We start from the raw sequence: 134122 nt of genomic DNA on the forward strand, positions 1-134122 counted from the left end.
CAGAACAGAACTGTGTTCTTGCTCAGAAATACTAAAAAAAAAAATAAAAAATGATGGCATCATGAACTTACCGTGACTTTTGGTGCTCTAACGTCATCTTTAGTACGTAGTTTGCCAGTCAAAACCTTTAATAGCTTGATAATCAGGGATCCACGTATTCCAACATTCAGAGGTCCCAGTCTGTGAGGGAGACAGCTCCTTATTTAGAGGTTGTGCTTCCCGTAAGAAGGAGAGAGTTTCCGAACTTACTGGCCGTGAGGATACTCAGACACTCTGAAACAAGGGCAGTCTTCTGCTGTTGACTTTGGAGGCTCGGCCCAAAATCTAAAGACAAATTTTTGAATGTCCTTTTTGGCCCCTGACCGGTACAAATACTGTCAGAATCCCAGTCGCGTGGAGCAGTATCTTGTTGTGGAGCTGCCTCCCCAAGGCTCACCAGGACCACTTCCATAGGGCCTAACGTGTTGTTGCACCCGGTCTGTCTCCTTGTAGCGGAAAGAACACAGTTAGTATTCTTTCCTCTGCTTCACAAAGCCTAGTGTGACTGCAGAGGTGTCCGAGGTCCCAGATATCCCGAGCATGGCTGTCAAAATGCCCGGCTCCAGCTGGATTTTCAGTTAGGCTAGAACTCTTGCCCTTTTTATCATCATGCTGTCTAACCTTCTGTTCTATTTCCCCTGAAGGAGCTAACGAGGAGCGGTAAAGACAGTGAAGAAATAAGGTGGAGCGGAAGAACTCTTCAGTTATTAAAAACTTTACAGGTACCAGTGCTGGATTTTGTAATTAGGTGCCAAAACCAGGTGTTGATTTCAGTTGGACCATGTCAGAAAATCTCCTCCTTACTTATGCTGTTGATCCTATCGCTGCCTCTCACATGCAGCGTATAACTGCGTCTGACGGGGTATTTATGTAGGAAGCCAGGATTCTGAGAGCCTGACATGGTGTCCTCTCCCAGAGCTGCTGGAATCTCTAGAATTTTCTGAACATTTGTTTCTGTGGCAGGGTTTGCTGTAACAAGAAGCCCTTGCTCCCTTCCTTTTGCGAGTGTGCTCTAGCAGATCTCTTCAAAACCCAATTCCTAGCTGCGTGCGGGTTGCCAGATCTCAGCTGAGCACGGCCGGGTGCTGTTGTTGGGCTATTCATCGGCCTGGGCTGTTTCTGAGGTGAAGGCTGAGGAAATGAGTGAGGGTTATGTTAAAAAGGAAGCCGGTAACACCTTCTTTAAGAGGTTTTAATGCCCCGGTGCTTTCAAGGTGCTTGAAATTTAGCAGAGTCTCGAGCCGTTGCATCAGGAGGGCTTATTCTGCTTTTGTTGCAGAAATCCTTGTAAAACTGGTGAAGCTGTAAGGTATGATATCATACGCTGTATCGACAGGCCCGTTCCAGGAGCCAGCACAGGCATCCTGATGCTGCATGTCCGAACTCTTGGCCTAACGGCTCAGGGCTGTTTCCTTCTTCTCGCCCGGACAAGCGCTTTGGTGCTCCAGCATTGGTCTGGTTGGGGGCAGGCAGAAAAAAAACACAGCAAAAAGTTATTTTCCTTCAGGTCAGTTCCCTAATCCCACGTGGATGAACGGAGCATGGAGGAAGGCGATGGAGAAATCCCAGCGTGGGCATGAGGGCATGGGGAGCAGGTTTTGTCCGCAAAATGCACCGAGCTTTGGGCCAAGCTCTTCCCTAGTGCCGGAGTTTGACTTCACAGCCATCTTGGGTTTTTTTAAAATTGTTTTATGTGAACATATTTCAAAGGTCCTGTGCAACGGCCATAAATAAATAGTTACATACAAGTATAGCCATTAGAAAGCAAGCAGTAACACCAGTCGGTTAGCTGTGACTGAAATTGCCGGTGATACAGCTGGTACTCTGGATGCAAAGCACAGGGTACGCGTGATTTTTATTGTTGCAATCATGAAAACCATTCCAGACGTGCTTCATCGCGTGCCTCAGTACAGCTTCATCGAATTCACTGGAACTGCGGCCGTACGTAGATTTTAGTAACATATGTAGGTGCTAGCAGTATTATGGCAATAAAATGTTAAGACCCACTTCTATAAATGCTGTGTGCCAAGCTACGATCCTATTCGAGGCGTTCAAGTGGAAAATACACACTCCGAGCAGCACTCTTAGTCCAGACCTGATGCGATCGGGTTTTACTGGTGGTGAAGCTGACCTGACGGATTTTCTTGTTCCCCTTACGCAGCACCTGACACGATCAGGCGTGCGTTCCTTCAGTTTACGGGAGCTCTGTCGGAAACACAACCGGAAAGAAGCCGCGGTCAAGTTTTACGTCTTTCTCGTTCTGAAGAAGCAGTCGGTCGTTGAGCTCAGTCAGAGCGCTCCCTTTGCTGACATTACAGCCACCCTCGGCCCGATGTTCAACGCCAGCTGAAATCATGTCGTGTTCGGATAAGCTAATGCAAATAAATATCATTCTACATTGCTCAGCAGATATATTTCCTGGAAAAATGATTGAGTGTCTTGTCAAACTCTGGTCACTGAGCAGTCACCTTTGCAGCGCCCCTCAGAACCGCCACGTGACTGGCCTGTGCAGGCGTGCGGCCACCGTGTTGGTTGCCGAGCTGGTCACCAGTATGTTTATTTTTAATAGATATGTTTATATGGTGAGCATTTGCTTACTCTGTTAATAAAATACCGCTAAAGTACATATTCTACGTAAGAGATTTACATTGTGAGGGATTTTATGAAAGTCCTTAAATACCTTTCTCAGAGACCAGCGTTGGAGGTTAAATTATTTTTAACGGGGCTTGTGTGTGTTAATTATCTAACACTGCCCCTAAGAGGAGTCTGTTAAGCTCTCTTTATCAAAAAACTTAGTCTATTGGGAATTATTCCTTTCAAAGAACGTTCATTATTTGATATCTGAAGGTCTAGGAAGCTACTGTCTCCAGCACCAGTTTTGTGCATTCAGGCAGAGAATTACGCCGCCCCTTGAAGAGCCATGTACACTTCTGGAAGAAATCCCATTCCCTAGAAATCCTGCAGTTTTAGAGTTCATGGAGCATGTTTACTTAAAGACTACCACTGTTATTTATGTGTAGAGCTATTTAAAAATGGATGTTAAACTGAAATATTATTAGTTCTTTGCTTTTTTATCTACTTTAGGATAAGTTTGAACACTTCCACTGTCGTTCTGTAAAGGTAGTGTTTTGTACGCGACGCGCAGGATGGTTGTGTGCATTCAGCGCTCCTGAGTGTTGTGGTGCTGTGGGTATGCTGACCTCTCTTAATACCAAATCAATAAAAACCACAAGAAGATGTTTCCTTCGCTCACTGGCGTTTGGTCTGAAGGATCAAAACTGGCAGCCGCCTAAGCTGGCCTTCGGGTTCACCTCCTCAGAGTCGGTGGTTTTGGTGATTTTCTTAAAATTCGAAAGGATGGATGATAGTGCCATCCTGGTTTTCCAGGCGTTTGCCTGCCTCGGTTGCACCCCTGTGCGCCTGGGACTGCTAACACGTGCTGGTCCTGGCACGCGTTGATTTATTTCTCTGTGCAGGGTTTGGGGAACGTGAGGAATTGATTTCGAGGGGCTGTTCAGAGAAAAGGCTCGAAAAGGGCTGAAGGCCCTGCACTGGCCTGGGGCTGGCGGGGCTGGGGCCGCTTGGTTTTCTTTTTTCCATGTAGGAATATTTGATAAAATTAGCAATAAGAAGCCTTTGCCGCTGTTCTCCAAGGGGTTACTCTTCTGGGTGTAAGGGAGGGAAACCTGACCCTGTTTGGTAAAAACCTTTCCATTTTCTGCAAAAGAAACAGCGTTTTTCCTTTTGCGATGCGAACAGGAGCGACACTCCCCAAGCGCAGCCCCGGCCATGTAACTGAGCGCGGCTCCTTTCCCGCTCCTCTCTGGGCCCGGGCCCGGCAGTTCTGTTCAGGAGCCTGAGCACCGACCCGGGAAAGGGTTTGGTTTTCCACAGCTCACGCTCGATGTCTTGGGAGCGAGCCCGTGGCAAAGGAGGAGGGAAACCCTCTCCCTCGTTCCCCCACCGCAGACCCAATCCCTGCTAGCGCGGTGTGTCTCCTGGTGAGCCCCAGCTCTGTGGGTCAGGGCGCCGTGCCACGCATCCTGGGAAACTGAGCGCTGCAGGCTGGGGAAGGAAGGAGAAACCATTTTTCTCCCCCAAAAGCCATCCGAAATGACTCTGCGTCTCACACCGGAGCTGCTGCCTGCACCACGCCTGCCACTGCCACAAGGTGAGAGCGGCTGCAGTGGCAGCAGACGGGATAACTCATTAATTTCCCTTCCAAGGAGAGAGACTGTGCATCGGATTCACCAGGAAGGAGGGAAACAAAAGGAGGCTGGAGGCAAGCAGGAGGCGGGCAGGAATAAATGAGAGGCAGGATATGGAGACGTTGAAAACAGTCTGCGTATCGGAATAATGAGGTACAAATCTTGCAGGAAATAGTCCTGGAAGAAAGGCTGGCGCGTATTTACAGGACAGGTTTGTCAGAACGCCGCCGCAGCTGAGGGGCAGGGGGAGCACCCGCCGTGGGGAGCGGCCAGCCCTGCATCCCGTGCACGGCCTGAGGCGTTTAATCCCGACCAGCCGCACTCAGTTTTGGACTGGGGTCCGGGTCCAACCCAGGAGTAACTCCTGCTCCGGCCTCGCCGACACATGAGCAGTTTCCCTCTGTAGGTCTGTGTGCGTGCGTACATGTGGGGTGTTACAGCTATATATGGAACGTACCTACACCTCTGTGTGCATCCCGCAGTTCTCCCAGTCTCCGGAGGGAGAGGCCTCCAGTATCACCCCCGGGGCAGTCTCGGGCGTGGTCACCAGAGCTGAGTGGAGCCAAAGCCCCGCTGCGTGCCAGGTGGGCCCCAGTAAGTCGCTGGGTAGGTCCCAGTAAGTTGCTAGGTAGGTCCCAGTAAGCCACTCAGTGGGCTCCAGTAAGTTGCTGGGTAGGTCCCAGTAAGTGTCTCAGTGGGCCCCAGTAAGTTTCTGGGTAGGTCCCAGTAAGTCTCTCGGTGGGCCCCAGTAAGTCGCGGGGTAGGTCCCAGTGAGTAAGTTGCTGGGTAGGTCCCTGTAAGTCGCTTGATGGGCCCCAGTAAGTCACTGGGTGGGCCCCAGTATACGCGGTGCAGCCTCGCCCCAGACGTTTGCTCGCTCCGTACCTGGGGAAGGTGAAGCTCGACCGCTACCGCGGGAACGTGCAGGTGGTACCGCGAGCAGCCCGCTGGCGCGCGAGGGCCCGGGCGCTGGTGATGACCACCACGCTTTCGTGTCGAGCGAGCGGGAAGGGTGCCGAGCACCCGCTCCCCAGGGGAGCCCAGGGCAGCGGTTCAGTGGCCCCCGGAGCCGGCGGAGGGATGGAGGGAGGGATGGAGGGATGGAGGGAGGCACCGAGTTTCACTTGATGGATTTATTTCACTTTAGCAAAGTGCGTCATTAACCGGGCGCACGGGTGACCTCACAGCCGGACGAGTGGGATGGAAATCACACCGACGGGGGGATGGAAATCACACTCCAAGGGCCGGGCGGCCCCAGCGCGGGGCTGCCCCGGCTCCCCCGGCCTCCCCCTCCGCCGGGCTCCGGCGGGGAGAGGAGCCGAGCGCGGGGGGGCCCCCGCCGGGGAGGGACCCCCACAACCGGCGTCTTGGCTTCTTTTTTGGGGGGCGCTGCGCCCCGGCGGAGGGGAGTTGCCGTGGAAACGGGGGGAAACCCGGCGGGGGGGCGGGGGGGGGCACCCGCGCCGCCGTTGCTTTAAGAGCGCAGAGGAGGGAGGCAAATTACGCAGCTGCAAGGCTCATCCCTCCCTCCCTCCATCCCTCCCTCCATCCCTCCATCCCTCCGCCGCCGCGCTCCCCGGCCGCCCCGCCGCACCCATGGAGGCCGGCGCAGGTGATGGAGGCGGGGGGGGGCGCGGGGCGGGGGGGGGGAGGGATGCGCGCACCGCCCCGCCCCGCGCTCCGCTCCGCGCCCCGCGCAGCCGCCGCTCACCGCCCGCTCTCTCCCTTCCCCGCCAGGTCGCTGAGCCCCCCCCGCCCCGGCTGAGCCCCGGACATCGGCGGGGCCCCGCGCAGGTGAGCGGGGCGCGGTGCGGGGCGCGGGCGGGGGGCGGCGGGGCCCGGCGGGCGCCGTGACTCATCCCTTTCTGGCTGCAGGCTCGGGGGGGGACCCGCAGCACGGGGCTGGCCGCGCCGCTCCGCATCGGGGAGCGCGGGGGGGGCCGCGGGGCAGAGGGTGCGTGGGGCGGGTCGCGCATCGGGCCCGCAGCACATCCGCATCGCATGCACCGGACCCCCACGGCATCCACCGGACACACAGCACGCCCACCAGACCCGCAACGCATGCACCGGACCTGCATTGCATGCACCAGACCCCCCCCCCGGCATGCACCAGCCCCATGTCACACTCACCAGACCCATATTGCATGCACCCGGACCCACGTCACGCACACCGGTCCTGCATCACAAGCACTGGACCCATATTGCATGCACTGGACCACACAGCATGCATCGGGGACACATCATGCTCACCAGACCTGCACTCGCCAGACCCTCCCTGCATGCTCCAGACCCACATCACATGCACCAGGCCCTCCCTGCATGCTCCAGACCCACATCACATGCACCAGACCCTCCCTGCATGCTCCAGACCCACATCACATGCACCAGACCCTCCCTGCATGCTCCAGACCCACATCACATGCACCAGACCCACATCACATGCACCAGACCCTCCCTGCATGCTCCAGACCCACATCACATGCACCAGACCCACATTACATGGACCAGGCCCTCCCTGCATGCACCAGACCCACATCACATGCACCAGACCCACATCACATGCACCAGACCCACATTACATGGACCAGGCCCTCCCTGCATGCACCAGACCCACATCACATGCACCAGACCCACATCACATGCACCAGACCCACATTACATGGACCAGGCCCTCCCTGCATGCACTAGACCCACATCACATGCACCAGACCCTCCCTGCATGCTCCAGATCCACATCACATGCACCAGACCCTCCCTGCATGCTCCAGACCTGCATCACATGCACCAGACCTGCATCACATGCACCAGACCCTCCCTGCATGCTCCAGACCCACATCACATGCACCAGACCTGCATCACATGCACCAGACCCCCATCTGCTCATACAGCATCCGTATGTGTCTCCCGGCACCATGGGGCATTGCAGGAGCCGGAGCTGCTGTGCAATTGAGATTTTATTATTTAATGGCTTAATGCTCCATCTCCGAAGGGACACAGCAAATACAGGAGCTGATTGATGAGCCGGGTGCTCCTTCTTTCTCCTCCCCGCAAGGTCAGTGCCGCCCGGTTGTCACACAGAAGGCTGCTGCTGTGCATTTTGTTGTGCTTATAAAGTACCGGCATCCCCACCCTGCCCTGGCAATGGGTGCCTTGTGCCGTGACCTTGGGCCAGAAGGTGCAAATCCTCATTTCCAGGGCTGCAGAGGTCCCTGCCCGGGGGGTCAGGAGGGGGCAGTGCCCGTGCTCGCGCCCCGGCAGCGCTGCGGCGGGCTGAGGCGGCAGATTTGGCACGTTGTTAAAGTAGGCCATTCCAGCGGTGCGGAGATGCAGGGCCCGTCACCGCCGTCTTTCCCAGCCCACCTTCAAGGTGGATGGTGGTTAGGGGAGCCCTGCTTCCGCCGCGCCGAGGCTGCGCGGGGGTGTGGAGGGGAGGAGTAGCTGTTGCGCTGGAAGCTGGGTTTCTCTTCCATGTTTTTGCCTGCATATCCCGAAGGAGCGGGCTTTTCCCTCCGCTGACCGGTCCTCAGCTCGGCTCCTCAGCAGAGCATCTGCACAGGATGGGCTGTGGGGCGTAACCTCATGTGCATCCCTGACCTGCCAACCTTCCCAGCCTTCGGAAGACCGTGGGATACCATCCCAGGTATCCTGCTCCTACTCTCATGGCAATAGCTGCTGCTGCAGCATTTGTCACGGAGCTCCTTTCCCTTTTCCCTTTGCCTCCAGAGGCCCCAGCAAGAGACCAGCCTGTTCCCTCTGGTCAGGCACCTTATTTTTAGCTAACGAGGGCCAGGAATTGCCCCCTCCCCGTTTGGCGCTGCAGCCAGGTCAACTGGAAAAGTGATGAGCTGCATAACCCGATCTTTTCGAATGGTCTCTATTTTCCTGTAATCTCTGGGTGTCAACTCAGCATTTTATAACAAACAAGAGAATAAAAGGAGATGGCTCCTGTGTTTCGGTACGTGATACAACAACTCTTAGCAAAATTGATTTTTCTGGTGGTGTTGCATAAACATCCTGTGCATTTTGTCCTGGCTCTTGCCCCGAGCACTCTGCTCTGGCGTGAACCAGAGCATCTCCCTCTGTCCGGGACCCAGGTGAAGCTCTGCCTGCTTTGGGACGAGCCCATCTCCGCTGGAGCAGGGAGCAGAGTTTCCCAGCCCCTGGGGATACCGCCGCTCCCTTGGAAACTCCCCAGCAGGAGCAAAGCAGCCCCTGTCTCCAAAAAAATCCCCAGTGGCAGCAGGAGGAGCGCGGACACGGTCACCGCTGTGCACCAGGCAGCCTGTGTTTGCGTCCGGCAGCTCGGACGGTGCCTGCAGTGCCTGCGGCACTGACCCCCTCCTTCACCGGACTTCTGCCGGCCTCGGCTCCGGCTGCCAGATCCTGCCTCTTCCCTCCACCACCCAACTGCATCCCAGTCCCTTTCCAAACACAAACTGATCCCGGCATTGCCGCTGCCCCGGGGATGCAGTGCTCCGTCCCAAATCAGGTTGCTGGTTGTTTGCCACGTTCAGCGCTTTGCTTATTTTTAGGGTGAAGGAAAAAGCAGAGCCCGTGTCGGAAAGGCAGGGAGGTCTCCTCAGGAGCCCTTTTGGTTCCCCAGAAAAATGAAGCTGTGATTTCCCTCCCCCTGTTGCTCTCTGCTTTTAATCTTGTTAGTACTGGAAGGCTGAAAATCTCCCGGCTGCCCCTCGCCCGGTGCGGAGGGACCCGCGGGGAAGGCACTGTTCTTCTCCTGAGGTTTCTGCGGAATCGGTAAAGCTGCTCTGAGGCTCTTGGGCTTGGTGCCACCATTGCAAAATATTCCTAATGCAGGATGCATCAAGGAAAACAAGGGAATCCGGCAGCGGGCAGGGTGACAGGAACCCAGACAAAAGAAGCAGTGAGCGAGAAATCCGGGGAGATGCAGCGGCTGCTGGGCCTGGGCGGCTGTGTGCCGAGGGCTGGGGCTGGGGCTGCCGAACGAGCCCGCCTGCTCTTGCACCTTCTCTGCGTGTTCCCCGCGGGGACGGGTCGAGCTGGTGGGGCAGCTCGGGCCAGCGCAGCAGCCCGTTCCTTCTGAACCCTGCGGAAGGCGAGCGAACAGAGACGCCTCGGAAGCGAGAGCCTGTGGTGGGAAAACCTCTGGAGGAACGGGCTGAGGAATCATTGGAGGCTTCACCGAGCCGATGGTGAGGGTCTCGCTGGGGGTCCCGTGGCCCCGTTCCCCATGCAGGAGGCTTCTAGGAGGAGTGATACGTGCCCAGCCCTGTCTGTCCATCGCTGGCACCGCCGGGGGATCGCATGTGGCATGGGGAAGCATCGGTGTTCAAGCCAAAGAGGCATCGCTGCCCCGCAGAGATGCCTGAGCTGCAATTCTTGGGGAAATCCTGCACTGGAGCGCTGGGCTGAGCCTCGGGGTGCTCAGCTGGCACTCTGCCACCGCTCTGCCACCGCTCTGCCACCCGTCTGGCTTTGCGTCGCCATCGTGGTGTGGTCTGTGGGGCGGCAGCGCCCCAGACCCCCTCTGCGGCCGGCGGGAGCTGGAGCCCCACCGGGGGATGCAGCTCGGGAGCACCCGGAGCCCCGTGGCGTCACCATCCCAGGTGGTGGCAGCGTGGGGGGCTCTCGGCCCCAGGGGACATGCCGAGGCCGAGCAACCTGTGCTGGCAGGGACAGGGCACGAGCCGTGCCTGGGGGTGCCGGTGCCGGTGCCGGATGCCATTCCCAGTGTGGGCGTGTGGAGCAGCGGCTGCCTGAGCCCTGCCTGGGGCTGGGTGCTGCCTGGGGCTGGGCGCTGCGTGGGGCTGGGCGCTGCTGACCACAGCAGGCACGGAAAGTGCTCGGAGAGCAGTTCCGGCACAACGTGCCGGTGAGGGGGGTCTCCAGTCCTGGGGGCGAGAGGCTCTTGCGCCCGGCTGTGCTCCATCCCACCCTGCGTGGGGTGTCAGCTTTTCGTGCTGTAACGCCGGCTGTTTCCTTATCAAGGACCATTGCTTTTATTTAGCATGAATTCCCCAGGCTAATTCTGGTGCACGGAATAAGCACTGTTTTGTGCTTTGTTTTTAAAAGAGCTGCCTTTCTGTTCCACTATGGGCTGGGAGATCCACAGGGAATTTTGCTGTTGGTGGCTTCAAGAGAGTGTTAGACCTTGCAATGGGCAGCGTTCATCCTGCCCATCCCCAGAGCTGCGTTCTGGGGTGGTTTGCAAGATGCTGAAACACATAGGTGGTTTGCAGCATGATCTCTGGGTCTGGTGTAAGCTCAGCGCCTGTTTCTGATGCCGGGTTATTGCTGCTCGGGGTTTCTCCGGAGCCTGTGCCGCGGACACATCCCCGCTCCTGGGGCGCAAGCTGGTTTTGTCAGCTCCATAAGGATCAACCCACAAGGAAGGGATTCTCCCACGTTTCTTCTCTGTCCTGCAAGACGTTCCCCATATTCCTCGTTCTACAAAGATGAAAATAAGGTGGAGGAAATCCCCTCTGCAGAGCACTGGAAAAGTGGAGGTCTTCACTGCTTCTCCCTTCCTTGCGATTCAGATGTGGTACAATAATCTCCTCTTTCCTCTTGCTTTCATGGCAGGCTCCCTTTGCACTACCACTGATCATGCTGGTCCACACGACAGTGGTAATTCTGAGTGCAAATAAGTAATTCCCTCTGCCTTTAGACGCAAAGTAGCCACGTACCGTGTGGGAAGGTGTGTTTTCAGCTTTGGTGCTAGGTCTGCCCAACCTGCCTGTCCTTGGCAGCCCATGGGCACGGTGAGGCTCTTGGGGAGACCAAAATGGCCCATTGATTCTTCGGGAATAAAGGCAGTGACAATTTATTACCAGTGATTAAGTTCAAGCCTGCTTGTTCAAGCCACCCTGGGGCAGCCTGGCGAGGCAGAGCCGGTAGCCGGCCGGGAGGGGATGCGCAGCCCATCAAGTTTGTGAGATGGGGACCCAGGCAGGGCGCAGGATGGTGCTCCCCCCGCCACGGGGTGTCGGTGCCCGCCGGCAGACCTCGGCCGGGCTCCCTGCGGCAGCAGCCCGGGGCTGCTCTGAGTTTCTCACCCGCTAAACCTGCCGGCGCCGCGAGAGGCACCGAGCCTTGGCGTGGGTGCCAGGTGAGTCTGCAGCAGTGGGAGGAGGAGGAGGAGGAACTGAGCTCGCCAGGCGCGAGGCCGAATCCAGACTTCCCCACAGAGCCGTTCCCGGCTGCAGATGCACCTGGGGTGCAGTATAGGGGGCTCGCAGGAGCCCCCGGCACGGTACCAGCCCCTGTGTTGGATGCACGTGTGCCATCTGCGGTGCTGGCACTTGCCTGGCGCTGCATTAACCACCCAGCGCTGCCGGGGAGAGCAGAGGGACCCCTGAGCAGAGCGGCTTTGCCTGCGGGTAACTGCTGTGAACAGGGAAGAGCAGGAGGCAGCGGCGATGCCGAGTACCCCCGGGGCTGCCGCGGGCTGGGGCACAGGGCTTGGGGCTGCGAGAGGGTGAGGAGTTAATCCCCGTGGCCCCAAAATCTCCCTAAAGCCCTGCCTGAGAGCTGCTCGGGGAGCACCCTGCGGCATGAAAAGCAAGGGATGGGCTGGCCTCGCTGCCCAGCTCTGTGGGGTCCCACAGCTGGAGCCTGGGCTATGCCGCAGCCCCGCATGGCGCTGCTGGAGGGTGCTCCCACCAGTGCCGGGGCCGTGCTTGGATGCTGATTCACGCTGCTGCATTAGCAAAACCCGCAGCCGCCGCGCAGGCTGTCGCCTCAGGAGCAGTTATCCGGCAGGGCAAAGCGCTGCCTCCTCCTGCCCAGGTCCTCCCCCGCCAAATCCGTCCCAGAGGGGAGCAGCAGGACCCCCAGATCCCAGTCGCTGTGTCCCGGGGATGCTGGCACTCCCCCCGGTGTGGGGCACGGTGCCTGCCGGGGCTGGGGGTTCACCGCGGCTGCACATCACCGGCTCCTCTGCTCCCGCTCTCTGGGCTCTGTGGTGCCCTGGTTTGGGGATCGGGGAGCGGCACATCCTGGGCAGAGGGGATGCCTGGGCTGGCCGTTGTGGGCTTTGAGCACTAGACCGGAGACAGCCTGGAAAAAACAACCCTGGGGCAGCAAATGCAAAATGCTGCGTTGGGGTGAGCTGGCTGTGCTCCGTACTCCTCTCCAGCCTCCCCTTCTTGTCCTGCTCCTCGTGCTCCCCTGGACAAGGACCGGGCAGCACTTAGCATTTCCAATCGCCCATCGATTATCAGCTGGCCCATCCCATCGCTCGCATTGCTCTGGGCTGGAGCTGCCAAAATCAGGGACAAACGCTGGCATCATATATGGGCTCGGCAGCCTGTGAGCGCAGTGGGGCATCGCAGTGGTACCGTGGGATGCTCGGCGGGATGGATGGGCTGAGCAGATGCTTTCCGTAGCTCCCCTCCGCTGCAGCAGTTCACATCCCTGCGTGTGCCCGAGGTGCTGCCTCCTCCAGCAGCACCAGCCAGTTGCTACGAGCCTCTGGATCTGGCCTATTTATTTACAGGAAAACGGGCTCCATGTTTCCCGAGGGATTAGCTGCTGCTGCCGCATCATGCAGGGCTCTGTGCTTCCTTACCTGATTTCACCGGTGAACGGGTGATTCTGACTTAATTAAGGAAAAGCGGGGCAGCCGCCTGCCTGGGTGGCAACCCGGCGAGGTCCAGGGCTGGGTGTCAGAGCCCTCGTCCCATCTCTGCCCCGAGTAATGCCACCACTGCAGGCACCCTGCATCCCTGTGGCAGAGCTCCCTTCCCTGGCGGGGACGAGGACTGGGGCTCGGGGGAAAGCTTGTCCCGTGTCTGGAGATTGGTGGGAAAGGGGCTTTGTACCACAGGCAGGTACCTGCTATGCTTCTGGTTTGCCTTATAAATTAAGAAAGCCTTCATCCTACGCCTGCAGCACGCCCTGCCGGGGCAGAACCCTGGGCACGCAGCATCCCAGCGTTCCTGAGCGGTGGGGGGCAGGCAGGGAGCACAGCCCAGATGTGCAGGGGATGCAGTCCACATCTGTCCCTGCACAGGTGGCCCTGGGGACTAAACTGATGCCCTGGTGCAGGGGCTCATCCCTGCACCGGCGCTTTGCATGGCTCCCATCTCACCGGGGACGTTTCCCTGCCTTCATCTCCTCTCTCTGTTGCATTTAACCTGCAGTTCCCCTGCGCCCAGGACCCGCGGCACCGCGGCAATGTCTCTGCCGGGGAGCAGACGCTCGTCCACCGGATCACGAAGGTGAATATGCTTCGGTCTCTGGCCCCCGGGACCGGGCACCGGTGCCTGCCTGGCACTCCTCCCGGCTGGCAGCAGGGAGGGAACGATCCCCACCTACACCACGAGCTGCCACTTTGCAGCACGAACCCCCCCAGCCCGGCTTCCGGGGGGTTGCATGTCGCTGCCCACTGCACAGCACTTCCCCGTCCGTGCATGCAGCCCCCTGAGCGCTGCACCCCCCCGTCCCTCTCTGTCCGTCTCTGCCGCGGCTGGGACCGACCCCTCTGTCCATCCAGGCAAAGGCAGGCGGTGGCGGAGGGCCCCAGCAGCAGTGCAAAGGCACTGGGGTCGGGGCAGTGAGGTGGGAGGTGTGTTGGCCCTTGAAAAGCTTCTTGAGCTGCAATGATAAAGAGCAAGAGGGGAAAAAAGAGAGAGAGAAAAAAAAAATGTATTCCGCTCCAAACGTCTCCGTGACCTGGGCTGCCGTTATTTAGGAAGCGGCTGCCACCGGCAGCATGGGCAGAGAGCAAAGGCAGATCTGCCCAGGAGTAGGTGCTGAGCCGGCAGCGGGGCGGCTCCAGCTCTGCCAGGGCCACGCTCCCAGGAGGGCTCCCAAGGGGCTCCTGGTCCTCGGGGTGCAGGGGTGCCATGCTGGCGTCTGGGGGATGCCACGCCGGGGCGGGGGGGAGCGGGTGGGCAGCCCCCCCAGCCCTGCCTTTGCACCCGTCGCCGTGTCAGTGCCATTTTGATCCCTGCTGTTTGTTTTGTCCTTTTGTCTTGTGTGTTCTCGGTGTGGTGGTTGGCAGTCGCGGGGTTTATGGACGGAGTGGCTTTGCCTCCTTCTTTAAGTCTTCAGCGCCCTCAGCCACTCGGCCTGAGACACAGCCTCTTCTCCCTGCCTCCAGGCGCCCCTCGCCCCCCGGGAGGGACACCTACGGCACCTCCTCGCTGAGCAGCAGCAGCAATTCTGGCTCCTGCAAGGGCAGCGACAGCAGCCCCACCCCAAGGTAACCCATCACCCGTGGCCCCAGGGCGGCTGCCGGGTGCCCCCGGGCAGGGGGGGAGCAGCACCCGTGCTGCCGGTGCCCGGCGGGGAGAGGGGTACAGGGGCCTGCGGAGCGAGGCTGTGCGCTTGGCGGCTGGGGGAGCCGGAGCTGGCGGAGCCGCTGGTGTGTCTCGCAAAGACCCTCGCCATCCTCCGCCAAACCTCTTCACCGCCATTGTCGTGTCTTCTCCCTCCCCGTCCCCCCGCCTGCCAGCCCAGCGCCCCGTCCCCTTCCCTCCATCCTGCTGTGGCTGTGGCTTGCACACTGCACACCTCCCTCCCTCCGCTCCTGCACCCCGAGGGGCACCCCGGGTCCTTGGGACCAAGGACACGCTGGACAAGAGCTTCATTTCCATCCCCTCGCGCTGCCCAGCGGAGGTCCGGCAAGAGCGAGTGGCAGCCTGGCTTCTCAGCGGGGAGCTCCGGGTGCGCTCGGGGCATGAACAGCCGGGCACCGAGCTGCGGGACGGGCACCGGCCCCAGCCCTGCGGGCACAGCAGCCTGTGCTGGTGTTTCAGGCCATCCCCAGCCTGAGCTGCTCCTGCTTGTCCCAACCGCCTTCCAGCTCCTAGAGGTGGCATCAAATCTGGGTGGGTATGGTGGGTCCGAGGGTACCCGGGGAACAGAGCCCGTGCACGCCGCAGCAGGGACCGGTGACCGTCCTGCTGCCGCGGGGTGTTGCAAGGCTGCGGTCCTGCCTGGCTACTCCTAACGTGATGCTTATGTCTCTGGCCGGAGGCTGCTGGTGCTGCTGGGCTGCCTGCCACCATGCACGGGGGTTTTGGGCTGCCCTGCTGCCGCGCACAGGCAGCACCCCCCACCCTGCTGCGACACGGGAGCGTCTCGTGCTGCGCACAGCTCTCTGTGTGCCTCCCAGCCCAGACATGCAGCCCTGTCCCCTGTCCCTGGCCAGCCCCTGCTCTCCACGCTGCCCTGGGCTTTGGGCCAGAGACGTCACCTCATCCACCCCACTGGCGGCACGAGGAGGGTCCGGACGTGCTGCTCTCCCAGCCCGGAGCAGAAGCCGGGTGCCCCAGCTTGCTCCCCCATGGGCAGGACAGCCGCCAGCTCCAGACGTGCTCCATCCCAAACCCTCCCATTACCCATCTTCCAACTCCATCTCTGACAGGGCTGATCCCACCCTGGGGTCTCCATCCGCATCTGTCATTCCCCGGAAAGCTCTCTCGGGGCACGCAGAGACCTCGATGCCCGCCTGCTCCTTGCTCTGCTCATGCACCCGCTGCCCCGGCGAAGCCTGCAGCTCTGCAGAGGGCTCAGCAGCTGTGGGCAGCACCAGTGGGTTTGGGAGCTGCACCCACCCTCCTGCCAAGCGGCACAGCACCCTGAGACACCCACTCTGCCCCTCCCGCCTGTGGGGCTCCTCAGGGGTGCGCTACGGGGCTGCACCCACCCCGTGCCCTGAGAGCAGTCATCTCCTTTGGGTCCGCTCCACTGAGTCCATGCCAGCGGCAGCACCGGCGGGTGGGTGACGGCCGTGTCCCCGCAGGCGCTCGGCCAAGTACAACCTCTGCAGCGACAACCATGGGATAAAGCCACCGACGCCGGAGCAGTACCTGACGCCCCTGCAGCAGAAGGAGGTCTGCATCAGGCACCTGAAAGCTCGCCTGAAGGACACGCAGGAGCGGCTGCAGGACAGGTGAGCACGGGAGCCGTGGGCACAGAGCCCCTGGCGCGGGAGCCACTGGGAAGGGCCCCGGCACTATCCATCGCCACCCGCCGCAGCAGCTCCTGTGTGGGACTGGTCCTTCTGGGGGCTCTCGGTTCCCAGCGCTGCATCTTGTCCTTGGGCTCATGTCCAGACACTGGGTTCATGGCTTTGCAGTGGCATTGCTGCCCGTCCAACCAGGGAGCCGTGGATTCGGGAGCCGCGGAGCCCGTACGCCCCACCTGCGGTGGCTGTGTTCTCCCCTGCGCACCCGGTTAAGCCTCTGCCATGCTTTTTCTGAATTTCAGCGTCAGAGGGTGGCTAATCCCCATCTGCTCCTCTTGGGCTTAGGCACGTCCTTGCTGGCGTGCCGGCTGCCACGCGCCCACCCGGGGCACCTGCCCGTCCCCACGCAGCCCTCGGGAGCCCTGGGCTCTGCATCCTCTCTGGGAGAGGGCTGAGCATCACTCTCAAGGGTCCCCGAGCACCGCTCCGAGGGTCCCCGAGCTGCTGGATCCATCCCTGGGTTTCAGCTGTGGGTGTTACTGGGTGATCTGGCTCCAACTCTGGGCCGGGCATGTGAGGACAGGGCTGTCCCCCCCAGCCCCCTCAGCGCCGCGGCGGTGCCCTCCCCGTCTCTCGCAGGGATGCTGAGATCGAGGACCTGAAGACGCAGCTGTCGCGGATGCAGGAGGACTGGATCGAGGAGGAGTGCCACCGCGTGGAGGCCCAGCTGGCGCTGAAGGAGGCTCGCAAGGAGATCAAGCAGCTGAAGCAGGTCATCGACACGGTGAAGAACAACCTGCTGGAGAAGGACAAGGGGCTCCAGAAGTATTTCGTGGACATCAACATCCAGAACAAGAAGCTGGAGACGCTGCTGCACAGCATGGAGGTGGCGCAGAACGGGGCGCTGAAGGAGGAGGGGGCCGGCGAGTCGGCCGGGGGGTCCCCAGCCCGTTCCCTCACCCGCAGCTCCACCTACACCAAGCTGAGCGACCAGGGGGCCGGGGACCGCAACGTGGGGGGCTCGCAGACCATCTCGCTGGACGAGGGGGCCGACAGCGGCTTCGCGGGGGCAGAGGAGGCTCCTGGCCACACGGACCCGCTGGAGGCGGGGGGCGAGCCCAGCGCCCGCCTGCCCCCCAGCTCCACCTACGAGAAGCTGCTGGGGCTGCGGTGCGGCGTGGAGGCCGGGGTGCAGGCCAGCTGCATGCAGGAGCGGGCCATCCAGACGGACTTCGTGCCCTGCCAGCCCGACCTGGACACCATCCTGGAGAAGGTGATGAAGTCCCAGGCTTGCAGCTTAGGCAGCCCCACCTCGGCCTGGGTCTCCGAAATGGAAGACGTGATGCCCGGCCCCGAGCTCTCCAACCCCGCCGGGGCCACGGACCTGCTGGCGGCTGAGCCCGACGCCGCGACGGTGGGTGCCGGGGTCGAGGCGGGTGCCCTCTGCAACCCGGCGGTGCGGCAGCCCCCCAGCGCCAGCCCCTCCGTGGCCATCGCCTGCGTGGCAGAGGAGGAGACGACGGAGGTGACCGGCTGCGAGGCCGCCCCCTCCAAGAGCTACTGGAGCCGCCACTTCATCGTGGATCTGCTGGCGGTGGTGGTGCCGGCGGTGCCCACGGTGGCCTGGCTGTGCCGCTCGCAGCGCCGGCAGGACCAGCCCATCTACAACATCAGCTCGCTGCTGCGGGGCTGCTGCACCGTGGCCCTCCACTCCATCCGCAGGATGGGCTGTCGCCCCGTCGCCAGCCCCGGGGGCAGCACCCAGCCCTGACACCCCCCCGCCGACCCCACCAGCTCCCACGGACCCGACCGCTGATTGTAAAGCCCCGGCGTGTCCCCGCTCTCCCGGGGGTCCTTTGTCGGCTCCGGCTCATTATGCAGCCCTGGGGGGGGTGGGAAGGGGTGTGGGGGGAATCTGTGGGTGCATCGGGGTGTGCTGCCCCCCCAGTTCCTTTGTCCCAGAGGAGGGAAGGGACCGTTGCTGGAAGAGAGGTGCCCAGCCGCATTGCAGGACGCAGTACCAAGCATCACAATGCGACCGCTTGCCCAATGGACGCCCCTGCCCGGCCGCTGCCGCAGTGCCTCCAGCTGCTGGGGGGCTATGGGGCTGCACCCCGCCGGGGGGGCTCGCTCCCTTCATCGCGCCCACTTTCTGTTTGTCCTCGCCCTGTCCTGCAGCCAGCCCTGCCGCGGGCGGGCGATGGCGAGGAGCTGCCCGGCAGCGGGGAGAGCCGGCAGGTCACAGCGGGACCCTCCCGGGTGCGTTTCTTGCTCCAAGTGCAGGTTGCGCCACGACAGCAAAGTCTGGCTGCGGGTGGGAGGATGGTGGGAACCCTCCCGGGAACAGGGACCGGCTCTGGACCGGTTCAGGAGGTGGTGGGAGCCCGTGGGCCACCTTCGCCCCAGCACCCCCAGCCCACTTCGGTGTCCGTCCTCCTCTCTCCGGCGGGATGGTGCCCTGGCCGGGCCGTGCTCGGCCCCTCTTCAAGCCACCCATCGCATGGGAGATGCCTCCCCAGACCGGGATGGAACCGGGCTGTGGCTCCGACGCCACCGAGCGAGGCCGAGGTGAAGCCTCAGTCCCTCCTTCCCTTTGCTTTGCACTATATTCACTTTTTTTTTTTGGTACAGACTGAAGCCCTGTTGTTGGGGGGGGCCAAGGCAGCGGCGAGCCGGGGGGGATGCCCAGCCCTGGCTCTGGCCGCCGCAGAGCGGGACTGGGGGCTCTGACGGTTTCGACAGCAGCAACAGCGGTGATGCCGGCGATCCTGCCCTGCACTGGAACTCGGGGATGGCTTTGCCAGGAGGCGGCGAGGGGGTGCGGGCAGGGCCATGCAGGCAGAGCCAAGCGCCCTTGCCTGCCCCGGCTCAGCTGAACTCCTGCTTTGCTGGTGACCTCCGGAAAAATGCCTTTTTCTTTTTGAAAAGTAAAGACAGCAAGGATTGCTCAGTGGGGGCTGGCGAGGCGCGGGACTTGGGGCTCCCCCAGGCACGCGGTGCACCCACCCCATGAATGTCTGTGGCTTCTTCGTGACTTGAACTAATGGTGTTTCCCTCCCAACCCCGCTCCACCACCCATGGGTGCTGCCAGCCGGGCGCTCTGGGACCTGGCAATGCTCCATGAGCCGGCATCCACCGGTCCTGGGGTGTGCGCACGCAGTGTCCCGCATCCCCCGCATCCCCTGCATCCCCCGTCCGGCGGCTGGGGCACGGGGCGGCGGCTCTGCTCGCGATGGGGGACGGCGGAGGCAGCGGCAGCCGCTGGCACAGAACCGGGGGCCAGGTGAAGTATTTGGGGAGAAACGGTGGCAAGGCAGCCGGGGCGGCCGATGTAAGCGGAGCTAGGATATACACCTCTTGTGCAATGTATTTGTGGATCTGTGTACACGTCTGTTAGACTATCCAAAGCTTTGCCAAGAAATAAATGTAACAATTATATTTGAAAGACAAATCTATATAATATATTTTTTAAATACAGAACTGAAAAAGCTGTAACCCCCCTTTTCTTGTTTCCCCTGTCCTGTACTCGCTGTCTGTGGTGGATGTAATAAACGTCGCTGGGTCTGTGTCTGCTTTGGCTGGAGCCAGCCTTTGGCGCCTGCCCCGAGGGGGGCTGGCCTGAGCGGGGCCACGGAGGGACATGGGGACGCTGGGACAGGGGGAGGCACGTGCCCCATCCCTGCTGATGAGAGGGAGGAGAGGACATCACGGGCTGGCAGTCCCCCCGCGCCACCCAGCAGCCACCAGCCTCGGTGGGGACGAGGGGTTTTGTGCTAAACCAGTGTCTTTTGGGGATGCTGCGGGGGTACCTTCGGCAGCCCCTCCGAGCTTCCAGCGTCGGCCCCCCAGGACGGCGGGACGGCAGCGATCGTGTCAGAGGTCGGGGACGGAGTGGTCCATGGCCGACTTCACCAGCCCTGCCGAGAGCCTGGGCACAGGGATGGGTGCTCAGTGGGGGGAGCCCGTGGGTCCCCCCGGGGGACCCTGTGGGGCCCCAGTGGGGTGGGGGTGGGCACCGCAGCCCCGCAGTCTCACCGTTTGACCATGTGCTCGTAGATCACGGTGGGGATGATGGTCAGCGTGACCACATTCCCGGCCCCCGCCAGCACCTCCATGAGCTGCTTATCCTGAGGGAGAGAGCGGGTGGGTCCCGTGGGGTGCCCGGCTCTGCCCACCACCCTGCAGCAGCTCCTTACGGCTGCCCTGGCCGGATCCTGGGCACCCCCGGGCGCGTTCTGCACCGCTGGTTGGGTGCAGCCCCTACCTTCATGCCGATGACGTTCTGGCCGTTCACCTCGCAGATGTAGTGGTGGGTGAGAAGGCCGTTGCGGGCGGCAGAGCTGTCCTTGGCCAGCGACACGATTTTCCCCTTCTTGACCACAATGCCGATGTGGCCGCTGCTGTCCTTGTGCACGGTGACGGTGCGCTGGAAAGGCCTGCGGGGAGAGCGCGGTCAGCGTCGGCACCACCGCCGGCACCGCCTGCCCACCCGCCCGCTCACCTGTCCCGCACCACCATGACTATTTTCTCTGGGGACGCCTTCTTCAGCGCCCGCTGTGCCTTGTCGCTGCTCCAGCCCGTGCAGTTCTTGCCGTCGATCTGCAGGATCTGGTCACCGAAGCGCAGCCCCACCAGCGCCGCCGGGGAGTTGGCCTTCACCAGCTGCACGAAGATGCCCTGGGGACATGGCGGGAGCAATGGGACAGGGACTGGGCAGCTGTGCCATGCCACATGCTGTGCCATGCCACAGACCGTGCCATGCTGCACCATGCCGTGCCATGGCATGCTGCACCCTGCTGTGCTGCACCGTGGCATGCTGTGCCATTTAACACCACACATTGCCATGCCATGATGCACCGTGCCACGTCATGCTGTGCTGTACTGTCATGCTTGTGCCATGCTGTGCCCTGCCCTGCCACGCAATGTCATGCCATGCTCCCCTGTGCCATGCTATGGTGCACCACACCATGCTGTGCCATGCCATGATGCACCACACCGTGCTGTGCCATGCCATACCGCAGCGTGCCGTGCCGTGGATGGCCCCGCGCCAGCCCAGCCCCCTCACCTGGTCGACGTTTTTCAGCTGCAGCCCCGTCTTGCCCCGCTCGTCCTTGCAGAGGTGGATCTCCCGCACACCCGGCTTGATCTCTGCCCGGCGCAGCCCCGCGTTGTTCCTGCTCAGGGGGGCGACCAGCTGACCCGGGGTGGGCCCGGCGGGGGTCAGCGCCTGTAAGGGAGCCGGGGGTCAGCGGGGCTGGTGGGGGCACAGACCCTGCACACATCAGCGCTCGGGGGGATGCTGCGTCCCTTCGCTGGGCAGGATGCGGCCCCAGAGGGCCCCCCCTCAGCAGCGATGCTGTGGCATGGGGGGGAGCCCTGGGCAGGGCAGGCGAGAGCCGCCAGCGCAGACACCTACAGTGCTGCCTTCCGGGAGCAGGTTCTTCTGGATCTCTTCGCTGGAGAGAGCGAGTCCCATATAGTTCTCCAGCTCAGCCAGGTTGGGGTACAGCAGGGGCGGCACTGCGGGACACACCGAGGGCGGCCTCAGCTCGTGGGGTCCCCAACCCATGGCCATTGCCTCCCCAGCCAGGAGCCCCCTGGGCCAATGGAAAGAAACCCCCAAATCCCATCCCCTACCCATGCACTGAGCTGTGGGGGGTCTCAGCTGAGCCCCCCTGCATAGTGAGCATCGCTCCCCCCCACCCTCAGACAGCCCCTTGACGGAGAGAGCCCATCACAACCTGTGTCACTGGTGCCCGAGACGAGCTTCGGCTTCTCCGTGACCACCGTCGTGGCAGGGGTCCTCACCCCGGCAGCTGCCTGCGCCTGCCGAGAGACGGGGTTTGCTCGAGGCTGCACCCCCCATCCCCGGGAACCCTCTGGGGGCAGGACCCCACAGGGACCCGCTGGGGTCTGCTCACCCCCCCCATAACGCTGCTGCACTGACACTGACCTGCAAGATCTGGTGGCCCTTCATGTCCTCCAAGGAGGGGTAGAGCGTCGCCATCGCTGCTGCCGCGGACGTGCCTGGGGATGGGGACCGGGCGGTTCAGGGCCAAGGCACCTCTCCCCAGGCATCCCTCCCAGCCCACATGCCCGGCTCCGTGTGCCGGAGACGGGCTGTCACCCAGGGCCTCCGATGTGACTCAGGGCGGTGTCACCGGGCCACTGCCTCCGCCACTTCCCGGCAGCTGGGACATGGGTGGCTGCGTGCCGGGCACGGGCACCCAGGGCATCGCTCGGCTGGTGATGGGTCCCGCTCCCCGTAATCCATCTGCCCAGTGGGGCCATTGCAGCATCGCCCAGACATGGGACTGGGGTGTCCCATGGGAACAGCCCCTCCAACCGCTCGTCGCAGTCCCCTCTGCCCCGCAACGCGCCTCAGACTGTGCCCACGGCGAGGCTGCGCCCCCCTGCCCTGCCCCACAGCATTGTGTGCCCCAAAAATGCATTGTCCAAAACTCGGGGCATAGGGGCCAAATCCAGACCCAGCTCTGAGTCCCGCGGGAACTGGGCAGGATCCCACAGGCAGCCCAGGGACCCCAGCATCCCCCCGCCCGGCAGCAGCATCCCCAGATGGGCGAGACCCCCAGAGCCCAACCCTGGCACCCTTGGACTCACCTGCCAACAGCTCCCGGCTCCCTGTGCCACCCTCTGCCCAGCCCCGGGCTTTTATAGCCGTGCCCGGCCCAGGGAGGGGCCAGGCAGCCTCAGCTGACCAGCACCCCCGCCAGGGAGGGCACAGGTGAGGAAGAGGAAGAGGAAGCGGAAGCCAAAGCTGCACAGGGCCCTGGCACTGCAGGGGTGGGGATGGGGACAGTGATGGCTTTCCGTGGGTTTGGGCATCCTGGGGGAGCAGGGATGGGGCTGTGCTCCCCCCCAGCCACCATGGTGGCCCCCCCACCCCCCAATGCATCGTCACCCCCGGGTGCCACCACTGCTGGCACTGGCACATGGCTTGTCCCCACCGCAGCACTTATGCTCCATCCCGGGCCACCGCAGCTCGGTGCCCCAGACCGCGGGCTGAGGGTGCTGCCGGGGGGGTGAAGCGGGTACCCCACTGTGAGCAGCCCTGCGTGGGTGGCTGGCTCCCGCTGACACCCCGCTGCCCGGGCGCGTGGGGCTGACGCGGTCGTGACTGGGACGCTGTGTCCCGCACCCTTCCAGCCGTCATCGGTGGCCCCGGGGCACGTGCCGGGCGTGACGGCCGTGGGAGTCCTGCGCCGCAGGTGGAAAATCTGAGGGAGCGCGGAGCTCTCCTGAGTCAGGGCACGGGACAGACCTGGGCGTCCCACTGCCGTGGGACTTCGCCGCGTCACCCTGGGATTCAGCCTTCCAGCACCCACCTGTGACATCCTGCTGCCGGCACCGGGGATGCCACGGGCCACCGTGTCCCCAGGAGCTGGGCAGCAGAGTCCTGCGGGCACTCAGCCGGGCCCGGAGCCGGTGGCACCAGCCCAGGACCTCGCCGGCATGGGGCCAGCCCTGCGGTGCTGCAGCAGCCGGGCACGTCCCCGCTCCCTGCGCCTCCGCTCCTGCATGCCAGGCCAGGAGGAAGCGTTTTATTTACCGGTGTTATTTTTAGCCCGACGGTGCCCAGCTGCCTCAGCCGGCCCCGGACGAAGCAGCTTGACCGCTGATAAACACGACCAGGAGCAGGAGCAGGGGCAGGGAGACATCCTACAGCAGCCAGAGAAGGATGGTTCCCCAGGGGTCTGCGCCTGTCCCGAAACCCTCATCCCCACCGAACCAGAGCTGGAAGGACCCACACCCCATTAGCACTTGTGGGTGCCGCGGGAGCCGCGGTGAGGGGCTGTGTGCCATGGGGAGGGGGGGCAGCCGCTGGCCCCGAGCTCCCCCCAGCCTCCCGCCAGCCCTGACTTATCTCCAGCCAGAAGCCGTGGCACTGCCTGGCACTGGTTAATAATTAAAGCAGAAAGCTTTGCAGGAAGAGAAACCCAAGCTCACCTCGAGTTTCTGCCTAGAAGTGGTTGCAGCAAAGGGCAGAGCGTGATGCTGGCACCCCAGCAGCTCCCCGGCCTGCCTAACTGAGGAGCAATTAAGGGTAGCGCTAATATCTGCACAGCACAGCCGTGATCCTGCATAACCCTGCGCAAGCGCTGGTGTTCCCAAATGCAGCCCAGGCAGCAGAGCTGCTCCTGCCCCACGGCCGCTGCTCCCCACAGCCTCCCCAGGCCCCCGTTAAACACAAACTTTGCTCCCAACAAACCCGCTCAGGAGCTGGGACTCGCTGCGTTATCGATCGTGGCCGCGTTATCGATCGTAGCAAATGGAGCAAAGGCCGTTTGCGGAGGAGCCGGGTGCTGGCACACAGTGGTGCCCGAGCGGTGCCTATGCCGTGAGCCACGCAACGTTCACCAGTCACCACCAGCAAATGTCCGAGCTGCAGCAGCAAAGACCAGAAGCGAGGGGGGCTCAGGGAGCCCCGCCGACCAGGCACAGTGGGGGATCACTAAGAAAGGCACCAAAATAAACCCCAAGAGGCTTTTCAGGTCTGTGGTGATCCGGCCTGCAAATACCGGCTGCTGGATGTGCCATGTCACACGTTGCAATGTCCAGCCTCCAGAGAGGACCACAATACGTGGAGAGGTATCGATATGCTTCTGCGGAGCTGGAGGGACCCTGGGAGCACAGTCTGCCCTTTGTGCTCCCAGTCCAGGCTGAGTCACAGCCACAACAGCGAGAGGCTGTGAGGGCAACACTTAATAGGTTATGGCAAGGCAATTAATTATGCAAATTCCAGCAGGGCATCGTCACCTTCCCAGCGAGCCCCAGGCGTCCCTCTGTGCTCCCAGGGCCAAGCACCCGAGCCTCACCCCAAAGCAAGCCAGCACAGCCAGGGGCCGGCCCTTCCTGCTGCCACAGCACCCCGCGAGCCCAGCACGGCACCCTGGCACAGCACCCACAGCACCCTGCAAGCCTGGCACAGCACCTCATGAGCCCGACACAGCACCCACAGCACCCACCCCGCAAGCCTGACACAGCACCCGCTGTGCTGAGCGACAGACAGGCGAGGGAAAAACCTCCAAGACACAGGGTTGAGAAAAGCCAGCATAAAGCGTTTTTATTGCAATAATAAAACTTGATACCTTTATGCGGTGGAGAAGGAAGTGAACGGCGGCAATTTCTCTTACCAAATCACTAGGCAGGGCGGAGGGAGGGGGCAGATAGGACAGCAGCGGGGGAAGCTACGCATCGTATGAGACCAGACAAGCGGCGATGACCAGCATCAGGTGTCAGGAGAGAACGGTCAGGTGTGCTTAGACCAGGGACAACCAGGGTCCGATGTTTCCTTTCCAGGGGGGAGAGAGGGGCCAGGGGCGTTTTCTCGGAGCTGACTCCCCACCAGCCCCGCCACCTCCCCTATAGACAGCACCTTCCGTTTGTCTGTTTGCCTTTTTCTTTAAAGAAAGCTCAATGTAAGCTACTGAATTTTCAGGGTGTGGTGGAGCTCTGATGGAAACCCATCTCCATAAATCTGAAAGCGGGCTGGGGGCGGGAAGGAAGGTCCACCGTGAGATGGCAGAGTGAAGCAGGGGCAGAGCAGCCCCCCTTCCCGGGAGCAATCCCACGGTGCCTGCAGCGATGCTGCGCCCTCCCCGGGGAGCAGGGAAAGGACACGCTGCTCCCTCGCTGCCCTGGTTCCAGGCAGGGTACCTACACACAATCCTAGCGCTACTTTGCTCTCCGCATCCGTTCAGCCTCGACGGCCTCACTCTGCTATGGCTTTTGCAGCAGCAGCAATTTCTGGTTTGAAAACAGCATAGAGATCTGCACCAAAACGAGTAACTAACAGGTTTCCTTTTGATCAAATGACTCCTATCTAAGGTCAGCCCATCTGCGTGCTACTGGTAAAACGTAGTCTACACCTGGAACAAAAATAAGATTAAGAACTTGACCCAAAAAGAGTTGAGGTTTACGGCGTATAGTTTAAAAAGACATAAAAACACGATACAAGGAGGAAGAGTCAGACGCAAAGCTTAGTGACCAAAGGCATTCAATCAAGGTGTAAGGTTATACAATGAGTGTAGTGGACTATCAGGAAAAGCTCCGTACAAAGTCATGTGCACTCTTCTTGAAGCTGAGATTCTGGATTCCTCCATGTGCCAAACCTGCTGGGAGAGAGGAGAGGCGGCGTGACAAAGCCGTCCGCCCGCTGCCCGAGAGGACACCCGGCAGAGGAGGGAGCGCGTGCACCGAACGGCGGTCCCATCCCCAACCGCACAGTTCGCTCAAAGTGGAAGTCAAGCCCCATTACGGAGGGGGAGCACAGCCCCATCCTGCCCGCACCGTGGGACCCACGCACCCCAGAGCGCAGCCCCATCCTGCCCGCAGCGCCGGACCCACGCACCCCAGAGCGCAGCCCCATCCTGCCTGCAGCGCCAGACCCACGCACCCCAGAGCACAGCTCCATCCTGCCCGCACCACTGGACGCACGCACCCCAGAGCACAGCCCCATCCTGCCCGCAGCGCCGGACCCACGCACCCCAGAGCACAGCTCCATCCTGCCCGCACCACCGGATCCACGCACCCCAGAGCACAGCCCCATCCTGCCCGCAGCGCCGGACCCACGCACCCCAGAGCGCAGCCCCATCCTGCCTGCAGCACCAGACCCACGCACCCCAGAGCACAGCTCCATCCTGCCCGCACCACTGGACGCACGCACCCCAGAGCACAGCCCCATCCTGCCCGCAGCGCCGGACCCACGCACCCCAGAGCACAGCTCCATCCTGCCCGCACCACCGGATCCACGCACCCCAGAGCACAGCCCCATCCTGCCCGCAGCGCCGGACCCACGCACCCCAGAGCACAGCCCCATCCTGCCTGCAGCACCAGACCCATGCACCCCAGAGCGCAGCCCCATCCTGCCCGCAGCGCCGGACCCACACACCCCAAAGCACAGCCCCATCCTGCCTGCACCACCGGACCCATGCACCGGCAGCGAGAGAGGCACGAGGTGAGCGGGCAGCCGAGCCCTGCAGTGCAGCAACACAACGCAAGGAACCCGAGGCATGGCCAGCCAGCACCGCAATGCCTCCATAGCACGAACCCGCTCTGCCCGGCTGGAAACTCTGCTCGTACCACCGCAGCGATCCCCAGCTCACCAGCCTCCTGAGAGCAACTTCTACCCACAGCCAGAAACCTGCCCGCTCCTTCTCATACCCCCCACTGCCATCACCTCCATCCTACCTCCCCACACTAGCCTGAGACAAAAGATGGGGGCCTTGAGTATCCCCCAAGCCCCAACACTCCCTGCCGGTAGCTGCCCCTCCTTACCCGAGGACAGGGTGCTGGGGTAGGTCATTCCAATTTCATGAGCTCCACGTCAAAAATTAGAGTGGCGTTTGGTGGGATGATCCCTGGGTGACCAGTAGAGCCGTAGGCGTAATCTGGGGAGATGGTCATCTTTGCTCGCTGACCAACACTCATCTGGAGGCAGGGAAAGAAACACAGGGATGTCAGGAGATGTGCCCAAACACTGGGTGAGTGACAGCAATAGAGATACAGATCTGTCCCCGAGAGGGACACAGACCTGTCCCCACTCCTCTCCCCACACAGGACAAGAGCAAGGACGCAGGCTGGACAAGCTAGAGGGGACAGAAAAGGAATGGGAAGAACATCAGAAGGGAAATGCAGGCAGTAGGGGCTGGAAAAGGAGCAGAGCTTGAGATGTCCTTCACACAAGTGTTTTCTAGGACAAGCAGGGAGTGCCAGGCCATTCCCTACAGCCACCGGCACCCTCGTGCTGCGTCCCCAGCAGCACACGGAGCTGGCTGCAGTCACGCACGTAGAGCTGAAGCCGTGCCGTGCCCACCAGCCCTCCCTCCGCGTGGGCTTTGCAGGCCGGGAGCCGTCTCCGCTCGGAGCGGGAGGCCCGAGCGCTCCCCACCGCGTTCGTTGAGAGCTGACTCAGTAGAGAAATGTCACCACTGAGTCACCGACGTGCTGTAGGTGTTCCTGGGACCCGGCCCTGCTCCATTCCTGCCATCTGGCAGGTGGCAATGCAGAAGGTGATATTCACACCCACACCTCCCAGCGCCGAGGGGGCGGAGGGGTGGAAAACACAGGGGAATAAAATAAAAAAAAAGAAAAATAGAGAATGAGCTGCACACAGTGATTTCTGCCCACGCTGCAGCTCCTCAAGCGCACAGCTCTGAGCAGCCCTGCAAGGGAGACGGCGAGGCGGAGAAGCACCAGGCACCTGAGCAACTCCTTCCTCCCAGCCGCGGATCACCTCCTGCTTGCCCATCACGAACTTGAACGGCTTGTTCCTGTCGCGGGAGGAATCAAACTTCTTCCCATCCTCCAGCATACCTGGGGAGAGAGGGAGGGAGATGATGGTGACATGGGGCAAGAGCCATGCACGCCTGCGTGAAACAGGCTGTGACCTGGCAGCCTGAGCAGGTGACAGTCACCCCTGGGAGAGCTCACACGGCCCTGAGTCAAAGATGTTCCTCAGCTCAGCCTCCTTTCCCCTGGGGAAACACCTGCGCTGGGCAGCCTGGAGGGGAAAACCCCCACCAGCACCTCCCCAGGGCATCATCCAGCCCTGCAGGAGCAGCCCTGGGGCAGGGCAGGATTGCTCCTGGCTGCTTCGACCCAGAGAGAAGCGTTCCTCTGCGCTGGGACCGAGGACAGACAAGGGGAGCATGTGGGGGTGGGGGTGTACCCAAACCTTCCACGACACTGCTGCCAGACATTTTGCAGGCAGCAGGATCAGGCATGGCACTTCCCATCCCACCAGCAAACACACCTCCCGCTTCTCGCCACGGTCAGGCTTCCATCCTTGGGCACCCAAAACAGAGTCAGTGCTCCAGTGCCCCATCTCAGCTGCTGCTGGCCTCCGGCCCTCCCCGTGCCCAGCCACATCCCACTGATCTTCAGGCAAATCGCTCCCATATCCAGGAATGATGACGGGGAGAGGCAGCACCGAGGACTGGACGCACGTGCCCAGGGCAGTCCTCATTCCCCTGGCACACACTACGTGGTGAGGGCTAAGCAAGGCTGATATCCCCAGGGCTAAATATAACTCCCCAACATGAGCAAAGGAGGAATTTCCTCCCCTCCCTTGCTCCCTGCCTGACCTTCTTGGGGAATCTCAGAGCTGGAGCTGCCTTATAGGAGCAGCAACTCCACCGGCCGGCAGAGTCGCTGCTCCTATAAGGCAGCTTCAGCTCCGCATTAACACAGCCAGTGCCCTGTACAATAAGAGCAATATTAAACTCTCCTCCAAATGTTTGTCACTTCCTCACTTCCCAAAACAGCCCCAAAACCTGTTTTCCTGGCTGGAAACTGCTTCATAGTCTTGAAAAACCAACCTCGTTCTGCAACGCATGGGGCACAGTGATTTCCCTTCACCAGGGCACTTCCCACGGGCAAGAGAAAATGCATCTGTGCAAAAGATGGGTCAGGGCATCTCAGCCCTGGCTCACGCCGCGACGGCGGCCAGAGCGAATGGCACGCAGACATGGGCAGTCGAGGTGATGGGAGGCACTGAACAGAAAGAAGGGAATGGGAAAAAATACATCACCTTTGCAGTAACAACGAGCACCAAAACCGCTGGGCTGCAGGACGATGCAGGGGGTGGGGACCAGCAGCCCCACGTTTCAGTCAGGGAGTGGAATTAAGCTTTTAATTTCACGGAGAGGGAAAATCCCCCTTCAAGGGCTCTGAGCATCAGCACGAGCTCAGCCGGTCAACGCTGCAGCCCTGGACTTTGGAACAGTAAATCCGGAGTTTTCTCGTTTCCTCCTTCCAGGATAAACCTCTCGGCGCTGAACCTGCTTCCAGCCCCGTCCGACACCGCTCCCGTCCGCTGGCCTTCCTCCCGCCCAGCGGGGACGCTGGCAGCAGCGACACGGGGCAGGCCATGCCGGCTGGCACAGGCAGCGCCGCGTGGCCGCGACACGAGCTGACCCTGAGCTCAGCTCTGAGCCCTCAGGCATTGCAATGATCCGGGGCGGCTGCAGAAGGACGGAGGGGACATCTCGTGCCTGCCACCCTTCTCCCCAGGCACCCGCAGAGGAAAAACCCCAGGGACCACGCAGCACAACGCCCCTGCTTGTCACGGCAAACAGGGACTTGTGGGATGCCCGCAGGGCACCCGCTGCCTGCAGAAGTGCATCCCTGGCCAGGGGAACGTAAAGGCACCGTCAGCGGCACAGGAGATGCTGCGGACCTCACGCAGGACCAGACGGCACTGCCCAGCCCTGCCGGTGAGCTCACCTGCCCAAATCCAGCCTCGGGAAGAGTTTCGGAGCTGGCAGCACCCTGGCCGCAGCAGAGAGGGATTAACGGACTAAGCTGGTTGCAGCAGCCCAGGGGGAATCGATCACTCGGGCTGCCCCGGCCCAGGAAGGTGCAGGTTGCACACGGGAGCTCGTCCCTGCTCCCCGGCACGGGGCTGCCGCCCTCCCCCCCCATGCCTGTGGGGAAAACAAAGAGGCTTCGGAGACAGCATCCTCATCTCCGGAACTTCCTCTGCCCACGAGACCCCCGGGAGATTTCTCCAGCCCTGGACAAGTATGAGCAACCATTTCCTCATCCTTGCCATCCCGGAGCAAGGAGATAACGAGATCTTAAAGCTATTACGGAAGCAAAGCATCCTCTGGCAAAAGCAGTTGCCCCACCAGAGCCCCAGGAGCAGCAGCCAGCCCCCAGCACACCCCAGCTTGCCGCAGCTCCCGGCAGGGCCCCTCGCCCACCGCCAACACCAGCCCCACGAGGAGGGCAGAGCCCATGGAGATGGGTTACAGAGACCCACCCGCCACAGCTCCCAACCCGAGTGAAAGATTTGACAATTCCCCCCCGCCCCAGAGGTCTCGGCTGAGCGATATGGCTCTCGGAGGAACTGGAGAGAGGAAGAGCATGGAGCCCTGCAGCCAAGGCTGCACTAGTTGTGGGACGCAGCGGGGGGCTCTGGAGAGCAGCCCCAGCTCCGGAGGGGCAGGCAGCATGGCCCTGCCAGGTCTCTGCCACACTTGGCAGGCAGCAGCCGGGAGATGCTGGCTGCAGCGTGCGACTTGGCTCCGGTCCCCCCTGGGCAGGCAGAGGCGGCAGAGAGCGGTGCTGGAGCAGGCAGGCAGAGGCAGCCCTCGAGAGAAACCTCCAGGTTCGGGTTTTGCCGGCGGGGCACAGAACTCCACCCGTGCCCCCTCCATCCCCACTGGCCCGGGGTGCCAATCCTCAGCACAGCCATTGCCCAGGGGCTCCTGCATGGAGCCGGCTTCCCAAGGAGAGGCAGGGAGAGACCAGAGCAGTGGGGCAGGCACCTCTGCTCCAGCCAGAGGAAGGGACAGGATGGGAAACCCTTCCCAAAAGCCCTGGGATACCCAGCATGCTCCAACCCCCTGTGTCAGGATGGGGCTGTCCAGCTGAGGTTCAGTCCTGCCTCCACCAGCAACCTCTGCCAGACGCTTTGGACCCCAGCGCCCGAGCTGCCTGCACCAGCGCTTCCCACCACCCAGCCCACCTCCATCGCCACCCGCAGCTGGATGTGGGAGGGGGCTCTGCCCAGCCTTCGCCATGGCCTAGCAGGAGAGAGGACCCCCAGTGCAGGGAGGGCAGGGGTGCTTCAGGAGAAGACGCTGAGCTCCCACAACCCACCGATCGGCAGTCGCATGCCTCGGTAGGAAACGTCTCGCAACCGCAGAGCGTTTGCTGCTGCTGCGCGAGCGTGGCAGCACCCAGACGCAGTGGGGAGAGCACCTGTTCTCCTGCAGAGAACAGGAAGAGCCAGCAGCCGAGCGCGCGCCCAGCCTGTGCAGCAGCAGACGGGTGCTGGGGAAGGACGGCGGTCCCCTCCGCGCCGTCCTGCCAGAGAAAGCCAGTTTCCTCTAGTCTCCTGCCCAGCATTTCCACCCCCTGTTCCAAGCCCACCTCCCTCCGAGTCACAACAAGCTGGTTGCGCTTTGCCACTCTGGCAAAGCCGTTTCGCCAAGCCAAGTCAGCCTTGCTCCCGTCCCGGCACTCCGCAGGATGACCACAGGACCCCATTTCCCCTCCAGAAGCACGGTGGGGTGGCCGCGGTCTCCCCGCACTCTCCGCAGCCCCCGTGCACTCAGACAGCAGCTCCCCCTTGCACCAGCTCTCTTCACCCCCCAGCCCGCTCCCGGGGAACGCAACCCACAGCCCTGGCAGGGCTCTGGGGCACGCAGGAGCCCCAACCACACCAGCACAGTATCCCACGCTGCCCTGGCCCCCAGCCTGCACCCCCTCCCCATTGACTTGCTCCTACGCAGCCCTCCCGCCCCACGCCAGTTGCTGCGAGCAGTTCCGAACACATTGGGGAACTTTATCCTTGATTTAGTTTCTTTAAGAGCCCTTTGTAGCAGATTTCACATCAGAGGCTGTTTTGAACGCCCCGCTGTGTGAGCTCTCCAGCAGCGCTCCCCCCTGCTCCCTGCGGGCTGCAGGCACAACCTCCCGCAAAGAGCGGGGACCCGGGACCAAAGGAGGGGGAAAGGGTCCAATTCCCCCGGCTCCCCCCATGTGCCTCCACCTCCGCATTCCCAGCCTGAGCAGCCGGCATCCCCCAAGCAGGTGGCCCAGAGGATGCTCCGCTCTCCACCTCCTTCCCCAGCACGTCCCTCCTGCACCAGGGCCGTCTGTCTGTCCGCCCCTTGCCCCTGGGACGAAATGGCTGCTCTAGGTGGGGCCAGGCCCCACAGAGCAGGGGCTTGGGCACAGGCAGCGGCAGCCACCGGACAGCCAACTGAGCTGGCTCCCCACGCTCCTTCACCCTTGGGTCACCGTTTTTTTTTTTCCCCAAAACGTTTTTGGACCAACTCCCTGCACATCCATAACCCAAAGGAGCAAGAGCCGAATCGCCGCACACCCATCGTGGTGCACCATGGGCTGGATCGCTCCAGCACTGGCAGGTTTTGGCGCGAGAGCAAAGGGCAGCCAGGGACGGAGCTGACACAGGGCTCTGGAAGGAGCCTCGGAGCACGGCACCTCCTGCGCCACGCTCTGCCGCCGTCCCTGACGCTGCTCCGGGTTTGGTGAGCGCTGTAACAGGGCTGGGGAATCAAAGGTTTCTAACGTTTCCCGAGAGCCAAGCCCCGCTCTGGCCTCTCGCAGGGCAGGCTGCGGGGAGCTGCGCTGCCGGCGCGGGCAGCGTTCAGCAACGAAAAGGGCGTCAGGGCCTGAAGGTGTTTGATTTCTGCTGCCTGCCGAGGCGGGGTGGAGGAGAAGCTGCCTGCAGAGGGAACTGGGGGGGATAAAGGACAAAAAGGAGACAATAATAACAAACAAACCAAAAAAAGGAAATTAGAGAACCGCTCCCACGCGCAGCAGATCACTGCTGCTGCTGGGGAGGGTCCGTCAGGAGCAAGTCACCAGGCAGCACTTTGCCCGAAGCGCGGGGACGGGAAGCCGGTGACCCACGAGCAGCTCTGCTGGGGCGGGGGCCGGAGCTGGGAAGAGCGGCAGAGCTCTGGCAGCGCCGCGGGAGGGGAGAGACGGCGCTGGGAGCTGGGAGGGCTGGCAGGCGGCAGGGCTGGCCCACCGGGAGCCACTTGTCTGCCTGCCAGCCTCCCTTTGTTCTTCCACCGGCGGAGGAAACGGGGCGGCCAGGGGAGACCGAGCTGCTTCCTCTCCCTCCTGACGAGGGAACGGGAAGGACAGGGGGAAGCGGAGGAGAAGCAGATGGGCTGGATGCCCGCTGAGCTCTCCCGGCAGGCAGGGCTGCCCGGGCCCCGCTCCGCAGAGAGGGGCACCCTCGGCCCCCCACCGTGGGCAAGGGGAGGGCAGAAAGCGCTGGGGTGGGAAGGGGAAATCGGTTATTAGCAGAAACAGCCACAAACGGGTCGACTCGCTTTTACCCCGGAGCACAGCGGCCACCCCGATGAGCCCGAGCTGTTCAAAGGGCAGCTGAGGGGGAGAGGAGTCCCCCAGGGTGACCCCCAAAGCATTTTTGGGGGTCCCATGATTGGTTTCTTTCCCCCCGAGCTCGCAGAAGGCTGCTGGAGGACACTGTGCAGAGTATGACCCTCCGTGGCTGCCGGGGCAGCCCCTCATCGAAATACCACGCCGGAACCCCAAACAGCGGCCTGCCTTACCCATACCGGGGTCCCCCCGCGCGAGCGGTGCCCCACGCAGCCCAGCCCTAAAAACGGCCCGGGGTGGGCTGCGGGTCTGGGTCTGCCCCACGGGCACCCCTGGCGTCACCCCCACAAGGGAGAAGGGGCTGGGGCAGCAGGCATGGCCCCGGGGAGGGGGCTGCACCCCTCCAGGGACCCTGCTCCGACACAGACCCCGAAGCTCCCGGGGGGGACTTCGCCGCCAGCCGGGGAGAGGCGCGACCCACGGGGGCACCCAGCGTGGGGGCTCCGGGCTCGGACGCTCCACGGCCCGCAGGCCGCTGCTGCCCGGGAACACCCCCAGGCCCCTGCCTGCCCCCCAGGCACCCCCTAAGCACCCCCCGGGACGTTTCCCGGTGCACCCCCAAAAAGAGGGCCGGGCCCAGGGGGGAACCCCCCCCCCCCGAGATGGGGCGCTGGGGGAGACGGCTCCCACGGGGCACAGCCAGGACCCCCTTCCCCGCCCCAGCACCGTCAGACCCCCTCCCCGGGAAAGCCCCCCGGGGCGGGCCGGGCCCCCTCCCGCAGGACGGGCCCCCCCCGGTTCTCCCGGGGAGCGCCGCAGCCCCCAGCCGGGCCCCCCCCCCCCCCCGGGCCGGGCCCGGGGCCCCCGGGGCGGGGCGGGGGCGCCGACCCCGCTCCCCCATCGCGTCCCTCGGTCGCCGGGCCGGGCCGAGCGACCCTCGCCCGGTGGCGGCGGGGCAGCCCCGCCCTGCAGGCCCGGCGGCGGGCGGCACTCACCCGTGTAGTGCACCACGCAGGTCTGGCCGCGTTTGGGGAACGTCCGCCCTGCGGGGAGACACGCACCGTCAGCCCACCGGCACCGGGACCCGCACCGGGACCCGCACCGGGAGCGGGACCGAGACGGGACCGGTCCGGCGGGGAGGGAGGAGGGAGAGAGGGAGGAGGGAGGGCGCGCGGGCTCGCCGCGGCTCACCGTCGCCGGGGGCGATGGTCTCCACATGCACGCCCATGCCGGTGCCGGTGCCGCTCGCGCACCCGCAGCGCCCGCAGCCCGAGGGAGGAGGGGCCACGTGTGCGCAGCCTCGGCCGCCGCGCCGCCACAGAGCCCGCCCGCCCGCCGCCTCCACCGGCCCCGCCCCCGGGCCCGGCCGCCGCCATCTTCCGCGCTCCCCCCCGCCCCCGCCCGCCGTCTCCTTCCTGCCCGGCCCCGGCCGCCATCTTGGCACCGCGCGGTTGCCGGGGAAACGCGGGGGCCCGCCGTGAGGGAGCGGCGGCAGCGGCGGGCCCGGGCGAGCCGCCGCCGGCCGCCGCAGCCGGGTCCCGCAGTATCGCCCGGGGAACCCCCAGGGCGCGGGTCCTTGCAGGCTTTGCCCGTTTCTCCGCCATTTATAGGCCCAAGAAGCGCGGGGTCTGGCAGCAGCGAGCCCGCCCGGTGCGTGGCCCAGCGCAGGCCGCGGCGGAGGCCCGAGGCTGCCGGAGCGGGGCCCCCCGGGAAGCCCGAGGTGCCAGGGCACACCGGCCACGCAGCCCAGCCCCAGACACGACTTTCCCTTATTTCCACAGTTCCCAAGGCTGGGCTGAGCCTCAACTGAGAGCGTGGCTCACACGCAGCGACAGCAGCCAGAGCGCAGATAGGATGCTCTTCAATAGATCTATATTAACAGCGCTCCCGCTGCAGCTCCTCACGGCGCTGGCGGAGGTCGGCACCGGCCCCGCGTTAACTGGGGCAGGTTCAACAAAAGACCCACAGGTTTGAACAAACCCACATTCAAAAGGACTTTTCTTCCGGGAACAACAGCAACTACTTTCTTTTTTGGTCAAAAAAACCCAGAGAATCGCCCCAGGCACAGGATTTTTGCCTCAAAGCGTCCTATTTCCTTACTTCAAGGAGATGAACTTGAGTGTACACAAGGGAACAGAGAAGTTCCAAGGACAGCCAAGAGACTAATAAAAAGCCAGTATCCTCAGCAAGTGCATTAAAATGGGTTACAAGAGGAGGAGACTCTTAAAATAACAGATAATGGGATGAAGCAAGTTTTAATTGCTTCTATTCCTTGCTTGCATCTTTTAAATACTGAAATACCAAGGGGTTTTTTTTCTTGCTTGATGCCATAGCATTATTTTTTATGTTAAAGCTGCAACACACAGATGGTGCCTGTGGTCCCCAACTTTCCACGAACACACCCGTCCGCAGGAGAGATGTGTGAGGCCTGGAGCCAAGATGAAAAATAACGAGACAAAAAGGGGCACACTCTCATCCCTCCTGATTAATGCTATCTCAGTGAAGGGCTGGGCCTGCTCTCCCTACAAGGGCCAGTGATAAACAAGGATCTGAAAGAGGAAAATACTGCTCAGTGTATGCCCACGCTAGAGCCCTTGCCACGCTGGTGCAGGCACGCTTGCACACGTCAGGCACTGCAACCTCCTCACGGCTCTCGCCCTGGGTGGGGTATTTTGGTTTTTAACTCCCTGGCGTAGCCTGCTCATCTTAGCAGCAAGCAGGGCCACTGCAACAACCAGAACTTCGACAGGGGCGAGGAGCTCGGCCAGGTTTGACCACCCCTCACTGCTCAGGGTCCAGCTAGTCGAGACCCAGGAAAGGTTCAGGTCAGATTTTGGTATCTAAACTTGGGAGAAAGCACAAAGAAAGCACTTGTTTTCACTTGAAAGCAAGTGAATTCTGCCCAAACCGCTCCCTGCCCTCTGGATCATCTGCTGGCAAAACTCACAAACTAAGAAATACCAAAAGGGAAAAGCGTGATCATTCAGATTTAATAGTGTAAAAAATAAATGGGACGTTATTCAATATACAGAAGCACCACCCCGGGCAGCAGTGGGGCTGGCAGGCACCACGCATGCCAGCAGCAGCTCCCAGCACTGCGGTGGGTCAGGTCCCGCTCTGCAGCGGCCCATGGCCCGCTCACAGTCCGTGCTGCAGGTTGGGAGCTCCAGATCAAGCCCACTCCTCTGTCCCAAGGAGCACATGCCTTTGAAGATAATTCACACCTTCTGCAGGACTTTAAACTCTCAACAATCAGAGCGTTTCCTCGATGCTCAAAGGCATTTGCTTGTTCATAAATCCAGAGGCAGCAAGGCTGAAAGCAACGCGGTGGCAGAGGGCAGCGCATTCCAACACCTGACTGCAGGCTTAGTCAGGCGATCCCAAGGAACATCCTTCACACTCCAGAAAACAAAACAACAAAAAAAGTAAAAAAAGAGGGAAAAAAAGGAGCCCCTTTATGCGTATGAGAAGTTGTTCTGAATCTGGACTGCTGTGACGATCCTGCAGGTTCCCTGGCGCAGCTCTAAAACACGATCTCCCCCATTGATCACAAAGTTGCACCACAAGACTTAAGGCTTCAAATTAATTCAACGCACAACTGGGGAGTAATTTGCTCAGATCCTGCCAGTGTGCACCAGACTGGAGAGCTGCAAGGTCAACCAACGGTCAGATACAGCTCTAGCCCTAAAAATAACCAGCCTCACTCTTGCCTCTGCACAAGGCTGAACACAGCCCAGCGCTACCAGCCACGAGATGGCTGATTTCTCCTCTCTTCCCCCCGCTGCCCCCTCACTGTTGCCAGGAGAGATGTGGGGGTGCCGAGCAGCTCTTGCAAGATGCTGCTGTGGGAGATCTAGCTACAGGCTACGATTTAAAAGCCACTCAGCTTTTCTTGACATTCATTTGACACTTCTGCCATTACCTCCGGACCTGGCAAAAACCAGGACAAGCTGCCAGAAACCCCACCAGCTGCCTGACTGGAGGCAGCACAGCTCATTCCTGCAACCTCTTCCACCAAGAAGCTCCTGGCTCCCCACAAGTGACTCAGCTAACAAAGCCCAGCAGCCAGACAGAGCTGCCAGGTGTCATTGTTTCTGCACATGCTTTAAAACACCGCCAGCTTGAACTTCACCCTTGTTCAAAGAAATTCTAAACCTTTTCCTGTGAAAGGGCAGTCTAAGCAGAAAGACAGGCACTATCCATGCAGTATTTTCCCTAAAAACTGGTCAAAACCACTTTCCTCTCAAAAACAATCCCTGTGTTCTTTGTGCATGCGTTCCCACAAGGTTAAGTGACATCTCCACACCCCAGCAAGTGTAAAAGCACCGCTCCGAGGCTGGCGGGGGCCCTTCCTCCCCGGCACTGCAGTCTCTCCCAGAAGGAGAGCGCAGATCTGCCTTGCCCAGATCTGTCAGGACCTGCCAAAAGACCGGCGAGGCCAAGCCCTGGAGAAAGCAGCTCTGGTGAGGTGGCAGGGCTGGGGCTGCAGCGGGACCCCCTCCCTGTCCTGTGTCTGCCAGCCGGGAGAGGGAGGGGGTCAGGATGCAAAACAGGCCTTTGGGACATGGGAACAGGAAACAACAGGAAGCGATGACTTTCCCCAACAGCAGCACATCCTGACAGCGCAGCAAATCCCCATCCTTCCCGATGAACTCACCCGCTTCAGCCCTGGGTTTATTCTTGGTGTCCGCACTGTACCTGATGCCTGTTAAAAGGCACACGAGCACTCATGAAACCTGGTGTGAAGTCAGCAGCCCCCAAAACATCCCCAAGCCCTTCGGGAAATGCACCCCTAGAGAGGATCGTAGCCCAAGCACAGGGAGCTGGACTGGACATGCACAGTCCCTCCCCCATACAACATTTCTGTGTCGGGCTAGGACCAAGGCAGACACCCAGACTAATGCTAGGTGACCCGGCTCCTTCAGGGAGCTTGAATTTACCCCATTGCCTCCATCTCCACTCTCATCTGCTTCCTCCTCTCCTCATTGATGGGATGGAGGCAGAAGATGATTACAGCAATGAGCAGCAGGCTTATTGGGACTGGGGCCATGAGAAGCTGCAGGGTGAGGATGACGGAGGGGTTGTATGTGCAGCCTCCAGCATGGTAACCTGCAAAACTAAAGAGGAGAATGGTTTTCCTTCCCCCAGCCCCACCGGGTCACTGCAGAAAGGCAAGCGGGCACCTCCGTCGCTTTGGTCTAGAGTCTGGTATCAGAGGCCCAGTTTTGGGGAATTCCCACTCCTGTCTGCTGCTGTTGCTCCCAGTAGATCTTGGAAAGGCAATTTTGGATACCCCTGTGACTCATTCCAGCATCTCCTATTGGCGCTCTAGAAAACAGCAGTGGAAAGTGCCTGTGCTGGGCTGACAAAATAGGGGAGGTAGTGTTTGGGGCTTACTGTAAACTCAGTGTCGATATCCCCACAGCAAGGCCACCTGCAAACTTGTTGAAGAAGACGTAAAACGAGTAGAAGAGAGCCTCCAGGTTGAGGCAGCTGGGGTTCCTCAGCATGAAGTCATCAACCGTATCTGGCAGCATAGACCTAGGGACAGACAGCCCCACAGACACGTCGGTGACACGCACACCAGTGACACCCGCGCTGGCTGAACTCAGCTGCAGCCGCTCCCAGGCCTCCCCAAGCAGCAGAGAGAGACAGAAACCCCTTGCAGAACCCCACTCTGGAGACCGCTTTGTGCCTGTCTTCTGCCTTAGGCAAACAGGGCAGAGAGCGTCTTACACAGAGGGTGCGGCAGCTGCTTCAGAAAAAGAGAAGAAAAACAGCACCTTGCGCAATGACTGGTGTCCTGCTGTCGAACCCAAACGCAGACTGAACGATGCTGCTGGGGGACTGTGGATCACATCCATGACCCTTCCCAGTCCCAACTCTACACATCCCTCTGCAGCCCAAAAGCCGCTGTATTGAGCAAATGGGCAGCCTTGGCACATCATGCCGTGGTGGTTTCCCCAAAATCTTCCCCTCCTCTCTGCCTGAGAAGTGGCTCGGAGGTGCGTCTGCTCACCACGGTAAAAGATAGAGCACAGCCATGCTGCAGCCTGCCATGATCACCAGGAAGACGAAGGCCAGGAAGTTGTGCATAACCAGGGTGACAGCTACCAGGGCTGGGATGATCAGCTGCAGCAGCCGGAGGAAGAGGAGAAAGAAAAACACATGGTCCCTTTCTGCTGCTCACAGGCAGCTTGCACCGGTCTGCCCCAACCAAAGGCCACGCTCCCCACTTCCCCACACATTTCATAAACAGAACTGCTCCTGTCCCCTATGCAGTGCAGCGTGGAGGTCCTGGACAAGCTGACACTGTCAGCAAAACCTCCCTCATGGGTAAAGAGGGGATGGTTATGGAAGGCAATGGAGCCGAGGGGTTAAACTGGAAAGTTGGATCTGCTATGGCTGCACCCAATGTCTGTGAGGAAGGCATCTGGAGACAGATCTTCAATGGGATTTGAGGACTTAATTCTGCAAAAAAAGCCAAATGGGATTTCCTTGCTGACCTGAAGAGCCAGGCAGCAGCCGGGATGTGTGTCTGATGAGCAGGCTGTTTCCCAGCCACTGCCAAGTGTGGTGCACAGCCCTTCCTGCCCTCCCCGTGCCTCCCACGGAGCTGGATGGCAGAACTCGGATCACTTGCATCAAGCATGCAAGCTCCTGGAGTGGGACAGAAGCCACAGGATGATATTTGCGTGTGCACATGAGACTGGTGCATGGGTACAGCATCTGATCACACGCTGCTCACCAGATCTGCAGCCGTGGAGTCTCAGAGCCTGAGCTCTTGGTTGGGTGATGCTGCAAAAAATCATTTTCCCACTGTCCCAGGGACGGTCCCTCAGCTTCCCTGCACCTTACTGCAAAGCTCTGCAAAGCTATGGCCACTGATACCACCAGTGGCCAGACACAAGGAATTGCAGAGCTGCCATCAACTACTGTCTTAACTCCTGGTCACCTGCCATGCAGAGGACACCGTGCTCAGGGTCACCCTTAACTGCCAGCCAGCTCTTCTCCCCAGACACCATGAGCAGCTGGGGGCAAGGCTGTCCCCTCGCAGGGCTTCTCAGTCCACAGCCACAACCATGGGCAAACTCACCACCAGGCCCAGTGACACTGCTGTTTTCTTTCCAAATCTCCCCAAAAACCACTGCCAAAAGGGAATAGAAAGGGAAGCTGTGATCTGAGGAGAGAACCAAAGGGGAGTCTCAGCAATGGCCCCCAGGACTGCCAGTCTCTGCCTGGGTGACATCTTTGCTGATGGGCAGAAAGCAGCAGCGCATGACTCCACAAGGCTGAGCTGCCCATGCTCAAGGGCTGGGGTGACCCAGGGATCAACCTCTCCACCAGGAAAGTCTCTTTGGGGCTCACTTACCAACATGATAAGCACTAAATGCTGAAACTTCCCGGCCAGCCCCGCGGCATGAGTACAGAAGAAGGCAAAGATCCCCTGTGTGATCTGGGAAGGCAACAAGCAGACGTTCAAGGCTGGGGATCCCGAGTTCACTGTCTGGATAACTTGCCTGGACATCTCATCCCCCAAGCTCTCCTCCTGCCACAGCAGGTCTCGCACCTGGAAGGCCAGGGATGCAAAGAGGAAGCCACACAGCAGCTGGATGTAGGGCTTGTGTCCCACGATCATCCTCAGGCAGCTGGCAAAGGGCAGCTCAACCTTCCCCAGGGGGCTGAGGGGCCCTAAGAGAAGAGACAGCAGGGCTGGCACTGGAGCTGCCAGAACAGATGCGACGGGATGGGAGGCACAGGGGAATTGCACTGCTGTGTCTGGGGTGCAGCTCAGCTGAGTGAGGAGCTATCGGAGTCTGACATCTTGGTGCAGAGACAACAGCCGTGGTGTCAGCTACAGGCAGGATTTTTGCCACTTGACACTGTGCGCTTGGGCTGGCCCGCGTAGCTCTGCAGGCTGTGTGTTGGTGAGACCTGCTCAGTGTGAAGCAGTGAGCTGCAGACCCTGTCCCAGGCCCACAGCTCCCCGCCGGAGCTCCCAGGCAGCCGGAGGCTTCCTTCCTCCGGAGCATTTCCCCTCTCCTCTGCGGGAGCAAGATGCTGCCGGCACAAACCAAGGAGGGTCTCAGCATCCAAGTGTGTGTGTGTTTCTGAGCCCCACACCCAGAGAGCCATCCCCCACATAGGATGCCTCACACCTTCCTCTGCAACCCCATCCTCAGCATCCACTGCCACTGGGCACCCTCCAAACGGGATCTAAATGGGCCTTACCAGGCTGCTCCTTAACTCCAAAGATGAGAATCAGACAGGACAGGCAATAGATTGAGCCCAGGACCAGGGATGCAAATACATAGGCCCGACGCTGGAAAAGGAGAGACAGTGCCCAGTGACAATGCGGGTAGCACACACAGAGCTGGCAGCACGGCCAGCAGTGCCTGCCCCAGAGCTACCGGAGGAGCAGGGGGCAGCTGGGCCAGTCCTTACCGTGTTCTCCAGAGAGTCTGCGAGGCTGTACGTGCTTGTGTTGGGCAGGGTCTCGTTTGACACGTAACAGCCGTTCATGCGGGCATGGTAACTGCCCACAATCTGCCCCTGGATTCCTGACCCAAGGAGTGTGCTGAACACCTCCATCCCCATTCCTGCCAGGGCGACCAGGAGAGAAACCTCAGTCCCACTCCGTGGCTGATGGGACACATCCTCAGGGTAAGAGGCCAGCTTTGGCAATGGAATTGGAGGCATCAACATCCAGAGCTGCCTCAGAAGAAGAGACCTGCTATTTCTACCTGCTCTGATTTTTTTCCCTTGGCTCGAACAGTAAATGCTCTAATGTTTGGAACCAATAAATCTGGGTCCTGAGTCCCTTGGGGATGATACAGATGTAAGAAATGTTTCTGCAGGTAAATTCTTTGCAGAAGATGACTGGTTTCATCCCTGTTTTCACATCCCTGGTTTACCTCATCCACTGTGAAGCCTGATCAAAGCCAGAGAAGCTTATTCACCTCTCCTCTGGGGAAGGTCTCCCAGGATCGCATGCAGCCAGGGGTCATAGGGGCACAGACACTTACTGTAGGCAGTGGCTGAGTCACGGTCCTTCTGGGTTCCTCCCAGGAACATTGTCAGGGAAGAGTACGGCACGTGGTGGCACTAGGGAGAGCACAGTTCAAACAGAGCTCTGGCTGCTGCTTCCCTGGTTTGCTGGTCATGACCCGCCTCGTCCCTACACACAGCAGATAATGCTGCCTCCTGTGCCACCCCTGCACACAGGTGGCTTTTCACCCTCTTCTTTTGTGATTTGCTCTGTTCCCACAAACCAGTGATGGAGAGGTTCACATCACCATGTACAGGCAGCCCAGCCAAATCCCCAGCATTAAAAATGCACTGCTCCGTCTCACCATCCCTGCAGGGATGGTCTGCAACATCCCGCATCCCCCACTGCGCCCCAGCTAGAGCTCTCCCAGACTCCGCTCCAGGTCCCTTCCTGGAGAGGCTGGGGCTGGGACTCCCGAGCTGATCATGTCCCCGTTCTTTGCAGTATAGGATGATGTGTCAGCCCCAGGCACCATGTTGCTTACAGTCATGCAAGTCTGGAAGAAGCTGTACATGAACAGGTACCACAGGAATTTCAGGGAGGTGGGGGTGGCATCCGAGAGGGTGGACCACATCATACAGTAGCAGAGCACCCCAAACGGCATGGAGCATGCAATCCTGGGGAGGAAGCAGAGCTGGTCAGATGTGACCCTCAGATAAGGTGGTCACACTTCTTATTGCACAAGACGAGCTACAGAGCACAGCCTCTTCCCCAGCTTCCAAACCACAGCAAGATCAAGATCTGCGAGAGGAAGCAGCTTTGCTCAAGTGAGCATCCATCAGTCAGGCTGGGGGGGGCTAAACACAAACGTTGAGAGAAAAAGTAATGTCAGTTGTCCAACATTTCTTATTCTCTTGCTTAACTACTTCAAGTCCTCGCCCTGCAGCAGAACCATGGGGACAGCGGTAACCCTCTGCGTGCAAGATCTGCCCGTGGTTAGAGCCTGGTGGAGAGCTGCTGGCACAGCTGACTACCAAACTCTACATGCCACCACGCAGGACTCTCAGAGCACTGAACCCTACAGCCTTAAAAATGTGAGGCCCCAGGGAAAGAGCAGGAGTACAAGTTTGCAGCGCACTCCTCCTCTTCCATTGCAATGACATATGGACCCCACTGCAAGTTATGTTATCTTTAGTGTCCGTGAGGTGCTACGGTTCTGTAATTCTCCGTAAGCCACAGTCACATTAAACTCCCAGCGAGGCATCCCAGCTACCTCCTTGTGCTAGCACTGAAGGAATCTGAGCCCAGCAAAGACCACTCTGAGGCTCCAGCCCAGACACTCACCATGGGACCAGCTTGCCATATTTTCTCCTTGGGCTTTTGCTGACCAGGAAGCCAACAGCAGGGTCAGTAACCGCATCCCAGGCTCTTCCAAGGAAAATGATCAAAGAGGCATGGAATGGCTCCAGCTGGGGGAAATGGAAACCACAGCTCGAAAGGGAAAGAAGTCCTGGTGAAAAGCTGTGAGCAGTCAGCACGATGCAGCTCGCTCTAGCCAATGTTTCGTCTGCATTCCCTGGAGACCACTCCGAGCATTGAAATGGCCCAGAAACGTCTCCTGCGCACCCACCAACAATATTTACATGATGCGATTTTGATCCAGTTTGAATGCCTAATTCCAATGAGCATTTCCAAGTGCTTTGGCCACCCACCAAACTCTACCCTTGCCCCAGTCTGTTGAGCTTATGCTAAGCCGCTTTGCAGATAACCCCATGTCACATGGCCACTCACCTGCACAACATCCAACAGGAAGATTTGGAGGAAAAACCCAAGGGCGTTGCCTGTCATCTGGTAGGGAATGCCCCCAACAGCATAGCAAACCTTTCTGCAGAGCGGCAGTCCAGGCTTCTCCTGCAGCTGAGACACCAGGGAACAAGCCCGCCTGAGAAATGATACCCACCTCTGGCTGACAGCTAACCTCCAGCCACTCCTTAGCCCCTGCTCTGGGTTCTCCGATGCCCATTTAAACCCTGAGTCATGTCATAACTCCCCACGCACCCACCCACAACACGCATACCTGTCCTTTGGCTGGACATCACTCCACCTGATACCCACAAGCAAGGTGGACATGGCAGTTGGGCTGCTGTGGGGTGCTTCTCCATCTGCTGCTAATCTTGGTGGGTGCAGAGCTTCCTGCACACAACCTGCCCTCGGGCAGCAGCTTGGCTCGTGAGATCCTGCTCAGCAGAGTTTCATGTTCTTCATAAGCCTTCAGGGTCTCTTGCACAGCCGTCCTGAGGGGCTGGGTGCACTGACAGCCTCTCTCCTCGCTCCAGCCCACATCCACTCTTCCACCAGCCAAAGCCCCAAGGCAAAAGCTGATCAGCAGGCATCTGTCTCATTTGCTTGTCTTGGGCTTGTCTTGTCACCAGAGCCACATCCCTGGTGTTTCACCTTGATTCTCCTTGGAGGCATGTTTGCGTGAGATCACAGGCTGCTCACGTAAATGAGATACATATCTAATGCCAGACACAGAGCTATCTGCTTAGCTGGTCTAACATTGCCCTTTCCTATTCTATTGAGCCATAATCCAGTGGTTCAAGTTCTTTAATAGTAAAAAGTACAAATTGCATCAGGCTTAAAGTGACTATAACGGAGGCAGTCCGAGGAGAGAGACTGCAAAGGCCAGAGCCCAGGGGATTTCTATAGATGAACAGTGAAAGCACAGGGAACGTTTCAGCACGCAGGAAAAGGGCTGATGGCAAAGCCGCTATTTTATTTGGATGTGGTTAGCTTCAGTAAATACCGTACCAAGCCTCAAGTATCTGGCAAGTGTCCAGAGGCAACCTACAGCACTGCCTTCCTCCCAGCCCCGAAGTGAACTTGCTGCCGAGCATGATACATCTCTGCATCACACAAGACCGGGAGTATACTGCAGAACACAAGGTGAGACCACATAGAAAGCGCACGGCCCGTTCAGGCTTGACTTTCCACTTGGCTGAAGCAGCATGTGGCCTTGGCAGCAGCTCGGCTCTCCTACGAGCAGACCATCGCTAGAGGCCATTTCTGTTGGGATAGGGCGAGCAGTGGTGGGGTCGCAGTACAGACGCCTGGAGACCAGAGTGGACCTCCCATCTCACGCAGGCTGACTTGGATGACGCTTGGGGCTAGTACGCTTGTCAGCATCTCAGGTTCCTGGTCTACACCATGTTTTGGCTTTCCCAAGCCACTGAGCAGCTCCAGCTCAGCTCAGAACGCGGCAGGCAGGTTGCTGTCCTGCACCCAAAAAATACACAGTCCTTTCTGGAAAGATGCAGAAGGCTCCCCTGCTCACACAGGGCAGGCGGCCATCCCAGGCAACAGGCCTGGTCCAGACATGGCCATAAAAGGCTGTGAGCTCCTCCAGCAAGAGTTCTGCAGAAGAGCAGAGAGCGAGGAGGGAAGAACGCTTGGCACAGGGCAGCTGTGCAAGAGGCTGGGCCGAGGGACAGACTTCAGGGTCACATCAACAGCCGGCTAACAGGGAAATCAAGTCAGGGATCACTTCAAATTCCCACTTGCCCTCATCTCTTGTGGGGTGAGGGGGCAACCTGCCGGTTCCCCTGCCTGTTTGGGCTGGAGATGGCTTGCTGTGCCGCTAACATCAGTTGAGCTGACAGCCACCCTCGAGGGATGACAGACCTCCATTGTAATGGTACTAGGTAGCAGCTTCTGAAAACACAGGCACAATCCCAAAAAGCAACATTCCAGAAGGCACCAAGTGTCTTTCCCTCGCGGCAGTGATTAGCAATAACTCCTCCACAGCCCACGCCACGGAAAAAGCACTGACGCTGCTGTGCCCACCAGGCTGGAGGGCCCAGCCTCTTCCTGCACACCCGGGGGAACAGAGTGCCTGATTTCCCCGTGCCAGGTAACTTCAGCAGCCTGCTTGTGCCTCTCAGTTTCTGGTCCCAGTTTAACTTCTGCCTTTTACAGCACACAGCGAGAGTCAGGTCCCTTGTATTTCAAATTGCAGACCAACCTTGTCCCGCAGGGGTGGCTGAAGCATTAGGCTTGCACCACCACTGAGGAGCACTTACTCATACAACATCTTGTCTCCACAGCAGTTCTGTTTCTAAAATTACAAAGGCATTTCTCTCGGCTGTAAGGTTTTGTGGCAGCTTTTGTTCCCTTTATGCTATCAGCAGGTAGGACAGCGCTCTGCACGTCTCTGCCCATTTCACTTGAAAGTCAGCAACAACAACAAAACGCAGAGCCTTGCTTTAACAATGTGTTCTCGAGCTTGAGTCATAAACACTTTCAGACACCCCCACAGCCTGCAGCTGCTCGATCCGGGTAGCTCTGCGTGGGTGTGCGCACTCGCGAGCGTTAGTGTGGACGTGTGAAATGCATTTCTGCATGTGAGAAAGAAGCACCCTGGGACATTGATCTTACCTCTCTGTGGACCACTCTTCTTTGTGGGAGAGTTCCTTCTTGAGTCAACCTGTGCAGCTCAGCATCTTCATGACCATCAGGAAGCATGACTGCAGACACGACCGTGTCCTTCAGCAGCACGTGGCGGGGAAGCAGAAGCTTCCTCGCCCAGGGTGAGGAAGAAGTTGCCTTGTACGTCAAAGAGCAAACCGCAGGCAGAGATCAGAGCTAGACGGAGATTTGACAAGTGAAGATACAACATCTGCAGGGCCCCAGGGGCAGCTGATGGAGGGGAAATGACCGGCCCTGAGGGAGGAGCGTGGCCAGACCCTGCCCATGGAGGCAGGGAACCTGGCAGGGCTCACAGTGCAGCATGTACTCAGGGCAGTAGCTCCCAGGCTCTCTGCAGTCAAGCTGAGAAATCTGGTGCTCTTCAAAGATCAAGCTGGGTCCAGCACTTCCTCCCCATCCCAGGGCTGCTGCCACACTGAGATCTTAGGGGTGCGGAGAAGTCGTCCTTTGCCTGAGCTCCAGACCACTGCAGGAACACGCTCCAGCCGCCCCAGGACTCCTACCTCAGCACCAGCAACCACCAGCTGCAAAGAACCAGCGTGCGAAACCCAGAGCGGGCAACCAAAGTGGCTGGAGCAGCCAGGGAGAGGGCAGCAGGAACAGGCAGGTTCTTGCCCCTCATCACTCCCCGACAAAGCCCCTCTCTCCCAAGGCAGTCCAGGAAGACCAGGAGCCCAGCTCTGGCTCCTTATTTGGGGCTGTGGAAACCCCCTGCCCCTTTGCTTTGCCCTCTCCTTAATGGGTGCAAGGTGTTGGCACTGCCCTAGCCCAGGACAACGTCACCGAGAGTAGGAGGTGTGGGATACATTTTCCTTTATTAAGCGAGTTCTGCAATTATCAACCTCTTTCAGTCTGTGAGCTCCTGAGAGACCTCCCGTGGCAATGCAGACCCCATACAGTATGTTTTAGCCTGGTGACAATAAACATGCTTTTCTTAGTCCCCTTTCACAGACCCTTCATTGCCCATAGAGCCCAGCAGTCTCAGTCTCACAAACCAAAAATTACTCCTACATTAAGAGCGGTAGGAGCCCAGTTACTCAGCGCTGGCTGTGTGGGAGCAGACGAGTTCCTGAGGCAGCGGTGCTCACAGCACGCAGCCAGTCACTGTTACGAGCACTTGGCAAAGCAAAGGCAGAGGGAGAAATCGGCTTCCGAGGACAGAAGGCACACAGCAAAAGGCTGGCAGGAAAGGGACCGCACCGCAACTCCGCTAATCTGTTTGGCATGTCTAGTCTCATCAGGCAGCTCTTCAAAACCAGGCTTCTCTAGCTAAATCAAACTCAGCCCCCAAGACTGAACTTACGTGCAGCAGCCGGAGCAGAAGAACACAGGCAAAACCCTCTCCCTGCTCTCCTCCCAGGTTACCAAGAGCCACTGGAAGCGTTAAATCATAGAATGGTTTGGGTTGGAAGGGACCTTAAAGATCATTTTGTTCGAACCCCCCTGCCATGGGCAGGGACACCTTCCCCTAGACCAGGTTGCTCAAAGCCTCATCCAACCTGGCCTTGAACACTTCCAGGGATGGGGCACAACTTGTCTGGGCAACCTGTTCCAGTGCCTCACCACCCTCATGGTGAAGAATTCCTCCCTTATACCTAACCTAAATCTACCCTCTTTCAGTTTAAATCCATGTTAGTGTCTCTGTACCACCACCCATACCCAAGGGGAACGCAAGCACCCATTCTGCAAGGTTCATCACAACGCTGTTAGAAAAAAGTGTCATCTTCAGCTCAGCCTTGCCTTGTCCAGTGGGGGTTAATCTAAAAAACCTGAATTTTGCAGGCTGAGTCAGAACTTGGTTAATAAGCCACAGTACAACTGAGTCAGCGGCATCTCTCTTCGCTGCTATTTTACTGACATCCCAGATAACAAATATCACTCACGCTGGACCACAGCCAGTGCAGCGGGAGCCAAATCCCCGACTCCCACCAGCATATCTAAGCATACATCTCTATAAGAAAGCAAAATACATCTCTCCCCACCCAAGAGGAAAGGGGAAACTCAAAAGGAAATATAAAACCCTGATTTTTTTTTTCTAGGCCATTTCGTACCCACTCGCCACACACAATTACATTTGGACAGACACAAGGTACCTTTGGAAATTGTACTCAGCACTTAATCCTCTGGCTCTTTGGCACTTATTTACACTCCAGGTGCAAATAGCTGCTTTTTCTGCTCGCAGACTAGAAAGCCAACAGATGACCAACAGTTACCTCCCAGAGTAGCTGTGTAGCTCTCACTCCCTGGCTAGTTCAGCGCACAATTATCTTCAACACAGGAAAGCTTTATTTCTGTTCTGCTCAGATCCTCCCAAAGCCTTTTGTCATGTTGCTCAGTGCCTTACAGAAGGCAGCATCACTCGTTGGGTCTAGACAGGATGTCACGATTGCTAGTGCAGCATGGGGAGCTCTCAGCTCGCCTCTGCGTGAGAGCGGGGTTCAGCTTTGTGCTGGAAAGGCAGATTTCGGTGCAAAGCACCAATCTCACTGTTAATCGCTGCTATACACTAGGCTACTTCCTGCAAGCAACGAGCTTTCTAATAACGCCGTGTGCCAAGGCCTGAAATCTAACCACACCAGCTCGCCATACACTGCGCACACCAAGGGTCTGGAGGAAAAGGACAATGCCTCTTCCATCGCTACGCTGATCTTCTGCTACCAGTTGCTTAGAAATAGGTTTTGAAAGAATAGGGAAAGCACTCAGCAACACTGCAGCTACGCCCATTTTTCTGTTGCACAAATACTCAGCAAAAGGCTCAGAGAAGCCAAAGCTCTGCAGTTTAAGAAACAAGGTCATGTTGGGATTTACTCACTGCAACGGAAAGGTCCCTCCCCAGAAGCCCCTTCTCCACTGCAGAAGCATGAGATCTTATCTCTCAAGGCAGCCCAGGGCCCAGGAATGCGTGATAAAAACAACTCCAATCCACGCCACGCTGGCTGAACAGCTTTTCTCAGGGTACTATGACCTAGAGACAGGCTGCTCAGGCAAGGGAGCCCCACTGAAAAAAAAAAAAATGAAGTCTAAAGCCAGCAAATGGGAATTTTTTGGCACAGAAGCAAGTGGCAGCATTTGGATACGTTCCACTAGCAAGTCCTCCGAAGGTTTACCCCTCCTTGACTGCTCTAAGCATGGCCAGCGGCTCTCGTGTTCCCCTTGGCCCAGCTGCCTTCTCTTGGTGGAACAAGAGTCATGACTTCAACAGCCACCAAGATGGATGAGACAGGAGAAGAAGAGCTGTTGCTACTGTAGGGTCCGTAAGCCAATAAAGAGTTAATTTAATGAGGAGTCATGAAATGTACCTGAGTAAATAAGAACATCTGGAATCTATTCAGGAACTCCCAGCGCTGGGACAGACAGGCTCAGTGCAGACAAGACAGAACAGCAAATAAGATAAGCATTTAGGAATGTAGTAAGTAAGTCAGAAAATGATAAATTAGTAAATCGAGAGGTGCTTGACACAGGAGCTGTTAAACCGCCAAAGCTGTGGGCCTGTTGCATAATTAGTATTATAGTACTCTCTGTAGAAGTGTGTAATTGGGAAACATGGGACTCATTTGGAAAAACTTTTGCCAACAGGTAACTAGAAAGGATTTCTCTTCGCATTTCTGTCGAACTCTGCAGGATCCCTGCTGACAGCCAGCCCGATCACCTGGCCAGCAGCTGCAATAAGCTGCTACCTTGGTTCAGACAGCGTGCGTTTGCATACTTGTTCCATGTTGCCGTAGGAGCCCAGTTAGCACTTCGGCAGCAGCCAATGTATCAAAAGTCCCCAAGCAGTCTGCAGGGACACACGCTCCACCTGCTCCCACAGCCACTCAGCACCATCGTACCTGCCGTGTATGTTTATGCCATATAGTACAGCACGTGCATTATTTACCAGAGCAAGAAGGAGACTTGCAGCTGAACTCTCGGATGCCATCAACTACCTTTAAGCTTTTTTCCTTCCTAAAGTAAAGTGAAACTGCCTACAACACACCACAAAAGCTGGCAGGGTGATCATACCTCATTAACAAGGACTGCAGGTGAGGAGACCCAGCTCTGCACGATTCAGCAAGAGAGCGTCTGTGCAATGGCTAATTCCCTTCACATCAGGCAGAGCACTGATGCGTACGTTTATCGCTGCTGTGCCTGAAGGACAGGTACAGAGGCACGCAGCTCGGAGAAGTCTGGTCTAAGCCTCGAAGCGCAAAAGGAGCTAAAGGCTTTTCTTTCATCGGGGATGCGGCTGGGTCGCCAGGGAAGCACACCTGGCAGCAGGCATGGCTGAGAACCGCGGGCTCTGGCTTCCCAGCTCTGCCTCAAGTGACCGTCAGACACCCTTCCTTGGATGATGCCAGGTGTTTACCATGTGAGCACCAATGGAAACCCACAACCTGGTAAGAAAAACAACTTTGTTGCTTAATTAAATCCGTCATTTAAAATTACCGGTCTCCATCTACAAACACTGTGGTTCACCAACAGAAACAAGACCGTTTAGAAGCGGTAAGGGGGTAGCACCGCCTTACTTTCACGATCTAGCGATTCCTCCCACAGCCTTACCTAGAACAGCAGACTCCTGAACAGACACCAGCTCCTGCCCAGGTATCACAGGTCCTCCCCTCATGGTGGGGGACTTTGAAGAAAGCCATAAGCATCTTGTTTTACGTGACTATGACACCAATCCCCCAAGCCAGTTTTCTACTGTAACTACAGAGTCAGAAGAAACATCAACTCAAGGTCCTTTTTCTTGATAACAAAGGATCTGTAAAGCAGTGCTGCTTTCAAAAGAAAACCCTCCTGACTGAACTTCCGAAGAACATCCCAGGAGCAGACTGACATCCTTTTAATCACACCTCTAAATAAAGACACCAGGGAGCTGAAGACCCACCCAAGAAGCAGCCATGGCATGAAGGTCACTTTCTCCTTCTGGAAAGATTTAGTGTTGTCCAGCAATGAGGAGCAAAGACTAAATTACATATAACTGACTATAACCAAAGGCAACAAGAAGAAAAAAAAATTAGGCCAAAATTTACAGTTATCCTCTTCTAGCTGCAGATGTGCCCCCCGATATTTCTTGCTCCCTGTCTCTTGTCGCTGCTTCCATTTATCTGCTAGCTGAGCTGCCTGAGTCTTGTGCCAAAACAAGCCAACCAGCTAGCTGCTTTGTGCTGCTAACGTTATTTTACCTGAAGAAGCAGCTGAAGGTACAGCTACACCAGGATCACGGAAAAACTACTTGACCAAAGGCACCGGGACAGCAGAACCTCCTGAGGTAGGCAGACCACTGACCATGCAAGAAACACGGTCCAGCAAACATCCCATGGCAAAAGCAGCATTACAGAGGGGAGGCAAAGTTCCCAGGAAATGGTGCAAAATGCTATCAGAAAACACAGGAACTAAATCTTAGCAACGAGGACATGTGAAAAGGAAGAAGAGGAAACAATGAACTGCATACGAAGGAAAAAACCCAAGGAAGTCCTACAATTACCCGCCTGAGGAAGGGAAAACCGTTAAAATACAGCACTCAAAGAAAAACACTCAGATACAGTGAAAGACATCAGCCCCAGATAGGACGGCACTGTCGTAAAACTGGGCTGTATCTTATCATACAGAAATTGAGAAGAAGCGAGTTTTCACATGAGACATGGGGCACTGCCTTAGCACCAGTGTGTGAAAGACCAGGAAGATGGGCAGGACTCCCTGTGGAGGGAACAATCAGAGAAAAAAGAAAAATTTCAAAGTGAAACACTTCTCCGGGCAAAGGAGAAAAAGACACTTTTTCGCAGGCACCAATGTCAGTTTTAGAAAAGCCCAATCTCAGACGATGACTCTGTTAGAACAAAGTAATGGAATGATGAAGGAAGGAAATTTTACTAGAGAGAAAGTCAAATAAACTCGCCAACAACCACCACAACTATAGGAGTGTCAGAAATGAGCATTTACCTTCCTGCAGGGGCACATCACACAGCGAAGAGCCGCACCAGTGACAAGGAAGGTGATTTTCTTTACAAAAATCAAGCTGCGTCTTTCCACACACCCCCCTCTTTCCTGTTCTGGTATATTATCCCTTCCCTGTTAATTAGCCTGGCTGTCATTTTTGCTTTATAGCTTATTTTATAGTGAAACGTTCCCCCAACTCCCAGAAGGAGACAGTTTAATAAAGGAGATTGCATGTACGCTGCTTCCGTTCGTTCTACAGGCTCTTTTGTCAACTTCGGAAGAAGATACGCCTATCTTGGTTACTGATACTGCTTCCGTGCGCCACTTGGGCACACTTCAGATAGCCTGGCGGCAGGGCAGAGCTGATCCTGCTCGCCAGGCGATAAGGACTGCTCATTACTTACAAAAATACCCAAAACCCAGGAAGAGAATCAGAGGAAGGAGGAGTGAGCAACGGCGTCCCAGAGGGGCTCGCAGATGCAGAGGAGCAGGAGGCGCAGGTCCCTGCAGACAGTGGGGAGCTGGCAGAGTTTCTCAGCAGGAGCCTTCGAGGTGGAGAGCGGCTTCTCTGCAGCACTGCCACCCTCCGGCTCACAGGAAAATTCGCTTTCCTTGGCAGAAAGTGTCTCCGAGCCCGAAGCCCCTCTGAATTTAGCACCTTTCCGTCCCACTGGCAAGGAGAGAGCTGAGAGGAAACCTGGGTGTGAAACTTCCCATCGGTGAGCAGAACCTGCGTGACAAAATCCTTGGGGTCGGCAGCTAGATGAGCTGCTGTCTAGCTGCCAACCCTCATTTCATCTGGGGGAACCAACGTGGCCAGCTCATCCAGCCAAAGACCGCGGATGCTGGCTAGTCACCACCTCAGTCCTCTGATGCCACCGGCTAACCAAGGCAGAAGAAGCAGGAGACAAATGATGTGTAGTCTCTCTGTTAGATAAACTTTCTTTCTGGCTCTAGGGGTGTACCCTGTCCAGCACTCTGGAAGATGTTGTCCTAAGTGTCCAAAATGGCACCTGTGGAGAAGATCAGGATACAAGAACTCCTCCGATGAACGATTAAAAATGAGTGACTTCCCCCAAGGCATTTGTGACTGTATTTAACTCCCAGGGAAATTCCCTTTCTGAATTCTCTCTGTACTGGTTCAGCTACATGACTAAGTGGTCGTAATATACAACACCAAGTGATGCAAGCAGGCAAACCCCAAGTTCACCTGTCAGAAGAGAGCTTTAAAAATGCTGCTGAGGTTTTTAATCTCATTTAGCTGAAGACAACTCAGCACTGGGAAGCCTGCTCGCAGTGCAACCCAAAGCAGTAAGAGTAGACATCCGCATGTACATCATCCAAAATATGAGAACAGATGGTAGCCATTATTAGAAAGGGTCAAACGCTGTTTTCCTATTTTGCGGGCTTTTAATGGTGATTTCCACAACAATTTACAAATTTGCTGTTACGCACATTATATATCCATTTAGTAATGAAAAATGTAAGTTGATTCAGCTCTCAGTTGAGAAACTGTTGTAAAAATGCCCTTGCTAAGGTCTGGTATTTACTCCCGCAGTTTTGTATTAATACAGGCAGCCAAGCGAGTTTCTCATGCTGAACCTGTCCAACCTGCTGGCCCCGTCCCTAAAGCTTGTTCTCTGCTCGCACCAAGGTGAGGACCTGGAAGCTTCAGAGCGCTGAGGGGAGTGGACTTACAGCGCAGCAGCCGCAGGGCTCCAGCGTGACTAAGGCAGGAAGCGGACGGCACGCTCCAACTGTTGGCACGGCAGCAATCCAGCCTCTCTCAAAGGGATACCGCTGGTTGCGGCGCAGCTCCCAGTTAGTCGACGTCTGGAGGCCCACGGTTCTGCACAGCTCTCGAGTTCTGCTCCGAAGCCCAGGGCTAGGATAGCAAGCCTGTTGCAGGTCAGTGCAAAGTGCCGTGGCACAACGCTAGACAGCAACTCGTATGCGTGATGCTACACCAGCGCTACCAGCCCCTCATGTCTAGGCGAAATGAATTCACCTGCAGGATTCTGTTCAAAGGAAAGAGAGATACGGAGATCTGAGCCCAAACCACAAACAGCAAAACAGTCCAAAGCTGGAGAACTCCAGGTGTTCAGCTATGTTACTCGGTCCTCAGCAGAGGAGAGGAAGTAAATCAAAGGGTACTACAGCCTTGAGTTTTTCCACCTGAGCTGCTTCCATCGTCTCAATAATTCACCTCTTAAAATAAAACCTGCTTTCCAGTAAGACAGGCTGTTTGCCTTTTACTTTCAGTCACTTCAAGCTGATTCAGCTTTGTGCCTTCTTGGAAAGAAAAAGTCAGCAGCAGGGTTTCTCAGAGAAATGCAATACAGCAAATTAAAACTGCTGTCAGTCTGGACTGCTGGAGGAAGTGCCGGCAGAGCCGGTGGGTACTGCAATGAACGCCCCTAAGGGTTCTGCTGAGGGAAGGAAAATCAGGACTTTCTCTCCGGAAAAGCCCAGGAAGAGTGTTAAACCTTGCCACCCGCACACGCACGTTGGAGTTTTCCCCACACTGAGCAACAGCTGTTTCACAAAGACTTCCCCCACAACGCTTCTACAGTAGTGTAACCGTTATCCTGACAATCAGATCACCCATTCTCATATAGTTTGTATTTAATGTGCGGAAATAAAGGGAATACTTTACAGCAGTCCCTGGAGGAGAGGGAAGAGCAAAAAGATTGCGATGAGCAGTCAGTTGGCATGGATAGAAACTGCTCCCTGGGAGCTCCCTTCCCCCTTACCTGCCTCCCCTCTAAAGAGTGCAGTAACACAATCCACAAAGGTAACTGAACTCTTGTGGGAGAACTTGTGGCACAATAGGCTGCAGCTCCTTTCAAAACGGATTCGTTTCGTTTATTTATTTTAAAGTCCACTGATCATCATCACAAAAAAAACCCCATGGGAAATGCAACTAAAGAGAAAAAAGTCCAACCAAGACCTAAGAACCCAGAGCTACGAGTAGATGTGAGCCTGTGTGGCACGGCGCAGGTGCACGCACAGGACGAGACGACACATGCGCGCTGCAGGCAGCCGTGTGGCGAGAGGTGGGTTCCTTTATGTTAACCGCTGAACAATGACAGCATTGAGCAGGTTGGCTTCCTTCAGGGTTTGGTTCTCATCAGTCAGCTCTTTATTTGGGAAGGTGGTCATGAGGACGAAACTGGTGGCAGCCATCGCTGGCCGAGCATCTACTATGAAGAGCCGGATGTCACGGATCCTGTCCAAAGGGATCAAACACACGAGGGTGATCCTGTTACTGAACATCCTGTAAAAGCACATGGCAACAGCCTAAACTCACCCCTTCCAGAGCGTGCAACCCTGCAGCCGCTGCACTTGTTTTTCAGCTAACAGTAGAGGCCACAGCCAGCCAATTCTGATTTAGCCTACTCCTCCGTAGGCTCCCGTTCAGCGAAATAACACAAGCTGCTTTATAGGTTAAAGACTTGCAGCTAAATGTTCTTTCACGCTGCCCAACTGGAACATTTGTGATGTCAGGCAGCTATTTGAAATTGAAGGCTTCTGAAGCCTTCAAGATTAAGAGATTAACAAATTGCTTGAGACTAGCTGCTGTAAGTGACTGAGCTCGTCAAAAACAGCATAACCTAGATGATCTCAACTCCCAAATGCAGCCACAACAGCGACACTGGATCGATTTCCTGCACCGGATCGGAGAGGGTTTTTGTAACTTTTTGCATCATTCTTGATTCTCTTATAGAAACTGGAGGAATGAATATAAATAAATGGCCACGCTCTCCGAGATCAGGTAGGTGGGAAGCACTTCAGGAGAGAAGCCTAACAAAGCTGCAGGGTATATAAGCCAGCTTTGTTCGTCCAAGGGAACTGAGCTACTGTAAGCGCACCCCTTGGTGCTCCATTCAGCCCAGGGAACAGCCCAGTAGAGAAGTCTGAACTGAGATTCAGAACAACTGAACCAAGATCCTAATTATCTGACAGTTTCTAAAGCCCTTAGAAGAGATTCAGTTTTTTATAGGTGACATTAAGGGAAGTTCTGCTGATAACACTGAAGCTCCCAGGTGCAGAATCACTCGCTATAATCCATCACCATTTGAAAAGCAAATCCTATCCTTCCAACAGTTAACAACTGTCTTAAAACCCCACAATAATTGTATTCCTCTTCACCTACACAGAAGGATCCCCAGAGCTCCCTTTAGCAGGCTAGCCCGGATTTTAACATCTACCCCATCTGGGCACAGTTTGCAGTATCATTCAGGCCTTCCCAGTTAGTGACCTGTGTTTCTCGTTGCGTTTGTACCTGTGATTGTGGTTAAACTTTTGGACCAGTCGCCCACCGTCAGCAAGCCGGATTTGGATGTTGGTGATGGGCTCCGACTCATCAATAGCGATGGCAGAACTGGCTTTGGCTTCATTCTCCGCCTGCTGGGCTGGCGAGCTGGTGCCCATCACCTGGGGCGCAGTGCTGAGAAGAGGGAGACACAAGGTGAGCTGTTAAAAACCAAACAGCTGACGGGACGGCAGGGTGCCAGGAGTCAAGCAGTGCGCTTATCGCCTGCTGGGCCCAACTGCCAGGGTTCCCAGTCAAGAGACACCAACGCAAGTTGGAAGCGAGAATTTAGGAGTCAGCTAGTCAGCAGGAACTTGTCTAGAACTTCAACTCCACCATCTCCCTTTGGAGCACCACATCATGGGTCTTCACACACCCACTGGAACAAGGGCAGTGTAACTTGGAAACACTGCTTCTACGTGACATACCATTGTGTTCCGAAGTAGGGATCCACCTCCTGCCACGGAAAGGCTGAGCCATCTCACAGTACACACCAGTAAGCCTCATTTCCTCTCCTAGAGGAACACCTCACATACCATAGGCACGGAGTGCCTTTTCTTCAGAAAGATGAATCAAAAGGCTCAACCTAGCAAAACTCTCGAGCGACTCTCGCATCAGACACATGGCAAACCAGCGCTGCTGTCTTCTCACCTGCCCAGCTTCTGTCCTTCTCCAGTAAAAGCTTTGAAGACACTTTTAGGTTTCACATACTCCTCATCACGGTGATCCTCCATATCCAGGTTCACTTGTCCGCCCCGTGCTAACCTGCGCAGCTCTGCGGGGACTTCCCTGCAAAGAGAGTGTCCTAAGGCAGCTGCCTGAAGAAGCAAGTCAGGAAAGTGCAGAGAAAAAGTGCCAGCCACAGACCTCTGGAATTTCAGGAATCGCAGTGAGCTGTTGCTTAATTAACAGGGCAGATGCACACCTCCCCACTAACAGACACAAATTAAAGGTTACTTTTCCCTTGCCCTCACCTGGAGTGACATGATGCATTAGCAATTCTCAGCCCAAATATGAAAATCTGTTTGTTCACTTTGAACTCCCAAGGCCCCACACAAACCAAGGCCAGTTCCCATTTATCTGAAGTAAATGTTCAAGTCTGCCGTCCCACAGTTTCCATATTAAGAATCTAGCTCTTATAAGAAAGCTCAGGTGAAATGTGCCATTGATTCAGCATCCTGGATTCCACAAATAGTTCTGTTTCAGAAAACAGCTATTCTTTCTCTCCCCTCTTGCTACATACCCTCTGCGGATATCATCAAGAAATTGGGCATTGGACGGATCCTGGTAGCTCCTCAGTTCTCCGCTGTCCAGACTGAATCCACTCTTCCAGAGCTTCAGTACCACATGCACCTGCAGCAGCCCCCAAACAACAATCAGCCTCACTGAAGCATCTAAGTACGAACAATAACCGGACGCAAAGTGAAAAGTTCCTGGCTGGCAGAGGAATCTCAAGGTGCAGGAAAGATTCCAGCCAGGTTCCTCTGGGCCAAGGGAAATCCCAGAGCACTGGCTGTGTAACGGTCATGTATCAATTCCTAGAAGGTGGCACCACAGACCCCTTTTTGATAAATATGGCTGAAGAGCCAGGAGTGCGCTAGGCGAGGAGCCTAAACCAAGCTCCCACCATGGCCTAGGTGGGTATTTGCTTACAAATCAAGCACAAGAGAATCTTGCATTGATGCTGTTCGCTCCACATCTCTTCAACGGATAAAGAAGAGTTAATTGCCCAGTGCCCTTTGCACACTATTTTTCACAATCCCCACTTCTAAGGAACACCCAGATTCTTAACTAAAAGTTCATCAGAAAACTGCTTACCCAAGACCCAAGCATCTACTACTCTCTGATCAGAAATCCCACAGGATTTACCATACTTCTGTCCTCTTGAATTTCTACCAAGCTTTATAACTCTCTAGGGTCGCAAGCTGTGTAGCCATAGCAGAGATATCCCTTGGGTGACATCTACAAAACAGAACAGGAAGATACTCACATCCTGAGCGGAGTTCTGTCTCCTTTCTCCTGCCACATAAGCAGACTCCTCCTCTGGAGTGGCCCCGAGGCGATACCCTCCCCCTGCGAAAGGCTGCAAGAGAGAGGGGCAGGCAAAGAGGTTATAGAATGACACAAACCCAAGAAGAGCTTGCTTCCCTTTCCCCAACACCGTTACGGATGAACAGGGGGCTTCACAGCATCCGCAACACCTATTGTCCTGCAGGCACAGTCACCAGCTTGAACAAGTTAATAAACAGGGCACAAGAAAGTGGCTTTTCTTGCCGCTGTGACACGTGAACTAGAGCTGCCCTAAGAGAGGAGTCCAGACTTAGCTGTCCTTTTAAGATAATTCCAGGACTCCACAGTACCAAACAGCTGTCATGATGGGAGCCATACACAGATGACAACTGAAACAGGGAACAGAAGGAAGAACTCATCACTCCTCACTTTAGGCTTGCTGGTCTCGCCACCGCTCTTGGTCGTCCGATCAACCGCCACTGCACCGTGCTCCTTTGCTCCTTTGAACAGATCCTCCACCAGCTCATTGGGACTCTTCTTCCTCGGAGGACCAACGATCTGCTGTCCACTTCTCTCTGAGCCGCCGGCATAAAACCTAACAGAAAGCACACGGCTTCTGGGTAAGACTGGACCGCTGCTTCTCCAGGAGACGCATGTGACAGGACCCGGTAGTTTTACATCAGGATTCAGTTCATTTTTGTACAGCTCAGATCTAAAAGTATTAGTTACTACCAGCGGATCTCCTACTGTAGCCACTTACAAGTTCCTGTACTGCAGAGACTTTCTTTTTATGTCACTTACTGTAAAATTACCCATTGATCAATAGCAATAAAGTGGTAACAGCTCTCTCAGACCTAGCAAGAGAAACAGCCCAGCCTGACAAGGCTCAGTTTCAAATGCTAGTACCAGCTACATTACTGAGCTCAACGAGACTTCCAGCAAGCCTCCGACCTGTCAGATGGAAGAAGATGGGCAACATCTAACTGGTGTTTTGAGGGAAGGCACGCGTTCATGCCACACTGAAAGATCACCACACACAGGATGGATCTGAACTGGAAGCAATGAATGCACAGTGAAGTGCAATTAAGCACTTCTGGAAGACTGGGTTTATTAGCTTCCAGCTGGCTTGTAACACATACAGAGCAAGCTCACATCTGTTTGCAGAAGCCCATGCAGCCTACCTAGATTGAGCCACCTTAAGATACATCAGTTCCATTCAATTTACCTTGCCTGTTAACCTTTAGGGTATTTAACTACTTACAGCTGACATCGTAGATGACTTTCCCACTAGTACGCCCATGGAAAAGGGGACCTACATTCTTTTCACCTCCACACTCCATTACATTACCCTTAAGCAGCACTTAAAAAAAAAAAGAAAAACCAACCAAAAAAAAACTCCAAACAGAAAGAAAAACAATCCCTGCATTATTCCCACATTTCCGTTCTTTACGGACAGAAATGATGATCTGGGCTTTTTTCTATTCTTAACCCAGGGCTTCCACATCCTACCTCAGGCTTTCTCTCAACAGCACAATTCAGCGACAAAAACCGGTGTTTACGCAGCAATGCCGAGCACGTGCTTGTGCACAGACTTCACACTGACCAACCCTTCCGTGCCAAACCTGCGATTTTTCACTACAGGAATTTCGTATTGACTTAAATCTGTTTTTTAAAACAAACTGTGCACAAGTGGTAAGCCATCACAAAAGGGCAGGGATACACACACAGCTTTTTAAGTCTTTAACTGAAAACTTACCGCTGTCCCTCCTCCTCTTCATCATCATCCTCCTGTGCATGAATAAGGTCTCTAAACGATGTTACTCTATGGTCACTGCAAAAGTCAACGAGAAGTACGTCAGCCTCATGACACACTTCAACCACATAAGCAAAAGCTCCTCAACACTGCAGTTAGCTTGACTCTGTTCTACTTTTAGGGTCTGATTCACTGCTCTATGAAATGACAGGTCAGCACTGGTGTAACCGAGTGGTGAACTGAGCTCTTGGACCTCTCTGCCAACTACACCAACAGAAAAGAGGAGCGGGTGCACTGGAGGAGGCTCAGACGGCGGCTGCAGCCCCAGCAAAAGCGGTGAGTCTTCAGTCGCCTTCCTTCCTCGCGTACCAGATTTTGTTGCCTCTTTCAAAGAGCTGCCACTTCCAAACCTGCACAAGCACAGGTTTCTCTTCCAGGCCCCCGGCCCCGACATCCTTCCCCTCTTGTTGTTTCCGAAGCTGTTACCCGTGATCCAAACTGAAACAGGGTTCTGCTGTGATATGGACTTTATTTACCGAAGCCTGAACCGAGAGCACTTTTCCTTCAAGACATAGTCAGTAACTCCTTCTCTTTAAAATGGGATAGTATTTCCCTACTGCGCAGGGATTTGGTACAGTGAAATTAACTTCTTTTTGTAAAATGCTCAACTTCGTCAGATTAGGTGTCGTGTCACACAAAATTAGAAAATATTTTTCCCGTGGAGATACAATCTGCTCAAATGAAAGCCTCACCAACCGCCTGTCTTCTAACCTCAAAAGACAAATCAAGTTTTTCCTGAGCATTGAGGCATGTTGTCCTAACTGATCTTTGGATTAGTTGTGCAATAACATCTGCGCTTGCGATGTATAAATGCTGAGGTTTTCACAATTTCTAGAGGGCCGTGTGAGCTGAAGCAAATCTAAACGCAGACCTATGTCTCCTGAAAATTAGCACACATCACTGCTTTAGATAGAGCTTGCATTTTTACCTAAATAGTTTTCACTGTCAGGTTTACAAGCTGCTGATAAACAGATTGGCCTGAGCTGAAGCTCCCTCCTCACCTGGCTGCGGTGCCTCTGGATATAGAGCTGGGGGTCGGCTGGGGAAGAGTCAGAATGTCCTCATCACCCCCGTCCTCGTAGAAACTGGCAAGCGCGATCTGGAAAGGAACACCGCAGGAGCTTGTCAGGATGAGAGCAAACATTCCAGAACAGCGGAAAAAACACACGCAAATAACACAGCTGAAGCTTCTGTTGCGTTGGACCTCTTAAGGCACATCAAAACTAAAGATATTTCTTCTAATTTCCCCCTTTGGAGATCGTAGCAAAGGAGAGGCTTTGCCAGCTTCTAATGTTTGGCTTTGTTATGGTAGGACACTCGCCACTACAGCTCTGCCTGAGCAACCTCCCCGACCAGAGGCCCTCATTTTGCAATACTTCTACAGGGCTTATTCTAAAACGACTGTTCTGAAACGGCTGCTTCTGTGACATCCATGAGTGGACTCGGATTTAATTAAACACAGCCAGATCGTTTGGGGGGTGGGAGACCGGAGCGGGTCAGACTGGTGGCCGATCTCCCCCTTACCGGGGGGTGCTGGGGCTGCTGCTGACAGTACGGGCAGCAGAGCCCCAACAGCCGCGCGAGCAGTCAAGGAAAACCTACGCCAACCCGGCAGAATCCAGAACGCCCCGTTCCTCGCCCCGTGCTAGAAACTGGCCGCGTTCAAATTCAGGAGGAAACCAGGGCGGGCTTCGGTCCCAGCCAGCCCCCGGACCCGCGGCACCGGCTGCGCCCGACCCTCGCAGCCCGGCGACGGGCCGGGGACTCGGGAGCGGCCGCCGGGCGAGGCCCGAGTCTGCAGGAGAGCGAGCTCCCAGCCCGGCGCTGCCCCGCCACCGCCACGGCCTCCCGGGCCGCGGCCCCCGCCCGCCGCTGGCCTCGGCCGCGCCCCGCCGCCGAGCCCCCCGCAGCTGGCCAAGCCGGCGGCGAGGAAGGCAGCGGGGAGCGGGGCGGCGGCGGGGCTACCTGGAGGTCCCAGCCGGCGGACTCCAGGAAGAAGCGCGCTCGCTCCTCCTCGACGCCGGTCACGGCCACGAACTCCCTCAGCGCCTCCTCCCTGTCCGCCATCTTGCCGCGGTGCGACACCCAAACCCCGCCGGGGCCCGCGCCAGCCGCGCCCCGCCCTCCCCGCGTGCGCCGCCAAACCCCCCCGGGCGGAAACACCCCCGAGCCACGCGCACCGTCCTGCCCGGTGCACAGCGGCCCCTGGCGGCCCGGCGGTGCGATGCGCCGCGCCGAGCCCCGGCGTGTGCAGCGCCGAGCTCCGGGGGTGCAGCCCCCAGCCCCGGGGGTGCAGCGCCGAGCTCCGGGGGTGCAGCCCCCAGCTCCGGGATGCGCAGCCCCCAGCCCTGGGGTGTGCAGCGCCGAGCTCCGGGTCTGTAGCCCCCAGCCCCGGGATGAGCAGCCCTGAGCCCCGCGATGTGCAGCCCCCAGCCCCGGGTGTGCAGCCCCCAGCCCCGGGATGAGCAGCCCCGAGCCCCGGGATGTGCAGCCCCCAGCCCCGGGATGTGCAGCCCCGAGCCCCGGGATGTGCAGCCTCGAGCCCCGGGATGAGCAGCCCTGAGCCCCGCGATGTGCAGCCCCCAGCCCCGGGTGTGCAGCCCCCAGCCCCGGGATGAGCAGCCCCGAGCCCCGGGATGTGCAGCCCCCAGCCCCGGGATGTGCAGCCTCGAGCCCCGGGATGAGCAGCCCCGAGCCCCGGGATGTGCAGCCCCCAGCCCCGGGTGTGCAGCGCCGAGCCCCGGACGCGCCCCCCCGAGCCCCGCGGCGGGCTTGCGGCGGGGCTGCTCCCGGGGACGCGGCCACGGGCTGCCCCCGGCTCCCCCCTCCGCGGGACCCCTCCCGCTCCCGCCGCTGGCGGGGCCGTGCGTGCCCGGTGCGGTCGGAGGTGCCGCCGGGACGGGGGCTGCAGCGGGGGCCGCGCCCCGGGCGAGGGCGGGTGTGCGGGCTGCGGGCAGGGCCGAGCGCCCGGGACCGGCGGCGCGGAGCAGCCCAGGGCAGCCTGTGCATCCCGGCCCCTTTATTTCCAGAGACACACGACAGAGCTGGCGGCGGCCGAGCCCCGGGACCCGCTCCCGGCACCGCGACCCGAGGAACCGGTGGCCGACACAGAGCAGCACGGGCTGGCGGCCGCGGCGTTTCCCTCCTCATGCCCTTCCGCGCTTGAAGAGGAAGATGAGGAGGCCGCCGAGGAGCCCCTTCTCCAGCAGGATGCCAAGCCACAAGCCGGGGCTGGACAGGAGGTTTAGACCTGTGGTGGGGACAGGGGACGTGAGTGGCCGGGGCTCAAGGACAGGCACCCCGCAGCCCCCAGCCCCCACGGGGACCCAGCGGCTCTCATGCACCGATACCTGTCTGGGACCAGTCACTCAGTCCCTCCCTGGCTGGGGCGGTGATCCACAGGGTGGTCGACCTGTCGACGGGGTCCTGGGCATCGTGCACCACCCGGCAGGTGAACATGGACCGGTTCTTCTCCTCCGTCGCTTGGACCTCCACCAGGCTCCTCAGCGCAAACAAGCCCTGCCACATCTTCACCGGCCCAGAGATGCTCTCTGCCTTCATCTCCGTCCCGTTCTCCAGCCAGGTGACGGCCACCTCTCCCGGGTAAAACCCCTCCACGTGGCAGGTGAAGTTCACGGTCTTGTTCACCTCAACGGGACTCGGCGGGTCAGGGACCACACGGACTCTGGGGGGGACTGGGAAGAGAGGCAGCGCCTGCTCACAGGGTCCCCCAGCTCCGCTGCCCGCGCAGTGCCCCGTCCCTGCCTCAGGACCCCCAGCCCACGGGAGCTGGACACCCCGAGCCCCAGTCCCCCCCCAGCCCTCACCTCGCAGGACGCTGCTGAGCTGGTACATCCCCCTCAGTGGGGCTGTCAGCGTGGGGTGCTGCACCTCGCAGATGAGGCGCGAGTGGACGTCGTCCTCCTGCAGCGTCATCGTCACAGTGCTGGACATGTTGTAGGAGGATTTCATCCACTCCAGGGTGATCTGGGGCTGCTGAGCCGAGACCGGGGCACTGTTCTTGAGCCATTTCACGCTGATGTCTTTGGGGAAGAACCCTCCGGCCGTGCAGGTGAAAGGCACCGATTGCCCCGGCCCCACTCTGCGGCCGGGCCCGGACACAACCGGGGTCGTGGGTTTGGCTGCGGGGAGAAGCGTGGGGCCATCAGACCGGGCTCTGCCACCCCCGCCCGGCCCCGGGGCTGCAGGGAGTGGGGTCTCCCACGGGGCTCCCGGGGACAGCTCACGGGACCCTCTCCTGGGGCCGGCCCCCGAGCCCCTTCCCCGTCCCCGCTCACCCCGAGTGGAGCCCACCGGGCTGGGATGGGCCGGGATGGGCCAGGGGCTGTGCCCAGCAGGGCTGGTTCCCACTGGGAGCCCCACTCACCACGGACGGACACCTCTGTGCCACTTCCCCGCTGAAACACCTCATAACCAAGCAGTGATTTGCGGAACTTCACGCAGTAATAGGTGCCGGCATCCTCGGGGCGAACATCCCTGATGCGGATGGTGAAGTCTGTGTCAGACCCCTCCACTGCCCTCGTCACACGAGAGAAGGAGCCCGTAGGGCTGTAAATAGTCTCGTTCCCACTGCCCCAGCCCTTCAGCCACTTCACGGCACCAATCGGACCGCCTTGGGATGTAGTGCAGTTCAGGGTGAGTGTCTCCCCCGCCATCACCGACACCTTGTCCTGGGGCTGCCGCAGCTCGAAGTTCCAACCCGGCCGGGGGGCACCCGCACCTGGGCACAGCGACAGGAGGGCAGGGGCTGACGAGGGGCTCCAGAGCCGGGGCACAGCACGGGGCATCACCAGACCCCCGGCCCCGAGCCCAGAGCAGGGGACAGAGAGATGTCCCTGTCCCTCACCCCTCGAGGCAGCCAGCACTGCTGGGGACTGCGGGACGGGGAAGGCCTGGAGCCGCTGGAACGTGCTGGAGTAAAACGAGCTCTTTGGCTGGGGGTAAAAGCAGGCTGGAAGGGAGGCGGTGAGAGAGGAGCCCCAGATACCGGCGGGCACGGGGAAGGTTTACTCTGCCAGCGGTGTGGGGGAGCGTGCTGTGGGAAAGGTTCTGGGGCCATGTGGGGCCCCCACTCACCCGGGGCTGTCCGGAGCAGGAGCAGCATCAGGCAGGTGAGAGGCAGTGCCCGTGTTGCTGGAGCCATGGTGATTCCCATGTTGCACTCCCCGACGGCTGGGCTCGGCTGGGCTCGGCTGGGCTCAGCAAGGCTCGGCTCAGCGGGGTGCTGGGCTCTCTCCTGGCGAAGGGGAAGGAAGGGGCTCGCTGCCGGCCAAGTTCCTCCACGAACCCCTTGCACAAGTCCCAGCCGGTTCCCACGGTGTTCACGCCGTCTCACGTCACGAGGCTGATCCTCGCCAGCGATGTCAGCCCCGCGCTCCCCGCGGATGTGTGCCACGGCCACAGCCACCGGGCAGCCAGCGAGGGGGGCCCCGATCCGGCACGCTCCCCCCGCGGGGGGACCCCCAGCCCTTGCCGGCACCGGGCCACGGCCCCGTGGCGCAGAGCTCGCCCGCGGCTTCGCCCGAGCCCGCCGGCCGCCAGCGCTCCGGCCGACCCCCCGGGGCGGCGGGGCAGAGCCGCCCTCCCGCCCCGTCGCGGCGCAGCCCCCCGGCCCGGCCCCGGAGCCGCTTGGCCCTCGACGCTGTGCCCTGCGGGGTGAGGCCCGGCGGAGCTGCCCCCCGCCCGCCCCGGGGCTGGCAGCAGAAGCGTTAACAGCCCGGCCCGCCCGGCTCCATTTCCTGCGCGGCTGCTGCCTTCCCTCCTCCCGCAGCCGGAGCCCCGGGCCGGGCAGTGCCGATGGCTTGGCGTGCCGCTGCGGCGGCCCAGCTCCTGCTCGGGCAGCTCAGCCTCCTCCCGCTGCCGCTCTCGGGTGAGTCCGGAGCGGGACCCCCCGCCGGCTCCCCCCCCGCCCTGCCCCGCCGGCTGCCGCTGCCGCCCGGGGGGACGGCGGGGAGAGGCCCGGCCGCCGCCGCAGATGGCTAACGGGAGCAGGCCGGCAAAGAGAAGCACCGGGCGGGGGGGCTTTCCTCCTCCGACCACCTTTTTGGGCTGCGCGGGGATGCCGGGGGCAAGGCGGGCGGGACGTGCAGCGCCGAGCCCCGGGTGTGCAGCGCCGAGCCCCGGGATATGCAGCGCCGAGCCCCGGGTGTGCAGCACCGAGTCCCGGGGTGCGCAGCCCCCAGCCCCGGGTGCGCAGCCCCGAGGCCTGCCGAGCCGGTGCCGAAGGTAGCGGTGGGCTTTGGGCAGGAGGGGTTTGGGGGCAGGAGGGGTTTGGGGGCTGCACTCGGCTCCGAGGCTTCACATCCCTGCTCAGAGCCGGCTCCTGGCCGGCAGTGCACAGCCCCGGCCTGTGAACCCCAAATCCTCGCAGAGCCCCGGTAGTCCTGGCTCGTGTTGTGCAGAGCTGGGGTGTTAATGTTTAACAGCACTCGGGAGTTTTTCCTGCCAGGAATTCCCCTTGGCTCCCTCCGTACCTCTCTGAACTCCCAAGCACCCGCAGCACCTCCTGTTAACAACAGGACAGGGGATGCTAATTTGCTTCTTGTTTGTTTTGAACCTGGCTGCCACCGCTCCCAGTGCCTGTGGTTTGTCTCTGCCATATCCAGGGATATTTCTCAGCTGAGCTGCTGCAAACTCGGAGCAAGCTGGGGCTGCTCTGGCTGTGCCGCTCAGGGTGAGTGGAGCAAGCCCTCACCTCGCTCCGACGCTCAGCCCCTGCCCTCCTGTCGCTGTGCCCAGGTGCGGGTGCCCCCCAGACGGATCAGGGCTTCGAGCTGCGGCAGCCCCAGGACAAGGTGTCGGTGATGGCGGGGGAGACGCTCACCCTGAACTGCACCACATCCCAAGGCAGTCCCGCTGGTGCCGTGAAGTGGCTGAAGGGCTGGGGCAGTGGGAACGAGACTGTTTACAACCAGACGGGCTCCTTCTCCCGCGTGACGAGGGCAGTGGAGGGGTCCGACACAGACTTCACCATCCGCATCAGGGATGTTCGCCCCGAGGATGCCGGCACCTACTACTGCGTGAAGTTCCGCAAATCGCTGGGCGGTGTCGATGAGGTGTTTCAGCGGGGAAAGGGCACGGAGGTGTCCCTGCACGGTGAGTGCAGCCCAGCGGGACGCTGCTCCTGGGGACCCTGTCCCACGGCCCCTGCCCTGCCCACAGCGGGATCCAGCGCTGCCCCACACCCACCACCCTCTCCCTGCTCTGCCTTGTATCTCCACAGAGACAGCCCTGGTTCCCGGCATGGTGGCTGCAGCTGTAGTGCTCTGCTTCCTCCTCCTCCTCCTCGGCCTCTTGGTTGCCCTTTTCATGTACAGGAGGAAGCGCAGAGCCGAAGCGGAGAGCCAGTGCCTGGCCAGGCCGGCGGCCGTGGGCAGCTTCTCACTCATCCCTCTACGGTGCTGTGCAGGGACCCCCAGCACCCCCAGGTTTGTACCCACCACCTCTTCCTTCTGCACCCCAAGACGAGCGAACTGCCTTATCCACCTGCCTTATCCTGGTTTCTTTTCCCTCTGGAGCAGTAATTTTCCCCAGAAAAAGGTCCTTTACTCACAGGCGCATCATTGCTTCTCTCTGCATTTCATGGGAAGGTGCAGTGGGCAGTGCCCAGCGCCGGGGAGTTCCCTGCAGCCCCTCACCGCGGTGTCTGAGCCTGGCCCAGGCGCGCAGGCAGCACCTTGTCCCTCTCCTCTGCCTTCAGCGTAGGCATCATGTGCGGCCACGTGCCACAGAGCCCAGCGAAAATTCAGGAGGGGAATTGAGGAGGGCTGTGCTGAGCGCGGTGGGGAGGGGACCCGGCTTCCTTCAGCTCTAATGGCCGTCCTTCCCCCCCCAGCAGCGAAATCCTGGATGCGGAGACCTCACATCTGCCCAGCCAGGTAAGAGTGAGCAGTGAATATGGGGAAGACCATCCCTCACCAATGCCCCGACTTACAGGGACTCTGCAAGGCTCCGGGGCTGGGGTGGGCATTGGGTGAGCAGCAGCCACCTGCACGTGGTCCCGGCACGCTCCGCACCACGGCGCGGGGCCATCTGTGCAGCCGTGGCACTGCTGTCCCAGCTTGAACATGCTGTTAGGGTTATTTTTCCAAGATTTTTCTTGTGACAGCATTCACCATTTGTGTGCATTTCTGCAGCAAAGCAGCAAGGAGGACAACAGCATCCACTACGCCGATCTCCAGCCCCTGCCCGCGGCCCCGCAGCACAGCAGGAGCCCCGGCACCGCCTGCTCCGAGTATGCCAGCATCAGGGTCGCTGCCAAGTGAGGTGGGGCACTGCAGCCTGCAAGGCCAAAGAGCCTGTTTTGGGGGAGGAAGCAGGGACATTTCTGCAGGGCGCAATAAAGGAGAAGTGGATCTGTTTGCATGGCACACCCCGGTCCAATGTGCTTGGAGCTGGCAAAGCTTCCCTAATTCATTGCTGTCTCAGCAGCGGTGCTGGGTGAGGCTCAGGGCCGGACCTGCTGTGCCAGGGCTTGGCAGCAGCTCTTCCAGGACCCAGCAGCCGTCTCGAACACAGGATCAGGCCATGAGGCTGAGCACCTCTGCCTTGTGCAAGCTGTTCGGTGCCGATTATACCGGGAGGACTTCATGCACGCCTGTCTCCACCAGCACGGGCCACCACTGGCACTTTCCCGGCTCAGCAGGTCCGTAATTTGTGTTACCTTGTCACCGCACCGAGCCCATCCTCTTTAAAGCCTGCAAACAGCCGTGCTGTCCGGTCCCGCTGTGTTCAGAGCAAGAGCCTGCCGGTCCCGCGGGATCCTGGCAGACGCATGGCAGCCCCGTGCCGGCTCCCCCCGCGCTGCTGCTGGGCTGGTGCTGAGCCCCACGGGCAGCTGCAGCCTCTGCCCCCGGGCAGCTCCCCTGGGCAGGGCAGTGGCCGGCTCCCACCGAACCTGCATCTGCTGACCAGGCGCCACGCAGCTCTCGGGAACGGCCCTCGGTGCCGCTTTGCTGCAGCTCGCAGGCTGAGGCCCAGCCCTCGCCCGGCTTCCCCTGCGCTCCCCAAGGGGCCGGTATTCGGGAACAGGGTTCATGAGGCTGTGTTAAAATCAGGGCAGCTGGCACCGGCCGGCCTGCCCTTCCACCCCTTCTCCGCGACCCATGCACATCTCCTGCTGCAGCCCCAGCCAGTCCATGCACATCTGCTTCATGCACATCCCCTATGCTGTGCAAGTCTCCTGCTCCAAGTACATCCCCTGCTCCATGCACGTCTGCTCCGTGCTCATCCTCTGCTCCATGCACATCTGCTCCGTGCTCATCCCCTGCTCCATGCACATCTGCTCTGTGCTCATCGCCTGCTCCATGCACGTCTGCTCCAGGCACATCCCCTGCTCCAAGTACATTCCCTGCTCTATGCTCGTCTGCTCCAGGCACATTCCCTGCTCCATGCATGTCTGCTCCATGCATGTCTGCTCCACGCTCATCCCCTGCTCCATGCACATCTGCTCCACGCACATCCCCTGCTCCATGCACGTCTGCTCCATGCTCATCCCCTGCTCCATGCACACATGCTCAGCGCCTCCAAGGGGATCAGGCCAGCGGCCGAGGACGGAGCGTGGTGGTGGCAGGAAGCTGCGGAGTGCGCGCTCCACACCAGGCACCACTGCAGCACCCGTGTGCACCCCGGCATGATGTGCACACATGCACCCACCCATGGCGGCAGGCGCTCCCACCGCACCGTGTGCCGCCACACGCAAACACCCCCTTTGTGGGCACGGGCTAAGAGCGAAACGTGCTTTTCAGGCAGAGAAACCCGGTGTTTGTGCCGCTGCTGCTGCCTGGAACCTTGAAAGCTGCTGCAGTTGCTGGTTTCCAACTTTATCTACTTTTTACTGTGAAATCAAAAAAGAGAAGTGAAACAAGACCGTGAAATAGCAGCGCGTGGGTACCCAGGGCAGCCTGGTCTGCCAGCAGAGATCCTCCCCAGGGGGGAGAACTGTTATGGGGAGGGAGGAACCACTACTGAAATTCACTTGCACGACTGAATAAGCATTCCCGCTCCGGGGCACGCGCCCTGGGGACAGTGTTGGGTCATTTCTTTCTCAGGGACAGCTCGGGGGCACTCAGCACCCAGTGGGCATGGTGGCAGCGGGGGGAGTTTGCCAGGGCAGGGGGGTCCGTCACCGCCACCCCCAGCACCCGTCCCCAGCCTCTGCACCAGCCCCAGCGGCAGCGAGGGGCCGTGGCGTGGAGGTGCCGGGGTGAAGCCTCCGGCAGCGCCGGGTGCCAAGCGGATCCACGGCCACTCCAGGCAGTGGCTCATTTCCCGGCCGAGGCAGCAGCCGTTCGGAGCGGGACACGGGTTGCCCAGCCTCTGCGCGGGGAGGACGCGGAAACTCGCGGAAAGCTCACGTCAGGATTGAGAGCAGGAGTATGTAAAATATGTGGGTGAGACCGAAACCGGGGATAGACCTCGCAGACAGGGGGAAATGAAATTGAAGGGGATTTAGGGCTTTTTAAGCACTGGGCTGGCTCGGGGTGGGGGGAAATCCAGTTTGATACAAGCATATGCAAAGCAGTGAGCGAGCAGAGCACCGTGGAGTGCTCTGTACCTAGGAAAGGGCCCAGGTCTGCAGCTTACTGCCCAGGGGAGGGATTTGGTGGTTATTATAGGAAAATCCTTTAAGCCACCAGCCCAGGGTGTGCCGGCAGTGAAAGCACAAACAAGCGCCCAAGCGTGGACACAAGGTAGGAGCGTGCGGGGAGCACCCCGCTTGGGGGGCAGCACCTCGCCTGGGGGGCAACGCCTCGCTTGGGGGGCAGCACGGGGCGACGCTGGGGTCGGGTATTTACGGCTCATCCGTGGTGGTTTCCTGGTGCTGCCGGGTGTCACGTCCCACTGAGTCACCCACTGGGTGCTCGAGCGAGAAATGCGGGTGCTTCTGCTGGGTCGAGAGCTGCCATGGCTGGGGTGGGCGCTGGGCGATGCCGGGGCCGGCACCCGCCGGGCTCCTCCTGCCCGCAGCCGGGGCCGAGCAAAGGTGGCGTTGCTGCCGTGCGGAGCAGAGGCGGTGGCTGGACGGGCAGTGGGGAGAGGCTCGGTGTCCCAGCCACGGAGGGGACATGCCAGCTCCAGCCGGGGTTTGGGCTGCGTCCCAGCGCTGGACCCCGCACACGGACACCCCGGGGTGGTGCCGTGCCGGGACAAGGGTGCAGCGGGGCGGATGAGGCCGCGGCGGTGTGTTCTGGCAAACAGGCTTGGCAGCGGCCCCCGCCATGGCGAGAAGCTCCTGGCGCGTGGGTGGTGTGGGGGGTTTAGCTGGGCTTTTCCTCCACGTGGTGTGTGAGCCCGGTGCCGGGACCTCGTGGGATGGCAAAGCGAAGCAAAAGGGCTGGGGAGGGGCTGAGCTGGGCTGCGCTGCGGTGGGAGTCTGCGCGGACCCCCGCCCTGGGGAGAGGCAGAAAGCAGGAGCCAGGGAAGAGCCAGGGGATGCTCGGGCGCTGCCCCAGCATCTGCTCCACTCCCGGCCCCGGGAGGTGGGAAATGGCTCCTGGAGCTGCCAAGGCAAGAGGGCTGGCAGGGCCTGCCAGGGCGGTGGAGTGTTCCGTGCCATGCTGGGGAGCCAACGTGGGAGGCATGGGCTGTGCCAAGAGCCAGCAGGGAGCATGAGCCTCGATGGAAAACATGGAATAACTGAGAGCGAGTAGTCCGGAGAGCGTGACTGACGGAGGCTGGCCTCGGCAGCGAGGGGAGGGGGAGCAATGATTTAATTAATGCTGAGGAAGAGCATGGTCCCAGCTAGCGCAGGGGGCTGGCTGAAGCAGGGGGATGTGGGCGTCTCCCTGGTGTCCCAGGGGACAGGAGAGGGCTGGCAGCGCTCGCAGGGGAGCGGGACAAAGCTGAGCTTGTGCTGGAGCCAGGGCTGAGCAAGGAGAAAAGGGGAGAGACAGGGATAAACGCCTCGTGCCCTGCCCCGGGATGCTCCAGCTCCGCGGCGAGAAGCAGAGACCCCCCCACTGGCAGTGGGGCCTCTCCGAGGGATGGGTGCCCAGGGGCCATCGCGTCTCCTGGGAGCCAGCATTGCTCCAGCTTGTCCCCTCCAGCGGCTGCCAAGACCCTGGTTTGTGGCTGTCTCCGTCCAAGATGCCCTTGCACTCCTGCTCTGTCCCCATCCCTGTCCCCATCCCTGTCCTTCCCACTGCGAGACCGTGGTGGCCACGAGCCCATCCCCAGGGAGAGACAGGCTGGTCCCTTTGCTCATCAGCATCAGCCAAACAGCCATGGGTCCAAGAGCATCCGATGCCACAGGGACCCCACAGGGCCCCCACAGGCACCGGTGATGTCATGGGGACCCCACGACACTATGGGGACCCCGTGTGCCATGGGGACCAGGCAATGCCATGGGGACCAGGTGATGCCATGCAGACCCTGTGATGCCATGGGGATCAGGCGATGCCATGGGGACCCCGTGATGCCCTGGGGACCCCGTGATGCCATGGGGACTGTGTGATGCCATGGGAACCCTGTGATGCCATGGGAACCAAGTGATGCCATGGGGACCCCGTGATGCCATGGGAACCAGGTCATGCCATGGGGACCCCGTGATTCCATGAGGACCCTGTGATGCCATGGGGACTGTGTGATGCCATGGGAACCCTGGGATGCCATGGGAACCCTGGGATGCCATGGGGCCAGGCAATGCCGTGGGGATGTTGTGCCAGGACACCGACGGGGAGCAGCATGAGGAGCTTGAGGAACAGCTGGGGTGCTCTGAGGGGGTTGGAAAGGGCGAGAGGGTCTCAGGGACACTTTGATTGTCCCCAAGAAACGCCACGTGAGTCTCGCCTGTGCCCGCTGACTGCCCTGGGCTGCGCTCCTGCCAGGAGAAAGAACTGGAGGGAGAAGCCCTGGGATGCTGCCCAGCCGGACCCTGCTCCCACCAATTCCAAACCCGCCAGCTCACCCCTTTGCAGCTCACCGTTTCTCAGGCTTTTCCTTGGAAAGCAAGGAACGAAGCCGAAGTAAAACGGTGACATGCTTTACGCTGTTCCTGATTTATTTCACATTTTACTTATTGAATCTTATTCCCTGGTTTCATGGTTATTGTGGATTTTTATTAAAGGGGATAAACAGGGCTGGGATTTGGGGTTGTCATAGGAACTGTTTCAGTGCCGCAGCCTCACTGCCAGCCTCATCCTCCCCCCGGGTTCCTGATGTAGCGAGGGCTCTTGCCAGCACAGCAGCAGTTTCTCCAGCCCCGCAAGCACAGTCCCAGTGAAAGCCACGTTACGGGACAGCCGCCCCATGGCACCGGGGCGTCCTGCGGGACCCCCCGGGGTGTGCGGGGAGGAGGTAGGCTCCCGGGCACTGCCCTACAGCCACGGGGAGGTGAACTGGGACCCCCAGGCTGCGGTCCAGGGCTTTAAGCCAAGGAGAGGTGGAGGTGCCTGAAGGATGCTGCTTGTCTGTGTGGATTCTCTGGTGTCTAATAGGAGGTTGTGCTATTGCAGCTGTTGCTACTGGGAACCTCTTTGCCCGACCTGGTCTCATTTTCATTAAATCCCTGGAGCTGAGGGGGCATGGGGGCAGATCAGGGGCTGCCCTCCGGCCATTCCCCATCTCTTCTATCGCAGGCAGAGGAGGCAGGCAATGAAAATGAAAATGTCAAACACATTTCAAAGGAAATCCTTTGTGCCCAACACTCCGTTGGCCCGTGCAGTCCTTCGCCACAGGATGTCGTGGAGGCCAAGACTCTGGCAATGATTTAAGAGGGATTTCCAGGACCATGGGACGAACAGGAACATCCAGTGCTTAAGAAAGACTCACTTTGTGCTTTCGGTGTTTGACGGGACATTGCTCAGGGACAATCGCCCTCCAGAGCTGGCACGGGGAGGGTAGATCTAGCTGCGGTGCTTGGTCCTGCCGGCGCCTGAGAGAGGGTCCCAGGGCGGGCAGGAGGGGTGTCCTGCCTGCACTGGGGATGCCCGGGGCTCTTCATGTTGGATCAACTGTTGATAGCACATTGGAGTCGTCCTGGTCCCCCTGACATCCACACGTGCATCGTGCCTGGAGTGAGCTGCACATGCTCCTGGGGATGCTCCGGTGGGTTATGTCTGGGGAAAAGAGCCGGGGGCTGCTGCTCGGGATGGGGAAACCCTCTGGGGAGCTCCCCTTCCTGAGCACAGGGCATCCCCATCAGCCAGCGAGGGCAGGATGCTGCGGGGGTCCCCGGCGCTCCCTGCTCCTCCTGGCATGGAGCAGCCTTAAAGCTTGGCTGCACTTGGCAGTGGCCCCGGCGCTGGCAGTGCCCTGAGCCTGGCACAAGCGTCCCTCTGAGAAGTGCAGGGAAAAGAAAAAATATTTAGAGAAGCAGGAGAAGGGGGAAAGCAGGCGCTGCGGGAGGGAGCCATGGAGTGGGCTGAAAGCGCGCTCTCACTGGGCTTTTGTTCGCCCTGGACATGCCCAACGGTGCTGCCAGCATGGAGGGGCTGTGCCGGCGCCAGCGGCTCCCGGCATGGTGCAGCCAGGCGAGCCTGGTGCTCCGGCAGCCTGCCCGGCGCCTCGGCCCGGCGACGCGCCCGTTAGCAGGATGCGGCCCCTGCAGAGCCTTCGGCGGGGAGCTCCATCGCCCCGGCTGGGCTCGGCTGCGGGGTGGGCAGCGCGGCGGGATCAGCAACACGCTCGCTAAAATAATTGCTTCTGACAGATCCATTTCTTCCGCAAGGTTCAGGCTTAATTTTGTAATGGTATCGGTAACTATGGCAACGTGTAAAAATAACGTATCCCCGAGCCCGGCAAATTCTCCGTAAACAGCTCCCGTCTCCAGGAGCCGAGGGGGACCCCGGCCGGGGGGGAAGAGCACCCCCCTGCCCGCAGCGCTGCCACGGCCGGCTGCCTGCGCCCGGGTTAGTGTTTGGGTTAGGATTCACACGATGACTAATTATCAGTGTTAACCACTTACGCCTTGGGTTGATGATTTCGTTTGCTAATCCTTCGGGCTAGGCAGAGCTCGCAGCGGCTAATTGGGTGGATATCATTAATGCTGGCGGTCAGGAGCTGCTGTCAAAGGGCTGCAGCGCAACGAAGGCTGTTCCTCGTGCCTGTTGTAGGGACGATGCTTTACCGCCGGATCTCCGGGTTCCCTCCTGGCACCCGAAACCCAGCACGGGGCTGGCAGCTGCCGGGGGCCATGCACGGCTCAGACCCCGCAGTGCCACTGGGTCAGCAGCCCCATTCGCACCTACAGCCCCGTCCCAGAGCTGTCACTGCTGCACGTGCATGCACGTGTGTGTACACACATGCACACGCATGCACGCACACGCAGAACAGGCTTCCCATGTGCACGCACACCCCTCAGCAGACATCAGCTGGTGCCAATGTGTGTCTCGGCTCAGACGTCTCTGGTCACCACTGCTAGTAGATAATCCCGAGCAATATTTTCTAAACCTGTTAGACATCACACAGACCCTCTAAATCCCTGATCCCCCTCTGTGGCTCCGGCAGGTCGAGCTCCGGGGCAGGATGGCAGCATTTCGCAGCTCTGATTTGCAGCTCCTTATCGGGGCCAGGCCAGACCCTTGGGACCGATGCAGTCACCACGAGCACGGTCGATCTTGCAGACCTGGAATTAATCCTTGTGCTTTTTGTTGCCCTTCAACTTCCAAAAAAAAAGAAACCAAAAGAGAAAACAACACAAACCCCTTGCAGAAGCATTTTCCTCGAGCTCCCAGCAGCAGGAGCAGCATGGCCCCGGCCCTGCAGAGCTGGGAATGCTGGGTCAGGCCGCATGGATGTGCCCGGTCCCAACGGGGCCAAAGCAAACAGCCCCGAGCTCCATCACATGGCCCCCGAGCTGTGAGGCTGCTGTGGGGACAGCGTGGGGACGGCCACCGCAGGGAGAGCCCCATGTCAGGGCTGGGGACGACGCTGGGGCTGGTCAAGACAGCAGCACCCCCCCTCCAGGGCTGAGTCCGGCCGTTTCGGCGGGCGCATCCCCCCTGCATCCCAGCCGCCGTGCAATTGCCATTTCCACCGCGATGCGTCAGATACGGCACTTTCGCAAATAAACCCGCTAAAAGCCCTCGCTGCCAGCCACACTGTTACCTCTCGGCACCCTCATTAATAACACTTGGTAAGGGGTGACGTGGGGTTATACTGGGTCTCCCGCACCCCATGCGCCCCGGCTCAGCCCTCCACTGGGGCATCTCCCCGGCTCCGGAGGTGCGAGCACCTGGCCGGGCAAGGTCCACCAGCACAAATCCCCCCGCCAAGCCTGGGTTTCAAAGTCCCCCAACCGTCCCGGTGCCTCCAGCGAGAGCTCTGACGAGCAGGAAGCAATGGGCTGAGATAGCTTAACATGATAAATCCCCCCGCGTTAGCATTTTTATTTTCATCTGCAGCTGCCACGGGACTTTATCAGGCAGCCCAGCCTGCAATGAGTTACAGCAGCCATGCCTGCGAGTGCGTGGAGCATTATCTGCTATTGCAGCGTTGGATGCGCTTTCATGATAACAATTTGCAATCAACAAAGAACTTTGAGAGGATGCAGAAAAAAACAAGGCAGAAGAAAACTGAGATGATATCGCTCCTCCCTCGGCCAGGCTCCTCACCCCACCACCGTTCTAGCAGCACCGCCAAGGGGAGACCAAGGTCTTCTCTAGCATCGCTCCGTGGGGCTGTAGGCTCAAAGGCACCCACTGTTCCCATGTGCATTCTCACAGCCTGCACCCTGTCCACCCGCCCGCAGCACCCCGGGAGCCCTCGGCGCACGGTCCCTGGCTGGGCATGGCACTGGCAGCCCCCAATTTAAGAGCACGGTGCAGCCGGAGGAGTTCTGGGCTGCACCTGATGTGGGGAACCACCAGCAGCTCTGGCAGGGACCTGGCCTGTTGGGGAGAGCCACAGCTGCCGGGGCTCGAGAGGGCAAAGTAAATTTGTCTGGCATCAGCGTGACAAGATCTCCCATTAGCATTAGCCCCCGGTACATAAATCTGGCTGTGGGCTGGGGGGGCTGCCTGTGCGTCATGGGGATCTGGGTACCGGTACTGTCACCACGTCCCCATGGGCCAGCGCGGCGCGGAGCATCCCCCTCCGGAGCGGGGATGGAGGCTTGGCTCAAACAGCTCCCAGGAGCCCATCAACAATTAACATACAGCTCTGAAATGTCCCCTGCGTGGCTGGAGCATCCTGGCTGCCCCTGCCTGCCCTCCCCGCCACTTTCTCCTCCACAGCACCACCGCTCCGGGGGCTGAGCATCCCTTCCATGCCCAGCCCGGGGTGGGGAAGGGTCCCAGGGCAGGCACCGCTCTGCAGCTCTGGAGCCCACGGCAGCTGGGGTGAGCCCCGGCTGTGCCCCCCAGCCAGTGCGGGTATCCCCACAGCCCCTGAGCTTTTCAACCGCTGGCACAAGGGGTGCAGGATTGGGGCCACCCTGTGCCCCTCAGTGAGCTGCCCTGGGGGGGAGCCGCCTCGCGCCCTGGTCCCCATCCCTGCGCTGTGCACGTGCTGCGGACCCAGGAGGCTGCAGCGTGGGACTGCTCAGGTTTTGCTCACCCGCTGCACCCACAGCCAGCGAGCAAATCCTCCTCCAGAGCAAGGGGCAGGATCCTGCCTGCGAGCAAAGGTCATCACAGCCCTCCGCGATTCCACAGCAGCTAACCGGGCAGCAAGTGCCGGCCCTGCCAGGTCCCATCCTTCCGAGCCGACCCCACAGCTGGGTCTTCCCAGCCTGTCAGCAGTTTCACCCTAAATCCCCCTCCCTCTGCCCATCGCCTCCAGGTCAGCCAGGGCCGATTCCGGGCCAGGCACAGGATATAAACCACCTTTCCTGCTCTGACACAGCCAGGAGGAATTCCCCCAGTCGGAAGCGTGCGTTAAGGAAGCCTGGCCGAGTTACCCCGTTTGCAGCACCCGCAGGGTGCCGCTGCCGACTGGGCAGCCCGGGAGCATTGCATGGCCCAGGGATGCACGAGCCGCGGTGCGGATACGGTCCCCGCTGCAGCCCACACGCTTCTCTTTTTGCTCGGTGCGTGGTGGTGGACGGTCTGATGCTGGCTGGGCTCTGCTCCTGCTGCCAAAGCCCATGGCGACGGTGAGTGAATGCCATGAGGGCACTCGGAGCATCACTCCACCCCGGCGAAGGCGAGTGCGGGGCAGGCAGTGCCGGCATCCCTCCCTCGTCCTCCATTAAAGTTATTTTATGGACTTGGAGAGGACCAGCTGATCCTGGCAGAGTGCTCAAGTGCCTCTAAAATTAAGTGGGCTGCAATTAGGAACCTGGCTCCCCGAGGAGGCTGCAGTAACAGGCAGCGGGTCCAGCCGGCGCGCGCGGAGGTGGCCTCAGAAAACCCCCCCGTGCCGGGGAGCGCCTCCTCCCTGCTCGCCCCCAGCACCATCAGCATCGCTGGGGCTTGAGAGCTCAGACGAGGACCTGAGATGTCTCAGCTCAGCCCTAAATCACATGATAAAAGCTCAACCAAAGCAATAACAGACAGTTCCCGTGAGCCACCCCAAAGGGTAAGGGACAAAGCCCGTGCACAGGCTGCTCGTGCAGCAGCCTCCACAGCCCAGCCCTGCCTTTCTTCTGGCGATCGCAGCCTTAATGAAGCACCTGCAGCTCATTACCCCACCCAGCGCCTCTCCCACATAAGGGGTGGCTGGGTGCCCCCATCTCTAGCTGCAAGGTGTTGATGGTGGTGGGTGCTGTGGCAGGAGCATGCGGTGAGCAGACGGGTATGATATACACCCTGATTTCTTAAATCAGTGTTTGCAGGGCTGGGGTGCTCCTGCTGTGGGTGCCTGCTGCCTTCACCCCTTCCCCAGGTTGTGGTCCGGCTCAGCCACCCCTGTGTGCTGCTCCTTGCAAACAGGCTGCAGGTCACTTCTTTCCATCCTTGTGTTAACATATTGCTTGTTATAAGTTAACATCAGATAAACTAATTTAAGCTCCTTCTGTACTGGATGTCTTGGATTAAATTGGCATGGTACCTAATGAAGCTGAAGCTCCATTTGTTGTGCTGGAAGCCCTAAATATCAGCAGTGTAATTGGTGCTACCTACTTCAGAAGACATTTGTGTGTTTTTTTCTTAGCTAAAAGCCCTGTGAGGGTGCTGACTCTGAAGCCTGAGGGGTGGTGGGGAGAGGCAGGATGTGTCCACCTGGCTCATAGGCTGGAGGGGTCTTGAAATTTGGCTTTGGAGCTGAGGACAGATGGGGTGAGTGTGCACAGCTCCGTGCATGTGTCGCTCTCTGGTGCAGGGAGGCTGCACTGGCTTGTGTGCACTGGAGCAGACCTAATGCGGGTGCTGGGGCTGGGCTCGGTGCTCTGATGTGGTCGCACACCTGGTTTTGTTGTGGTGAGCTATGAAAGCAGCATCTCTCAGGGTGCTGGGACCGGGCTGGGTTGTATTTGGGGCTGGGCCTGGGCCAGGATATGACTGGGAGGCTCCAAGCTTCCCTGGGGCAGAGTGCTTGCAACCCTGAGTGCCTTGGAGGGGATGTGTGATGTGTTAATTGGGTTTATAATGGAGGGCTCCCTCAGGTGCTGGCTACTTGCTGGTGCTTGGGCACAGTTCTGCAACCATGGCCCCAAAACAGCACTGCTGGATGCTGGTTTTAAGGCGTTTTCTAGGCTGATGTCCGAAGTATTGGTGGTTTTCTTATGTTTATCTCTAAGCTTTCCCTGCTGGTTTGGGTTTTGAGGCTGACCTAAGCCCACAAGCCCTCCGGGACAGCTGCTGTGTCCTGGTGTGACGTGGCCGATTGGTCAGGCCATAGGTAACCTTCCCACTGCACTGTACCATGCTGGTCCGGGGCTGGGGAGTGGGGATGCCGAGGGGGAAGTCCTGGGCAGGGAAAGAACTGCAGTCACCTCCATAGCTAGTGAAACGTGGCTCGGTAACAGGTCCAGGTTTGGCACCATATCTCCATCACCATGAATCCCCTTCAGCAGAGCGAGCCACTGCTGCCCCGTGGGCTGTCGGTGCTGGGAGGGGATCAGACAGGCTGCTAATTAGGGGATGAAAGAGCAGTCTGGGCAAAACCAGTGCTGCAAGACTTTCAGCTGGGATCGCCCTAGCGAGGCTGTAATTCCCCCCCTTGGATGCTGCTGGGCTCAGACAAGAGGGTCCTTTTGGGCCCCTCCCAGAGATGGGGTGCTGCTGCCCCGGCTGGGGGTCCCTGTGTGGGGAAGGATCCCCACCTCCTCCTGGGGAGGAAGCCACTCGTGCAGCCGGTCCTGCTGCCCACGCAGAGCTGCCCAGCTGAAAATGGGGAAATGCAAAAGCACATCGGGCTCCTGGTCCCTGCTGGGACCAGCGGCAGCTCTGGCCGGAGCCTTCGCCCCAGGAAGGGGACCAGCACCCTGCCTGGCCCAGCCTCCCTCCAGCACCCAAACTTGCAGGGGTGGGTGAGCCCACCCCAGACCAGCCGGAGCATCTGCCTTCCCCGAAAGGGTGCTGGCAGCACGATTCAAGTTCCTCACTGTGCCTCAAAGCTGTGAAAAATCAACCTATTCTTGAAAAGCTCTCCTGAAACGCTGTCCCGGTCACCCACGCCGGCTGCTGCATGGCTCCCGGTGCCGGGGAGACCCAGCCTCCAAAATCATCCCTGAGGAGCAGTGGTTTGGAGCTGAAGCATCAAGATGCTGCAAAAGCGAGCGCAGCCCGGCTGCCCGCTGGCAGCTCGGGGAGTCTGGCAGCGCTGCCCGCCCTGCCAAACGGCGCAGCAGCCTCCTGCTCGCCGTGGGTGTTTGGTGCAGGAGGAAGCTGCTAATGATGCCGTTGCGTCTCCTGAAACGCTGGGCGCTCGCTCCGTCTCGGGCATGCGAAGGAGCGGAGCGCTCCTCTCCCCCCGGGTTTGTTGCCAGCCCGCGGGGCAGGGGCTGCCCTCCCGGGGTGGATCCTCCAAACCCCCCGTGTTCGAGCTGGCCCCTGCGATGCCGAGTGGAAGGGCCGTGGGCAGGAGGGGAGGCAGCTGAGCCTGCCCATATGCTTCCTAATGGGGAGCAATAGCAGCTCTTCCCGGGAAGCTCACGCTGCACCATCTGCTCTGCCGCGGTACCTTCTCTTGCAGAGCTTTTTTAAGCTCTAACTTTCCTTCCCAAGTGCTCTGCGGCGGCTGCTTGCGTACGGGCTGTCTCTGCTTTGTAATCGCCTCGAAACAGGTTGTCTGAACCTTCAACGCCGAGCGGGAGAACAGCCCAGACGGGCTGAAGTCAGTCAGGCCTCCAGGAACTGTGCTTCCATTTAAAAATAACCAGGAAAGCAGCGGTGAATGGCTGCGGTGTGTCCCCAGCACCTTCCCTCTTGCTGGGCACCCGCTCGCCCCAAGGGTGCCTGGTCCCAAACTTTGGCTGGGTGGGGTGTACCGCCCATGTAGCTGCAAGGTTTCCACAAACCACTGCTAATCCCATGTCCCATTGCTGTGCAAAGCCATTATTTATTGCTACGCTGCATATGCCAAAGGCCAAACCTGAGAGCTCCTCTGGCTCCCTGCTGCTTCCTCATGCCCTCGCCAGCTGTGCAAAGGGGAAATAAAAACAACGGCTGCACTGGGCTCCCCGGGAGCCATGCTGGCCACAAATAATTTTACAGTAGGAGTAGCACTGGCTGCAGTATGCAAGTGCAGCCTCCAGCTGCCCGGGGAGGGTCCTGGAGGGAGATGCAGTGCAGATGCCTGGGGAGGCCGGTCCCAGCTCCCAGCAAAGTGAGCTAAATTAAGGCTGGATGCAACACATGGGCGTAGCTGGGGCCGAGGGGGAGGCTGGCGGGGATGGGAACGCGTGCAGGCTGACGCCGTGCGCAGATTGATGGTGCCAAGTCACTTCAGATATCTTTGCTGTTTGTTTGTGCGAAGCTCTAAATAAAGCCGACAGCCCCAGCAACTGCCTGGAGAGGGAGGAGGGAGCCGGCCGCTGGTCCCCTGGCGCAGCACCTAGTGCTGCCCTCGAGGCCCGGCCCTGTGTGGGAGAGCAGTTGGGTGTGACCTGCGCTGCTGGGGATGCCGTGGCATGGGTGGGTGCTGCTGGGTGCTACCTGGCTGTGCTGGGGCTGGACACCCCTGCTCAGCAGCGTGTATACCCCATCCCTGGGCAGGTGGAGGGGAAAACGGGGTGGTTTTGGGAGCTGCCAGCATCGTGTCTGGCTGCTGGTGAACAGTGCCCATCTGGACACGGGGGAAGGAGCTGGTCCCTGTCCTGGCCTTGCTGAAGTGCCCAAGGGTGGTGGGAGAAGCTCCAGCAGGCACAGATGGCGGAGGACACGTCCTTGTGCCTCCCCTGGGAGGGACTTTGTGTCAGGGAGAAGCATGGTGGTGCGGAGACACGCATCCCATGGATGTTCGTGTCCGCACGCCCCCCTCTTCCTCCGTGCCCTCCCTCAGCCCATCTCCCATCACGGCTGCCTCAGGCTCTCCCCATCCCACAGCCGTGGGCTCCTGCTGGGCCCGTCCTGCTGCGGGGGCATCATGGGGATGTCCCCAGGACCCCCTGCAGAGTGGGGTGCAGGTATCTCCTCTCTTTCCCCATCCACTCTCCCAACGGTCTGTGCCGCACCAGAGTCCCCTCCTTGCTCCGTCTGACCCCGTGGGCTGAGCTGGCCTGCCCGCGTGGCACCTCCAGAATGCTGCTTGTGCCTCTGCCACGGGCTGTCCCGGCTCGGCCGCTGGCCCTGCACGGTCCCTTGGGTGGCACAAAATGTCCCGCCTGTTCAGGAGCCCCAAGGCCGCCTGCCTCCCCGGCACCCTTGTGCTTTCCCCCCGGCTCCAGCGCAGGGATGCGGGGCTGCGTGCTGCGCAAGCGGCGGCTGTGCTGGCCCTGGCGCAGGAAGCCTGTGGCAAGCGGGGGGACCCCAGTCACCCCCCTCGCAGCCCTGAGCGAGCGCTGGGGCCACTGAACCATCCTTCCTCTGCCCCAGCTGCTTCCTCCGCCCGGCCCCGCGTCCTGCCTGCCGGGCGGGCTTCCTCCTTGTCCCGGGGAGCCGCTTCGCCCCCGGGGCTCCCCGCAGCCCGGCCCGGGGGCTCCCCCAGCCCACCTTAAGGCGGCAGCGCAGCGGGAGGACCTTACAAAAGCGAGTTCGCTCCGGGCCGGGCGGTGCTGTCTCCCCCCCCTCCATCCCCGCCGGGGAAGCGGCTTTAAACCGGGGCTGCCCGGAGCCGCGGCCGGGGGTCTCCGCGCCGGGGCCGGCCCCATCCCGCCCCGGTGCCAAGGCAACGGCGGCGGCGGGGGGGGGCGGCGCGGCGGCGGGGAGGCAGGCGCGGCTCCGCTCGGCACCGGGGCATGCGCCCGCCCGGGGCCCCGTCAGCGCCCGGCGGCGGAGCCCGAGCCCCGGGGCCCGGCCAGGTCAGTGCCCGCGGGCGGCGGGGCGGGCGGGGGGGGGCCGTGCGTGTGAGCTCTCTCCGCCCGCAGCCGGGGGGGCGGGAGCCCAGCCCTCCTTCCTCATTTCGGGGCTGAGAAGAGCGCTTTCCTTCTCCAGCTGCCGCTCCGCGGAGCCCGACGCCGGAGCCGCGCTCCGAAGCCGCTCTCGTCTCCGCCGCCCAGACGCGCCGGCGATGGAGCCGCGCCCCGGCCGCGCTGCCTGGCCGCTGACCTGCCTGCTGCTGCTCGCCCTGCGCGGCGGGCCAGGTAAGCCCCGGCCCTCCTGCTCCTCCCTTCTGCTTTGCCGTCTTTCCCCCCCCCTTTCCCCCCGTCCTCGGCTCTCCCCCCCGTCCCCGGTGCGGTGCTGCCTGGCTGCGCACGTTGGGTTTGACCTTTGTCGATGACCTCGAGCGCGGCGATGGCGCGGGAGAGCGGGAGGCTGCCGCAGGGCCCTGGCTCGGCTGCTCCTCTGGAAGCAAACTTCAAGGAAGACGTTCCCCTTTCCAGCGAGGCGAGGGAATTAGGCAGGGACATGAAGAGGCTTGTTGTTTCCACCCATTTGCTAGCACCCCCTGCCAGCTATGTGAGAGGCAAATCTCCGCAAGCAGCCGAAATTCCCACTCGGAGGCTGCCCGGAGGTGGGGAGGATGGCAGAGCGGGCAAGGGGAGGCTCCGGCGAGGGCAGCCTGCCTCTTCCGCCGGGAACTTGTTGTTCTTGCTATCCCCCTGCTTTACCCCCGGCGGTATGCGGTTCTTGTTGCTCTATCCAGCTTCCGAGCACCGAAGCGGTGGGATTGCACCATTCTCCCAGGCACCTTGCGCCACCCAGCCCTGCTGCGAGCACTGGCCCGGGGCCACCTCGGGCCCCCCGGGTGCCCCCACCCTCCCCAGGGCTTGTGGCTCCACCGGCCCCTTACAAAAGCTTGGGGATGCAGCGTGGGAAGGGATGATGGGAGCGTGCGCTGCTCCCCGGCTGTTTACCTTCCCTCGCTGGCGATGGGAAGTTTCTCGCCCCACCAGGAACGAAGCCCTGTGGCAGCCGCTGCTTTCAAGGACGTTTCCTTTCTAGGATGTTTCGTTTCGGTGCTGTTCATCTCGGGTGATACTGCAAAGGAATCGCGCTCTTTCCTGCTCGGCACTGTCTGCGCCTCCAGGGAGGGACGGGGCTTTTTGTGCAGACCTTCTGGGGCAATAGCAATGCACCTTCAGGAGCATCTTGCTGCTGAGCTTTTTGCCTGGTCTGTCCAAATTTCACGGACGGATCCCACTGCAAATAGCCCAGCCCAGGCTTGCGCACGAGTGAAATGCCGTCCCACATGGGGGAAGACCACGTTCTCCCAGGCCCGTCGGAAATATTTACTGTCGAAGCTTTACTTGGGCAGAGAGTTGAGCGCAAACTTGAGCAGAAAGCAAATGCTTTCAGCACAACACTCCTTGCTTTGAGTTGCCTGATCACAACTGAGAAGTGTTGGCCCCAAGCTGAAAACTCCCGGTTGCTGGAAGCCAAGAAGGCTTTGGCGGCGAGCGCAGCTTCTCAGTGAACCGCTGCGATTTCCTGCCACGGAAGAATGGCTGAGCAAAGCTCTTGAGTTTAATGAAACGTGGCCTTGGAGTAAAAACCCCGTTTTTCCAAGGCAGCCATAGGAAAAGAACCATCCTGGGGCAGAAAGCCCTGGATTGCGAGGTGGTTTGTGTCCCTGCTTCCAGGTGCGAGCATGCAGACTGTTTTTTCCCTGCGGTGGAGAGATGAACCCTCCTGGGCCACGGCTCAAACTAAGCCTGAACTCCAGAAGAGCTGGCCCAGGCTCCCGCTGCCGGAGGGCGGCCGCTCTGACAGCGCTTCTGCAGAAGGAAAGGAGAAAAGGGAAGGTCCTACAAGAGATCTTCCAGTAAGGCAAAGAGGAGCGAGACACTGGGCAGCCGAACTGCAAAGCCCCGTTGCAAAATCTGCGCCCCGTGCAGGCGTTTCTCAACGGAGGGGTGCAGCTGCGCTTCCCAGAGCCTCCTCTAAAGAGGAGATCTGTTTGGTGGTGGGGCTCTGGCTTTCAAGCTGAATTTCTGCTAACGCTGAAGGAGGGAAGCTCGCAAATGGTGCCTGCGTGTCATCCGAGGCTTCCTCTGATGTCACGTATGTGAAATACAGCCTTTACTATAACCGTCCCTGCGCCGCTCTGGGATCTGCATCGTGCTCGACGGCTACCCCCGGGTCTCTCTTCTCGTCTTCCCCGAACTGCAGATTCCAGGCCCTTTTTATAGGCAGCACCTGTTAGTTTCCCCCGCTGCAGGTGAAATTCCAGCAGGATTATTTTGGGGCTTCTCTTGCCAGTCAGCCCCTTCCTTCAGCGAGTGACTGTGGGGCTCCGGATGCCGGTGACCAGCTGCACGTCGCTTCTGGAGCGCGCAGCCCTCCCCTCGCCATCCCGGAGCTCCTTACCCGGCTCCTTCAGAAGGGGAAAAAAAAATCTATTTTTATCAAGAAGCATCCAAGCAGCCTCTCCTGAATTAAACCCTGGCCTCTTGCAATCTGTTCGGTATCAAATACTTCAAAAGGTGGAATACAGAAAAAAAATGTGTCACCAAGACGGAAAACTTGCACCGCAGCGGGAGAGCCGGGGATTATTTTGCTCTCAAATTAAACCGAGTAACGGGAGGGAGGCTCTGCCAGACCAGGCGCAGCACGACGCCTGTGCTCGTGCCTCTTCTCCAGGCTGGAAGTGCTCCGAGTCCATGTTGCGAGGGTGCTCCCACCTACGTGGGAGCTGTCAGGTGGTGATTTTCAGGGCTCTAAAACTCTTTGCTAATTTTGGAGCGTAGGATAGAGCAGATTACAGGGTCAGAGCACCTAAACTCCCCTTGATCTTGGTGGCGAAAGGATTGCGCTCTGACTCTAGGTGGTTTGAAATCGAAGTCTAAGAAAATAGTGTCATCAGGTGGCACTGTGAATGTGCAGGTGGGGAGCCGGTTTGCACTGAACCGGTGCTTGCGGTGAGAAATCGCGGTGCGTCCCATGCGTTTGCAGCATGAAGTCCCCCCTGCGTCCCGCTCCTGGTGCGCAAGCACGTTGTGAGCGTATGGGGCTCGCACACGCTGCTGGCAAATACCTGCTGGGAGGGGGCTCGGCCGGGCTCCTGGCCCTGCCGCTCCTCGGGGCGAGTGTCCAGAAAGGGGAAGGAGAGACATCTTCTTCTGGGTGCAAGGAGAAGCTGCCTTCAGGGGGAAGGGAGGAGAGAAGCTTCAGTAGGAACTTTGCATTTTCTAACTTGCATGTTCTGGGTTTTCTATCAACTTCCCCTTTGTGTTCTCCCATCACAGGGGGGCTGGGGCAGCACGCTGCTGCTGGAGCTTGAAGGTGTTTCTGAGCACGTGGCGGGTCAGGTTGGTCCTGGTGTAGGGCTGTTGGGTCCAGAGTGGGCAGGCGGAGAGGCTGGGTGGTCTGATGGGACTCGTGCTCCTCACCTGGGAGGTGTGAGTGGGTCTCGTTAAGGCAGCGTGGTGTTAACGTGGCGTGTCGTGGCTGAGGCTCGGCTATGATGGATCTCCTGCAAACCCCGAATGGGGTGATCTGAAGAGCACCAGCAGAGCAGAGCTGTGTGTGAAAGTCTCTCAACTAGCATGGTGGCTCACAGCAGAACACATGGAAAAATACCCAAAAGCCATGTTTTGGTCCTATCTGGGAGGCTACCTAGAGCCACGCAGTGTTTTCTGCAATGACCGAGAGCTGCCAGCGAAGCCTCCTGGCAGGCGACACTGCCGGCAGCGCAAAGCCCTTTGTTCCCCGGCCGCTCTGGGAGCAGCAGCACTGTCAGAAAAGCCCTGTGCAGCGACGGCCCTGCTGCAACAGCATCTCCGGCAGCCTGTCACTGGACAACAGCACGCGCCCTGCCTGCAAATCCCTCGGCGCAGAGAGCAGGCAGGGCACTCGCACGCCGCTGCCCGGCGAGGAGGTGATGTGTGCTCGGCGGTGCGGGATGCACGCAGACCATCGGCAGCCCGGCTGCAAACGTGGGCTCTCGGAGAGGCGGCCTTGCTGCTTACAAAGGTAAATCCCCGTGACCGCAGGAAGGCGGGAGCCTTGTGCCGAGGCTGCGGTGAGCTACAGCCCGGCCACGGTCAGTTTGACTGCCCGCTGCTTTTGTGGATGTTGCTCCGAGACCCCATCGCTGCAACGAAGAGACGTGCTTCGGGGTCGAGCAATGCCCGTGCCGCTCGCCCCCACCGCGCTCCGGTGTTGGGGTCAGCTCCGGGACCCCAAACCAGGCGCTTCCTCTGGCGCTCTCCCCTCCGGCACAGCACATGGCTTGGGGAGATGGACAGATGGAGCGAGGGAGGATGAAGAGGAGGCGCTGGGCTGTGCGGGGCAGCGCTGGCCCCTCCGAGCAGGGCAGCTCTCCCTGGCACGGGGGATCCTGGAGGGGACGTGGGGGGTCACCACCCCGCAGAAGTCTCTTTTATGAGGATTACAGAGGGGGGCAGTGAGCAACATGTTTGTCATGGGGTACAGAGCCCCTGCGGCAGGGAGGGGGCCTGGTGCCCGGCCCCCCGCTTCCCGTGGTCCTTGCTGCGTTGCAATGCCACCCGCTAACGAGTGGTGAGGCCACGCGGGCTCTGTTTGTCCAACTTGGTGGAGCGAGCGGTTGGCAACGCGGCCACCCTGGGCGTGCGAAGGGCCCGGGGGGGGCGTGCGGTGGGTGGCTGGGGGTGCTGGTCCCTGCGCCCAGAGCAGCCCGGTCCCCCGCCTGCGTCACGTCCCCATGCGGGGGCTTGTTAAGAGGCGGAGGACGAGAGGCAGATGATGCTTCTGTGCTTTCAAACTTCCTCTACGCATTTCTCAACCACCTCCTGCGAAAGTTTCGGGGGCAGCAGGCGACATGAGATGCCGCAGCAGCGGAGCCGGCTGTGCGTGCCCTGCCTCAGCGCCGTGCTCTGCACGTGGGGTGCACAAGCCCCCACTTGAGGGCAGGGGCTCTGCTCTGGGGCTGCTCCCCCGGACTGGGGCGTCACCTGAGAAACACCGGCTCACCTTGCGGAAACCCAGACCGCTGTTGCTCAGGCAGAAGACCGAGGCTCAGCCTGTATGACCCACTCGGATGTGACACAAACCAGGCTCCTGTCCCTCCGTGCTTGTCTTCGGGACAAACTCGTCTCGGTGTCGAGTGCTGCTACCGTGTTAGCCTTGACGTGGCTTTGAAGGGAAACACCAAGGGCTGAAGCTTTCGCCTACGAGCATCAGCCTGTGCTGGGGATGCAGCGGACTAATGCCCTGGGCAAAAAGCCTTTAACTTGAGAGGACTCTGGAGAAACTGTGCTCCTGGTAACTCTGGTCATTGATCGAGTCACTGCGCAGGCAGGGGGAAGGTCTGTGGGTACCTTGAATACTGCTGGAAGTCAGAAGGGATTAAGAGCTGCTAAAAATCCTCTCCAGGCTCTGTGGGAGCCAGCCGTGGCCTGGAGGGGTCAGAGCAGCTTGTCCTCCGTCCAGCCAAGGATTTTGTCCCATCCTGGGGATGGCTGTGGGGGTACCAAGCCCGGTCTTGTTGCTGCCCTGGGTTTTTCTGGTGCAAAAGATGTGGGGTGCAGCTGCAGCCCTCCAGCCAGGACGGCTGGTCCGTACGCTCCCAATGCGGCTCAGCTGCAGCAGGAGTTGCCCGCTCGAACACGATGGTCTCCGCGTGACCGTGACACCGGTTCTGCATGCCGCTTCCCAGCTCCGGGATTGCAGCGCTCGACAGTACCCGGCCCCTGTCAGCAGCAGGCGGATTTAAGTGGTTCTCCCACCTCTCTCCCACGTTGCTTAAAAATGTTCCTTTAAGCAATGACCTGTATTGAAATCTCATTCAATTCAGTCGCAATAACTATATTGGATGGCAAGCGTTGCCAAAATTAACCCCTCGAGGAGCCGTGTAGGCTACGGGGTGGCTGTCTCTGCTCCAGTTGTTTTTGGGGAGCAGGGAACAGCGGCATCGCTGGTTCCCGCGGGGCTGAGCCGGCCGGCTCCTGGTGCATCGCACCTGCACGGCAGCGAGCTTGGAACCCCTGTCCCTGCCGGCTCTGGCTGCCGATCCCCCCAGGGTGGATTCCGTTAGTGCCTGCCCGCAGGGAGAGTGGAGCCCCTGCCATTTTCCTGGAGACCTCTGGAGTTTCTCCCTGCCTGACTGCGCATGCGGGACGGTGTGTCAGCACCCATGGGTGCGGAGGTGAGGGGGCACTTGGGACGGCTGCTTTCTGTTTGTGCAGCAAGGTACGACATGGTCGGCTGGATTAGGGAGCCTCGTTACTGAGACGCTTCGAAGAAGACTGCTCTCCTGTCGGTGACAGGCAGGAGTGGCCTCTGCCTGACTGGCACCGGCTTCGGCTAGTGGCTGTGCTCCACTGGAATGAATCGGGGCTTGGATTCGATGCAGAAATGGGAGAGATCCAGTGCAGAAAACGGGGTGTGCATCTGCAGCTGTGAGGGGAGCTTGCTTTTTGGAGAGCCTTGTATTTTGTGCCCTGGTTTCCTCCCGGCTGACAAAGCCAAGCGGTCACAGGAGGGAGCACGGCGTGCGGGCTGGTGCAGGCAGCTGGGGTTTGCTCGATGTTTTAGCTGTACAGAGCATGGCGTGCGGTCATCTAGCAAAGCTTTGGCCGGCTCTGCTGCCGAGACCTGCGGGCAGAGGTCTGTGCCCGCTGCTGTAACCGCAGCAGCTCCCCGGTGCTGGCACAGCCCTGTCACCCGTGGTCGCTGATAACCAGAGCTGTGTGCGCAACCCCTCCCGTGGCCGCGGAGGGCAGGCGGGGAGCTGGGCCGGCTGTGCGGGGCTGGATGAGACCCGCTCTGTTTCTTTCCCCAGGTGCGGGTGCCCCCCGGCCGGGTCAGGACTTCGAGCTGCGGCAGCCCCAGGACAAGGTGTCGGTGATGGCGGGGGAGACGCTCACCCTGAACTGCACTACATCGCAAGGCGGTCCCGTTGGTGCCGTGAAGTGGCTGAAGGGCTGGGGCAGTGGGAACGAGACTGTTTACGGCCAGACGGGCTCCTTCACTCGTGTGATGAGGGCAGTGGAGGGGTCCGACACAGACTTCACCATCCGCATCAGGGATGTTCACCCCGAGGATGCCGGCACCTATTACTGCGTGAAGTTCCGCAAATCACTGCTTGGTTATGAGGTGTTTCTGCGGGGAAATGGCACAGAGGTGTCTGTCCGTGGTGAGTGGGGCTCCCAGTGGGAACCAGCCCTGCCGGGGGCCCATCCCAGCCCATCCCAGCCCGGTGGGCTCCACTCGGGGTGAGCGGGGACGGGGAAGGGGCTCGGGGGCCGGCCCCAGGAGAGGGTCCCGTGAGCTGTCCCCGGGTGCCCCGTGGGAGACCCCACTCCCTGCAGCCCCGGGGCCGGGCGGAGGTGGCAGAGCCCGGTCTGACGGCCCCACGCTTCTCCCCGCAGCCAAACCCACGACCCCAGTTGTGTCCGGGCCCGGCCGCAGAGTGGGGCCGGGGCAATCGGTGCCTTTCACCTGCACGGCCGGAGGGTTCTTCCCCAAAGACATCAGCGTGAAATGGCTCAAGAACAGTGCCCCGGTCTCGGCTCAGCAGCCCCAGATCACCCCGGAGTGGATGAAATCCTCCTACAACATGTCCAGCACCGTGACAATGATGCTGCAGGAGGACGATGTCCACTCGCAGCTCATCTGCGAGGTGCAGCACCCCACGCTGACAGCCCCGCTGAGGGGGATGTACCAGCTCAGCAGCGTCCTGCGAGGTGAGGGCTGGGGGGGGACTGGGGCTCGGGGTGTCCAGCTCCCGTGGGCTGGGGGTCCTGAGGCAGGGACGGGGCACTGCACGGGCAGCGGAGCTGGGGGACCCTGTGAGCAGGCGCTGCCTCTCTTCCCAGTCCCCCCCAGAGTCCGTGTGGTCCCTGACCCGCCGAGTCCCGTTGAGGTGAACAAGACCGTGAACTTCACCTGCCACGTGGAGGGGTTTTACCCGGGAGAGGTGGCCGTCACCTGGCTGGAGAACGGGACGGAGATGAAGGCGGAGAACATCTCTGGGCCGGTGAAGATGCAGCAGGGCTTGTTTGCGCTGAGGAGCCTGGTGGAGGTCCAAGCGACGGAGGAGAAGAACAGGTCCGTGTTCACCTGCCGGGTGGTGCACGATGCCCAGGACCCCGTCGACAGGTCAACCACCCTGTGGATCACCACCCCAGCTGAGAAGAAAATGACTGACAGGTTGCAGACAGGTATCGGTGCGTGAGAGCTGCTGGGATGCAGTCCCTGCCGGGGAGGCTGTAAGATGTCACCCCCCTGAGAAGGCTCAAAGTCCCATCAGAATCAGGTTCAAGGACACAGTCTCCGTATCGGGGTGGGGGGGTGTGATGCTGGCAGGTATGGAGCTGTTGTCCTCAGCGCTTCAGGTGTCACCAGGCCAACCCCAGCTGTAAGGCTGCGGCGACTTGGTGGGTACCAGCGTTTTCAGGCCTGTGGTGACCTTTTTCATTCACGTTTCAGATAATTCGCTCCTCATCTATAGCGTGGTGGGAGTGGTCTGCACTGTGCTGGCGCTGCTGGTGGCTGCAATTCTTTACCTCATCCGGGCAAAGCAGAGCAAGGGTAAGGAAACCATGTGCACGGCAAGGAAGCATCTGCTCCTGACCCCCTTCTCCCTCTTGAGCATCAGTGCTTGGACGCTGAATTTGCGGCTGTGGCTCCCGCCCAAAGGGGAGGACAGAGCAGAGCTCTCCAGGTTGTTCGCAGGCTGCAGGGAAAGCTCTGCCTGCTGCCAGTACCGGCCAGGAGCAGGGTCAAATGTGCTCATTATTCCTTGTACCTAAAAGGTCTGACACCTCCCCGCACCTCCTGCCCTCTGCCAGGAACAGTCCTGCAGTCAGTGGAGTGAAACTCCAGAAAACTGCAGCCATTTGCCTCTGGGAAGAGACGTGTATCGGCTCTCGCCGCAGTCTCTGCATGTGGGCTCGCGTTCCCCGGGGAAGCCGGCGGGGTTATGTTGTTTCCTGAACTATTTCTTTCCTAAACTATTTCTCTTCCGGCAGGTAAAAGCTCGCCATCTGCTAGGTAAGCGATGATCTCCTCTAGTCACTGAGTAACCCGCGGGCACTCTGAGCTGGACACCTCCAGCCCACAAACACGGTCCCTTGGGATCGGGATGCAGGTGGATCCCCAAACGCTTGTTGTGAAAGGGAAGGCAGGAGTGCAGGCTCTGCCGGTCTCCCCGTTGTGGTTCTGCCCCCACGGTGATCTTGTACCCAAATGTTTGGCTTTTGGTGAGGCTGAACAAGTGGGTGGGAGCCTGCAGAGATGTGGCTGGACCAGCACGTGAGCAAGTGCTCGTTTGGTGAGGACTCATCCTGCTCAGGGCTGCTGCAAGGACCTTGTTTTGCATCTTACCCCCCCCAGCTGCTCCATCACTAGGGAGGAGGCAACAGGGCACTCCATCTGACTTGTTTTCTTCCCCCTTTCAGGTTACATGAGCCGGAGAAGAGCAGCGAGGCCACGACGCAGGTGTGTCGCTCAGCCCCGGGACCCGGGGAGGGAGAGCAGCCGGGAGGCACCAGATGTGGGAGCGGTGGTGGTGGCTCCTGCATGAAACATCTCAGTGTCTCCAGTGGAGGGTGGTGGTTCCCCTGTGAAACATCTCAGTGTCTCCACACTGTGGTGGGAGAGGGAGGAGAAGCTGTTCCAGGGATGGGGTAGCCACTTCCCAGCATCTTTTCTGCCTTCGCCCTCTTTCCTCCTCCTCCTCCCAGGAAAGTCTGGGTTTGTGCTGCCTGGAGAACCAGCTGTGCGATAGCCAGCCAGGCTATTTGTGGAGTTATTTTGCATTTGGTGATGTGGTTACAGACAAAGTCGTGATCAGCAGCAATCTGTCCGTCCCACCCAGCCTCTGCCAGCTCCTGCGTGGGCATCGCTGGGCAGGTGGGCTCCTGCCTGTCCCTACCAGGATGGGGTGGCTGCAGTGGTGGCTCTTGAATAGCGGTGGTGGCTCTGAAGCCTGGCAGTGGTGGATGGCGATTTGAAGATGTAGCATGGGGTAAAGCATTGCTGCTGGATCGTCCCAGCCGGCTGCTGGCATCGTTCCCCCTGCACAAGCAGAGACCGAGCTGTCCCGGGTTGAGCTGCAGCGGGATTGACTTCAGCGTGGGGCTTTGGGTTGGGGCACAGGGTGGGCACGGGGGGCTCCCCGCTCGTCCTCCCAGAGGAGGAACTCTTGGTGTCTCGCGCAGGAATCCGACCCCAACAACCTGACCTACGCAGACCTGAACTTCGACAGAGAGAGAAAGGCCGTCCGGCGGATGGTGGAGATGAGCCAGCAGTCGGAGTACGCCTGCATCCAGACCAGCCAGGCGCCCGCCAGCGACGACAACCTCACCTACGCCGACCTGGACATGGTGCACCTCAGCAAGGCGCCCAGGCGGCCGGCCCCGTGCCCCGAGGAGGCCGGCTCCGAGTATGCCAGTGTCCAGATCCCGAGGAAGTGAGCAGGGCTGCAGCGGCTGCCGGGAGCCCCCGCCCCATGGGGAGCTGCTCTGCTCCTCCCCGGGAGGATTTTCTTGGAAGCACTGAGAGCGACACAAAGATGTGCTGTGGTACCTGTGTTTCGGGGTGGAAATGGAGCCTGCAGCACTGTGGAGGCCGGCTCCCATCCACAGACACCTGATTTTTGGGGGCAGCTTGGTCCCAGGGCTGCTGGCTCCATCCCTTTGGGATCTTCCCACAGCCACGGGGGCCGCTTAGCCTCAGCGTGCCGGGTTTGCCCGCAAGCTGGTTAAGCCATCGGAGCAGCGGCTCCTCAGGAATCTCCAGCTGGGCGGAGAGGACGGGGACAGTGCCTCCATGCCAGCTCCCATGGGGATGCCACTGCCCGGCCAGGCTCGCCCGGCTTCCCCCAGCTGCCCCGACCCCGCAGGGACCAGCCAGGGCCCCTGTGCTGCCTTCTGGGGCTTTCTGCTGCCGGCACCTGGAAAACAAACTCTGGCTTTAAAGGAAGGACCCACGTGTCCGCCTCTCTCTTCCCAAGTGTCCCTTCTGCGGGACCTCGGTCTCGCACCAAGGCCAATGAGGCTGGGACGGCCGGTGAGCCGAGCTCCCCTGCTGCGGGCTCTCCCCTGCCCTGCTGCCCGGGGAGGCTCCAGGTACGAGCATCCTCCTCCTCATCTTCCTCTGCACAGCCTTGCCCCGCACCGGGACCCACCAGCGCTGCCCCAAGCTTGTACAAAGCGTGCAGCTCCGTGCCGGCCGGGCTGCGGGTGCCCCTGCCAGCCTGGCTCCCCCCGGGAGCTCCCCGCAGGTACCGTGTAACATGTTTTGACTGTTTGACATGTAACTGTTAATTTTTAGAGCTAAACCCCGATGTTTCGTGTTGTACGTGGGTGTACTGCTGTGTACTTAACACTAGAATAAGATGTGCAAAATTAAGACGGAGGCCTCGGTAAGGACCCCTAAACGCCGTAGAGTTTAAAGAGACTTCTGTGCCCCCCCAGCTCTGCCCTGGGGGTCAGGCAGGCTCCCCCCAGCCCACCCCCGGGGACAAGTGTCTTCCATGTGCCCCCTCCCCGGGACACCGCACGGGGCCAGCACCTTGCCTTGGCTCCTGCAGCACCCGGGTGGCCTTGGAGCAGCGGGCACGCGTGGGGCTGGCCACCCGGGGGGGGCCGGGGCTGCTTTGAGAACAATGTGATGGCTTGTACAGACTATTTTTTTTTTCTTTTTGCTTGCAAGATATTTTTATAATAAAAGTGAAAAGTCCTGTGCTGCTCCTGCACATCAGCATCTCCCGTGCTCAGGGTGGTCACCTTGTCACCTGCACTGGGGGTGCGTGGTGGGGTGGGGGGGTCAGCATGTCCGGCAGCCCTGGGAGGGGCCCTCATCCTGCACAGTCCCTTCAGTGTGGTGCAGAGGAAGAGGGGTGATGCTGGGATGGGGGCTGTGGTGCTGGTCCATCTGGGCAGCATGAGGGAGGGGAGCAGCCCACCCTGAGGGCGAGGACAGACAGGGGACCCCCTTCTACGGGAGGTGAGCTGGAGCTGGGGTGCCAGCGGGCTTGGTGCTTGCTGCAGCCTGTGCTGTGGGTGAGCTGAGTGTGCCAGTGCTCTGCAGTGACCTGCCCCCTTTCCCATGCCGGAGCTGGCAGCTCAGCTGTGTCTGGCACACAAGCTGTGTCTCACCAGGGCCAGGAACCACGGTGGGAGGCTTCCTGTGATGACAAGCAATGCGGAGGGTGAGGCTACGAAGAAGTTCAGCAGGGATTTTGCTGCCCAGGCTGGGCTTTCTCAGCACTGAGCTGCTGCTGGCAGGGTCACGCTGTCCTCAAAGCATGAGCTGGAAAGGGACAGCTTGGCCACTGCCCTCAGTGTGGCTGCCCCGTCCCGGCTGGGGCAGCTGCTAGGATTCCCAAGGGAGCCTCCCCTGGGTGCTGCTGGGGGTGAGCGGGTGGCCCTGCTCTGCTGCGCTACGAGAGGTCCCCCGGCCAGCACCCCGCATGCACCCGGGCTGGGCTGAGCATCCCCACCCTGCCCTTGCTCGGCTGGGGGGCCCTGCCTCCCCCAGGGCAGGTCTCCAGGGGCGGCAGCAGCAATGGGGTGCATGGGGTCCCACATCCCCTTTGGCACCCACGGCGTGGGGAGGGTACCACTGCATGCTGCTTGCAGGTCTCGCAGCTGGCACCCCAGCCCTGGGCACCCGTGGACCCCAGGCCCTGGCTTGGGGTGCGTGGGCCCCTCGTGCTGTGGGCTGGACCTGCCCCACGGAGGACGCTCAGCACCCAGCACAGCTTCAGCTTTGTTGGCATCTGCCTTTTATTGGCTGCGGGGGGGAGCAAGGGCCGGGGTGCGGGTCCGATCCTGCCTCCTGGGGTCGTTCTCGGAAGAAGCAGCTCGGGGGGACCAGGCGGGCGCTGGGGCGGGTGGGAGGTGGCAAACGGCTCGGTTCGGGGAGTTGGGGTTGTGCTCAGCCAGCTGCCTGCCCTGGTGACAGTGCCGCGGTGCCAGCTCTGCCCAGCCGCCTCTCCCCATGGCCATGGTGGCTGCGTGAGCCATCTCCCAGCCCAGAGGGCCTGATTCTGCCCCAGCTCATCCTTCCCGGTGCTCGGAGGCCATTGCCTCGTACATCAGCTGTGATAGTTTCCAGACCCTGCTGCGCTTCTGCAGCTGTGGGAGGGTGGAGGATACGTGTCTCCCACCTCGATTCGCCCCCAGGAGCGCTGGGGCTGGACCCGCAGCCACACCACCAGCAGCCAGAGGGGTGGCACTGTCCCCTCGATACACGAGGTCCCTAAGGGATGGGCAGGTGAACCAGAGAGGGACAATTGGGGACGGGAACCCATGGTCCCCTGGGGGGACGAGGCAGGGATGACGCCGGCCACGCCGGGCTGGGCAGGGGATGGGGCCAGGGGTGATGGTGCAGTCCGGGCCAGCAGCGTGGGGACCGTGGTGCCGCCCGTTCCACGCCCGGCTCTATAGGTCCAAGACCTCCCCTGAGTAGGCGCTGGGGTCCTCGTCTGACCGCGTGGTCACCTTGAACTGCCGCCGCAGGAAGCCCCCGTAGCGCTTCTGATTGTCCCACTTGAGCTTGGGCCGGATCCGGCGCATGAAGCCGCCGTAACGCTTGTGCAGCTCTGCCAGCTCCTGCCCCTCGGCTCCGGCACCCGTTGGCTCCTCGCCCCCGTCACCCGCCGGCCCCAGCCCCAGGTAGTCCTCGGGGGCTGCCCGCTCCCACGGCTTGCGGCCGAAGCCCCCGAACTTCTTGCTGAGGCTGCCCTTGCTGTGGGCGTTCTCGCGCAGCAGGGAGAGCAGCTTCCCCTTGGCCATCTTCTTCATGAAGCCCCCATAGCGCTTGGCTGGCACCGGCGGCAGCTCCCCGGGACCCAGCTCCTGCTCCGGCTCTGCCTCGTCCTCCGCCTCCCGTGGGGACGGGTCTGTCCCTTCGGCCAGGGCCACCAGCGGGGCCAGGAGCGCCAGCGCCTTCCTGCACGTCTCCCACTCGGAGCCGGGTGGCGACAAGCCCTGGCACTCCTGCAGACACATCTGCAAGACAGTGGCCGCAGCGGCCCCAGGGTGCCCGCCAGCATCACCCCGCTGCTCGGGGTGACCCCCCCCCACAGCCTTCCTCCCACCCCGCCTTGGGGGTGCCCCCACCCCAAGCCCTGGGGTCGACACTCACCACGCTGCTAAGCTCAGTGAGGAGCCGAAGCTTGCACGTTCCCAGCACCCTGGCGTGCCCACGACCACCACCCCAGCAACACCCAGCTCTGCTGACCATGCACGGGCACCCGTGATGCCCCCGCTGCTGTGACCCCCCCCGGCTAAACGGCGGTGTGGGGCCAGCACTCACCAGGGGCCGGATGCTGCTCTCGGTGCCATGGGTCTGGGCTGCGCAGAGGGAGCACTGGGTCGCGCAGTCGGCGGATGCCGCCGCAGCCAGGGAGAGGCAGAGCACCAGCACCAGCGCCCGCCGCGCCATCTCACCCTGCAGCCGCTGCCTGGGGAGGGCGAGACAGCACAGAGCCCATCACCTTCCCCGTGCCGGCCCCGGGGAGCCCATCACCACCCCGCTGGCACCCTCGGCGTGGGGCACCTACCGCCTCCACCTGCGTGGCTGCTCCTGGGGACGTGCACTGGGACCTGTGCCCACACCCACGCGACTCACCTCTGGGTGCTGCTCCTGGGTCCCAGACAGGGAGAGAAGGGGACAGGAGGGACCAGTGGGGACACTGCGGGAGCTGTAGCCTGTCCCTTTGCACAAGCCCCGAGCCACAGCCAGGCCCCCAGGGCCACTGAGGTCCCCGGGGCAGGGACCACCACCCCATCCCATCCCATCCCATCCCATCCCATCCCATCCCATCCCATCCCATCCCATCCCATCCATTGGTCCTGCCATACCGTTGGAAAGAAAAAGCCCCTTTTTTTCTTTAGTGTTGAGTTTCTCTGCAATATTGCGATCGCCGCCTTTGCAAGGCGTGGAGGGGATGAATCACTGGCTCTTCCCCTTGGCCTTGGGGAAGAAAAGCATCACCATCGGAGCTGCCAGCAGAAAGGGGATGGGGGGATGCCATCATCGGTTTACAGACTCGCCCCAGGTGCTGCACCCCACGCTGGGACAGCCCCGGCTCCCCTCCCTCCCACCCACCGCTTCTGCTGGGCTGCTGCAGCAGGAGGGAGGGAGAAAAAGCTGGATTTCAGGTTCAAGCCTACCTGCAAGCTGCGATCACCATCCTTCAGCCTGCCGGGAGCTGTGCCAGAGCCTCTTGCCTCTGCGGATGAGGGCAGGGAGGGCTGAACACGCTGTGCAATGGCTGTGCCAGTGGCAGTGCCCAGTGCCGCTCCAGAATCCCCCCGGGCGAGGCTGGAGGGGCTCGTGCTGGCCCCAGCTGCAGTGCCACGGGACCACGATGCCACCGGGACCACGACAGCCCCAGGAGCGAGAGCTGACCCCAAAGGGGTGCGCTGGCAGCCAGCACCCACCTGCCTCCTTGGCTGCTTTTATCTGGGGTGGAAAGGCATGACCCAGAGGGATCTGTTACACATTAATGACGCATATTAGAGACTATTGTATTCTCCAGCAGTATCTGCTAATGTACTGTAATTGGTACTGATGAAGAAATGTTAATGCCACAGTATTAATTCATGCTAGATTAAAATTTAATTTGAATTATCTGCACCATCGTGTATCAAGCTGTCTGCATTCCTTGGCTGCACCGCGCACCGGCTCCATGCAGCCCTATGTGCATCGCTCCGACTCGCTCCGGCAGAGTGGCAGGCACCAGGGCAGGCAGATGCCCAGGATGGGCACGGGCACGGCGGGACCTCAGCCAGCCCTCGCCGCTGAGACACAGCGACGGTCCCTTGTTTCCTCGCTGCCACCGAGACAGCACCAACGAGCGAGGACTCACCAGCCGTGCAGGTAGGTGCCAGCTGCAGCACCGAGGGCAACGAAGCTCCCAAGAACAACCGCCGGCTGCTTCCCAGCAGCCCCACTGGGAACCTTTTTGCCCCCTTTCCCCACCCGCCTCCCTTCCCTTGCCCCTGCCATGCTCCTCCGCTGCCGGCAGCCCTGTGCCCTGCTGCAGCCGAAGAATCAGTGACTTCATGGCACTCAAGTGAGCTGCAGCTCTCTGGGGCACAGCGGGGCCAAGGACCCACCCTGGGACATCCCACTGCAAACGCACCTTGTCCAGGTGGTGCCACGAACGCCCTCGCAGCACTCTACCTGCTCCAGTGTCGGGAGGGGACTGGCAAAACCGGGGCAGCAAAAGGGGAGGAAAACAAAGGACTTTGGACAAAAGCGAAAAGAAGCACACAAAGGGAGGAAGAAGAAAAGCAGAGTTAGAGCTCTATCCCATGTTACCTGGAGGAGTCCCGAGGCTCCGGAGCCATCCCTTCTGCAGAAACACCTTGACAGGATCGTGGCAGTGCCTGGCAACACCAGTGGTGAGTCCCGGCTTCCGCGGTCACCCTCAGCACGTCCTACCTGTGTCAGGCATCTGCCAGGGTCCCCTCCTCCCCTGCCCCGTTTCCACTCGAGTTTTCGGTGCCCAGGCTTTTCTCACGCGTGGAAAAGCCCCGAGCTGCGTCTGTGCACCCCAGGGGCTGGTTACAGACTTGACGGCCCAAGGAGGGATGGGGAATCGGGACTGTGTGTGCCGGGTGGCACAGAGACCGATCCCCCCGTTACAATTAACCTGCGATTATTTCTAGTGAGGGATGTGAACAGCTCTCCCAGGCTGAGCAGGTCTCTCCTCCCACACAGGTCTAACTCAGGCAGGGTAGGACCCTGCAGAGATTTCTGGTGGAGAAGAAGAATCACCTTCCAGCAGTTCCTTTCCTCACCTTTAAAAATGACCTGGGAACACCTTCAGGACAAGGCTTCTCAAAAAAGCTGATGCCTTTTGGAACAGAATCGCAGCAAAACCCAGCACCAGGCTGCCACTGCTGCTCGAGCCAAGCCGGGGGCGACAGAACACCCCCCCCCCGCCCTCTCCCCCTGCTCCCTTTGCGCCTCCGAGACCTGGGTTGTCCCCACCGCGAGGGTGGCAGAGGTTGCATCTGGCATCGGTGTCGAAACGAACCCCAGCGAAGCTCTGGATGGCAGTTCATGGGCTACGAAACCGCTCGAGGGACAAGAAGAGCACCTGCGGCCGGGTGGGAGCCCCTCTAAATAACCAGCCCAACCATGAGCCACGCTCGGCACCGCGGCTCGGGGGGGGTGTTTTTAGAGTCACTCTTTGGTGAGCAGGAGCGATGCCCCAGCTGCGCCCGCGCGAGGGAAGGGGAGCGGGATGGCGACCCTGGCAGTCCTACCTGCCGCTGCTCCCCGTCCCGCCGAGCACCCGCTTTGCCAAGTCAGGACGGGTGGTGGGTGGTGGGTGTCCCTTGACGGGCGTCAGGCTGAGCCGGTCATCGGCGGCAAGGCCCCGCTGGCTGGTGGCCCCGTGGTGGTGCCCGGGTTGCCCACCGGACTCGCCGCTGGCTGGCTCCCACCCTGCTTTTATGGCCACGGAGTCTCCTCCTGCGGCGGGGCCCGGCTGCGCTCAGCGCCGCGGAGCCAATCGGGGCGAGGGAAGCTGTGAATGATCAGCCCCGCAGCATCCTCGCCACCTCCCGAACAGGCTCTCCCGCCGTGCCGGGGCCTCCCCGCAGCCCCCGAGGGACTGGGGTGCACGTCCCGCCGCTGCACCGCCGCCGGCTGTGTCCCTGGGGGCCCCCCGTCGGGGCCAGCTTCGGTCCTTGGGGCTGAAACGCGTGCCCCAAACACGGGAGGTGGCAGGGGACCGGGACGGGGTCCGTCTCCCCCCAGCTGCATGCGGAGGAGTTTAGCTGCCGGGAATGTGAATCCCGCCCTGGGCACCAAATTCAAATCCTGCCCAAGAAGGAGGTGGGGGGTGAAGCCCTGACCCCCCCAGCCCACTCCCCAGGCTGGGGACAGACACCGTCCTCGTGGCGATGCCAGGGAGAGGAGTGAGCCCGTCCGAAGCCGCCGGGAAGGGCGAGAGGGTCTTCACACCTGGGAAAGGCTGGTCCCCCCCGACCCACCCAGCCCAGCTGCGGCTGGGCAGCAAAGCCCTCACCGGGAAACCCCCCACCTCAGCACCGATGGGGCTCGGACCCACTGGGCATCATCCCCCCCCCCGCCCCATCCTCCCTCCTCCTGGGGACAAACCCAAAGAGATGAGCCAAAGGGGCAGGGGGAGTGGGGTGGGGGGGATAGAGACCCCCCCCGCCTTCCCTGCTCAGCCCCGATTCCTGTTCACGTGTTTCCAAGCCCGATTTGGGGTGCAGGAAGGCAGCACTGGGCAATGCCAGGGCACCCCCCCGAGCCCATGCCCCACCATTCCCCTGCACCGTGTCCCGACAGACGTGTGGGGCCGGGGGTCTGGGGCGCAGACCCCGTGGGACCAGGCCAGCCCGCCCCGTCCCCTGCAGCCCCGGCGGGTGCCAGCGCATCCCAGGCGCCGCCGGCAGCGCAGCCCGTCCTCTCGCCTTGAAGACGGAGCTATTTTTATCGGAGCTTAAGAGGGATGTTTCCCAGCAACCTGCCTTTCTCCCCAGCTCAAACACCAACTGCCGGACCCGGTGCCCCCCACTCAGCCCCCCCGGCGCTGGTGAGGGGCACGGGGGCCATCGGCACGGCCAGGACCCTCCACTGGGCACCCAGCAGCCACGGCCAGGCGAGCAGGGCACCCTGTGCCAGCTGCCCACGGTCCCCCATCCCTAAGGCTGGTGGCCGCCTCTACTAGCACCCATGTTTGGGGTGCCAGGCTCTGCTCCCCAGAAAGCACGTGGGACCCCACAGCTTTTGCTTGGAGGTGGATTTTAGCTCGCCTGGGCTGGGGCTGTACCAGCACGGAGGGACCAAGGGAGCAGGGCACGGGGTGGGGGGGGCAAGGCAAGGGCAGAGCATCCTGCATCTCCCCAGGGCCGATGGAGGAGACGTCCCCTGCGGGACCCATCCCGGGAGGCAGCAGCGCTGCGGCGAGGGGGGACGGAGCTCGGGCCCCACGGGGGGCACAGGCAGAGGGCAGCCATGGCCCCCCCACCTCGCTCGGTGTGCTGGGCTGTGCAGGCGCAGAACAAAGCCGAGGAGAACAAAACACAGCTGCAAACCACCACAGACCCCCTTGGCGAGTTGCGCAGTTGTGGGCACCCCCTGGGCAGGTTTAACCCTTGCTGCTGGTGCTGGCAGTCCTGCGGGCACCACAGCCCTGGTGGGGAGGAGCATTTCTTACCCCAAAACCATTATTTCTATCAACTAGCCCTCCCAAACCCATGAAGTCCATCTCTAAATCCCGGCCTCCCTGGTTCGACCTGCCGTTAACGCAGGCAAATGGCTCCATCCAGGAGCCGCGTCTCCAGGTGGGAGCAACAGCATCGCCCCAAAGGCCGGTGCCTGCCCGGGGACACGGAGCGCGGAGAGGAGCAGCGTGGCCACGGCTGCTGCCAGCTCCCCACCCCGAAAGCAGACCTGCTTGCAGCACCCCCCCGGAGCCCAACGGCCCGGGGTGCAGCCGCCTCCCCGTGCAGGGTAATTGCACCGGGGGGAGATGCGCTTCTGGAGACGGAGCACAGAGAGAAAAGTAATTTGTAATAATGTTCCTTCTGCAGGGCTGATTCCCTTTGCTCTGGGAGGGAGGTCGAGTTACTCCTGTCCCCGGAGCAGAGGTGTCTTATTTTCTACGTGTGCTGCAGATGTGCTGAGCCGGGCGAGAGGGTCCTCCCCAGGGCCAGTCACCATCCGGGCAGGCGTGGGGGGTGACAGGGTCCCCCCAGGAAAGGAGCTGCGAGTGAGCCCACCCACCAGCAAGTTTAATTAATATTCATCTGTCGCTTTCTAATGGGAAACTGTCTCTGAGTCACACTGACATTTCCCTGGGACAATGGTAATTAAGCACCTGGGTAAGAGAAATGTGCAGTAATAGAAAAGTTAAGTTTTCCTAACTACATGAGTGAAAAGTGGGTTCGGCGAGGAGGGGGACGAGCGTGCGTACCAGGCTCCCGCGAAAGCAAGTGGGAGTTAATGGCAGATAACGTCACCCGCAGCAGCGGCACGGCTCTGCCCCGACACCCCCAGCCCAGACACGGCACCTCTGGCTCTGCACCCACAAGGGTGCCCAGCTCCAGGGGTAAACCGTCCCCGCGGGCAGGACGAGCTCTGCCGGCTGCCTGGGCTGTCCCTGAGCCATGGGACTGCAACCCAGAGCTACTGGTGGGAGCTTCCCATGGGAAGGCAGTCGCTCTGCTGCCGTTCCTCCAGCACCGTCAGCTTTATCCTATTCAGTGGGACAGGGCTTTTCCAGAAACAGCTCCGTTGCTCGCTCTCCCCCTGGCCCTACAGCGATGCCAGGCTGCCGTGGGCAGGGCGGGAGGTGGCCTTATTGCAGGCAGATGTGGGCACGGGGCGGCAACGGCTGCCTGCGGCTGCTGCCGGGCTGCGGGGCGAGGGATGCGCCGGCCGCATTTCGTGGGCCATGAGAGGCCCCGACAGCTCCGTGGGGAGAACTGCCCGGGGGGGCTAAGCCTGGGGGTCTGCTCCCAACCGCCAGCGGGAGCCGTGCAGTCTCCGATCAACCGCCACAGCACCGGAGTGAACCTCCGGCAGCTGCACCGGTGAGATCTGGAGGCACGTGCCAGGTGGGCAGCACGGAGCAGGGGGAGGTCACCGCTGCGGGGGACACGGCAGCTGGCACAACAGCGGCGTAAGACCGGGAGCCGATTCATGCCCTGCCTGCGTCACGCCGCAGTGGCTCGAGGTCACCACACAGCTCAGGCAGGCACATGTGCGGGCACGCAGTGACCTCCCTGCGTGGGCAGGAGGCACAAGTGGCCACTCGACGCCAGTACAAAAAAGCGGAGCCCACGTAAACACGGCAAGTCACGCTGCTGCCATTGTCCCCACCGGCGGCATGCGCTGCGCCAGGCTGCCGAGCGGCTCCAGGACCTGCGGTACAGCCCCCTCATCCCCGGCCAGGAGGTGAAGTGGCTCCATTTAAAAGCAAATGGAGTTCAAACCACTTGCAGGAGCTGCAGCCTGTGCAGTGCCACCATGCCGCCGTGGGTCAACCCGGCCGTGGGAGCCATCAGCCACCCCACGCGCCAGGCCCTGGGGGTCTCCGTCCCCCCTGGGGGGACACACCAGCGCGATGCGGGCCAGAGCCGCTGCGGGCTGCGTGATGGCAGCAGCACACGCCTTGGAAGCGAGTCAAGAAAGCAGCGATTTTTCGAGCTCTTCTGTGAACCGGCTCTGCAGATGCTCTCCCTGACCGCTGGCAGCGTGCCGGCCGCTAACGTCACCCGCGCGGGGGACACGAAAACGCGGGGAGAAGCGGCTGGGAAAAAACCCATCGGGGGGTTTCATCGCCATTCCCCCCCTCCAAGCCCGTGGGGAGCAGCTCGGCGGTGTGTGAAGCCCCGAACCCCGGGGGCTGCCGGCTGCCCGCCCCCAGCAGCGCCAGGCCCAGCAGCCCGGTGCCAGGATTAGACCCCCGCACCGCCCGGGGTGGACGGATGCTCATGAAGCCCCCGGCCGGGGGGCAAAGAGCAGTTTGGGGGGGGGGGGACAGGGACCCCTGCGTGGGGACGCAGCCACCCCGGGGGGTCACGCTGCATCCCCGGGGGCTCCCTCCCGGCCCCCACCGCCCCTCAGGGTCCCGGCGTACGGCAGCCGCCGTGCCTCGCTTTCGGTGACCGGTGCATCTCCCACCCCGCGGGCACCGGGCCGCCCCAGCCCCCGCTGCCCCAGCGCCCGCCCGGCCCGGCCCCCCGGGATCTCGGCGACTTTCCCGGGAAACTTCCAGCTGGAAACCCCCACGGTTTCCCCCGGGAGCGCGGTCGGACCGTCCCCGACTGGGTGAGCGCGGTGCCCGGGAGGGGCCCCTGAACGCTGCCGGGGCTCAAACGGCCCCCGAGCCCCGCGCCCGCCCTTCCCGGTGCGGCTGCACAGCCCCGGTGCACCGACCCCCCTGCACCGCACGGCCGGTGCACCGGGTCCCCTCTCGCGCCGCGCGGTCCCCGGGGGCACCACCCCTCCCGGTGCACCGACCCTCCTCCCCGGTCCATCACCCCCTCCCGGTGCGCCGAGCACGGCTGCGCGGCCCCGCGGTGCTCCGCCCCCCCTCCCCGGTGCACCGACCGTCCCGGTGCGGTGGGGGCGGGGGGCGGGGCGGGTCACCCCCGCCGTTACATAAGGGGTTACGTCAGGGCGCGCGGCCCCGCTCTTATCCCGCCGCCGCCGCCGCCCCGCCCCTTCACACGCCGCCGCGCAGCGCCCGGCCCGGAGTCCGCCGCCGCGCCCCAGGTAAGCCCCGTGGGCCCGCGCCGCGCCGCGCTGCTTCCCCCGTGCCGTGCCCGGCGGGGACGGGGGAGACCAGGCCAAGCCAGGCCGGGGCGGCCGCCGGGCGCCGCCGCCCCGATGACCGGCCTGTTTACACCGGGGCGGCGCGTACCACGGCGGCGGGGGAGCAGGGGGGCCGGCCGCCGCGCTGAGCCCCCGCCGCGCTGAGACGCCCTGGCGGCCCGGCGGCCCGGCTACCGGGCGCGGGGTGGGGGGGCCGGGCCGCCGCCACCGAGGCCCGCCCCGTCGCTGGGGGGAGGCCGGCTCCCGGCGCGGCGCCCGCCTTCCCCCCCCGCCGCCGCCGTGGTTCGTCCCGCGCCGCCACGATTGGCCGAGCGCTTAAAGGGGCAGGCAGGGCGCGCTTTTCCGCCCTCCGACGCGGCGGCGCGTGCCCCCTCGCCCGCGCGGCGCTCCCCGGCGCGGCGCTGCCCGGCGCGCGGGGCGGGGGGGGGGGCGGCGGGCGCGCGGCCCCCCCGCGGCGGCGCCATGGAGACGGCGGACGGCGGCCGCCGCGGGACACAAAGGGCGGCGCGGCGGCGGCGGGCGGCGCGGCGGGGCCCCATGGCGGCGGCGGCGGCGGGGCCCGGCCCGGGTGGCGGCGGCGGCGGCGGCGGGGCCCCGCGGTACAGCCTGCTGGCCGAGATCGGCCGCGGGGCCTACGGCGTGGTGTACGAGGCGGTGTCGGGCCGCAGCGGCGCCCGGCTGGCGGTGAAACGGATCCGTTGCGACGCCCCCGAGAACGTGGAGCTGGCGCTGGCGGAGTTCTGGGCCCTGACGAGCCTCCGGCGGCAGCACCCCAACGTGGTGCGCTTCGAGGAGTGCGTCCTGCAGCGGCACGGCCTGGGGCAGCGCATGAGCCACGGCAACAAGCGCAGCCAGCTCTACCTGCGCCTCGTCGAGACCTCCCTCAAAGGTACCCGACCCCCCCCCCGCCCCCGGGCACCCCGGCGCTGCCGCCATGCCCAGGAGCCCCCCCCCAGCACCCTCCTGGGCACCCCAGCCTCGTCCTCCCTGGGTGCCCCCACCCCAGGGCCTCCTGCCCACCCCAGTGCCACCCCACCCCTGGGGTATCCCCCCCCAGCACCCTGGGTCTGCCGGCCGCTTCCCCGCTGTCATCCGTGCCCCCACGCTGGGGTACCCCACGCGGGACACCCGGGTGTTGCCCCCTTCCCTCGGGGCACCCTGACCTCCAGCTCCTGGGGCAGACACCCCCACCCTGGGCAGCCGCCTTGCCCCACAGCATCACCCCATTGCTCAAATCCCTCTTTGGCATCGCCTGCCCGCAGAGGACCACCCAAAGGTCCCCCCCACCTCTTGCAACATCCCGCCCTCCACCTTAACTCATCGCTTCACCAGTATAACCCCCCCGGGGTCCCCCACTGCACCCCTGGCTGTCCCAGTCTCCTGTCACACCTGCCAGCCCTGGGGTCCCACTGTACCGCGGTATCTGCCCCGGCATGCTCCCCTCCATCGCCCGCCTCAGTCCTGTCCCTGCAGGCCCCCCCGCAGGGTCGCTCTGCTGCCCCTGGCACCCCCCTTTGCTGCCAAGCACCCCCTGGGACCCCTGCACAACATCACATGTCCTGGGCCCTGCCCGGTGCTGTGCCCCCGGGCTCTCCCTGTGTGTCCCCTCACTCTCTCCCGTTCCTCTGTGTGCTGCTCCCAGGGACACGCTTCCCTAAGCCCCCACCCCATGCCTCGGCAGCCCTGTGCCCTGCCCGTGGGGTCCCTCCCTGTGCCCTGCACCTCTGCAGCACCCCAGCGCCGTGCCCCTCCTCCTGAGGGACCCTGTTGTCACCTCCAGGCTCAGACCCGGCCCTGGGGAGCATCCCTGCGTGCTGCCCTCAGCCCTTCCCTGCACCCCCTGCCAGTGCTTACCACTTCCTCCTCCATTACACCCCCCTCCTGCGGCTCCCTCCGCTACCCTGACCTGCACTGCAGCCCATGCCTGTCTCTCGGGGACCTTCAGCAGTCTCTGCCCCAGTGACACCAAGGGGACGTCTCCCCCCTCTCCACCCGACACACAGTCCCATCTCTTCTGAGCACCCCAAGGCTGCAGCCCGTTACGGTGCCCTGCCTGCTCCCTCGAGCTCTTACAGCTTTGGGACTGTTCTTTGTGCTCTCCTGTCCCTGTTCCCCTCCAAGTGCTGGCTCTGTGGGGACAGCCCTGGAAGCATTGGTGCCCGCAGCCTGGGCTGACACCCCCATCTTCCCCCTCAGCAGCATCACGGGGCTGTCAGGGGTCACCTTCTCCTGCCACAGTCGATGACTGTGATGGTGACATCTCCAAAGAGCTCCCTCCCTTCCTCTGCTCCCTTGGCTGCTTGTCAGACCCAGCTCTGCCAATGTGCAGTAAAAATGCGGAAAAATACTGGAGCCCTGTCTCCTCGATGCCCCTGCACCCTCCAGCCTGCTGCAGCCAGCGCCAGCTCACCCCAACTCCCCCTTCCCCAAATTTGTGTGCCAGGACTCCTGTATGCTCCTTGGGGAGCTCAGTCTCCCCATGCCCCCTGCAGCTGAGCCCCCCAGCGCAGGCAGCCTCTAAACCCTTTGCCAGGCACAGACTTCACGCAAGGCTGCTGAGACGCATCCTCCGAGCAAACCTCTGGCTCTCAGGCTGCCCCTGCCCTGCCTGTCCCCTCTGCACTCCTGGGGGGACACGTCCAGACCTGCCTGCCTCCCCCCCACGCAGACTGATCCTGCTCTCCCTTCGCACTCCGCACACAACCACCCAAGGGACCCCCTGCCAGAAGGGCAGTGTCCTATTTTCTGTACAGCCTGGGTGCTTCCTTTACGTGCCCTCGCAGGCGTGACCCCCGGGAAAGGAGCCAACTCTTCCCTCTGAGTGCATGGCCAGCTGTAGCAAGTCAAGCTCTTCTGGCAGGTCCGGGGGTTTCCTGCCTTCCCTTGCCATGTTGCACGCCCTGAGAAGAGATGGCATGGCTTGGGGATAGCTCTCGGGTAGCTGTAGGTACCACCCATCTCTGGGTGGGGAGAGAGCCCCCCAAATTCCCTGCAGCAGCGAGGGCTTTGCCTGCCCTGGTCCCGCTGCAGCCCTCTGAAGAGGGGTGCAGAGCTGGGCTCTCCATCCCAAGGCCAGAGAGCAGCAGTTTTGCTCCCCAAACCGGAGCGCATTCTCCCCTCCATCTGCCTTCCTCTGGGCTGTGTTATCTGCTGGCCACAGGCTCGGGCAGAGGCTGTGCTCGCTGCCTTCCCGAGCTTTGGGTCTGATATGGCACCGATAAATATTTTCAAAACTAAAGCCAGATCTAGGTGAGCCTCCCAGGTCTGCTTGCTCTCCTTCCCTGTCTGCAGCGTGCGAGCTGTGTGCGTGGAGCCACCGTGCTGTCACTCCAGCCGAGGTAGCCGGCACGTAGCTGTGCTGCCGTGCCATTCTGCACGACCGCAGCTGGGCTATTTACGGGCCTGCACAGATGCTGTGCCAATGTGCCGGGGATCAGGGCACGGGGGGGGGGATTAATTGGAGACTTTCTGAATCAGGAGCGCAACTGTCGGGATGCCAGGCGATGTTGGGTCTCAGCTACAGTGCGGAGCCTGCACCTTCATCATTTTAATGAGATGTGGAATAATAAATTTAAGGGCAGAGTGCAAAAAGGAAGCTGAAAGCCCGGCACTGAGCCTGGAGGAGAGGCATGTACTTCAGCAATGTGCTCGGTGCTCTGGTACACGCACACTTCGGGGCTTGGGCACGGCCACGTGCCCCTCTTGTTCCTAACCCATAGCAGTGATAGAGCCGCCTTAAGCGAACCTGTATAGGGTGCTGCTTCCTAGCATGTCACCCACAGGGCCACCGACTCGCTGCCGGTGCTCAGCTGCGCTCGCAGGCTGCCCTGGCATCACCCACGCGTGTGACCATCAGTCCAAGCACCCAGGCTTCATGCCGCTGGCTCTCATCTCTCTGGCGCAGCCTCTTTGCACAGAGGGAGTCAGAGGTTACAGGCAGCAGTGGGATGCTGGTTCTGCTGTTGTTAGACTTTTTCCCTGTGAAGCTGAGCAAATTAGCAAGCTGTTAATGAGCTCCCAGGATAGGTTGTGGGAGGGCTGCTGCAGGGACAGAGAGGTTAGCGTGCGCTGTCCTGTGCATGGGGTTGCTCGCTTTGTGATGGAGAAAAGGTCTGGCCTGTCATCTGCATCTCCTCAGCTCTTGGCTGCTTGACTTCAGTTTGCTAACATCTCATCTTTAGGAACTGGCTTGCCAGCTCTTTATGTTTAAAGCTGTTTGTTTTGAAGGCAGGAAGATGATTTAACAACTAAAATACTTTCAGATTATAGAAAGAAAATGAGGAAATGTTACTGTTGGCTTAAGCCTCTGCTAGCAGCGCTCCACCCAAAGTGAAGTGCACGGTGCTTGCAGCTACTGCTGGGTCAGCGGCATCCTCCCTGCGCTTGCTGAGGTCTGGGGGCCAAGTTTTAAATCAGAGCCTTTGTTATGCTAAAAACAAACCTCAGCTTGTTGGAGCCAGCAGGTCCTGGCTGCTGGTGAGCCGGTGTTTGAACCACTTCCCTGTGGGAAGGGGCTGTCTGCAGCGCTGCTGTGTGAATGCTCTCACCTGCGTGCCTTGGCCTGATGCTGCTGGCCATGTGTGACGGGCACGGAGCTCTGCCGTGCTCCCCGTCGTGGTGCAGTTCCTGGCTGAGAAGAGCCAAACCCTCCTGCTCCCCATGTCAGGGCTATATGGATGCTGAGCGGAGCAGGAAATCAAAGCCCTGTGCTCTGCTGTGGCATCGCTGGAGTTTAGCAAACCCGAGGTGGCGGCAGCGGTGTGAGCTGGGGCTGTCCTGGCTGTGCAAAGGTCTCCGCTCCTGGGATGAGCGGCCTCTGCTCCAGTTTCCATGCTGTCATGCTAGTCTCACCAAAGGGTGACTCGCGCCGGAGAAGCTGCTTTTCCTGGTCAGCATTTTGGTCTCCGGAGCCAAGCTGTCCTGTGCTGCTCCCAGCTGGCCCTTGGGCTTGCGTGCTGAGCCCCCCCTCCAGCACTTTGGGGGTCCCATTTGGCCCCTCAGAGCGCACCCAGTGCCCCAGGTCTCCAGTCTGTTCACGGTCCCTCCCATCCCCCAGACCTAACCTTCATCTTCTGAGGGCAGGGAGGTGCAGCCAAATCCTGCTGTTGTGCAGCCTTTCATTTCCATAGCAGTAGCCATGGATACAGACTGTTTGTGCAAATAACCAATATTCCCACCCACACCGATCGCTGACCGCTGCAGGCATGGGCGCCGGGCAGCCCAGGGCTTGGTGTCCCTGGCAGTCCTTGCCTTTACCTGCTGCTGGAAGTTTGCTTTCCCAGATGCTCTCTAGGGCTTTGGTAAAACAAAACCAGACTTTGTCCAATGGGTGGAGTTACTTAACTGCTTTCAAAACACTTGGATTCATCTGTGTGACTTGTTAACTGTGGCAGAGGCAAGTGGTGTCTTCCAGCTTCTCCCTTACAGTGCTTGAAGGTAAAAAACTAGTTCCTAGAGCAGAACGATACCCTGGTTGTGTGTGCAGGCTCTGCCTGTCACCTGGGTGCTCTGTGCAGGCGACCTGGGGGCTGGCAGCAGGATTTGCATCCTGGAGTCGGCTAATGGGCCGGGTCTGCCACCCGTGATCCTTGTGATGCCAAGATGCTCTGGGGAGCGTTGGTGGCAGACCCGGCCCTGTTAGCTGATACGATGCTGTTGCATTTCTCCACGTGTCTAGTTTATGTGCAAGAGAGTGGTTTGCCTTGGCAGGGGGTTTGTGGAGTAAAACCTAGATGCAATGAATTGGACCTGAGAGGCTCTGAGCTTGAAGAGCTCAGTGAGATGTCTGGTGAAGGAAGAAGCTGTTTGGGGCGTAATATTGAGTATCAGCATTAACGAGTGAGGCAAAGGTTATTTTTGTAAGAGTGGCTGAAATTGCACTTAAATGTTGTTGGCTACTTGGGCCTCCAATTTCTTCTCTTCGAAGACTTGTTGGCACTTAACAAAAGCTGTATGAAGCGGCAGAGCTCCCCTAGCGCAAGTGCAACGCTTAAACGCACAAATTTTAGCCTAAGAAGAGCCAGCATGCCGCAAGGCTTTGACACTGGTGTGACTGCTATTAGCAAGGCTGTACTGGCACAGTGATAAGGGGTGTGATTTACTCCCCACTTGCTGTTATAGTATAAAGCATAAGGTATAAGCTAGCCTTTGCCTCCTGTGGCAGAGCTCAGGTGGGAGAGCTGGCGTTCACATAGAACTGATTTTTTCCCATAGACTTGGTGCTAATTGTGCTTTTAGTCTCTGCTGCTTTGGCTGTCAGAGCCTGGGGAGAATTGCCTGATGGTAGCACAGGAAAATAACCCTCTGCTTCCAAGTTCCCTGCAAGCACCCGACAAGACGTGTGCTTGGTCTCACTCGCACACCTGTACTTTGCTGGGAACTGAGCTGGCTCCCAGGCAATGGGCTCAGACAAACGTGGTGCTGGTGTGTGACACTCAACAGGATCCTAAAGCACTTGAAGCCACAGCAGTGCCAGCACCACCGCTGGTATCCTGCGGTGCGATAGGTCCCAGCCATGTTCCTAAGGCCTTTACTATCAGCATAAACCAGACTTGTTCCTTGTCTGTGCTGAGTTAGTGTGGACATTTTGTAACGTGTCTGAAAACCCCACTCTTGCTTTTGTCCCTTTCGGTTAGGTGAGAGGATCCTGGGCTACGCGGAGGAGCCTTGCTATCTCTGGTTCGTCATGGAGTTCTGCGAAGGGGGAGACCTCAACCAGTACGTGCTGTCAAGAAGACCCGACCCAGCGACAAACAAGAGCTTCATGCTGCAGCTGACCAGTGCCATTGCCTTCCTGCACAAGAACCACATTGTCCACCGGGACCTGAAACCAGACAACATCCTGATAACCGAGAAGTCTGGCACCCCTGTTCTCAAGGTGGCCGACTTCGGGCTGAGTAAGGTTTGCGCTGGCCTGACTGCTCGGGGCAAGGAGGGTGGGCGTGAGAACAAAAATGTGAATGTGAACAAGTACTGGCTGTCTTCGGCTTGCGGCTCCGATTTCTACATGGCGCCCGAGGTCTGGGAGGGACACTACACTGCCAAGGCTGACATCTTCGCCCTCGGCATCATCATCTGGGCCATGATTGAGAGGATAACTTTCATCGATGCGGAGACCAAGAAGGAGCTGCTGGGGACCTACATCAAGCAGGGGACCGAGATTGTGCCCGTTGGGGAAGCGCTGCTAGAAAACCCAAAGATGGAGCTGCACATCCCTCAGAAACGCAGGACTTCCATGTCTGAGGGGATCAAGCAGCTCTTGAAAGACATGTTGGCTGCTAACCCGCAGGATCGACCCGATGCCTTTGAGCTTGAAACCAGAATGGACCAGGTTACATGTGCTGCTTAAATTCAGGGCAGGGCACCGCTGTGCTTTGCAGCTGGGTAAGTGATCCACAGTTTTTTATTATTCTTTCTGCTGTACCAGCCCGATAATGCACTTTGTAGTGACACAAAGGAGTCTTTTATGTTCCCAGAGCTATTTCTATAGTGACTCATCAGAGCACTGCTTCTGAGGTTTTTTCCACCTATTCTACTGCAAAAATAAAGTAGAGGTGGGAAACAAAATTAGCAGCTGCTCATCCCGCTGCTGCCCAAAGGCCCAGCGGAGCTGGCAGGGCTGGGCAGCAGCCCTGCTCCTCAGAGGTCCTGGCCAGTGGCTGAGACAGGCCGGTGCACGGCAGCGAGACCTGCAAACACCCTCCCACATCACCTTTGGGTACATCCGTCTCTCTCAGGGGCAGGGAAGGAGCTGCCAGTTCTGCCTCCTCTGCTGCATGGTATAATTTCTGTGGTCACCGCTGGGAGCACCTCGCTGTCTAGCACAGTCCCCTTCCCCTCTGAGACTCGGACAGGACACTTCGGGGCTCGGCTGGCTCCGTAAGCAGGCACCGAGTGGAGTGGCAGGTCCATCTCGGCACATACAAAGCTCTTTTCTTTGCTTTTGCTTACAAGGCATGTGGGTCCGTCTCGTGGGTCTGTCTCGTTTCGTTTCCTTGCTAAAGGCAGGACTTCCCTTTGGTGCAAACTGCAGTTGCCCAAACCCCGTAGGATGCTTTGGTCTCGGAGTGTGTAGACCTGTGTCTGCTCAGGAAGGAAGCTTACAAAACGGTTGTGCTCAGAGTGAGCTCAGCTCCCTTTGAGCAGAGTGCCCTCCCTGCGCCTCCCACAGCTTGGTTCCTCAATAGTCCCAAGCTCAGAGGTCCTGGTCCTGAGGCCTGGGTGGTCGCACATGGTCTGGAATGACCCTCAGGGACGTGGGGTAGCTGGTGGTGTCACTAACCAGTGACACTGAAGGACTGGGAGGTGTTGCCTGCATGGCAAAGCTGTCTGTAAACAAGGGCTGTGACTAGGGATTCTCCTGGCCAAACACTTCAATGAAACTGAACAATTACAGATTACAGGGGACGAGGCTGACGTCTTCCCAGCCCAGGTTCTTTCTCAAGCTCCTGCAGAGCTGCCTGACCATTGCTGGTCACAGGAGACTGCTGAAAGCCTGCCTGTGTCAGGTGCTGGCATTGCAGCTTGGGCTCCCCAGCCCTTACCTCACCCCGAAACCACACAGATGCTGCTGGACCAGAGCCGACCGCAGATACGAGAGAGCAAGGAGGGATGAAATGGCTGCCCTAGCCAGCAAACGCCCAGCCTTCAGCCGATGGCCGTGCATCTAGCCCACTCCTGAGAGCAAGCCTCCAGCAGCAGGCTGGTGGGGAAGGTGGGGGCATTTTGGCAGGTTTTGCTAAACCTCCTCACCACCCACCTGAGAGTTCCTGAGCTTATGTAAAGCCATGTGCTGCCTGTCCCTTCTCTGCATGTGCCCAGCTAAGCCTTGTGCTGTTTGCAGAGGAATAGGAGTATAGAAATGGGAAGGCCCATGGGGTAGGTCTAGTTCTGTCACTGCTGGTTTGTCCAAACTAGTCCGCAGACCCCTGCGCACCCCTGCACAAAATACTTAACGCCCCTAAGATCTCCAAAGCAAGTAATTGATGCGACTGCTTCCGCCTGGTCCCAGTGCAAGTGCGGGCTGGGGATTAGGGTGGGGGAGTGAATCTGCAGACACGTGAGCCCTTAAGATGGGTGTGATAAAGTCCCGGGGCAAGAGCAGGGCACCCCACCTCTTGCCCCAGGGCGAGGCATGGGTCTCCTCTGGCTGTTGTGAGCAGCTCTGCTGCGGGGCGGAGGGTCTGGTCAGGGTTCGCCGCTGCCGTGTTGCCATCTGCGATTGCTCTGTACTGACAGGATGCTGCTGAGTTATGCAACCAGCCCGTGCCCTCCGGGGAAAATTCATCCTGCGCATATCTGCAGAATAGTACATGCAGGGATAACAAACACCGAGGGGACAGTCCTACCCCGGGGCTATTTGCTTAAAACCCAGCTGCCTTCTGCAACCCCCCCCATCCATGGCTGGAGCCAGCTGTGAGTCTGCACTGATCGGCTCCATCGGTGACACAGCTGCAGCAGAGATGGATGCAATTATATAATGTGACCTGGCATCCGTAGCATGGCTGCTTGGCCCAGATAAGAGCCCAGCACCAGCCATATGTTCACTGCAAACCTGGAGCGTTGCGCTGTGCAGCAGGCAGCATTCCTCTGGCTTGTTTATGGGACAGCAGAATATTTGGTGTGCTTTCCTATAGGTTTTTTTCTAATGCGTTGTGTATTCAAATCAGCCTACTGCTGTCTGTTATTAAATGCAAATCTTAAATTGGAAACCTGCTTGAGAAGCTTAAAATGGGATTTAGAGCAGGGCCTGAATCTGAATTCTGCTCTCAGGTAATTTAAGTTGACCGAGGAACTCAAGTAACCTCTTACAACTTAATTGTGGCACTGGTGTGTAGCTTATAGTGCTGCTGGGTCGTGCAGTGAGTTCCTCTTCCTTAGGACAGCTTGAGTCCCTGCTCAGCCTTGGTTCGTGTCATAACCTGGAAAACTAACCCTCCCTGACCCTGGCAATCATATTTTCGCTTATTCTTTGGTATGCTGTTGACCTCTCCCAATTTTGCTTCATGTCCCAGCAGCTTTGCCTTTAGTTCTGCTACAGATGCTGCACGCACCTGCCAGTCAGCAGGTTTCATGCTCTGTTGCCCTTCCGAAATGTAGACATGAAATGTTAGTTCTCAGCCGGGAAAGTTCCTGGCTTGGTTTCTGCTGGACACTGGGGTGTCTGGGGTGGAGATGAGCCTGCTTATCTCCATGCTTCCCTCCCCAGTGCTGCTGGTGGCCCTGGGCGGTAGGTCCAGCAGAGGTGGGCAGCATTTCCCTGGGCAAAATGAGGGTCTTCTCTTTCTTATTTGAACACTGTGCTTCCCCACCTTCTGCAGAGGAGTTTATCTAAAGCCTGAGATCGCTGTTCCCAAAAGTATGTCTTTTGGGCAAAGAGGAGAAAAGCCTTTCTAGCACAACTAGGGAGTGGCTGGGTTGCGCTGGGTCCCTGCTGATCAGCTCTTGATTGCCGTGTGATAGCCCAGCGCTGTGACTGCGCCCGACGGGAAGGAGTATTTCACCCCTCTTTGTTGGTACTGGAAGGTTGGGACTGCTCTCTCTCCTTTCCTGCAATGTGAATATCTTTTTCTTGGCGTGTCCTTCTTGTAGCTGCTCTGAGTCCCCCGGGGCAGGCGAGGGGCCTCCCGTGGACACTGTTTCAGTGGGACCTCTGACATTGTGGGTTTGTGCAGTGTGGATTGAGCAACCCTTAGACAAGTTGCTGAGGAGCAAGGTACAGCAAGAGCACGTGGCTGTTTGCTGCTCGCTGGAGTGGCAGCAGTGGTCTTGGCTGCAGAAACAAGGCGGGCAAGTGGCAGCATCACCCAAAACCTATAGTTACACATTTAAACTTCATAGTTTTAATTCACATAGGACATCAAACTGCAATGGTTCTGATCAGTGTAGGAGGCAGCTTGTTCTGGTAGATCATATTCCATGGTATTTTCACTGTGGATAAAACAGTAGGTCTGATTTTGGGGTGGATGCTCAAGGTGAACGGCGGGATCTGTGCACGCGGTGTGGTGCAGACTGCAGCATCTCAGGGGCTGCTTTCAGCAGGAAGGTGTCTGACAGCCGAGGCCAGCCTGGTTCACTCCAGCACTCCTCTTTCTCCTCCTCTGTCACTGGTTTTGATCATTCCAGTTTCAGCTGAAAGCAGCTGTTTGCACTTGTATTGTTCTCCTCTTTGCGTTTTCAAAATGCAACAGGAGCTGATGCTGAACAAGCTCATCTGCTCTCCCTGCATGATGGTGTCCATCCCTGTCGCGAGCTCTCTGGTGCTGTGCCCAGCCGCTCCTGAGCACCGCTAATAAACTGCTGCCCTATGGAATTTCAGACCTGGAGGGCAGGGATCGAATGCCCATCCGCAGCGTCTCTGCGAGCTGCCAGTGAGCAGGGCTGTTGCATCAAGTTAGGTCTTGTCTGTTAATACTGCTCAAGTCAAATTTTACCGTGTGGTGAAAGTGCCCTGACCCCGCTAGCCAGGAACAGGTGAGCAAGTCCAGGAAAAGGATAGCGGTTTAGTTTCTGAAACAGTGTTGGTTTTGACCTCAGACTGTTTTCAGTGTGGTTTGTGAATCTTGGCATGGACAACAGCCATGGGACGGTAAAAGCAAAAGGTCAGTTCCTCTTGGCCGTAGCGGCAGGTGCAGCATCGCAGGGCCACCCTGTGGAGTGGTGACATCTTTCTGGGGAGAAGTGAAGTCCTGAGGATGAACTGGATCCTGTCACCTCTGGCCAGATGCGTTAGTGTTGGCATTTGCTCACTGTCACCCCCACTCTCCCTCCTGGGGGAGGCTGCTGCAGTTGGATTTAAGGAAACTCCCAAGGAGTGCATCACAAATATACATACGGAGCATGAGGAAGGACGTAGGAGATAAAGCAGGCTCTCAGCCCCCTTCCCTTGTACCCTGTGTTCTCACACAGGGGTGGATAATGTGATTAACACGAGAAGGTGCTGGGTTATCTCTCCCTCCCCTGCGCCGAGTCCTCTGATACCACGCAGACGGCATTGCCACCTCCCATCTCTGCCGTGACCCACGCATTAGTGTCATCTTCCTTAGGTGCTGGATGAGGACTCCATGGGCTGCTGGTTCACATCCTGCTGATGCCGAATGAACATTTGAGCTGATTAAAACTATAAGTGGCATCAGTGGAGGGATTAAAAGCTCTTGTACAAGCCCCTGAAACAACGTGCGTCAATGAAGTGAGCTCTCCTGTCTCAGAGCTGTGAGCTGGGGGCTGCTCAAGCAAGCGCCTTCCCTGAAAATGCTCTTACTCCAGGGAAGCACAAACAGAAATGCTGCCCTACTTGCTAATGAAGCTGCACCACAGGAGAAATCTTCCAGAAAATTCCTCGCCCAATTGCCCCTGACTTGATGCCCGGGTGCCTCTCTCAAGCCTGCCTTCTCAGACAGAAAGGCTGTTTTTCTGATTGCAGCCTGCAAAGCAGCATCTCCTGGTTAACCTCTCCTGAAAAGCAGCGTGCCCATGGCCCTGGCTTCTGCTCTGAGCAGCTGAGGCAGCCTCTTCCTTTAGAAATGTGTTCCTCGGGCACAGATTTCTTTAATGAGATTTCCTAGGGCTAAAGGGTTTGAGCAATTTGTTGGGCAGTGGCAGTTTTTCTTCAGCAGGTCTCCTGCTGCTCCATCGCTGTCGCTCGGTGTCTCTGCAGAGCCCCTCGCTCATTCCTGGTGGGAGAGGATCTGGCTGTACCCCCCAGCGTGGATCTGCCTGTGCTGAAGGTGAGGGGGGAGCTAAATCCACCCCCTCACTGATCCCCCAACTTTTTCCATGTAACTGAGCTCAGAGCTTAAGCTTGGGGAAGAATTAAACTGCTAGAAAATTACCACCTGTGCATAGCACGAGGGGTGACGAAGTGAAGCAGGGCCCTCTCCTTGGGTTGAAGGTTTGCACGTGTTTCAGTGACTTCCAGCCTGTCCCCCGCTGCAGGAAGCCCTCGAGGAGCCAGTGGGCAGAGCTGAGAGCAGCCGGGAGACCCCCGGGTCCCTCCATCGGGCAGGTGGGTCCCAGCTTTCACCCAACCATCGCCGCCGCTTCCCAGCACAACTCCTGGCCTCAGCTCTGCTGGTCCCTCCTCTGGAGGTTGTGACATCCTGAATGATGCATTTCCCATACAGAAGTGATATCATGTGCATGTGTGCTGTTCCTCTGCTGGGTCCAGCCCTGCTGCTGGATGGGATGTCCACAGGGAATTTGCTGGGTTGCAGACAAGCTGGGAGGAAAATGCTGGTGGGTTACGTGCGGAGTTGAGCATTTCTGCGTCCCTGAGCTCAGAGGACAGGAGGGTGCGGTGCCAGGGCCGTGTAGGAATCGGTGCAGCACCCTTGGTGCTACGGGGGCCGTGGGGGGATGCTGTGCACTGGGGCTTTGGCCAGAGCAGAGACTGGCACAGCAAAGATCTGCCTGTTCTTCCCTAAAATCCCTGCACTGAGCATCCTCGTGGGCTGTTGTTGCAAGTACAGCACAGCCACGCTGCGAACACATCCTGCTCTGCTTTCAGTTGCACTGAAATGGATTTTAACCACCTCTTGCAGAGCCACTTGAGAAGCGCGAGCTGCTGCTGACGCATGGGGCAAGTGGTGCAGGGCGTCCCCGGTGTCACAGCTTGTTCCACCTTTCCTGGTGGAGGATTGGGAGCCAGCTCTTGCGAGCGCCTCACATGGAGCCTCAAGGCTGGGCTCTGCAGCTGTAATGCTCGTCCTTGTTCCAGCTGGGCTGTCACCGCAGCGAGCCCCGTGGGATGGGGCTGTGTTACCGGCGTGCGGGGCAATGCTCACCCATCCCAGCTCAGCCCCTGCGCTGGAGCGGCTGGATGCGTACTGACCTTGGCAGCGTGCTGCGCAGGGCTGTTTGAATCACTCTTGAGAAACAAATGACTGTAAACAGAGTCCAGTCCCGCAGTGCCTGGATCGATAGTGAAAGCACTGCGAAGTAGAGAGATGTGGCAATGCCCATCTTGGGCTAACTGGGACCAGTGGGAAGGCTGTGGGAGTGGGCTCCCTCTCTGCAGCGGTGTCCTCCAGCCCTTCTGTCCAGGAGCCAAATGATTCCAGCACCAATCCGGTTACCATTGCACCTTCCACCTGGTAGAGTTGTTCGTAGGCATTGCTGTTCACGGTCATTGTTTGAGGCTGTGTAACAAGAAGGCGTGCGCTCATCTGGAGTTCTCCCAGACCCTCAAATGCAGCTTTAATTAAGGCCTGGGAAGGAAAGGCGGAGGTGCAGCAAGCATCCTGCTTGCTTTACCTATCTGCAGTCTGGGTCAGGTGGCAGTGGGAGGGCTGGGAGGACGTTGTCACAATGTAGTAACTGGGGCAAAACCACTGACGTACCTGACCTCTCTTTCTCCTTTCTTGTTTTTCTTGCAGGTTTATTTACCAGGGACCCATAATCTCCATTATTTACGTGCAACGAGGGAAGTCAAAGATAAGGGAACAGGATGATACGGAAGATTCCTGGTCTGCAGGATCTCTGGCAATGTGAAATCTTTGGGTGTTACTTTGGTTTTTTTGGGAAGAGGTGTTCTAGGAGTGCAGAGGGGGCTGCAGAGGCCTGTAGAAAAGCACAAGCTGGCAGTTATCATGCTCATGAGACTACTTTAAACAAGATCCAGAGAGCAGAGCTGCCCTTGCCCAACCCTCCCTGTGTCTCCTGTGCTGCCATTGACTCAGATGTTTCTAGAGAAGATCTGGCTCTATAAGGAGGTGGGAATCGGCAGCCCAGCAGCGAGGTGTGCTCCCAGGCACCAGCTCTGAGTCCAGCTGGGCACAACTTTGGGTTCAAAGCTATTGCTTTCGCCTAGGGGAAATGGGAGCAAAGTGATTGCTAGGTTTGCACCAGGAGTGCAGTGCTTTAGACAAAGTGAGCCTCTTGGACCATGTGTTGCAAGCAGCTAAATAATTTCGTAGTCAGGCAGCTTCTACGTAGGTGGATGCTGCCCAGGCTATGAGCAGTTGACATTAGGATAGAGTAGGATGAACAAGCTGGAAAGCCATTTGGCAAGGCAGGTCTGCTGCTGCGACAGGCAGACCTTCCTTCTCGCCGAGCTGGATTTCACTAGGGACGTTTGTTACAGTCTTTCTCTCCAGAGGGCAATGGGGAGCCTGTAGGTACATTTTCAGGTGGACATCGTCTGCATACAAGAGAAACAGAACGCAGTCCACTACTCTGATCCGTTTAATGCCAAACTTCAGTTGTTAGGAACAATACTTGGGAGAGGAGGAGGTTTGGTCTAAATGGCTCACGGGCTGGATTCTAGCCTCCGACAAAACACTTTTCCCTGCTAGATAACTATCTCCAGGAAGCAAAAGGCAATGCTGCTGTTTAGGTTTGGTTACAGTACAGCTCAGGTAAGGAGATTGGAACCTCAGGCTGAGCAGTTAATACTTGATTTCCTTGCCTATATTTAGAGCAACACTAATATTCTGGGGCTGATCCAGTGTTGATGGTCTGTAGACTCTGCTCGCTGTAAATGCAATGTAAAGCACCACCTCTTCTCTACCTGTGGGTTCAGAACCAACTACAACATTTCTCAGCAGGCTAAATCACCCGGCAGCGGTATGGGGAGCGGGCTGGTCTGAGCTAGGATCGCTCCTGAGCTGCCTGGGTGCTCAGCCCTTGCCGCAGCTGGCCAGGGCCACAGGCAGAAGAGGGTCCCCCGGGCCCCCTCGTCCCTGGCTGTGGGAACTGCTTCTTGCCTGCGTGCAGGCTGCAGCTTTTCTGTGTCATCACTGGAAGGTTCCTGAACTGGCAGCACCTCCTTGTATCTACTCAGTGTACTTTGCTGACCTCATGGGAATGAATGGAAATGCAGTCAATTCATGTGGGCCAAGGCAGAGCTAAAGCAGGGAAAGGAGGGGAGGGGTTTCTTTTTTCTCTTCCATCTATTCCAGGACACAAAGCTAAGGCTGTTGCTGCAGGAATGCCAGGTCCGTCTTAGGAGGACAATGCCAGGAGGCTCCAGACCACGTGTCTGTGACTTGTGAAGGTTTGGACAGCGCAAATTCAGTGCCAAGCCCCTGTTCCCACGCTGCTCTTCTGTTTGTTCCTAGGGTTGCTTCTGTGGGCTGTGGCCAACCACAGCCGGACCATGACTGTGCAGACTCCTTCCAGGCTGGTTACTGGGGTTTGAGCAGTTTGGGGTTGGTTAGCGGGCGCTGTGCTTGGGCCTGGCCGCAGAGCACTCTCGGGGGCTTTGAACAGCGTTTTGGCTGCTCTCATTTCTCTCTAATTAGCAGCAGATCCCTGCAGCGGTCATGCCGAGGAGCTGCAGGCGGGTTTCTCCCCCAGCTCCCAGGGAGGGCTTGCAGAGCTCCGCACATCGCCTGGCATCCCGCAGGAGGGCTGTGGGGAGATGAGAGCTGAACCCCGTAGATCACAAGTACAGTGTTAGTGCCCTGATCACTGGACCATCCTTCCTCCACCTGACAGAGCCTTTGCTCCTGACTGTTATAACCCAACCCTGGCTTGAACGGGTGCGGTAAGAGGGCTTCACCCGCCCAGCCCTGCTCACGTGGCTTTCCCTGCTGGAAGGGCCCCTCACTGGGTGTTATGCCCTGGGAGAAGGGAGCTTCCTAGCAGGAGATTTCCATGTGTGGAAACCAAGCCTGAAACACAGGACGTGGAGATGGAAGGTGGTGAGTAAGCTGCTCACCAGGACTGCTGCCAGCACCCTGCTCCTCTCTGGGGACAGAAGCGAGCCTGGCAGGCAGCGTCTGGGAGGGTCACCCCTCTTGGTCCATCGCTGTTTCAGGCCATCTTCAAACCACACGTCTCCACCTCAGCTTTTGCATTGCAGATGTGTTTTTAAAGCAGCTTGATGTTAGTGAGCTAGACCGTAGTGCCTTACTTAGGATTTAGCAAACACTTCCAAGGATGAAACCTAGGGCTGCTAGCCTCTGGCCAATGTGGATGTTTCCCCCATTAGTTTGTCCTTTTAAGAGCATTTCTCCCTGATGATTTTGCTGCTGTTTGTGCTCAACTCCCCAGACTATATGGGAACCTGCCTTGTGTTTACAGCTCCTAGCATCTCTCCTCCCAGTTACTTTGGCCCAGACCAGTGCTCCCTCTAGAACAAGGTGGGAACAGGGAACAGCTCAAACATGCATGTGCTGTGGGATGGGGGATGTTTAGGCTTCTCTTCCCAGCTGGGTCTGTCGGGCATCTCCTGCCCAGCTCCTGCAGGCTGAACTTCTCCTTCTGCTGCAGGTCTTTTCAGCATTAGGACGCGCCGCTGGGAAAACTCAAGCTTAGGAAAGCAGCACCGAGCCTGCAGCCCTTTGCCCAGCCTGGGGCCAGGCTGTCTTCATCTCTTCCTGGCCGCAGCGAAGCTGAGCATCCAGGTGCCGGGGGGGCTTGGTCAGTGTGGGGGGAGCCAGGCACCCTCTCGCGAAACCCCACTGCCCTCCAGGCTTGCGGGGCCCCAGCCGGTGCCTGCACCGGGGGAGTGATTGTATGAAACTGTTTACTTCTGACTATGCTGTTTACAAGAGGGATGTGGGGTGGGTGGGGGGAACAAGCCAAGCCTCAGGAGGATTGGGAAACGTGTTATCTGCACCAGCCTGCAGCAAGGCCGACACCCCTGGCATTGTGCAGGCGTCACGGGGATCTCCCAGCCAGCTTCGGTCCATGGGGAGGAGAGAGCAGAGGTAGCTCTAGGCTAGAGGGGTTAGATTAGCTCCCCCTTGTCCCCTTGCTGCTGTGTTTGAGGTTCAGCGGTGCTAGTGACAGATAAGAGTTACCCCTGTGGTCTTCCTTCACTCCTCAGGACCCAGCTCCTTCACATATCAGAGGCTCCCAGAGCCTTTCTGGAGCAATAAGACTTAAAACAAGCGTTACCATCGTTGTGGAAATCCTCTGTTGTGTGCATTGTATGTCTCCTCCGTATGCAGTACCGAGTCTGGGTTTAAGCCTGCCAAGCATCATGGGGCAACTGCTTCAGGGCACCTACTGGGACACGTTTCCCTGTGCTTTCTGCAGGTCACGAGAGTAGGGAAACACGTTGCTGCTTTCCTTTGTTACCCCCAGACATGTGCTGCCCAATCCTCACACTACAGCTGCCCGGGGCGAGGGGGGCTCCTGGTCCCATTTCGGCGACGCTGCTGCAGGACGGGCGTGCGGTGCTCAGCCCCGCGCCGGCTCGGCCGTGCTGCAGGAGCAGACTGTGTGCTTCACCCCGGCTCCTTGCAGCCTCCCACCCCTTCAGCCGGGCTGCACGGATCCGAGGGGCAGCATCTGGAACATAGAGCCCCTGGCTCCCTCAGCTGTGGGATGCAGCCAACGCTCGTGCTGCTGGCTCCCTCGCCGAGGTGCTGCCCGGGAGCCGCGGCCAGCGGCTCCTCTGCTCCTCAGCTGGTAACTCTTCAAGTCCAAAAGCATTTCACACTTCAGAGCAGGGTGTCGGGGCGGTGGATGCAGCTGGAAGGAAAGCGTAGGGAACTGCTGTCTTCCAGCTGCGATGTGACAAATCCTGTTTCTCTGCAGTCTGCCCAAGTGCTTTTAACTCCAAGGGTGATGTCCAGGCTGCGGGAGGAGCTCGCAGGGGCCAAAAGGGAATGCTTGGTGTCCCCATCCCGGGCCTTCAGCCGCTCATCCAGCAAACCCCAGCAGCTTTGCAGAGCCGCTTCCCTGCAACAGCGGGGGGGGCCCAGCAGTGCTGGGTGAGCCCCAGGACAGGGGCTCCCTGGCCCAGCCCTGCTCCGGGCTCCCCCCGCTCCCTGCAGCCCCCGCGCTGGGCTAGCAAGAGCAGAAGGCTTAAACCCAGACTCCAAACTAAAGATAATTATATTAGTAAATGAACCTGTATTTTTCCTTTTTTTTGCACAGAAGCTGGTAATTTAGGACCTATGTGTGAACAACTTTATATAAATATTTTTTGTACTTGGTTTACTCGGGTTGGTATGAGATGTTCTATTTAAGTTCTTTGAACACTGTGGATACCCTGATGTGTATGAGTGGCAGAGGCTTTGTAAATTAAGAGACGTTTGTGTGAATAAAGCTATTTGATGGGGTTGAAAAGCCACACATAACTTGAAACACAAGCTTTGTGCGTTTGTCCTCCGCCATGCTGCCAGCAGCGGGTTTGTAAGGAAGGGGAGTCCTCGAGCAGCGGTGGGCAGACCAAGACCCTAAAGTACCGGCTCCATCCCGGAGGGCAGGTCCAGCTAAGCCCCGCCAGGCTAGCCAGCCTGACCCCGGGGCTTAGGGCACTAAACCAAGGCATGGTGGCCAGTGCCAACCAGAATGTGGCTCCCTGGAACGCAGCACCCGCAGCCGTTCATCTTCGCCCTGGATTAGGATTAGCTCTATTCTTGCTGCAGACACCAAGTAGGCCATGGCGATTAGCGGGGCAGGCAAGCTTGGCCTCTGCCTGCATGCTGCCTGTGGAAATGCCTCCTCCTCCTGCCCCTTTCCCGGCAGCCCCACAGTTCGGGAGCCAAAGGACGAGCAGCCTCTCGCCCAGCTGGCCACCCACTGCAGAGGTGGCTGCAAACCCAGCAAGAAAAATGCCCTGCAGAATTGCTGCTTTAGTAGCCACAAATATTTTCTTCCTTTGCACAGATCCTCTGCCCCAAATCCCAGATGCACAGACCAAACCCAAGCCAGTCACAGCAGCCGGGAGCCCCCGTAGCTCTGTTTCCAGCCAGGACCCCCAGTGCCACAGCTGACACCCACGATGGGAAAAGCACAGTGAGGCTGAGCCACACGCTGGGGCAACAAGAAACTTTCCTTCGTGCAGGGAAGAGCAGCCAGCAATTTCCCCGGTGTCAAGCAGCCTGGGGCCACTCCGAGCCAGCAAGGGACACAGGGTGTCCCAGCACATGGGGCCATGCACCACCGCTCGCTGGCCCTTGCGTAATGGCCTCGCAGCCTCGTGCAACCCAGGGCAGCCGCAGCAGCCGTGCTGGGACGTGCTCGGCAGCCAGCGCTCCCCTCCCACTCCCCCTCTGGCAGCCCCAGCATCGCTGGCTGCATGGCCACGGGCTTCCTCCGCATGGCCGTCAGCATTGTGCTCCCTAATCACTGCTGACAGGGACCTAAAATGGATGCTTTCAGCCCAACGGGCTGCAGCGGGGCTGGTCGGCCCCAGCCGGAGCTATGCTGAGGAGCCAGAGCTGTCCCCGCTCATCCGCAGGTAAGCAAGGAGGGGCCCAAGCCACATTTCCCCCAGCGCCGCAGCTTCCAGCTGGGTTATCTTGGGACCGAGGGGCACTGACTGCATGGCACCCACTGCGAGAGCAACCCACCTGGGTGCTCAAACATCGCCCGACCTCCCCGGTCCTGCCCAGAGCATCCTGCCTGCAGGCAGGGAAGGTGCTGGGTTGCCTGGCACTGGCAGCGGGTGTGGGACAAGCCCCGAGACTGTCCCCATCCCTGTGACGAGTGCAGGTGCCGAGAGCGGCTGTGCCACACCGCTGCCGCTGCGTGGTCACCAGCTCGGTGCTCACGGGGTGAGCGGGGCTGCTTGCACCACAGCTGCAGGTTGGGGAGCAGGGGGGGCCCCACCACTGCATCCAGGTCTGGATCGCTGGCATCCCACCAGAGGAGGGAGAGGAAGGGATGCAGCAGAGGAAAGGTTTGTCAGGTGACGCATGCTTCGACCTTGCCTGCAGAGATGCTGCGTAATCCTGCTGCCCTGGACACGGCTCGCTGTCCCCCACCACATGCAGTCACCCCCGATTTCCCCAGCAGAAAAGCTGCTGCACCTCCAAGGAGGCTCCTTGTGCTCCCATGACTTCCCTCTGTTTCAAGCTCCACCAGTGACAAGGATCATTTTGCCAACCTCTAGGTTCATGGCATCATGCGCTCCTCTGTGACCGGACACGTAACGTGCTCCGTACGCTCCCACGGCCCCCAGCTCTCTTCAGTTTGGCCCCTGTAATCATGACGAAGATGAAATCCAGCAGGAGCTTGAGGTGGGAGCCCGGGTCAGCTCACACACGTGCCACCACGCTGCAGGCAAGAAGCCGGTAAAGGCAGGTGACCGCATGACACAGCCGACAGCCGAAAAGCTTTTAACATCATTAGCAGAGAGAGGTTGGTGTCAGTCACCAGGAGAAATGTTTCACTCTGGATTTGCTCTCTGGAGACCTGCTATTTCGTATGCAAAGAGGGCTGCTAAGCTCCACAAAGACGCTTCAATTAATTACTTGATAGCTGACAAAAGTGCCCCAGCACCAGCCACCCCCTGCCCTGCCGCTCCTTGGGGACCAGGCGAGGGCACGTGCTGGCGTAGAGCTGCACGTGGCAAAGGCCACGGCCAGGCAGCAGGGCGAGGGTGGGATAGGCAAGGAGACTCTTGGCAGCCACCACGGCCACGAGGCCAGTTGTGGTCCTGAGTGCCAGCTGGGCAAACACCAACCTCACCTCAGAGGGATTTAACATCAGAGAGCAGAGGTGAGATGCTGCCGCCATCGGCTTCGCTCCCCCCCTCCCTCTCCCTGCTTCGACACATGGTAGGACCATTTTCAAGAGCCTCCTCTCCACAGAGGCTCTGGCACTGCGTTTTACAGCTAGAGCACTAAGTCATTCAGTGCAAAACATAAGTCCATATTTCTTTTAAGATCTCTTGAGCTCCTCAAGCAGCAGCCACTTCAGCGGTCCTCGCTGGACCGCAGAGAGACACCAGCTGCTCGAGCTGGTAGGAGGAGAGCAAGGCCTGTTTTATTGGTACAGGACATTTATCTGCCTCATCTCCACATTGATGAATAGCTCTATTTTACCCCGTGTCAGGCTCCAGCAAAGCAGAGGATGAACAGCTAAAGCTGCGGTAAGCCCACACACTCCATTTAGCCGGGAGATGACTCAGACGAGGCTCTTCGTGCGGGTGGAGGTGACGCTGAAATGCAAGGGTACGAAAGCCGGCACGCTCTGCTCTCCCCACCGGCCGCCGTGCTGCGAGGCAGGAGGGTGGACCCTCCTCATCCTCCGTCCCCCTGTTCGGTTGCAGGACAGTCATGGGGGGCCTTGGCACAGGAACAGCCCAGCCCCGGTGCTCTGCCGCGTGGCGGATAAGGCCATGGATGGCATCAAGCCGTCACTTATTAAAAACCTTTTATCCCATTGCACTCGGACAGGAGCAGTGCAGCCCTGAATGTGTGTGGGATGGCCACGGCCACCCCGTCCTTCCTCCTGCAGAAACCCTAGGCAGCAGCCTCAGGATACCAGCCTCGCCCAGGGGACGGAGCAAGGGGAGTAACATCACCCAAACCACCTCCCGATTCCAACCAAGGCTTCAGAAAAGAAAGATAGCCAAGTCAGAAAGCCAAATATATTTTTTTTGCCTGCTATCTATCTGCCTCGAATGCACATTTGTGGAGCTGCACAGGTCGCGGGGTGCCCACCCATGCACATCCACCCGCCTCTCCCCACCACAGGGACCACACACGGCCGAGGCAACAGCTTCGCCCAGAGCCACTTCAGGTCGGTCTCCACTCCACAAACAAAAGCCACTTCTCGTCTCCAGCTCGTTTCCTGGCAGAGTTAACGGCCTGCGCTCCTCTGGGGACCCAGCACTTGCGAAGACGCGCTGGGAGGCAAGCAGCAAGGGAGGGAATTAAGACCTTATTTCCTCTATCAGAGATAAGATCTTTAAACAATCTTCTCAGCCAAGAACTTTAATTTTTATTTTTTTTACAGGTTTTGCAAGGGAATCTTGTTCTCCAGAATTGCATCCGCCTCCAATGCCACTTAGAGCTGCCAAAGCCTGCGCTTCCCCCGGGACCAGCCTGCGAGTGGTGGAGATGGATGAGCTGACACAGGCATGACTTCACCCTTGCTGTCCTGCCGCCGGATCCGGAGGTTTCAGCATTCCCAGAGCAATCCCCCTGCTCCAGCCACGCCAGCCCCCCCAGATCAACCACATGGACCACCGCCATACAGTTCCACAGCACCCTGCACATCAGGGCTGGATGAGGCCCCCGGGGTGAGCATCCCTGCGAGCAGCAGCAAAGCCTGACCCAGCGGCACACCGCTCCAAGCTCCAACTCTGCTCCCTCTGCACGGATCCGTCTCCGCAGCCGCTCCTGTTTTAACCCAAGAAGGGCCAGCATCTGTAGTCTTGCAAAAGGTGCTTGTTCCCCCCTCGGAAAAGCCTTCTAGAAATCAGTGAGTGGCACTAAACTGGATGTGCAGGGCTTACCGCCCCTCTTGCACAAAGCCAAGGCTGTTATCTTACCACGGGCCACAATTCCTCCTTGTACCACAGAAATGCCCCAGTACTGGGCCCTGTGTTTGGGAACACAGACAAACGTTCCCCAAGCCTTCAATGGCAAGAAATAAATGTCCCTGCCTTGCTCATGCCCTGGGGCTTTGCAGCTCCCCCCCCTCCCCTTGCCTGGAGGCCGCTGCAGGAACGAAGGAACGCTTTGGGCTGATTTACCCGGCACACTGGCGCTGCAGATTAACGCACTAGCCCCGAGAGATGGAAGGGAGCACGAGCCAGCCGGACAAGCGGTAAATCACACCACGCAGGCTCCAGCTCTGCCGGCCATGCTCTGCCCACTGGTACTAAAGGTGCTGGTCGCCATGTGTCCCAGTGGGGTGAATGCTGGAGCCTCGGAGCTGCTTTGGTGTCCCGTGCCCTGGGGAGGGCGGACGCCCGGCTCCCCGGGATCACCGTGTCCTGTTGTCAGCCCAACAGTGCTCCCCGCCAGCCGCAGCCCCGAGTGGGGACTGACCGCAAGTGATGACCAGGGGACAAAGCTGCAGGCTCAGCGAGTTTCCCATTTTCTGTCTTCACTCTCTCTCCCACATCGAAGCAAGCATGAACCCCCCCAGGAAGTTTTTCTGGAAAAAGGGGGATGCACGCTCGCCACTCGGATGAGCCTGCCAGCAAGGGCTGTCTCGTGGGATCTGGGACACGACAGCCTGACTTGAACTTATGCTCAAGGACTTCTGTCTTGCAAAGTGCGGGACAGCACAAGGATATCCGAACGGGCTTTTGATGAGCTTCCAGCGAGATAAATGAGCTTCTGTGACCCTGCTCTACCTTCCTGAGCTAGACCATTGGTTAACCAAGCCCTGCGGTAGTCTGCAGCACAGACAAGCTCTCACCTCTCACATGCCGCACACGTGGCGGGGTACTTAGATTAATGTCACCGCTGGAGAACAGAGGGTCTGTCCACCCTAGGACGCCCCTTCTGTGCTAAGACCTGTCCGGGCTGTCCCACCATCAAACACTCAGCAGGGGAGGAAAGGAGAGTAACAGATAAAGGCTCCTCTTCCCGAGGAAATCCCGAGCACTCAGCCCTGCACGGAGCAGATCTCACGGCTGGGCACGGACCGGGGAAGATTTTTGCCCCAAACCAGCCTCCAAACCCACAAACTCCTTGGCTGGCTGTAGGCAAACAGCTACCCCAAACTCCAGCAGGTCCAGGCTGTGGGGCTCCCTTCCAGGGTGCCATTAGTGGGTGTAATGAGCTGGAGATAATTGCTGCCTCGGGGACACAATTAACCCCTTCCTGGCCTGGTCCAGCTGGGGCTTTTGCATCCCAGAAGAGCAGTTTCCCCCCCAGGTTCCTTAGAAAACTTACATCCCTCATCCTTTTCAAAGTGAGCCTTCTGAATCACAGCCTGATGAGCAAAGTGAGTTGCCTCATAATGTGGCGATGATTTAGATTTGGGATATATCTGGAATGTATCATTTATTTCAGGTATATGAGGCTCCAGTGAAACTGGGAGCAAGCAGTGAGTAAATCAGTCACACCCTTGTGATAATGGGGTTTGAAGCAGCTCAGTGCAGCCGGCTGACGGGCAGCCCTGCTCTGAAAGTCCCGCTCCCATGGGGCCAGGTGAACACAAGGAGATGTGGGTGCCCTCCGGGGGTGCAGGGACACAGTCAGGAACCCTGGAGGAGCTGGTGACGTTGGGAGACTTTTATGACACTGCTGCCAGCAATGGCCGTGGCGACACAACCTCTAGCAGAAAGGTCTGTGTTGAACAGCCCGTCGTCCTCGGGACAGGGATCACCTTCAACCCGGCACTGCCCGAAGAGCTGCTCCAAACCGGACACCCACCTTCACCCACGAGGTCCCGTCTGGAAGCAGCAGAGGAATAACCAGGCACAAAGTCCATCCTCCTCCCTGTCCCCGTGGTGGTTTCCTTTGCAGCAAATTACTGTTTCAGAAATGCAGTAGACATGAAATATTAAGACAGAAATTGCCAGCGACTTTTAATTTGGGTTCTGCCAATTTCTCTGTTCCAGCTATTGATTTTCCATAAAGATGAATCCCCACTTCCAGTTCTCTCTGACAGGCACTATCTGGGTGTTTTGCTTACCCCGAGAGCGGAAATATATGTTTTATTAAGTGTCAGAGCTCACTAATGAGAAGAGGGAGGAAAATCAATTGTCTGCTTATATCTTGATCTCAAAGACAGGACTAACAAGTTCTTTATTTTGACGCTGTGGGCAGGAGGACGGGGCAGAATGACAAACGTGGCAGACAACGGTTGTCAGCTCCACTCCAGAACAGCTCAGCTGATGAGAGAGGGGGGAAAAGGGGTACATGGTATTTGATTTTTTTCAAACACATTTGTATTTGTATTAATTCAGAGAGATTCATAGAGTGCTATAAAAGCCTATAGTTGAATTGATCCCTGATGCAAAGCTACTGAAACCAGTAAAATTTCAGCTGCAGACTATAAGCAGGTTTCTGCTCATATTCCTAAAATCAAGACAGCAGCTTGGCCAGCTGTTCTGGATAGGGCAGCCAAAGGGATTCCATTTTTCCATGCTAAATTTGGGACGAAGGTTAGCTTTTATGACAATGAGAAGTACAAGCAAGCTCAGTGCAAAAGTCTCTGCACAACTCCAGCAATAAATCCAAACGTGCACCATGCTGTGCTCATAGAAAGTGCTCAGGTGACATCCTAACCCTGCCAAAATGATGAGCAGAACTTGCTAAGCCCAGGACTTCGCCTTTGCTGCCTGAGAAACTCAGCCACTGCACTCGGCTCAGCTGTGCAATACTTTCATCGTCTACCTCCATCTTTTTCAGGTCAGTTCTGGGGTACGGGAACACCCTGAATAGCCTAGACCCCGCCAGCTCGAAGGCAGACATGGTCTCCACCGAGAGCTATTAAATACAAAGACACCATCACATCTTCAGAAATCATGGGATGGGAGGGTGCCAAGGGAGACGGACACAAAGTGCCAGCCTTGTTCTAGGCTCCTCCCTGGGCATCCAGCACAGGCCGTGGCTGGAACAGGAGGCGAGGTTACCTGGACCTCTGCAGGACTCTTCGTACGTCCTTAAGCGCTCAGACCACCAAGGCCGAGGGAAAAGGACAGGTCCAGTTCCCAGCACACACAGCCCGAATGACAGGACTGGGATCCATGACATGAGCATGAACATCCATTTCCTGCAGAAACTTGGCATTATCACCAAATACTGATCTCTGCTCCTCGCCCCCCCGCCCCCAGCAAGGCTATCAACCTTCTTTCACTCATATTTGTTATCTTCCTTGTCTGTTAGAGAATCACACCTGACAATTGTATAGTTAATCTCTTGGCAGCTGTGAAATGAAATGGTAAGCTCCGGCTGCCTGGAGAAGATGCATTGATTTCTTAAAATGACAGATCGCCTCCTCCCTTGATGTTCAAGCAGTAGCTCAGGGCTGGTGTTATGGATCTTGCCTATCATTCAATTAAAAAAGCTTAGCAGAGATGCAGCAGCTGAGCGTACGAGACAGCATTAAGGCTAAGCCCTGACCCAAAGATTTAATTGTGGGGAGTACGAAGGCACCTTCAGACACAGGACGCCTGTCCGGTTTGCTGATGAGCACACTGGTCATGGTATTGCGTTTGCCACTGTGAACCAGACAAGCCAGTCTCTTCTCCACAATAAAACAGCTGACTGGCCAGTCGGGTCCGGCAGCAAGGCAGAGCAGGAAAATCCCTTCCTCCCCAAAAGGAAGTTTGCTGCACTTGATGGAGCAGTTTATAT

The 134122-nt window shown here is 59.6% G+C and overlaps 11 protein-coding genes and 1 long non-coding RNA gene across 13 annotated transcripts in view; 5 read left to right on the forward strand and 7 right to left on the reverse strand.

The window, feature by feature from the left end:
- The window catches only part of RAD21L1 (RAD21 cohesin complex component like 1), a 14017-nt gene extending 11628 nt beyond the window's left edge, over positions 1–2389 (forward strand). The window contains exons 12-13 of the mRNA XM_009814814.2: positions 684–761; positions 2201–2389. Of these exons, the coding sequence (XP_009813116.1) occupies positions 684–761; positions 2201–2389 (267 nt within the window). The remainder of the gene's footprint in view (positions 1–683; positions 762–2200) is intronic.
- An 11014-nt stretch (positions 2390–13403) lies between these two features.
- Positions 13404–17914, forward strand: SNPH (syntaphilin). The gene is made up of 4 exons (XM_059827399.1): positions 13404–13447; positions 14332–14433; positions 15979–16128; positions 16783–17914. Exons 1-4 carry the CDS (start codon positions 13404–13406, stop codon positions 17912–17914), a joined length of 1428 nt encoding a protein of 475 aa, XP_059683382.1.
- A 2102-nt stretch (positions 17915–20016) lies between these two features.
- On the reverse strand, positions 20017–22150 carry SDCBP2 (syndecan binding protein 2). 2 transcript variants are annotated; one of them, XM_059827275.1, is made up of 8 exons: positions 22097–22150; positions 21907–21969; positions 21560–21691; positions 21209–21370; positions 20645–20820; positions 20408–20579; positions 20179–20270; positions 20017–20071 (listed from the first exon to the last, which is right to left on the reverse strand). In XM_059827275.1, exons 1-8 carry the CDS (start codon positions 22148–22150, stop codon positions 20017–20019), a joined length of 906 nt encoding a protein of 301 aa, XP_059683258.1. The 2 variants fall into 2 exon arrangements, with proteins under 2 accessions (XP_059683258.1, XP_059683259.1); XM_059827276.1 differs by having other exon boundaries at positions 21560–21663; positions 21894–21969.
- A 3052-nt stretch (positions 22151–25202) lies between these two features.
- FKBP1A (FKBP prolyl isomerase 1A) lies at positions 25203–35256 on the reverse strand. Its single transcript, XM_059827144.1, has 5 exons — positions 35185–35256; positions 34989–35036; positions 28367–28479; positions 27442–27594; positions 25203–26276 (listed from the first exon to the last, which is right to left on the reverse strand). The coding sequence occupies exons 1-4, from the start codon at positions 35219–35221 to the stop codon at positions 27466–27468; spliced, it is 327 nt and encodes a 108-aa protein (XP_059683127.1). The 5' UTR covers positions 35222–35256; the 3' UTR covers positions 25203–26276; positions 27442–27465.
- Positions 35257–38667: 3411 nt separating this feature from the next.
- LOC104257588 (sodium-dependent lysophosphatidylcholine symporter 1) lies at positions 38668–51182 on the reverse strand. Its single transcript, XM_059827400.1, has 16 exons — positions 51174–51182; positions 47971–47991; positions 47417–47584; positions 44774–44899; positions 44327–44451; positions 43485–43659; positions 43020–43098; positions 42439–42593; positions 42226–42316; positions 41564–41685; positions 41366–41449; positions 41090–41173; positions 40013–40125; positions 39391–39534; positions 38934–39110; positions 38668–38698 (listed from the first exon to the last, which is right to left on the reverse strand). The coding sequence occupies exons 1-16, from the start codon at positions 51180–51182 to the stop codon at positions 38668–38670; spliced, it is 1704 nt and encodes a 567-aa protein (XP_059683383.1).
- Positions 51183–54818: 3636 nt separating this feature from the next.
- Positions 54819–63591, reverse strand: NSFL1C (NSFL1 cofactor). The gene is made up of 9 exons (XM_059827141.1): positions 63490–63591; positions 62526–62623; positions 61468–61542; positions 60141–60306; positions 59692–59784; positions 58945–59054; positions 58353–58490; positions 57672–57836; positions 54819–56615 (listed from the first exon to the last, which is right to left on the reverse strand). The coding sequence occupies exons 1-9, from the start codon at positions 63589–63591 to the stop codon at positions 56453–56455; spliced, it is 1110 nt and encodes a 369-aa protein (XP_059683124.1). The 3' UTR covers positions 54819–56452.
- A 1072-nt stretch (positions 63592–64663) lies between these two features.
- Positions 64664–66688, reverse strand: LOC132318754 (tyrosine-protein phosphatase non-receptor type substrate 1-like). The gene is made up of 5 exons (XM_059827321.1): positions 66622–66688; positions 65912–66265; positions 65352–65666; positions 64893–65219; positions 64664–64774 (listed from the first exon to the last, which is right to left on the reverse strand). Exons 1-5 carry the CDS (start codon positions 66686–66688, stop codon positions 64671–64673), a joined length of 1167 nt encoding a protein of 388 aa, XP_059683304.1. The 3' UTR covers positions 64664–64670.
- A 653-nt stretch (positions 66689–67341) lies between these two features.
- LOC132318801 (signal-regulatory protein beta-1-like) lies at positions 67342–69809 on the forward strand. Its single transcript, XM_059827401.1, has 5 exons — positions 67342–67414; positions 68284–68640; positions 68768–68972; positions 69380–69422; positions 69681–69809. The coding sequence occupies exons 1-5, from the start codon at positions 67342–67344 to the stop codon at positions 69807–69809; spliced, it is 807 nt and encodes a 268-aa protein (XP_059683384.1).
- A 4931-nt stretch (positions 69810–74740) lies between these two features.
- Positions 74741–85386, reverse strand: LOC132318720 (uncharacterized). Its single transcript, XR_009484362.1, has 3 exons — positions 85234–85386; positions 76451–76589; positions 74741–75602 (listed from the first exon to the last, which is right to left on the reverse strand). It is a non-coding gene; the product is annotated as an uncharacterized LOC132318720 (long non-coding RNA).
- Positions 85036–96491, forward strand: LOC132318719 (tyrosine-protein phosphatase non-receptor type substrate 1-like). The gene is made up of 8 exons (XM_059827186.1): positions 85036–85108; positions 91672–92025; positions 92261–92575; positions 92708–93052; positions 93321–93422; positions 93863–93884; positions 94292–94331; positions 95054–96491. The coding sequence occupies exons 1-8, from the start codon at positions 85036–85038 to the stop codon at positions 95306–95308; spliced, it is 1506 nt and encodes a 501-aa protein (XP_059683169.1). The 3' UTR covers positions 95309–96491.
- Positions 96492–98281: 1790 nt separating this feature from the next.
- Positions 98282–99326, reverse strand: PDYN (prodynorphin). Its single transcript, XM_059827366.1, has 2 exons — positions 99159–99326; positions 98282–98851 (listed from the first exon to the last, which is right to left on the reverse strand). The coding sequence occupies exons 1-2, from the start codon at positions 99285–99287 to the stop codon at positions 98282–98284; spliced, it is 699 nt and encodes a 232-aa protein (XP_059683349.1). The 5' UTR covers positions 99288–99326.
- An 8295-nt stretch (positions 99327–107621) lies between these two features.
- On the forward strand, positions 107622–114522 carry STK35 (serine/threonine kinase 35). The gene is made up of 2 exons (XM_059827295.1): positions 107622–108063; positions 113810–114522. Exons 1-2 carry the CDS (start codon positions 107637–107639, stop codon positions 114520–114522), a joined length of 1140 nt encoding a protein of 379 aa, XP_059683278.1. The 5' UTR covers positions 107622–107636.
- Positions 114523–134122: the final 19600 nt, after the last annotated feature.

This window comes from Gavia stellata, chromosome 20, assembly GCF_030936135.1.
Source record: "Gavia stellata isolate bGavSte3 chromosome 20, bGavSte3.hap2, whole genome shotgun sequence".
Taxonomy (NCBI): Eukaryota; Metazoa; Chordata; class Aves; order Gaviiformes; family Gaviidae; genus Gavia; species Gavia stellata.

What these genes read in the sequence shown, in the direction of transcription:
- SNPH (XM_059827399.1), top strand. Translation starts at nt 13,404, where the DNA reads ATGTCTCTGCCGGGGAGCAGACGCTCGTCCACCGGATCACGAAG. An exon ending in TCGTCCACCGGATCACGAAG is followed by an intron (nt 13,448 to 14,331) that starts GTGAATATGCTT and finishes CCCTGCCTCCAG; the next exon opens with GCGCCCCTCGCCCCCCGGGA. An exon ending in CAGGAGCGGCTGCAGGACAG is followed by an intron (nt 16,129 to 16,782) that starts GTGAGCACGGGA and finishes CGTCTCTCGCAG; the next exon opens with GGATGCTGAGATCGAGGACC.
- SDCBP2 (XM_059827275.1), bottom strand. Translation starts at nt 22,150, where the DNA reads ATGGCGACGCTCTACCCCTCCTTGGAGGACATGAAGGGCCACCAGATC. An exon ending in TCACGGAGAAGCCGAAGCTC is followed by an intron (nt 21,692 to 21,906) that starts GTCTCGGGCACC and finishes GGACCCCACGAG; the next exon opens with CTGAGGCCGCCCTCGGTGTG. An exon ending in AGCTGAAAAACGTCGACCAG is followed by an intron (nt 20,821 to 21,208) that starts GTGAGGGGGCTG and finishes CCATGTCCCCAG; the next exon opens with GGCATCTTCGTGCAGCTGGT.
- FKBP1A (XM_059827144.1), bottom strand. Translation starts at nt 35,221, where the DNA reads ATGGGCGTGCATGTGGAGACCATCGCCCCCGGCGACG. An exon ending in GACCATCGCCCCCGGCGACG is followed by an intron (nt 35,037 to 35,184) that starts GTGAGCCGCGGC and finishes GTCTCCCCGCAG; the next exon opens with GGCGGACGTTCCCCAAACGC. An exon ending in GGGAGGAAGGAGTTGCTCAG is followed by an intron (nt 27,595 to 28,366) that starts GTGCCTGGTGCT and finishes CCCTGCCTCCAG; the next exon opens with ATGAGTGTTGGTCAGCGAGC.
- LOC104257588 (XM_059827400.1), bottom strand. An exon ending in CAGTGTCACTGGGCCTGGTG is followed by an intron (nt 40,126 to 41,089) that starts GTGAGTTTGCCC and finishes CGGCTGCTGCAG; the next exon opens with CTGATCATCCCAGCCCTGGT. An exon ending in ATATCGACACTGAGTTTACA is followed by an intron (nt 39,111 to 39,390) that starts GTAAGCCCCAAA and finishes TCTCCTCTTTAG; the next exon opens with TTTTGCAGGTTACCATGCTG.
- NSFL1C (XM_059827141.1), bottom strand. Translation starts at nt 63,591, where the DNA reads ATGGCGGACAGGGAGGAGGCGCTGAGGGAGTTCGTGGCCGTGACCGGC. An exon ending in CTTGATGATATCCGCAGAGG is followed by an intron (nt 58,491 to 58,944) that starts GTATGTAGCAAG and finishes CTCTCTTTGCAG; the next exon opens with GGAAGTCCCCGCAGAGCTGC. An exon ending in AAGTTTAACCACAATCACAG is followed by an intron (nt 56,616 to 57,671) that starts GTACAAACGCAA and finishes CCCTTTGGACAG; the next exon opens with GATCCGTGACATCCGGCTCT.
- LOC132318754 (XM_059827321.1), bottom strand. Translation starts at nt 66,688, where the DNA reads ATGGCTCCAGCAACACGGGCACTGCCTCTCACCTGCCTGATGCTGCTC. An exon ending in CACAGAGGTGTCCGTCCGTG is followed by an intron (nt 65,667 to 65,911) that starts GTGAGTGGGGCT and finishes TTCTCCCCGCAG; the next exon opens with CCAAACCCACGACCCCGGTT. An exon ending in CCCAGCCAGGGAGGGACTGA is followed by an intron (nt 64,775 to 64,892) that starts GTGACTGGTCCC and finishes TCCCCACCACAG; the next exon opens with GTCTAAACCTCCTGTCCAGC.
- LOC132318801 (XM_059827401.1), top strand. Translation starts at nt 67,342, where the DNA reads ATGGCTTGGCGTGCCGCTGCGGCGGCCCAGCTCCTGCTCGGGCAGCTC. An exon ending in CCTCCCGCTGCCGCTCTCGG is followed by an intron (nt 67,415 to 68,283) that starts GTGAGTCCGGAG and finishes CGCTGTGCCCAG; the next exon opens with GTGCGGGTGCCCCCCAGACG. An exon ending in CACGGAGGTGTCCCTGCACG is followed by an intron (nt 68,641 to 68,767) that starts GTGAGTGCAGCC and finishes GTATCTCCACAG; the next exon opens with AGACAGCCCTGGTTCCCGGC.
- LOC132318719 (XM_059827186.1), top strand. Translation starts at nt 85,036, where the DNA reads ATGGAGCCGCGCCCCGGCCGCGCTGCCTGGCCGCTGACCTGCCTGCTG. An exon ending in CACAGAGGTGTCTGTCCGTG is followed by an intron (nt 92,026 to 92,260) that starts GTGAGTGGGGCT and finishes TTCTCCCCGCAG; the next exon opens with CCAAACCCACGACCCCAGTT. An exon ending in GCAGCGAGGCCACGACGCAG is followed by an intron (nt 94,332 to 95,053) that starts GTGTGTCGCTCA and finishes TGTCTCGCGCAG; the next exon opens with GAATCCGACCCCAACAACCT.
- PDYN (XM_059827366.1), bottom strand. Translation starts at nt 99,287, where the DNA reads ATGGCGCGGCGGGCGCTGGTGCTGGTGCTCTGCCTCTCCCTGGCTGCG. An exon ending in AGAGCAGCATCCGGCCCCTG is followed by an intron (nt 98,852 to 99,158) that starts GTGAGTGCTGGC and finishes ACTGTCTTGCAG; the next exon opens with ATGTGTCTGCAGGAGTGCCA.
- STK35 (XM_059827295.1), top strand. Translation starts at nt 107,637, where the DNA reads ATGGAGACGGCGGACGGCGGCCGCCGCGGGACACAAAGGGCGGCGCGG. An exon ending in CGTCGAGACCTCCCTCAAAG is followed by an intron (nt 108,064 to 113,809) that starts GTACCCGACCCC and finishes CCTTTCGGTTAG; the next exon opens with GTGAGAGGATCCTGGGCTAC.